The following is a 118,877-nucleotide window of genomic DNA, read 5'->3' as shown; positions in this document are numbered from 1 at the left end:
ATATTAACAGTTATAAAATAGTTTCGTAGGATTATAATTCCTCATGTATTGTAAACACATAGGACAAATACAAGAAAAAGTGAATTATTAACAATACATTTTTAAACATTTTAAAACATTGTTAAATATTAAGGTGCTTAAGAATTAATGCATTAAGATACGGGATTATATGACATTTTATTCTTTGAACGTTGTATCAATTATTTTAGTTATATATTTTATAGACCTAAGTTTTGAAAAATCAGTAGTTTACAGTTCCAAATTGTAAAATATAAATTATATAATTGCTTTCGTTTTTGTTGTACTATAAATACCAAAGTCTATTACCAATTTCAAATTTATTTTATTTATATATTCATTGCTTTAAAATACAAGCATGTATTCATTTATATTCCATATTTATGTTTATAACATAAAAGTAAAGAAAGATAATGTATAATTAGATTTGATTCTCTAAAGGTTGTACAGTTCCGAAAATAATTTTACTTATGACACTTTGTTACAATATTCAGTGACGTAGTAATTTACACTTATTAATACTTTGATAATTATTGAAAGTTGTAAAATAATGGAAATTAGATTAAATTAAATGCAATTTAAAAAATGTTAGCGAGTGTTAATTCTTGAGGGAGTATCAAATACGTTTATGATCTTATAATGAAAATATCGTGAAAACAAGCTTTAGTAAAATATCGTTTTTTTACTATTTTACTACGAGAGAAACATGATTAATTTAATACATTGTGATCGCATTTCGGCCACGGGGCTTACAATCACTAGTAAATTGGAATTTTAGAATTTAAGTAAATTCAAAATTAATTTTAGGAGAAACTACTCGACTAAACCTCGTATATTGAAAACCGAGGGGAATGACGACCAGTCTCCTAAAACGGTACGACTAATGTTACCGATAAATTCACTTTTAGATAATCGTATTTTCACCTGCTTCAATAAATCCAATTAAGTAAAAAAAGTGGTACCACCTGATCGCTCAACAATACAGAAAGCATTTTTCTGCATAGTTCCTCCACCTGTCGTACTCCGTGACCCAAACAGGTAAAACATTATAACAAAAGCGAGAAAGAGAAGGTAATGGCTCGTGTACGATGCAGCCGCAAGAACAAATGGACAACACCTGTACAGTACCTTGCCGACTACGTTAGCGTGTAGGTCTGTCGTGGACGTACTACGCGAATTTACATCGCGATAGGTCGTGAATTGATCGATACTGCGCTTTTGTTTCACTGGCCGGAATTTTTCGAATTTTTTTTCTCGGTCGTATCACCGTTTTTATTCGGTTAGTACTCGTTTTTCGATTCCACAGAAGCATGTGAAGTACTGGTCGGTTTAATTTGAAAACATCACATTCGAACATATATAAAAATCGACGGAATGATGAAGTTTGGATTTTTGATTGTGTGAATTTTATTTCGATTCGTGAGGGTTCTATAAGTACTGGTGCAAAATGTGTAGCAAAGAACAAATCGCCGACTTGATGGATAAGATTCACTCGGTATGTACAAAGCCTTAATAATATTTAGTGTTTAAATTTGCTATCTATTTGTAATTGACCAATATATATTCCTATATTTTCATTATATATTCATATATATCATATATAACATATATTAATTTCATTTTAAAGTTATTTAAACATATTATAAAATGCTTATTGTATGAAGGAAATAGCCTTTGAATAATATATATATATATATATATATATATATATATATATATATATATATATATACATATATATATATATATATATTATAGGCCTTTTGACTGTTCTTTTCCAATCTAAACTCTTTACTTGTTTTTTCTTTTCGGATTCTTAATCTGTGTTTTACGAAGTTATTTATATTTAGAGAAATATTTTTTCATATCACTTCAAAATATAATTTTAAATAAGAAATATTATTGGCAGTTAAAAATTATAGAATTGTGTGCTATAATTGTCAATGAATTATTGCTATTTTACGTTCATTCTTTCATCTATTTTTTTGTTGTTTTTTTAGTTATTCGATACTGATTTCTAATATATTTGTTTATTTTTTAAATAACCAAACATTTAGAAAAATATTTTTGCATATAGTATAAAATATATTTATAAATTATAAAAAATTATTAGTTAAGATAAAGCAACACATCAAAGTAAGGAAAAAAATTGTGGATTTTATGATATAATTATTTTACTGTTATAAAGTTCTACTGTTGGAAAAGGCATGAAAATTAGCATATAATAAGTCATACAAAATACAAGTCATACTAACAAGAAAATAAAAACACAAAAATGAAAGAAAAATATTACCATTATTTAATTACTTTTAACTACAAATTACCATAATAATGGAAAAGTATCTTGAATATAATTAATCATTATAAATTTCTAGGAAAATATAAAAATATTTTTAATATATATGTGTTTAATAAAAATAATTCTATATTTTTTATATTTCCTAGAGCATACTGACCAACAAGTAACTAATAGCAGGTATCCGAAATTACCCAGCCTGGTCACTCGCATCAATGACATGATTATTTGACATTTTTTATATTTTCATCAAAAAAAACTTAGTAAATCTTATGACGTAATTATCTTTTGGTTGTAACTATAACTACTAACGAAAATTAATACTAGTATATAATAGAAAAACTATAAAAACGTGTGTATCATATATAAGTGAAAAATATATTTAAATATTATTGAATAATTTCTGCGCGGACCGGACGGAAACCATGAATCGAATCCTGCTGGGACATTGTCCCAAACTTTTTTTTGTGATTGTTTATAATTGTGAATACCCTTAAGGATTATGATTATCTTATGATTACCCTACTAACGTGGGTTCCGAACCACGGTCCTCGGCCTTAAGCTTACCGACTGGCCAGTGACCAACTTAACATCATCTTAGAGCATCCTAGAACATATCCGGCCTTACCCAGCCTGATAATTATTCCTTATCGGAGGTTCCACTGTTGCCTATAAAGACATTTACAGTTAAAATCACAAAAATAAAGTATGTCCATGCTCCAGCAGGATTCGAACTCGCGACTATCGCAATAGTAGGACGATCATCCTGTCGCCTTGACCACTGCGCCAACTAAGCTGGCATATCTTTTATATAAACTATAACTACTAATTAGTACGAAAACTAAAAAAGTAGAAATAACTAAGATGTGATAATATGAAAGTGAAAGATACATTTAACTATTATTTAATTACTTTTGAATATAAATTGCCATGATAAAATTATAGAAAATAATCATAAAAATTCGTGAATTTAATGAATAAATATTAAAATTTAAATATAATATATATATTTATAAATTTTAATCAAGTCGTAAAACCCTCGATCTATTTCATATGAATAAACAAGCTAGTGTTACGGTTTTTAAGTGAAAAGTAAAAAGTGTAAAATATTTGATTTCAATTTCTAGAAAAATGTGCTAAAATGAATCAGTACCGTTTAATGATTAATTTAAACGTTTAGCACATTTTTTAATTCTTTAAAACCATTTTGGACCATTGAATATTTAAGTAGAATTCAAATAAGCTTTCTATAGTAGCAAATAAAAATACGAGTAGCACTTGGGGAATTTAATTGATTTTATTAATGAATAAAAAATATGCAGGTTATTTTTTATTAAAAGTTATTGTACATTAAAACCTTTCCATTCATTAGTTAGTTAAAATCATGATCAAGAAACGATTACTAGTAACTTACAAAAATACTTATAAAAATTACTTTTTCACATTTATATATGAACTTATATCAACAACCAGGGCCAAATCAGTCGCGCTTTATAACATATATACGTGATTAGTTTTCGTATGAGTAATTCTGTTTATAAACGTATACCAATCGAAAGCGATTCAAGAAGAAAATGACATTCGTTTCTAGATCGTTTGAGTTGAATGAAAAAAAGTAGACCACAACGTGAACTGGCACATTTAGTTTTATTTGAATATCTTAGATCCGCAAAAATAAATGACAATTGTTTGAGCATGAAAACGTTTGCTCTCAAAATGTTTTATTTTGTTTTTTAAAACTTTAGTATAATAAAATAAGTGAATACAAAACTCTTATTTCTACTCTAGTGGAAATAGATATCTGCTGGTTGGAATTATTTCCTTGATGCACTACTTATATATTATATATATTTAAAGACAATTACAGTATGAAGACATTATCTAAAATTAGGATGTATTTTCTTGTGTTCTTGAGACATTTTTGGATCAATTTTGAAATATCATTTACGCCTAGTGTAGGCGTTCTTAGTTGAACTGTACCCACTCACTAAGCATTTTTGCCAAGCCTAATTAACATTAGTTCCTGAATTTTTCAATTTTTTTGACCCATTTTAAAACAGTCTTTTCCTGAATATCTATTTTTTCTTTTTAAACTATTTTAAACTTAAACTGTCTGCCTGTGGAAAAACTAATGAGCTGATGATTTAATATTAAATATATTTTTTATACATTGTGTGCAATAAATATATATAAAGTATTTTTTACTTATTAAATATCGGAAAAAGTTCGTGGTGGTTTGCCACAAATTTGAAGATTGAAGATGCCTATTGAGGTAAAGGCCTTTTTAAAGTCAATAATTCATCAGAATGCACATCATTAAATGATTCATCTAGCAAGCAAGTAATGATTAATACAAGAGCTGTTTAAGTTTTATAATTCTTTTGATGTTATAAATAACAGCTAACGAATATATTTTCTTTCCCAATGTACATATTTTTTCATTATTGCTACATATATTAGTAACCATCAAACACTATCCAGTACGAAAATGAAGTTACTACTAATAAATATTTGTTACTTTTTACCATAACCAACTGTTATTATCAAAACATGAGCCATACAAGCAAATCTCCTAAGATGATTAGTTGAAGATTAGAATTTAATACCCATGAAGACCTATTAGTTATCTGAGAAAACCTCAAACCACCGTATGTACGTATGGAATAACTAACTCTTACTAGGTATCATTGTCGTAACTCTGATTTTTACGGTTTTTCCATTACTATATTGTGTATAAAATTATATAATGTAATAAAATAAAAACAAATAATATATAATTTGATATTTTAATACATTCACACACACATTCACTTTAGATTTTTTAGGCTATACGTTTTAAGTCACCGTTTATTTGTTTTATTATTTATACTATTTTATTCCAGTAAGCCTTTTTCATAATATTTAAAGTCAGAATAATCGTAGTATGACATTGAAATAAATCGTATTAGATAATAGCATTCTGTCATTTTCCTCGTTTCTCTAAATACTTTGAAATATTTATAGAATAAATAATGAATGGGTGAGTTTTTGTATTTTTCTGAATAAGATTCAAGAATTTTAGGCAAATTATAATAAATTGTCGATTATGTTAAAATGTTCAAAAATAAATAAAATGTAGCTATGTAATATATGGTATGTCAATATTTTAAACCCCTTTATTGAGGCTAATTACGTATGCATTAATTACTCTAACATAAATATTTGATTTGTGTAATTCATTAAGTAATTTAATTATTTCAGAAAAACAAAAAAAGACTAAAAAGCATTTTTTAACTTATATATGTTAATATACAAGATATACTTTTTCATTTCATTTTATCACTATATTTGCTTATTCATATAAATCATATAGGAATTTTATACCACGTATTTATGTATAACTATTTTAAAACTAACCTTCGATATTATTTTCAAAAAGGTATATATATATATATATATATATATATATATATATATATATATATATATATATATATATATATATATATATATATATATATATATACGTTATATTGGATAGGTGTATCATACGTGTTTAATATGATACCATTCCTAAGTTATTATGTTCTACTACTAAGTGTTATTATTGAAAATAATTGAGAGCAAAATCCACTCACGTCAAGTGTTAATTTCACTAGTACATTACACATTGCTGTTCTCACTATCTGTTCAGCAAGACTATGAATATTCTGCTTCAGTGTCGATTTGGATGCTTTAGATTTTTTGTACTCGACTTTATCGTAATAAAATCACTTTTCATTACCAGTCAAAATGCGCCCCAGAAAACTTTTTTTGCATGGCAAGTAATATAACCGCAATGTTGAAATGCCTGGAAATATTTTGCTTGTGGGTCCAATAAGTCTTGTAATTCATTTCTTTTTGTCCCCCATGTCATTCTTTGTTATTAACATAAAAAGCAGCACTTTTGCATCGTTCAAACCAAAAACTGACAATTTGGATATGAAATGCTTCGGTGGTAGATTTCTTTAAATTCAATAAAAAAGTTAGGTAATATAATCAACATCCAATAACCTGATATTACTAAATATAAAATTGTTATTTTATGTAGAAATATGCTAAAGTCATCGAATATAACAGTTGTTTTTAAATGCATAAAATAAATTGATCTTTTAGATAACGTTTTCATTTTATCTATAGAATTATCCATACATTTGGATATCAATATATGTTAATACTCTTTGTCTTCGGTACGTATGACACATCACAGTAATATTATGCACATTCGCATTAACAAAATAAAACAATGGATCTATGTAAAAAATACAACAATAAAATCAATTAGTTCATTAAAATTTTACTGCAGTTTTGAATAGTGAAGGTCGAATTTTGCGCTGCAGTTATATAATATATTCAGGATCATTATTATTCCGGACTGTTTCAGCTTTATTTTTAAACATCATTTAATATTGAAATAAACAACCTCCAATACGCTTGACCACTTAATTAATTTTAGTGAAAAAAAACTTGATTTATTATTGTTTTTTTTTGGCATATTTTAGCTCATCCTATAAGCTTCATGTTTATTATTATATAACTGCCAAATTTTGTGTATATTAAATTAATACTCAATAGATTTAACTAATAAAAAAATGACACAAAAAATTGAGACTTCTTAAGTAATCTTAAGTTTTTTTAACCAAAGCTTTTAATTGATCCAGCGACACGATGAGTGATCATATTTTTTTCAGGAAACATCATCCTACCAAAAGGTATATAATCTTATCCAGCCTGATTATTGGCGTATCTAGGACAGTTGTTTCTTGTTGATGGATAGGTACATTCATATATAATCACAAACATGAACTATATCCCTGTCCTAGCGTCATTGAGACTCGTGACTATTGCAGCAGTACTTGGGACGTCCTTTCACCTTGATTATTTATGATCAACGATATCCATTAGTGAAAAACCGAAGTATCAGTGTAACCAACTGTTAAATAACCTAACCTAACTCGATGGTTTTTCGCATTTTTCTACAGAAAATAACACTTATCAATTTAGTATTATTGAGTTATTTGAAATTGTAATTTCGATATCATTAATTTTGTTAATTAATTTTGACGAAATCTGCTGCGGAAACTCATTAAACACTTTTAGAAACTTATAATAATGAAGGTCTTTTATATTATATTTGTTGCTTTGGCTTTCAATGATTCAAAAGTAGTAATTGTGATATCAATAACCAAGAACAACCTAAATGACTAAATATGTTTGAGGACAATTAATCTATAAAGAGAAGCAATGCATTTAAAACAGGTAATTAAAAGCGCCACTTCTTCCATCATAATCATATTAAATCACTTACATCTTTATGTGATACTTTAGGTGCAAAAATTGGGAAAGATTGGCTGGAAACTCTTATATTCACCTTACAGACTTGCTCTCTTGTACTACTATTTACTCTAGTCTCCCCCAAACTTTCTTTAATGACACACCACTGGTTTCAGTTTTTCAAGACATTGATAAGTTGATAGTTCCTTGAGATTGTGAAGTTTATAGTTATTTTGACATCACCCAAAAAGACTGTAGAGTACATAAAATTGAAAACAATACATATTTATAAATCAAAAAAAAAAAACTACTGATCATAATTAAGTCGTATTGCAACCGAATACATAAACGAAGATCATATTTGCGTAGAAATTATATAATACAATCAGGATCCTTGTTATGCAGAACTGTTTCACCTTTATTTTTAGACGTAACTTATTGTTTGATGTATTTTTGCCATATTACTAACCAAATATATTCCGAATAAGTCTAAAAAAACAATTGTCGGTCGAATCGAAGACGTCGATGGAAAACAAATCAAATGTTTCGAATGCCAAACTGATAGCGCATTCGTTAAAGACACAATTGATACTCAATAAACAAGTAATGCGTTTATTTTTCACCTGTCCGACTCCCGTGCGGTTTCTAAACAATAGGTATATCAGTATAGAAATATCTTATCTTTGGAAACGTCATCGCGATCGCAGAATAATCTCCAGATTCGGGAGTCAGTCGACGACAGTTTAAATTTCGACCAGCATAATTCGGTTACAAAAACGAGATGAAGATTTTTAAGCGTACGCGACTTTTTTGTTAATGAAAAGGATCTCCGTTCGCTTGTTGGGACACTAATAGCACGAAAATGTTTTAAAACCGGTGTGTTGTTAACAGGTCCAGTGATTTATACTCGTTTGTTCCTGAAGTGTTTTAATTGTGTTTCTAGTTAAGTTTTAAATTAGTTTGATTATGCGTTACTGCGACTGGGTAAGTTGAAATGGATCATTTTATCCCTAGTCTAGTACATGTTTCGTGTATATTTACTCCATTATGTTTGGTGTAAGAATATATTCATATGTTGTTCTTCTGTTCAACAAGAGAAGGTGGTCAGGTCCAACTTCTTACATAATATTCGGAAAGCTGATTCAAAAAATTAGCCGTTCTTAATGATATAAGTGACTTACGACTCTGACATCAATTAGTGATATTATTATATTTCTTTAAATAAAAGTTTTATTTTAGTTTAGTTAAATAAACTGTTTCCTAATATACGTATTATACTTATCGATCTTATATGATAAATTTAACAATGACTTATCGTGAATTCATATGAACCTTCTTTGACATATCCAAGTCGAGTAGCTAGAACCAAATGACAGAGACTCCGGGGTTTAACTGGGATTGCGGTATCCAGTTTAACTACCGGAATCTTTGGACAGGTACGGTTTTAATGAGTTGATTTGCGTATTGTAAAGTGCCAAGGGGGACATACAGCTATACAAATATACAGCTGAACATGTTTGTGAAGTTTTTCACGAACGGGATATCTGACTCGAGATGGGTATTCGCAAACCAAGGGGCATTGAGTAACGCGTGGACATTTTTGGATTGGAACACTTGGAGTAGTGCAAGTTGTCTCTTAGAGAAGTACCTATACCACACCTGTGCTCCACAAAGGCAGACTGGATGGACAAAACATCTTATACAGAGTCGCTTTCTGGGAGATTGGAAGTTTGCTTTTTCTGCAGACGAGTGGGTATAGAATGCTATACACGCCATTGCCTTTGCAAATAGCTTGTTTAATCTGAGCTGACCATTGGAACCTGTGGTCGAATGGTTCTTTGAGTAATTTTATATATAAAGTAATTTTACTTTGTTATATTGAATAAAACAACGGAAATTAAGAGAAAATTTCAAAAAAAAATTAAGGATGGCTAATATGAAAGTTCTAATGGATGTAAATTATTTGGGGTTAGGGAAGCACTGCGGGGGGTGTGGTTAGGGTTGTCAGTTATTCGATATAAAAACAAAGCCTTCCTGTGAAAAAAACCTTTCCATGTAGAATAAAGACAGCCCATCCAAAATAACAGTAAACTCACATCATGATAATTTAGGACTTCACAACGTTATTATGTTGTCACATAAACTTTGACTTTTAGTTTATTTTAGCTTATAACAAAATTCTAATATAAATAATATAATACATAAACAATCGAAGGACTTGAACTGCTGTTAATTATACAACCGCAATAATTTGTAGTGCAGGGTTGTTCTAATATATTTACGTTAAGAACAGAAACATTAATTAAGATCATTAACCTAATAAATACTTCATTCAGGCTAGAATATGTAGCCCAACTTTGGAAAGTGGCTGATGTAATTATGTGATTATTTGCTAAACGAGGAAACTGAAGCAATCCTATTCCAGATAACGAATATGATTTCAAGAAATAACATTCCACGATTAATCATGTTCTCAGAATCACCGATGTCGGAAAAATCACTCAGAAAATTAAATTTGTTGTCCAATGTTTAGATCTTTCTCAAGTATTCGATAAACTTGGGCATGAGGGTTTACAGCGTCAGTTAAAATGCCCTGACTAATATTCAAAAATATTAGGGTTTGAAATAACTGATCGATACATCAGAGTCAAGCAAGAAGATACCTATACTAATTTGAGGAAAATACAAGCAGGTATGCGACAGGGAAGTGTATTGGGACTAGTCATCTATCTGCTGTACATTCGGGACTTGTCTACATTCACCGAAAATATTATTGCTACATTAGCAGACGTTACTGCAATCCTAGCGATAATTCTAGCTATTATTCTTAGCTAGAAAATTTACAAAAGCCTATTTCGGAAATGCAATGATAGACAGAACTCAAGATAAAGTACAAAAAACGTATTGTTTATTCGGTGGATATTCAGACTTGCAAGTATAACAAGTCAATTGAAAAGTCCCCGGCCTACCATAGTAAAACACATTTTTTTAGCAAAATTAGTTTTTTTTATTCAACATAATTCCATTCAAAACGATACACTGATTATAGCCACCGTCCAACTTTTCGATACCATTATTGTAGTATGATTTGTCCTTAGCTTCAAAATAGGCCCCAGTTTCGGCGATTGGAAGCCCAATTCATGATTTTTTGACACCGTACATAGTCTTGGTGAAGCAGCACTTTCTTTTTCTTCAAATGCGGCCGTTTGTCGGCGATTTCGCACTTAAAACGGTCCAATAACTCTATGTAATAGTCGCTGTTGATGGTCCTTCCTTTTTCAAGGTAATCAATAAAAATTATTCCATGCGTTTCCCACGCTCTTGAGCGGGTTCATCGTGTGCAGTGTACTAGGATGACCGTCGATTAGACTTCGGAGTGTAATGATTCACCATTATCAGATATGGACGCAAAAATATGGGTATATTGTGCCTGATCATCTTCAAACATTGCTCCGAATTATCAACTCGTCGTTCTTTTTGGTCAAAACTGAGCTCGCGCAGCACTCACTTTGCACAGAGCTTTCTCATACCCAAATATTCGTGAATGATATGATGTACACATTCAGTTGATATCTTTAGAGTGTCTGCTTTTACATTCGATTTCAGTTTACGCTATTTTTAATGTTTTCGTCGGTAACAACCTCTTTTAGGTATCCACTGCGTTCATCGTCTTCGGTGCTCATTTCATCACATCTAAACTTAGCATACCTATCCTTAATGGTTCATTTTCCTAGGGCAGCGTCCGGAAACTCGGCATTAAGGCAAGTGTTTGCTTCAACTGAATTTTTTCCGCTCAAAAAGCAATATTTTATCAGCACGCGAAATTCCTTTTTATCAATTTTTGTCACAATAACAAAAGTTACTTCACTCAAAATGCTATAATTCACAAACCAATGATCCGACAACTGTTAAATTTATACACGAATCTTTTGACGGTTAAAGCTAACTAAAAAAACATATGGATTTAATTCTAGTAGCGTCATCTGTGTGTCAAGTCGGGGACTTTTCAATCGATCTGTTATAATAAGCTTTTACTTTACCAACCCTGTTCGAAACCACCTATGAAGTAAAGTTCTAGGCATGTTTTTTATATAGTGATACCTCCTGGAGGCCTAATATACATAACTAACCGTTTTATATTTAAGTATTTATAAATTTATCTAGACAAACAAAGCGCCAAAACAACATTTGCCTGTTTATAATCTCTAATTATTTTCACTAATGTTTTGAAGAAATTTGCAGACAACCAGGCGAATTTTGTAGGCTGATTCCATTACATGTTTGAACGTATTTGACAGAACTGCATCTCTTTTTAAGTAGAATAAATTGAGAATTACAAATACAGTTTGAATTTAAAACAAATTTACAAACTGCAATTGGTAGACTATAGAGAGTGTTGTTGTGTTACTTAGACTGCGAACATATAAATCTGCGAGTATATATGTCATTATAATACCCTCTAAAAAGCCTTAAGAAGGTGATGGGTCAAAATATATATATTAAATAAAAAAGATTAAGAAGAGGGAGCCTTGAGTTGAGAAGAAAATTCCTGGTAAACTACATAGGAATATTAAAGTGTACCATTCTTCCTTATTTAAACCTTATTTATACACCTTATATATCGACAGTCCTATTTTTATTATTAAAAATGAATGTAACTTCATTCATTATTTTTATCTATCTTCATAAAAAGCATCTTATGAAGTTTGCTGTTTTTACTATATTCCTTTAAAATTAGTACAAAAAATTATTATTTTAACACGTTCGCTGCCGAACTGGGATCAAATACTTATCCTAGAAGCCGACTACGTTTTTCCTGAATACAATAATAAAATATTCCTAATAACGTTTTTTAATGTCTAATCCAAATTTTAATATTTTTTGACAAAAATGTTTTTGTCACGCTCCAGAGCGTGATAACAATGGAAACAATAACAATGGAATGAATCAACTACTAAAATAAGATAAAAAATTATTCAGCAGAAAAATGAGAAAAATATAACTAAGTAAATGTTACTACAAATAAACATAATACATATTCAAGTAAATTGGGAGGTCAATAAAAATAAATGAACGACCACAAGCTAATACAAATTTTCACTAAAACTCACAAAATAAATACAATCCCTATTCAGATCAATCATAAGTGCTCAATGACTAATTTTTGCGCAGTCCAAACAGAGCAAAACATAGATAGATGGTGTCTTTTCTTTTTTTGTAAATAACAATTTTTCCATTACTTTCTTATTACCTATCCTGCTTTCTTCTCCTCTCGTATAACATGTTCGCTGATAACCGCTCTGGAAATAGGTTTGGACGGAGCCTTTACTAACCTTTTTATGATAGACAAACGAAAGTCGTAAATTGGAATACAATTGCTTGAATATTTATTGGAAAGATAAGGCACGTTTCATATATGTTTCTTCCACTTTTAGGATGAGAGGACCCTGACATATCGACATTTTTTGCCGCCATATGCAATTCTGTAATTTATATGAATCAGAAACGAAAAAATGCACGTAAATGACTCATAGATAGTCATAAGATGATGCCGATACAACTCTAGAGGCACACTGTTAATGTTGAACTAAATACAAGACCTCGAAAGATCACCTCACGTATAACGTGCTGGAGCGTAATTGGCGTTCAATGAAAGCTTCACATTACGCGCTAGTGCATTATTGGCAGCGAACATGTTAAAAAGAAACCTTTCAAAACCCAACAATTTACCATAAATTGATTAAATACAATTGGAACAATTTTGATACAATAATTATAAATGGAAAATATGTAGAAAAACTTACATTAAAAGTTATATTAAAAATAAATTATGTTATTCCCAATACTTTTAGCATATGTACAACAGAGCGCAAACTGTATAATTACTACTCCATAAAACGGTTCTCTATGTTGCGTTATCAAAGCCATTAACTTTTTATTTATTTTTAATATCTATAGAAATATCTATAAATTTTATTTATAAGATATTCTCAATTTTACCTAAATTTGCTTGCAAATATATACGATAATGTTGAATAATTAGTTTAATATTAGTAGCAAATATTAATTAAAACCAATTGTAATTTTAGCCAAAAATTACAATTTATTTTATATGCTCATAAAAGGATAAAATGAAACTGAAAATTAAAAGATTTTTACTTGTTGAAATCCAAACTAAAAGTCAAAAGTTGTGTTCAGTACTATACTTAGACCTAGAAGATTTAAAGTCTTCCATTAGTTGGATCTCTCATCCACTCAATTATATCCAATCTATAGCAATTTCGGTAGTCCTAACTGCAAGCTTCAACAGAATATTTAGTGTCTATTGGGATGAAGGCTTTCTTAACTTGTCATATAGTATATAATTTCTCCTGATATAATCAATCTTCTAATCAACCGAACAGAATTTGGAACAGATTGGTTTTTATTGATTTTATGTCAAAAGCAGACAAAAGGCTGATTTTTTAATATATCTGGTAATCATTTAATCAATGAGAACATTTTCCAAGATCTTCGAAATTTTGGTACTGCATCTGAAGATCTTCAATGTCAAAACGATTATATTTGTTTGTATACAACGCTTTTATTGATATATTTCTATTTTGCTTGACTCCTGATTTACATTTGTCTTAATTGTTTTTATTGATATATAGAAGACAGTTATATAAGAAGGAATCTCTAGATCAGTAAAAATTGTTTAATTCATATCAATTATCCTTATTTATTTGTATTATTTTGTGTTAAACATTTCTCTATACATGGATATTTATGCGATATATAATATACTAAATATATTAAGTAACCATAAAAAGGCAAGCAAATTGTGGTAAATGTGAGGCAAACATTTGCAAATTTACTGAATTTGCTTATCAAATTTCTTATCGCTATTACGTTAAGTAGGGTTTTACAATATTGCTGTTAAAAATAGTATAAAGTAACATTCCATCAATGCAATATGGTGCACCAAGATTGACAATTAATGTATGAGAATAAGTAAGTAATCGTTACACTTTTTTACTGTTTAAATATTGAATAGAGTCCATAGTGCAGTAATTTCTTTATATGAACAATTAAAACTCTTCAGCTATGATCACGTTTATAATCTTGTTTTCGTTTTGTTTATTTTATTAGTTTAACACCTATAAGAGTATTATTTAAAGTTGATGTGTTTTTAATAAAATTTCTCGAATATAATTTTGTTTTTAAAGCTGCTTTCTATGAAATTATACAATATTTTTGTTACAAATAATTCTTTATTAAATATTGCATCTAACATATTATGCCAGAGTAACTAAGTAAGTTAGGAACGAACCATCTATTCATACACAATAGAGTAAAAAAATTAACGCCATGTTCTAACATAACCAAAACTAAATTTCGCTCTCTCCAATCATCCTTCTTTTCTCCGAAGCATTTAAAACAATACATGATATGATTATAGAAGAATTGTCAGAAGCAGTTTAAGAAAGGGAACACATCAGACAAATAGAAATAAAAGTGACGGAGAACTGCTTGTTAATAAAAATCCAATTTTATATGAAATATTGTAAAATGACATCAAGTTTTGCAAATAAACTTATTATGAAACATATTTATAATTACATAATTAAATAATCATGTGTTGCATCGGAGCGTTTATTAATGTAATGTCTTTGTATTGTAATATGACATAGTAGAACTCATTACACACATTACTACTTAATTAAACACGAAGTAAAAGTTGCTGTCCTATATGTTGATGATGGTATTGCGATATTGTAGGCGGACCGTTGCTGAAGTGCATTTGCTTGTTCAAAAATAGTATTATTTGAAATGTAATAGCTCTTACAGAAGATAGAGGATCATCAAAGCTTCCTTATTACTTTTAGAATGTTTTACAAGATTGGTTTATGTAGGATTATTTTGCGCCAGTATAAGATACTGGTGCCTTCACTTTTATATTATGCTAATTATATAAGAGATTGTTGAAAGGGATAATCTGATCTAGAGGCCTAATTTTAGATAATAGTCATAACATATAATAATAGTATTAATTATTTTTTACAAGAATAAATATCCATTTTTTTAGTGAATTTTCAATATTACCAAAAAATAAATAAAGATGCAAATAATCACAGGCTAATAGAGCAGGACCTAAAACAAGCTGCGTCCTGTACAATATGTATCCCACAATTGTACTATTCTGAATTAAGAAGCAACAGAAAAATCTTAAGATATCGTGTCAATAAAATCGAAAAAGGTAGTTAAAAAAATAAACATTTAAAAGTTCGTTTAAAATAACTCAGATTCTAGATCCAATTTAATATTCTCTAAAGTTCTTTCCACTAAGTGAATTATTTTAGCTTCCTTACAAGCATCAGATGCACATTAAGGGAGTTAATTCGAGCACATGATATAATTTTCAGAACTGATTAAAATGGTATTCATGTATTCATTATTTCTTAATAACATATTATTTCTATATTAAATAAAAGTTTTCAGGAAATAAATCGCTTTTCTTTTCTCCTTTAAGTTGTAAATTAGTGCTAATATACTCATATACCAATATACAATATCAAAATCATTTATTTTGTGTATTAATTCTGAATTATAATGTATATTATTTGTGTATAGTCCTATGTAAGCGCAATTAAATCTATTAAAATAAACAGAGATAATAGAAGTTGTCAGAATAAAATGACAAAACTTGTTCTAAGGTTGTTAAAAAGATTATTTATATCTCTAAAATCAATAAAAACAAATCTTTATAATGAATCCAAATGAATAAATTTAATGATTAAAAGTTATTTTGAGTTCCTGTGTCACATCACGTATGTCGTTATAACTCTAAAAATTACTCCAATATTAAAAAACCCTCGAGGCATATTCTTAAGTCAAGCTTAACGTAAAAAAATATATGCTTGTCAATTAAAAATCAAATATGTTTATTGCTGTCCATAGCTATGCATATAATCTTTTACTTCAAGTACTAATCAAGATAATTGATTAAAAATGTGCATAGATATCTTATAAATAAAGTGAATGAAGCAGAAAATTTCAGTTTTATAGCATGTTGTATGATTAAAAAAATTATTTTTAGAAGTTATGCGAATGTAAGATCTAGTTAACTAACGCTTAAGACGAAGGGCAAAATTCCCATTAGTATAACGATGGTACTATTTATCTTAGTCGTTGCGATATTCCTCAAGCTACAAATACCACGAGCTTTCGATAATCTTTAAATTATGTGGAAGTTTGGTGAGCATTGATTATTTATATGTGGAAGCTCGATCTTGTTAAGCAATCATTTTTCCAATCTTTAAACAACTGAAGCATGAAGAAAACCGACATAGGTAACCGAGTACAATATAGCCCAGGGTTCTATCTAGAATGTAGATAAAATAGTAAATGAGAAATAGTTTTCAGATTATATAAGGTTTCGTGCTATTATTATATTTGAATTATAATGTAAGAGTTGAAACAACGATTATGTTTATATATTTGATATAATTTACGAGATGTTGATAAGAAACTCTATAAAATCATTTTAAAAAGAAGCCTACACATACTATGTTCTCGTTTCTAATTTATTATTAATATATTTTGTATGGATTTACCTCAATTATTTTGTGCTTTGATTATTTTAAGTTTATAGTACTGTAAACTTCTTGATGTATCTAAGATTCTCTGATATTCACTGAAACAGATGTTGAGGCTTTGAGTATTTTTTACAATATAGTTATCATTACGGAGCCATATGGCTTGAGAATTATTCGAGAAAGGATAAAGTTATTGAGAATTGATATATCTCCTACTATTGCAAATATCAACGTCATCCACTTAAAGCAACTTCAGGAAATCAAATGTTTGGTACATCCAAACCGGGCAAGCTGAAGTACCTTTTACTTCTTTAAAATATTCCATGTGGGTGGGAGGACATAATGCAATTTAACATCTAGTAGCATAGCAACAGCGTATTGGTTGAGAACTCTCGATGCTTAATGCTCACGCTCTCGCTCAATGTTAGCTATGATGATGTTGATGAGAAATATATAGAAATGCATCTACGACAAAATAGTAACTCAGCTTTATATAACAGAAATAAATTGTTAACACTTCAGCATCACTAGCCTGTTATTATCAACTAGCAATATGTTTTATAGCAATTTAGTATGCTAACGTAATGCTATAACATATAGCAGATATAAAGTTCCTTTTTAATTATTGAAACATTACCATAAAAAGATAAAGGAGTGTTTAAGTCCAAAGTTCCAAAAGCTAAATGTCATGGTGTCAACTAAATCCAGATGATACGGATAAAATGTTTAACTTTGAGTTGTCACCTCTAAGCCTTGATGAGTACCTTTGCCGACTTTTTTCAAAAAGTCTGCAACACCAGTCCAAGACTTCTAATTGAATTAAAACAAATCATTGAGCAAAAAAAGGCCAGCGATTTCGGGAGCTAAATATACATAGGTTTTGTGATATACATTAGAGCTGATTTTAACGATTTTAGTTGTGGAACCTAATAAATTATAAAAATTGATCATTTATTAATAAAACGTCCTATTTTCGTTAAAACTTTGATTTTATAAGAATGTTTGTTTCATCAATCAACTCGGAAATCTATCAATTATAATCGCTCATTCTATTTTAGACAATAGAAATTAATCGTAATTACTAAGAATACTTACAAAATATTTTATGTTCAATTCTACGAAACACTAATACTATAATTTATAATTGATAACAGATTTTATGATAATGTTGCATCTAAAAAGAGATCTACAATATTAATATCCACGCGTATCTATGTAAGGATCTCGATAGAGGTTATAGAATCTGACACAAAAATAACACCACTTTTATATGATTTCTGGATATAACTTATACTTAAAATCGTCTTCTCGTCTTCTTATTTATAACGTTCCAGGAAAAATTAACTAATGGAAAGGACTACGGTGGAATGGAAATTAGCATTAGGAATAGGAATGGACAAGATTATCTAATGAGTTAATTGTTAAAGAATACTAAAGTATATTAAGTGCACATATAAGTCTTTTACATCCAACGATTAAATAATGTAAATTATCTGCTTAATTATTAAAATACGATCGCCTATTTTGTATTTTCCTTTAATTAAGCTTTAAGTTAATTTAAAGATAACATGATAATAATGATTTAAATGAAACAATCATGTCAGCATAATTACCTAAAGAGATATTCCAATTTCCTTAAAAAATCTTCAAAAAGAACTGTATAAATGATATGATTTTAGTCGAACTGATATTTTTAGGGAATAGGAAAAAAATACAAATAGTTAAGCTGCGAAAATATTTTTATTGTTTCTCAAAGTACTCGCCACGATGATCGATACACTTTTTCATACGCTTATACCATTTTTCAAAGCATTTATTCAATTCCGAATGAGGTATCTTCAAAACATGATTTTTGAATGCTTCAATACCTTCTTCGGACGATGAAAATCGTTGACCACGCAGTTTATTATTCACAGATGGGAACAAAAAGAAGTCATTGGGTGCCAAATCAGGGCTGTACGGCGGATGACGCATCAATTCGATATTTTGGGTGTTCAAATAGTCTCTAGTTGGGGCCGATATGTGAGCTCGCATAGTCATGATGAAGAAAAATCTTGCGTCTCTTGTTTGCTTTTCTTATGTCACCGAAAACTTCTTCCAAACAAATGGTTGTGTATAATCAGAATATATTGCTCTACGATCCTCTAGAGGCACTATTGCAATATGACCAGTTTTCCCGAAGAAACAGGCTACCATTTTCTTTGAAGTGCTTCGTGCGCGAACAACTTTTGTTGGATTTGGTTCATCTTGGACAGTCGAGTGTTGCTTACTTTCGAGAACATAGCTTTCGCATAGCTAAGTGTTCATGTAAAATCACATATATGCTGGTGGAACTAATGCTTAGTTAGGGATGCCTCAATCTCACAATAGGTGATATGACGATCTGGCTTAATCATTTCGCACACACATCGATGTTTTCTGGCACAACAGCCGATTTTGGACGACCTTCACGAAACTCGTCGGACAGCGAACTACGATCACGATTGAGTTCACTAAACCAGCAATACACGGTGGTTTTTGATGAAACTTCATCACCAAAAGTCAAATTAAGCTGATTGATGCACTCTTGTTGTGATAATCCACGTCGAAAATCGTAAAAAATCATCGCACAAAAATGTTCACAATTCAGTTCAATTTTTTGCCGAGACGAAACTTTCAACTAAATATAAAATAATCAAAGATCGTCCGTGCGACAAAATGTTCTGAGTACGTATACCGTCAGAAATGTTAAACTTTACGATGAAACCATCAGATGGACTCACATGACAACAGTGTTACCAATTCCCGAAATATAAATGTGACCTTCGTATACACAAAATAAGATTTTTATTAGGTTGATATGTATATTCTTTTAATATAATTTTTTTAAAATTTATTTTAATATTAGTTATTTGATTAGTTATTTACTTTGTCGTTGAAACTTTATCACATTTAAATAATTGAAGCCAAAACCGACAATTGGAATGTGACGAAGCAACATCACTATTAGTTTCTAAAAGTGTTATATGGGGTTCAGCAGCACATTTTTTTAAATAAAACAGAAGTAATGAAATTCGAAAATTCAATTTGAAGCGTTCCATGATTAGCGCCAGTATACTATGAAATAAATCAAAGTCAAAATAATAAAAAACAACAAAATTATTTTCCTATACTCGATATATTGAAATAATTTGTTAGGAAATAACGTCGTTGTGTAACCCATATTTCTATATTGTTTTCAAGCCATCGAACGCTATACTGTTCCAACAACGAGCAAAACAATACTTCGTAATAATAACTGTTTAGGAAACTAGGAAGTGATAGCTAACAGTGCTCATAATTTCTTTAAATTCAGTTCGATCGGTCTTTTTGCAAACAATATTTTATTGGTTCAGGGTTATGGTACTCACTATTAGCGTGACCTCATCTTATAAATTATACAGGATATAGAACGATTCGCGAGAAGTAACTAAAACGAATGGAGGCTGCATTATTTTTCTTTCATTTTGTTCATTATAATTTACTGAGTCAACGAAATAGAGACTCTATTACAGTACTTTGATATTTATGTCACGTATAGAAATAATTTCGTCCAAATTGATTGATCAAAATTCCCATTGATACGAACTTATAAATAACAGATATTAATCATTTTTTGAACACTTATGATAAATAATTTATCAGTTTATATTCGATTAGCAGTAGTATCGTAGTATAATAGATTACTAAATGTTTTTTTATAAATTCATTTAAAACTTTTTATATTGCATCGTGTTTACTGCATTGACGATAACCTAATTTTGCCTCTCTAATAATTAATAGTTTAGTAGGAATTATACATTGAATAGTATTATAGAATTTCTGTGTTCATTTTGTATTTTATTATGTTATACAATTTAAACTCCTCTTACGAAAACACAACCTATCACAGAATCATATTTTTCAAACAACGAACGAAACGTTAAAACAACGTTAACAATATTTTAACCTAACTAAAATTCAAAGTTATGCAACGTGTAAGGTTATGTTATGCAACATGCTAACTATATTAAATTTACGGAAATAAATGTGGAGTTATTGGATCGATTGCAAAAACGATACTCTTAATATAAACGAAAACTTATGGGTTTCCAAGTTATTTATGGTCATACATGGCGAACTGCAAGCCGAAAGACCCATATTTCTTTCAATAGATTAAATTAGTTAACAGCAGCATCAGCCGTTCTTTGGCGGTTTTACACCTTGAAATTTTTAAATAATGGATGTTTCCTAAATCTAACAATTTATAGTTAACAGCATGAGCTGCGGTACTTTTGGTCGAACTCCACTTAACAACGTCAAGGAATAACAGGTCAATTGAAAAGTCCCCGGCCTACCATAGTAAAACACATTTTTTAGCAAAATTAGTTTTTTTTATTCAACATAATTCCCTTCAATGATGATACATTGATTTTAACGACCCTCCAACTTTTGGATACCATTTTTGTAGTAAGATTTGTCCTTTGCTTCAAAATAGACCTCAGTTTCGGCGATCACCTCTTCATTCGACGAACATTTATTCCCAGCGAGCATTCTTTTGAGATCTGAGAAGAGGTAATAGTCGCTGGGAGGCAGATCTGAAGAATACGATGGATTTCACTGACTTGTGACACGGTGCATTGTCCTGGTGAAGCGTTCAAACGTTCCAATAACGCTATGTAATAGTCGCTGTTGATGATCCTTCCTTTTTCAAGGTAGTCAATGGAAACTATTCCATGCGCATCCCAAAATATAGACGCTATAACCTTGCCAGGCGACTGTTCCGTTTTCCCACGCTTTGGAGCGGGTTCATCGTGTGCAGTCCACTCGGATGACTCCGGATGGGACTTCGGAGTAAAATGATGGAGCCATATTTGATCCATCGTCCCATATCGGCGCAAAAACTAGGGTTTAATACGCTCGATCATCTTCAAACATTGCTCCGAATCATCAACTCGTCGTTGTTTTTGGTCAAAAGTCAGCTAACACAGCACTCACTTTTCACAGAGCTTTCTCATACCCAAATATTCGTGAATAATATGATGTACACGTTCACTTGATATCTTTAGAGTATCTGCTATTTCATTCAATTTCAATTTACAGTAATTCAAAATTATTTTTTGGATTTTTTAATGTTTTCGTCGGTGACAACCTCTTTTGGGCGTTCACTGCGTTCACCATCTTCGGTGTTCATTTCACCACGTCTAAACTTAGCATACTAATTGATGGTTGATTTTCCTGGGGCAGGATCCGGAAACTCGGCATCAAGCCAAGATTTTGCTTCAACTCTATTTTTTTCCCTTCAAAAAGCCATATTTTAGCAAAACGCCATCCATTTTTTTTTACAATAACAAAAGTTGCTTCACTCAAAATGCTACAATTCACAAACTAATGATCCGACAGTCATAAAATAATGTCATATTTATACACGCTTCTTTTGAGGGTTAGTTAGTTAACTATGAAACAATTGCCAATCGAATGTCAGCCTGTCTCCTTTTCTTAAATGAACTGATTTCTCGATAAGTAAATTGATTTAGAAATCAATTTAATTAACTTAATTCAGAAGATAACAGCCGTATGATCTCCCCGAAATGTTAATATAACTGAGACCCTTATATCTAAACACTCCAGTTATCACAACTCTCTATAAAATATACATAAATTGCAAAAACCATAGCAAAACAATATTTTTATATAAATGTGGCAATCTTTAATTTTACTGGATTATCATAAATTATAATGTAAATTTTGTAATGTACAAATAAAACTACAGATGTGGTGGGTCAAATTCAATGTATTGCCATTGCCATTATCGTCTTTCTAGGCTAATTAATAATTCAAGGGTTTGTAAACTTGTAAACACATATAATATATATTTTTTAGTGCAACATACTATCAAATCTACACAATTTAAACTTACATTTGACATAAACGCTTGAATATAAGGTACAAAGATTGGTCTGTTCATTGCAATGACTAGTCATTTAGCATCAATTTTCTGTTCCGTATCTTCTATTCGATATCACAGAAACTGATATTCTCATTAATTATGCCAGCAGAAAAGAATTACTGATTTTTTACCGGTTTTATTTGGTCCTAGATCCTCCTGATTATATCTTTAATATTGCAGCTAGGTATCCTCGATATTGAAACAGCTTTATTTATTTGGTTGATTTAAATAAAACTAGGTCGACAACAGTAATTTATTTGTTAAAATATAACCAGGAAATACAGCAATTCGCTATAATAAATTTCTTTTATTTATTAATATTATGTCACTGGTCGTTGCCGACTAACTTACCATTTTCTCTACAATAGACCCATTGGTCCTTACTTAATATCTAATAAAATAAAATAAAGGTTAGCAGCATTTTTCAGTTTTTAATTCATTTAATGTACTACACTACACAACTATACAAGATCACACAGTTAGGTTCTCTTGAGTTTGCGTCATAGTTCAGTGTTGTCCAAGACTTAGACTTAGTAATTTTTCGAAACTCTTAATCTCTCAATAGCAGTTGGAATTCGAAGGTCTCGGTGTAAGTAACTCTTACTGTAGTATCTGGTTACATCCACATTACTTTTCAGCATTTTATTCTGAAATATTTGTATCATCTTCATATTACTTCTTGCAGAACAAGCTCACAGCTGAATTCCTTAGGCCCATATGGGTTTTTAATATCTGCTTATATGACAGCAACTTATTATATACCCATAATTTAGATTCTATTCCAAGTAACGAATATATTTTTTCTGAATTTTAATTCGAGTTCTTTTTTTTCTTTTTGATGTGATCTTTCCAAGTTTCGTCCCAAGATAGCATTATTACTGTACGGGATAGTATTATTTATATTTATTATTATGTGAATAGTTTGGTTATAGCTAAAATCAATATGAGCTAATTTATTGTCAACTTATTTTTTTATTTGCGTGTTACAGCTTTCTGGTTACTTATTCGCCATTGTCTCCAATAGCAATTATCGCAGTATAATCAGCAAATGTAGCTATAATAACACTAACGTTTCTATTTGCAATATTCCACATTTATAGAGTAGTTAAAGAAGAGCGCCCAGAATACTGCCTTGCATTACACCTGTTTGAGTGTCTTTTGTTGTAGAGTTGGCTTCTTCTTTAAGTCTAAATATTCTGACTGAGATCTTAAAAGTTCTACGTATTGCTTTAATAATATTTTATGGAGTTTATATACGAGTCTTTTATCAACACTTTACCAGACTTTATAAAAGGCTTACGCATTGAATTCATGGACATATAATGGGAAGGTTTTTCAATAATGTCTCTAATTCTATGTCTCGCTAATCGTCGAATGGTTACTCATAAAACCAAACTGATGGGCAGATATTAGAGAGATAATGTATATTTAAAAATTCCACTCCCAAGAATATCAGCTTGTCTTATTAAAACTAGCTCGCTGACTACCACTTTTAATCTCAACTTTACATCCAGTACCAATATGCAAGATTATATATTTGAATAAAAGAATATTATTGTTTTTTCTTGATTTAAGATTGTAATATTGCCTAAATTTTAAATGTTTCTCCTGGTATTATATATAAATTACAGAAAGGAAATGTTATAAATGAAACTATTTTAATTTCGAAGGAAAGACGATCCTCTTAAGTACATTTCACCGGCATAGATAAATGCCAGAAGAACAGTAATTAATAATGGAGTAAAGAACTTCGAATTACCTTGAGCTATGAATTTCGCATTACGAACAGTTAAAGTTAAATTGCATCGCTCGACCGGCGGACGTTATTTTATACCCTTCGCATTAAACGTTATCATTAAAATGTTGAAATGTTATAACGAACGTGAATGTAGAATCTTTATTAGACGAAATAATTGAATCACAATTATGATGGTTAAAATGGATACAGTCAGTCTGAAAGGCAATCAACCGGATGCGTGCATATTTATGTTAAGTAGGTTTTTTTCGGTAGGTATTTTATCAAAAAATGTTCTGGTTTTATGGAAGTCCATTATTGAAGACTGAAATTCTCTAAAAACTAAATTTTTTGTTACCATTAGTTTGAACCACTAATGGTTCTTATGATAATTAATATTTTTGTGATACGTAAAAGATCGTTTTAGGATATAATATGATCACCTACCACAATATGTATTTATTAATAAGGCGTTGAGCTACCATTAACTTTGGAAACAGCTGCAGTTGTTCGAGAAATGCGTTTATAGAGTCTCTGGATACTTTCTAACGGAATGTTGTCCCTCTATTGTAACAGCACATTCGCTAATTTCTTCAATGATATTGGAGATGGAAACCTACTCTTTACTCCCTGCTCCCCATAACTGTTCAGTTATGATGATATAGGTCTGACGATTGTATTGAGCAAGGACTATATTCCGGATCGTAATCTTCTATTGGGATTCTCTATACCATTCACCCAGTCATTGGTAGTAAACAATATAAACCACATTCTTCCAATCATCAAATGTCCATATTTTATGATCGTTGCAACAATTCTTTCAGAGCTTAACGTTTGCTACAAAAGATTTCGCTATCCAATACTTCCATGAATCTTAGGAAATAGTATTAATTAAGCGAGTATTGTGGCTCATCCGTCATTATAAGTTAACTTTGGGTTTCTCCCACTATCCCTTTTCGATGATGATGTTTATTTTGTTTACCGGTCTATGTATCTATTCTATAGTTCCATGCTTATAATGAAACCCTAATAGATTTCCTGGAATAATAACTATTTTTTCTGTCATTGTAATAAGCTTCTTGATAATTAAATATATTATTTATTTTATGCATTTTTCTGATAGTTGATTTTACTAAAAGCTTTTCGTACTTAATTACTTCATTATTATTTCTTGTAACTTGCTTGAGTTTAACATTTTTATTTTATTCATAGAAACATTTGAAATAGAGAATTTAGGAAATCGGTAATAATATTTGCTTCATCTGCAGATATCTATGTTTTGAAGGATTTAAACACTTTTTTAAAATTCAGCCTTCGCTTTGTTGTTCATAGCTCAATTATTGTTATAGTTTTTGGCTTGTTCGTCTAGGAGAGTAAGATCAGAAGTGCTGGTCCTCTCAAAAAGACGATATACCAATTAAAACAAATGTTTGTTCTAATCATTAATATATATATATATATATATATATATATATATATATATATATATATATATATATATAATTTAGTCTTGTTCTCTGAAATAGTTTGTTTACACGGATTTTTTTAGTAGATGTGTAAATTTTTGTAGTATGTTTGTAGCCTTTTTCGTTAGAATGTTATCATTATGTTTGCATCATAAAATTATTCGTTTTATGTTGATTAGCCCCCCAGATAAATTCATTCAAAGTCGACAAACGTTCACTTGAACTATGTTCCTCGTGACCCATTTGAGAAGATGACCAAAATCGCAACCACACCTATACTCATAAAAAAGTGCATGAGAGAACAAACATGGTGCATGATCTGAGGATATGAGGATATTGGGAGAAAGGGTGGAAAAGATCCTGCACAAAGTAATTAAGCTTTAGAAAGTTTCACTCAATATGGTGTCGCATTTGTTCTTGATTAGCAGTAGGCAGCTGTCGGAAGGGTTTTGTCCAGTAAGGTTTGGTATTTTAAAGGGTTTCTGCTAGTTAATTACCTGGAAAGGAACAGAGTAATTACAGATGAATATTAGTCCAACTTTCTTGGCCTTGCAAAAAAATAGTTGTATGCTTTGGATCTCTCAAAAAATGAATCGTGTTGATTGGTGAAAGGAAATGTTTCAAATATACATCCAAGATCGATCAAATATTATGTATGATATCTACATAGGTGGCGAATTATCGATATTTACCTATGAATCTCAAACGAAACACAAATTGTCTTCAAAGACCTTCTGAAGCCGAATCAACTAAACCCAATAATTTACATAACAAATTACATGTTTAACGGCCATAACATTTAAAAAAGTTCTTTAATTTTTACTAGTAATGTTTTGCAGAACAAGAAACTCAATTTCAATAATAAATATCAGGCAGACAGATGGTGTTCCCCGCATAGGATACATTGGTAACCAACTTCGTGTTGAAGCCTCACCGACAATCTTCACTTTTCATGTCGAAGTGTAAACAAAAAATGGTTTCAGTGCATTGAAAATGTCAGTATTTGTATCGAATAAATCGCATTTGCAGGAGATTTTACTTTCTTATTTCAATTTCAATAAAAAACCAGTAAAAAAATGGTGATTTTGACCCCACTACTATACTACTATACTACTATCCCCTAGGAACTACTATACCACCGGCTATATTCTCCAGACCTCGCTCCTTCTGATTACTAGTTATTTCGATATGTGAGCGGCGACCTCTTTGAACAGCTCTTCACATTTTGCGTGAAGAGTGTAGAAAAGTAGCGGCTATCAATGGACAATACTTTGAATAAAATACATTGCACCAATTGTTTACAATGAAACTTCAAATTTAAAGGAATCCTGTAAAACTATTTATATAAATGATGGCAAAATTTGTTCTAACACTATTTATTTGTAATTAATTAGTTTAATTGACTAATTTTATCGTATCTTAAGATACTTACTAGAACTTCTTAACCATCATCAAGTCCATATGCAAATTAATTTTTATTATCAAGCAAGCGTCAACGGTTAAAAGGAGAATAAAATAAAGGTCATATACAGTCGTTCAATTAATGAGTATTGACGGTTATATTGCTCTGAATTATTTTATGGCTCTTGACAGTTTCTTGGGCTACAATTTAGTTCTCAGCAGATTTTCTATTTGCTTTATTAAAAGACTATTATCATAAATTTATTAAATTATTGAATCTATTTTTGTCACTTGGGTCAGTTTCACATCAGTTTATTCCCTAACTTCTTTGATAATTTTGTCATGTAAATTCTTGTAACTCAAGAAATTTTCCTAAGTGATAAACGCGTTTTAATTGCTATGTAAATGTTAATGTTTTTACTATGCAATTTAATTATGCGCTAATAAATATGTTCAATAGATGGAAATTATGTTGAAAAAATCACGTTTACTCAAGGAAAAAGCACGTGATAACGGTGCTTCCTTATTAAATGTATTTGTTTTCATTTCTCACGTGTTGCTGAACAACGTGTTACTGATGCAAAACGCTTGAGAAAGTGGTAATAGATACTTGAATTTTTTTTAATAACACTATACCACCGCATTTATAAAATATTATTGTTATGAGCAAACACGAATTTGTAGATTATTAATTTACTTTTTTAACTAGCTTGATGAGAGCCTATTAAAATGCAAAAAGGTTTGTCAAATTGTTTTTATTGTTAGTAGGTTATGGAACGGTACTAAGGTAATAAATAATTGGATTAATTAAAATTAACCGTTGATATAAGACTAATAATTATTACATCGTTAAAATTTCTAACAGTCTAATCTGGATGCATATATAAAGAGCTTAAATAAAAAATACCTTTTGTACTAGTGTAAGTGTAGGTGTAGGTCTATTAGGTACTTTCATATATTCTGATCAGCGATATATATTGATGAAAATCCGATGTATCAGTGTATTCAATCCTTAAACAACTTAACCTAACTTTTAAATTCGATGGTGTTGACATTTGGTTGCATAAAATAACAATTTATTGTAATAGTATTATTGAATTATTCAGTGTATTCAGACTTTTGCGGTTGGATTTGAAGAAGTCTGCTGTCGACACACATCATATGAAGATCATCATCTTATGAAACGTATGGTGTGCTCTCAGTGTGAATGTTATGCTCTCTTGTTAGATTTACGTTTTATACGGTCCAATTTAATTGGTATCTTTTTGTCCACATATTAAAGTATAAATTCATAATATTTCCAATTTTGGTATTAATTTTCCTCTGCTAGCCTCTGTTACTTTGTCAGTTTCTATTCAAAGCTATTCAAATGAATTTATTTTACTATTTCAATTTATATTTATTTCGTCTGGCTCTCCCATCACCTACCATGTTAATTTTATTCAGTATAATTCAATATTCCCTTTTCCTGGGAACTTGTATAGGTATTCCATGCCCTTCGATACTTATGGCCGGTCTTTTTGATCTAACATTTCTTTATTATCCACAAAATGCATGAACAAATGTTGGGCTTAGGCTTCTACCTTGTCTTAGTCATGGAGTTCTGAAAGTGTTTGCTATATATTTCGTAAATTGCTTTTACCATTTGTAAGTTGTTAAAAGCCACAGCGAGATAATAAACTACTATACAATGGTTAAGTTATATAATATATATATATACTGATAAATGTTAATAAATAATTATGCTTCATCAAGATAAAGCTAACATAACTCGAAACATCAGAGAAATATGATATTTTACTGTCTTGACATTAATGGATGAAAGATTTATTCCAAAAAATTAACGACAATATTAATGTTTTTAAAATACATTTTTTAAATAGTTTTATTTATTATTTTTTAATATCGTCACTCCAGATATGGATGATTATTTTGTTTAATAATACAACCTCATTAGATTTTATTATACATTGTCTTGGTACAGCATAAGTTAAAACGGTTTTTATATCTCATTTTTTGAACAAACCAGTTGATGATAGTTTAACGTTGTCATATGTAATAGCAATAGATATTTTAAAAGTATTATATAATAAGAGCATGTTAATGATTACGTAAAGTGAACCAAAAAATTCAGATCAGTTTTCTTCTTTGAAAACTTCCAGATTTACCAACAATAAAAACATATTAAACAATTTATATTGTTATCGATTTGATATTGTTATTATCAGAACTATTTGTATAGTTTCTAACTAAAGTTTTCATGATAAATACCTACAACTGAAAAGTATAAACTTACAATAGTGTCGGAATTTAACAATAATAACTCAGCGGTTGATAGCATGTGAAAATTCTTGGTTCCAGAGTGAACCTACGGTATTCAAATGTGGGGTTGTACAAAGAAATCTAATATTAACATCACATAAAGCTTTTTCGTCCAATATTTAATTGATAGTCTCTTACAACTAGCCTAATCACCTGACTTCGTTTGAAAATGCGCTTCGAGGACATCACGGTGAGTCAATTCATAAAATAAAATAGGACTGATTAATCAAACTGCCACTCCAGAATTAAAAACTTCAAATACTGAAGAAAATGTTAACATTATTGTTTCTTATTATTTCTCTAGAAAATTCTCTGCTATTATTATATCACAGTACGTGGTCTTAATTTATATTCTCCGGTTTTTACTTATTCAAAATAGATTTCGGTGACACTTTTAATACCCTTTTATATTATTTTTTAAACGAACATATAGTTGTTATCTATCCAATCACGTACTGTGTTAAAATTATGACATGAACGTCAGCATTACGTGTTTCGAGCGTCGTTGATAATAGCTTATTGTATGACAAGATAAAAATTGATCTTACGGTGACTGACATGATCAGCTAAGATGTTTCCCTTTAGAAAATCTCAGTTTTGTTTACAACACAACCACTGCTGTCTGTTGAAACATCACGATACGGTGTTACAGTATAATTTAACCGAGAACGTAAAATGTTGTTTTATTAAGAAGTTGTTTTAAAGTAGACTCGCACTATTGGTGTATCTAGAATTCATAATTGGATATAAGAAAAGTAACAAAGTTCATTTTTAAAAGTTAAAGAACAAAAATATGTTATAATAGTTTGTTAGATTTTGCAAATGAATAAATAAACATTTATAATTTATTTTTTAAAATTCGAAATCGCTATGGTTGAAGTATTTCCAACCAGGGATATGTGCCTTGCCATATTGAACCACATCATTGAGTATTATTCATAAAGCTCTTGAAACTTTAAACTTAAATAAATTAGAAATAATAACAGGCAACTTCATAAGAAACAATAACAGAAATTTGAAAATAATAGTGGAATTATAAGGTCAACTTTTCATATGTGAACCAAATATCATATGTAATACAAAATATTTATAAAATAACCTTATATTATTGAAGAAATGATAACATATACTTGAAAATAATAATGGAATATATACCAAAAGGCAGCTTAGTCTTCATCTTTAATGTATTTTAGAAACACCAACATTAAGAAAATGTTAAATAAATTATGTAATGTTAAATAAATAATTAATGCATTATAAAAGAGGCATTAAACAGATAACTTTTAATATCAATAAAGTATAAATAATACAAAACTAAATATTTTTTTATTATTTAATTATTACAACGTTACTAGTCGTTTCCGTCTAACGTACAAATTGTCTTTAAGATAACTTAAATCTAGATATATAACTAGGAGGACCCATCGGCCCTATCTCAGTCTGGTGAAATAATAGTTATACATGTCAATGCTGTATTTTTTATTATATGTGTCTGTGTCCTGTTCTGGTAGTATCCAAAAGCTGCAAACCTTCAATATTCTCATGAGAATGGAGCCTTTTCTCATGTTCCTTTGAAGTTCTCTTGATTTCTTGACTGACTGTGGGTATCTCGATGTAGATAAACCGTCCTATAGTAATTCGGTGCGCCCACAATACCTCTCAGGACTTTGTTTTGAAAAATTTGTATTTTATTTATGTTACTCTTTGCAGAACATCCCCATAATTGAACTCCGTCTGTCCATATAGATTTCAGTATTTGTTTATATAATAACAATTTTTTATGTACTGATAATTGTGATTTTCTTCCAAGTAGCACTGGATAGTGACATATATTGACATTCTCCTATATTTCAATTCCAGTTCTTTTCTTTTCTTCTTTATATGTTCCTTCCAGCCAAGTTTATCAAGAATCAGTCCGAGATATTTGGCGTTATTGCTATATGGAATTATAGTATTATTTAATGTTATTGGTGCTTGTACGGCCTGTCTATAGGTGAACTGCACATATACAGATTTACTTTCATTAATTCTTATTTTCCAAGTGTCCAATTATTTATATTGTCACTTACCTGTTGTAATATTCGCGAGGCTTCTTCAATATTGTCTCCGACAGCTATAATAGCAGTATCATCAACAAATGTAGCGATCGTAATATTCTCCATTTGTGGTATATCACAAGTGTAGAGTAGATAAAGCATTGGTCCCAGTACACTTCCTTGTGGTACACCTGCTTTAGCTTCTTTTATTCTGGAGTAAGCTTTTTCTTGTGTGACTCTGGTTGTAATAATGTTGGTTCTAATAAACATTCTGGTTGTAATGTACGATTTTGATATTTCGGTGTGTTGTTTTGGTAATATTTTCTGTAGTTTATGAACAAGGCCTTAATGCCAAACCTTATCAAAGGCTTGTGCTACATCTAAGAATATAGCTGAGCATACTTTTTTACTTTCGTAGGCTTTTTCAATGACATCTGTTATTCTGTGGACCTGGTCAATTGTTGAATGCTTGTTAATACCCCCAAACTGGTGTGTTGGTATTAGGTTTTTTCTATGATCGGTTTTATTCTTTTCAATAGGAGTTTGTCAAAAACCTTAGATATTACTGGCAGCAGTGATCTAGGTCTATAGGCTTTTATTTCTTTTGGAAGACTAAATATGAAGTTTAAAATGTTCTCTCTTAAAAATCTATAATTTTCCTTAAAATTCCTTAATGATGTTAATTATATGAATAATTATAACAAATTATTAATACAAGATCTCTCAGTAGCTAAAATTCGACCGTAATGCGTTAAATTTTAGAGTATTTTTATTTTTTTCTTTTGCGTTAGCCACGAAGATTTAGTTAGAAAGTTTTATTTATTTTAATGTTAATATCAGATAAAATTAAGCCTTATATATAGATATTCTCCATTTAGCTTCAGATACTTTGAAATTGACCAATATCAATTAGATGTACATACAAGACAAAATCAAACATACAAAACTGAACGTGCAGTTCAATATGTTTTTTCCTTAAAATATTTAATGATGCACTTGAATAACTATAACATACCGGTGATACTAATGACCGCCCAATGGCTCAAATTCTACCGTAATTAATGAAGTTATAAGTGTTAAAAAAACTTCAACTATTTTGAACTTTTATGAATAAAAAAATTTGTGTAGACGATTTTCTGTGTAAATTATTTCTTTATTTGCTTAAATGTCCTTGTCCATTATATTTCAAAATATCAAACCATCGCATTCTATTTGCTGTTTTGTTTCACCAAAGTGTAAGAATATCTAAAGATATGCGTATAATTTATATATGATCTTGGCTCACATGACTGTAAAGGAAATAGACATTACATTTTACAAAAAATTTAAAACAATATTATGCCAGATCTTTTTAATATCAGCATTAATATAGTTATATCCCCAACTCTAAAACACCTGCGAGTAACATAGTTTAACTTAAAATAGTGACATATTCATGAAACGTATTAAAGTTTTCGACCAGCCATGGTGAAGCCACCTTTATTATTGCGCTATATAAAATTATTAATTAATTAATATATATAATTGTTCATTGGTCATTGTTCACGGCATAATTTATTAACTCAAGATACTCATGTTCTGAGCAAGTCACTTACTTTTACTCTTATTCTTTGGTTTTATATGTTTTTGTACTGATTTTGTTAATTGTAATATATTATATTTTATTTACTATATACAAATAGATACATAGTCTTAAAAATAATATGAGCTATTAAAAATGATATTAAATTATAACTTTTTTTACTGTAATTATAATGTAATTGAAAAAAAGTTAATGAATATGATAATTAAAGATGAGACATACCAAATAAGTTCTAAAATATGATATATTTTTAAAAATTTCACAAGTTATGAACTATAATCGCAATAATTACTGAGATAATTACTCCGTCAATGCTTGACTTAGTGCAAATAATTATTACTCGTAACAGTCGACTCTATAATTTCATCATATTTTAATAAATCATTAAAAAAATGTCGTTCTATTTCCACGGGAGCACGACTTTACCAACTGTTAACCATCTTTCTGTTAAATAATGTATACGTTTCATTTATTTCTCATTCCTAACTGAGAATCGATACTGTAATATTAACTTTAGATATTTCATTTTACATATTTAGAAAGAAACTTATTTTAAAAGTATAAATTTCGAAATGAAAGCGATGATTTTTCATTTGATTATTATATAAAAAGGTTAGAAGGCATCAAAAAATTACCTTAAAAATCCTTTATAATTAAGCACCATACATAACTTTAGAATTTTTTCACTGTATTTAAAAATATACAATTTTATTTCTCCCTTTACTGCTATTGCAGTGTTCCAATTTACTTTAAGGATGCTATTAACTTATATATGTCTAAATTATACAAATAATCGTAAACAAGACTTTAATTAAAACAATTAAGTACTTTCTAGATCGCTATAACAAACGATGTTTTAAAAGCATTTGCTTGTATAGTTCTCGTCGAAACTAAGGGTCGATTTTTAAACAATTTACTTTAAAACGTGTACATTGCACCATTCTTCTTCACCTTTGATTCTCATGAACCGTTAGTCAATGTTTACAGTAGATCTAATGTTTACCGTAGTGAATGTTTACTTCCATTATTTATTCTCTATTCTTAGAACTGATTTCTGTGGTAGTTAAATGTAATTTACATATTTTTGTGAAGTAAAAAATCACGCTTTTAAAATTTGGTTGAAAGCGGAATTGGGTCAAGGAAAACTGATTATGTTTTTAGCACCAAATTTGCACATTTTGTGTATTTGAATAGATTAAACTAAGGCAAGTATATCTAATTTTAAGCAACTATTTCATCACTTTTAGTTTTTTTTATATGCACGACAATATAAAATATTTTCTTGAATAGTACAATATGACTTTAGACAGAATTTGTCAGTCAAGTTCATTCAAGCTGATTAATCAAAGATTTGTACATTGTCGTAATGCAAATTTATTATTAAAAATTCTTGATTTTATTTCCCTGAAGCTAACAGTAGTAGTTATTTTCATTAGACTTTCATCTTATTTTTGATTAGTATCAAACCTAAAAATAACACAACATTGTCAGAAAATTTTCTTATACTTTCTCTCACAGTAAAGCTGTAATGGTAATCTTTAACAAATATTGTTAATTTTTATATAATAAATATTTATAATGTTAATCTGCAATCTAACATTATTTTGCCTTTATCTTGTTTTATTTATATAGGATAAATTTCACTCAAAGGTTCTACAAAGGTTTGGAACAAAATTTTTATTAAACAGTTATTATCAAATGAATCTGTTAGTACAAATATGTACAGTTATTGAAACTATACATAATCGGGGAAATTTTTTGATAATTCAAACGTGAAAACTGCGAATCTACTACGTACTTTTTAAACTGAAACTAAAAGCAAGATCCAAAGGGATCTAATAAACTCGTAAAAAATAAAAACATAAACAGACGCTAAGATAGCTAAACTAAAAGTTAATATAAAAACAAAAACACTTAAATACAAATCAAACTAACACCTATCAATTCCATACAAAATCATTAATTCTTGGAAGAACAAGTACTTGGAATCTATTTATTGACGGAAATTGATACCACATATACCAATCAAAATATATTTAATTACATTCTACAACTTTTTGCCATCTTTCTAATAACATGGTGATACTGTATCGAAAGAACTATATAGCACTTGCATAAAGTTTACCAGATTGTGTAATTTTTTTTATTACTACCTTTACTAATTCAACAACTTGATTAGTGTGCAATAACATTTCTTATGATAGCAATTGTATATATACATGTTATGAAGAAAAATGTGTAGGTAATTAGAGAAAATATAAATATATATATAAATATATTTACTTAGTATAGCAATCTATCAAATTGAATTAAATAAAAAAAAATGTCATCAAATTAATTAATTAAATAAGCGCTATAGAGTGATAGACACTTTTACCTATAACTTCTCTAAATTAGATCAAATATAGTTTTACATTCGTTAATGATCCGACTAAGCATTCATTATCTAGAAGCTGGAAAACTTCAACTTTGGTATACATTGATATATATGGGGCCTCTGTTCATGTCTTTAGATATAATCATTAATAGGTCCTTCAGGTCCTTATACAGATTGTCGTTACGACTGTACCATGGAGCATGGTACCATCTATATTCCGCAGTACCTTGTTTTAGAATCTTTGTATGATATTTGTATTGCTTTGGTTTGTACAACCGCAGAGTCGAACTCTCATAAGTCCACACAGGTTTCAAGACTTGTTGGTAAAGCAAAAGCTTCTTGTACACCGACAGAGCTACAAGCCAATATACCTGCTATATACCGGTACAATTTTATTCTTCAACTTGATTCACATTATTATGTGAACCAGATCAATCCTGAAATTGTTTCCTAAAACCAAAATGATAATCCGGAATAAAATACTTTTCATCAATGATTAGTTTTATTTTATTTTTTTCAATACATTGTTTTATATAATTTGGACATTATGGGTAATTGTGAATAGATGATATTGGCTGCTAAGACGCTCTTTCGCGTTTCTTTAGGTGGCTCTCCTGGATTAGGAATCATAATTACACTAGCCACCTTCGACAGCTGTGGTTCATATTGTAGTCCGAACATCTTCCATTATGTTGATGTTCTTAACACGTTTACTGTTTGCCCATAGAGTTGTATCGGCATCATCTGATGACTATAGGTGAGTTAACGAGCTTGGTTTCGATTTTTTCCTTTTTGATTCATACGTATTACAGAATTGAATATGGCGGGAAAATATCGATATGCCAAAGCGCTCTCGTCCTAAAAGTGGAAAAATAGGAACATGCCCTAACTTTACAATAACTATTCAGGCAATCGTATTCCAATATGCGACTTTCGTTTGTCTGCTATCAACAACGTGATTAGCATATTACTTATAATGTGATTTGGAACGAAATCCGTAATTCATAAGACCATTTTACAATTTTGGCCTTACCTTTAAAAGTTACAAACAGAGCCTAAAGTGTAAAATTTAACTATATCCCATATCTCGAAACTATACGACACTTAACTATAAGATATAATGCGATTTGCGGTTATCAGCGAACATATTTTGAAAATACGAGAGGAGAAGAAAAGAAAGGTAATAAAAAAGCAATGTAAAAATTGTAATGCACAAAAAAGGCGCAATTTATGTATTCAGTGCACGTCCTGTATATTCTGGTTACTGTTTAGATTGCGCAAAAATTGGTCATGAATGACCTTTTATAATTTATCTGGATAGGGTCTTTATTTTCTGAGTCGTAGTGAAAATTTATATTAGTTTTTGGTCGTCTATTTATTTCTATTGACTTCTCAATTTACTTGAATAGATATTTCGTTTGTTTGTATTAACATTTACCTTGTTATATTTTTCTTGTTTTTCTGCTGAATATTTTTTAATCTTATTTTAGTATTTGATTCATTCCCATTATATATAAATATATATATATTCTGTCCATTTTCGTTGGCCATGAGGCAATAAAATGATGACTTGACCTCAATGGCGATCAAACTCTGGCGCGTGACACAAAAAAAATAAATTTTTGTCTAAAAATATTAAAATCTAGACTAGAAAAACATAGTCTTCTAGGGTAAGTATTTCAACCCAGATCGGCAGCAAACCTATTAATTAGTACTTTTCTTGGAGGTTCCTTTAATATTTGCACAGTAATAAGGTCAGAACTAGGAGTCTTTTTTGTACTAATTCATTTTATTGCCATCTTCCTTAACTTCGGTTAATGTGACAATTGGAATTTTCATTCTTTCCTGTCCGATAGCGCATAGTAATGATTTAACGTCATCCACTGAATGGAGTTGAAACATTTTCTAAAAATGGTCTGCAAAACTTGTAGCCTTCTTCTGATTATCTCTGGTCCCGGTCTTATCCTCATTTTTTATCGGTGGCGTTTTGCACGATAGGTCCTTTAATAAATATAAAGTAATAATAATAATAGTAAGAGGAATGAAACATAAATTTTAAAACAAAAAATTGCTACATAGCTGCGATAATAAAATCTAATAAATGTTTTTCTTTTCTTGCTTGAAATAGATTCCAACCAATTTCTCCCTTTCTATTTTTTCACACTCTTACCTAAGTGTTTTTTCTTGTTTTTATTAGGTAGACATCGAGCGCAAAACAATATCTGTCAAGTCCATCCGCTCGAACTTCCCAATTATTTTCCTTTTTTCTCTATTTCTTTTCCGTAATTTTCTCACGAACAGGTAGTCAGTGTTAAAATTACCGTAAATAATTTAGTTCCCCATGTGTGCTAACCATTTCACGGGCAGGCTTTTCCATTTCTCGAACCCATTTGCATTCTGGTTCAATGATTTTTTCTTCTGGTCTCCACTTCCCGTTCGTTCGTTTTATTTTTCCTCGATTCCCATAAAATTTAACTGAACCTTTAAATTATTAGATTTTTTGCCGTACAATTTACTACCAGATAAGACGTGTTGTTTAATGTTAAGCGGATTATGATCGAAATACTTTTTCTACGGCGCTATAACACGTAGTTCTTCGGCTAGGCGTTTCGAGAAGTAGGTTTTTGGACGGATTTTGTGGTCAATATTCGCCTTCGGGCGGTCGGAATTAATGAAATGCGATGCAGTTGTGTGGCAGTTTAGATTTCAATGTTGGTCAAATTAAACACGTTATAGTCCAAGAGCAAATGTTTCTTTTGTTACTGCATGAAATTATTATTCCGATTATTTTAATTTATGGATTTTATTTAAGGCTATATCTTATTTTTGGCATTCATATATTTCAATCTAAACCAAAAAGAGTAGTTTTTCTGGAACAATGACTCAATATCAGTATCAACTAGTTATTTACTTCAGAATGCATTTGCAAAAATACTCTTATGTTGACTTTTACTTGCACAAACGCACCAAATTTGAAAGATGACTTTGATATGTATGTGTTTACCTTTACATTCTATATTAATTAGATTGTCGTGTAGTTCTTAGTCTTTATAAAAAAAATAATCCAAAACTCTATTCCATAAAATATCGTATCTTAGACATCCTATAGGCTCTGATCCTTACATAATATTATATATTGTGGCGACCGCCACGATCCTTTAGGCCACCACCAATTCACCATCAACAACTACAAAAGTGGCCGGTGGATTGGTACCATGCAGTTCCAGGTATAAAAGACCATCACGACGACGTCTCGCTTTTTTTCTTTTCTCCGTCCCCTTGTAACAGTACCACTTCCACAGCGCTACCGTACTTCGTCTACCTAACCTAATATCCTCTCAATTCTCCCGTCGACCACATGTATCAATCGTAAGTTAAAATAAACAACTTTGATTCAACCAGTGTTTTTAGTTCCCGTGCAAATTCCTTCCAAAAATAGTAGTGAGTGTTCTGACAAATAATCGCAACGGCAGCCACACATTTCGACCGACCGACCGACCCGGCAAACATTCTTACAATATAAACCTCAAATTTTCACGATGTTCAGTATAATTGTTAAACTAAAATTATTTATGAAACGACTAACATAATAGTTTTTGTACACGACTATTGTGTATACTGTAAAAAATCAGATAATACATAAAATAAATCTTCAACTAAATTCATACGGTTTGATAATACACACTTATGATTGCAATAAAAATATTTTAAGCTGCAAGTTTTAAGAGCTTATATAAAGCCCGAGATCGCAATTTAGAGGTTCAAGTATATAGTATTGTAAGCAGTTTAAAATTATAATATTGGGTGTCTACATGTAACTGTTAAACAACATAACCTAACAGTGCTGATTGGGTTATTCAATATAAACGGAAGTACTAGACATTCTTTATTTTTGTTGTTTGGTTTGAAGAAATCTGCTGTCGGATATATAAAGTGGTGATTTTGATGACAATAATAAAAGAAAGAATGGAGAAACCAGAGTTCAAAGACAATGAATTACAATTCTTATTTGGCGAAAACCTAGCTCGAACCCCCAAAGAATTTTCAAATAGCTTTCATTAGTTTATGAACCAACTGCTTTCAGACTTTTACACGAGATAGAAAAGATCCAAAAGGGCAAGGAAATGGAGAGTCCATGAGAATCATCCACATCAACACCGATGTAGATCTTACTGTACATATGGTGAGATCAGCAAGTATATTACGAGCTGCTAAAACCGAGTGAAATTATAACCGTAGATGTCTATAGACATCATTTGAACAAATTGAAGGATGTGTTGTTGGAAAAATCAACAAAATATCAAGCAGCATACACAAATGCTCGGTCATGTTGAAAAAGTTGTGAAGGATACACTATTGCAGTTTAAATGTTCTACCGTACTCAGCATACTCATCAGATCTAGCAGTTTTTGACCAGCACTTGTTGCACAGGTCGAGGTAGCATGCCTTGACTAATCAGTGGCTGGTATGGGTCAAGGTATGGAAAATGGGAGAAATTAATGGAAAATAATTTGATAAATACATATATTTTTCTCAATAACTGCCTCTTTTCTAAAAAAAATCAGAAGACAATCACACTAATATATTATAGAGACCAACATGAGATTATTTATTTTTAATCTTAACTAATCACTACGTACAGTAACAATCAAAAACCGAACTAAACCCTTAAACTTGGTAATTCTAAAGGTAGTTTTCCGTTACGTTATGCTAATAATGCTCATTTAATTTCTCATCTAGGTATTAATTAATAGTATAACTAGGGGAGTCGATCCCGGCTGTTTTTGTAGTCTTCTGACAGTGAAAAGTCAAAATTATATAATATCAGCTTATGTTAATTATTAAGATGTCGAAAACAGGTCTTTTAAGCAAAACATATTTTTTGACATTTAAATAATTACACTTTCTAATATTTAGTACCACCATAAATAATGGTAAAAAAATTAACTTCATGTACACTTATTTACTATATTCCTAAACTCATTACTATATTCGATTAAAATATATGATTTTTATATTAATTTTGTTGTAAATTAACCTCTAGTTTTATAGCAAATAAAATAAACTGTTACCTTTAATAATTATTATTATTAATTAATTAAGAAGTATTCAATATTTAATAGTAAAATAATAATTAAAATTGGTATTTACTGGGAATAGTATTGTTTAGGTGGCTTTATGATATGTATAACGAAAGTTTGAGCTCGGACTATAAACGAACCAACCTACATAGACCTGACCTTATATAGGTAGAAAGAATATAGACGTAGTCATTTTTTAAGCTAAACTGACGTTTCTAGAATGACAGTTACATATTTTGAAAGCTTTTAGTCACAGGCGAGTACAACCAAAATAAACCGAAATCGGTTCTATTGAACTAATAGGAACCTTGGTTCTCTCATTACAACCGGCTTCAATTAAAACTATTACGAAGATCGCTATTTATATTTTCAATCTTGTCAATACTATGTGTTGTTAGGCTCTATCTGACGTTTCCATTTGGACGTTTGGCCTTTATAACAATAAGCTTCCTCACAACATTTTGAGCACAATTTGTGTAGTTTAGACCTAGCGCGAGATTGAGTCATCCTTGTTCATTTGTATGGCAAGCATCAATAATATTTTCATGAACATTTAGCTATGAAAGCAATATGCTAATCCACTGTATGGGTCTTCCAAGACGAGCTAAATTCGATAAAATTGATACAGCCCTTAGAGCAACCTAAACAGTGAATTTCTAAATGGCCACAATCATTTGTTTACCAGAAGTGCTAGAAAAGAAAATATGAGAAAAGAAATAACCATTCTCCATCATGACAATGCAAGCTTTAACACATTGGCTGAAACAACGATCCATAGCTATTTGATTTGGCACTAAATGATTTTATATGATCGCATATCAAGAATTAAATGCGTGGTCAACGTTTTCCGACGACTAAAGAAGCTGTAGATGCATTAATTTTGATGTTTTTCTTGTAAATTAAAATGATATATTTATAATACAGAAAGTGTATTTATAATACAGATATAGACATGGATTATTAACTATTTGAACAAGTTTTAATTTCATTCGAAAATTCCACCTATATTATATTTTGTGGTTTATAGTTTTATCACAGTATAAAAAAACTAACTATTTCAATTATCATGTAAATACATTTATTTAACACATACATTTCAGTAAGTTCGTGAAAAATTTTCATTCGTCGTACTAAATAGAAAACTATATATTTTATGAATGTATGTCAATACAACAGTTAGGTTAAGTTGTTTAATAGTTGTTTACATTATTACTTTTTCGCCAATAGATATAGCTGAACAAAATGCATTCAAATACCTAACCATCAACTAAGATCATATTAACGATTATACCACATTATATATTTCTTACGAAGTTCTTATTTAGATTTTTATATAGGATTTTATATATTTTATATAGGACTACTCTTATATCTCTATGAGGTATATTTTTGGATTGAGATACTTAAATTATTATATATTACTTTTAAAAAATCGAACACCGAACATGAAATTCTCTTATAATAATTTTAACTGCACTTCGTACGCTAATTATGCAGGATTATGCATTTTATATAATGCAATTATAAAGACATTCAACTGTTGAATGAAAATATACTGAACAGCTCTGTTTTTTTTTTGCAGGGATTACCCAAGTGTTCGTTCAAGCTTCCGGCCTGGGACGATATAACGTCCGCACTGCCTCGGCTCCATATCCCAGCCATGCCGGCCGTGCATTCCAAGCGCGGCTGGTGCGGCTGCCTCAAGGTAATTTTTCTACTTTTATTTGTTGTTATTAATAATATATTCTTCGTTGTTTTATACATAGTATTAATCAAAAACCTACAATATAACATCAACATCACCATGCATTTTTCAATCTAAACTATCGTTTAAAATTAGATTAGAAGAAAAAGCAAAAAGTTTAGGGCTGCCTCGCTACCAGTAAGCGTGACAGTAGCCAAATATTAATACGGGAATTTTAAAGACGAATAATAAAGTAGTAATAATAGAAATACAATAAAGGTAACAAAATATACATTATTTTCAAATATTTCTAGTGTGTTCCTAATTTATTTTTTGAAGTCGTTTCAATTTTTTGGTAAAATATTTTATTTTTCTCTTTTTTAGTCAATAAATTACAGGGTTATTTTATTAGGTATTACAATGGGTAGACCTAGTAAAGTTGCAGCCCATATGAGGAAAAATAAATAACACAAAAACATTAATAAAATAAATAACACAACAGTAATTTTTCTTCTTCATCTTTCTTAGTTTTAAGATATCGCCCCAAATAGTTCTTTAAAAATCTACTCAAACTACATATCTTAAGCCACAATATCATACTCTAAAGCTTAAACCATTTAAAATACTAGAAGTAATATAATATTTCAAGTATTTTAAAAATAGGCGGCACTGGCTCGATCAATATATCGATATTTTCTGAAAAAAATATTTATATTTTCGGCCGACTGTTTTTTAGTTCGATCCATGATTTTTCAAAATAAATTAAATATAATTTTTAATAAAACTTTTTATATATATATTTTAAAGTCTCCTTTTACCAACTATGGGTTTATCTGGACTGGACCTACAGTTTAACGTGGGCTCCGAACCACGGTTCTCAGCATTAAAGCCTACCGACTGGCGAGTGACCAACTTTAGAAATCATCCCAGAAGACATCCGGTCTTACCCAGCCTGATTACTGGCGTGACTGGGATCATATTCCTTGTCGGATTTTACACTCTTGCCTAGAACATTCTCAAATTTTAAACAATCACAAACATAAGTTTACGACCACGCCCCAGCAGGATTCGAACCCGCGGCTATCGCAACAGTAGGAGGACTGTCCCAACGCCTTTACCACTGCTCGACCAAACCGGCATTAATTAATTTTAAAAGCCTACTCTTTATAATATTCAGATGAAATGTATATTTCTTTAAGGTTAACATTCACTTTTTTTTAAATATCGACATATTTTTTGTAAAATTTCGATATTTTTTATACTTGTTGCGAGAGATATATCGATTTCTTTTCCGACATATTGTAATATCTATATTTTCTTCGGTGGCCAACTCTCCTAGCTCGAACAGCTTCTAGAGGAATCTAGTATTAATTTTAATTGAAACATTTCATTTAGTAGATTAGACAAATACTAATTTATAATTTCACGCACAGTAGACAGCCACAGACCATCAAATATATTATCAACAATTTAAATCTAAGATCGAACTGATACAATATGAAAATTTAGTCGTTTCCTTTTTATTGGTTATTCATGAGAAATCAGCTACCTAGTAGTATATTTTGATAATTCTTGTCTTCCAGATATAACCTATCCATTAACATACCCCTATACTTCCCCAATTAATTGCGTTGACGCAGAAAACCCAAGAAATGTTAGAAATTCATGACACATCTTCCAAGATTTTGTTCTGGTTCTTGTTATAACTTTTATTTGTGTGTTAAACACTTATATGATATGCTCGCACCATTTAATATAATTATTTGATTAATAATTAATAATAAAAACAATTTTAAAATTATTTTAAGCGTACTGTAATAACAAAAAAGTTTTATGTCAAACTTTTAGTGATGATATAACTAATTTATTTCAATTTTCTATTCTCTATCAAAAATAGGCCAGTATGTTTTGAGGAATATAATAATTAACTAACAGAAGGATTTTCGATGGCCTATACATTTAATAAATCCCAAAAATTACTTAATTTTACAATTTAATACTTAAAAACCCAAATGACCCATAAACTGAGACTAATTAAATGTTAAATATTGAATTTTAATGCAAAACTATTTGCGAATCTGATTTGATAGACAAGACATATCGATTTGCTGGTCGATAATACAGTCATCGATTATTGTAATTATAGCGTTATTCTAATCCGACAAGGTAACAAAAAATGTGCCTCAGGTTCGAAATAGAATAAGCATTCCTTTATAAATTTTTTTCACGCCCATTTTAACATGTTTTTATAACGTACCGGGGTTTATTATAAAATACCCAGTACAATTTTTACAACAATTCTAATACCTTCAAGAAATTAACGGATATCGTTTTAGATATTCTCTAATAACACATTCATAACATGTTAATAATATAAAATTAAATAACAATCATTGAAAAAAATTCATTATTGAAAGATAATTTAAAACTAACATACTAGTATCCTACCTCAACAAAATAAATGTTTACTATATTATTATATCCGTTATTTAGGTTGTTCTGATTAATGATGTTGTGTACCCGCTAAATTATGTTAATCTAGTTTAGTAGGTTTAGTAAATCTAAGATTATATTTATTCTACTTACACATACAGTTCAGAAAATATATCTTACTAATGTTTATAAATATAGAATTATGAACATCTGTTCTGTAATGTAATATTTACAAAGTAATAATATATATAGACCCGTACAAATAAATATTTATAATATTATTTACAATTTAAACCTACAAACTCACCTGGAGCAAATACAATTATGGTTGAAGACATGGCGCATTAAAGCCAATGAATCAAAATCCACGCATATAACGTTTACCCTGCGTAGAAGAACATGTCCACCAGTGAACATCAATCATCGTCAACTCCCCCAAGCAGACCATGTTAAATATCTTGGTATGCATTTAGATCGACGCCTAACCTGGAAGAAGCACATACTCTCTAAACGGAAACAACTGGGACTAAAATGATATCAAATGTATTGGCTCATTGGGCGCAAATCCAAGTTATCATTAGATAACAAGGTATTGCTGTATGAGTCTATACTCAAGCCCATTTGGACATATGGTATTCAACTATGGGGTACCGCTAGTAAATCTAATATATCCATCATTCAACGGTTCCAAAATAAGGTGTTGCGTGCCATTGTTGATGCTCCGTACTATATTTTAAATAAAGTGATACAACGCGATATTCCTCTAGAACCTATAACGAGTGTAATTCAACGTGTTTGTGTGAAGTACTTCGAAAGAGTGTCAGTGCATCCCAATGTACTCGCTAATCAGCTAAATATGCGACGTGATAGTGAAGTGCGTAGACTAAAACGTTTAACACCACCTGATCTGATTACTGGACATATGTAGACTTTAGACTAAGCATTAGAATAAGACTAATTAATTAAGATAATATTTTATACAGAAGATTGCTTAATGAAGTGATTTTCTACATGCCATGTATATATAATATAGACAGAAGAAATACTTATTGCCAATAGGGCAGATTGTGGACTCACGAAGAGTAATAAAAAAAAAATTACAATTCATAGCTCTGCATACACATGGTTTTATATTTTCTTGTGTTTTGAATTTTATTTTAATGCTATATACATATATATATATATATATATATATATATATATATATATATATATATATATATATATATATATATATATATATATATAGTTGTGACACTGTTGTTGTGTTGTTGTTTTATTTTTCTAAATAATATATATATATATAATAGAATATAAATATATCAATGTTTTAAAAAGTATTATATTATATCTATGTGTTATGCAAAAATAAAATTTAGAATAAAAAATTTAGAATAAAAAAAAATCTCAAAGCTGTAATTAATAATTATTATATATCAAATTACATAAATAAGCGACTTGGTGTTTATCAAATCTAAACACGCCATTTTACTTAGAAGCATATGCAAATAATGGATAGAAATGGGATTATAACGAACTTAGAAATGTTTCTGCTCAAATTTGAGTGAAGTGAAGCTCCAGAAGCTAACTATACAGATTTATGATTATTGGAATACCTTAATAAATAAACTCAAATACACAACAGTTTCAATAACCTTTTCATCAACAAACATAAATGCACTAAAATTAAATCCGAATCCGAAATACAATGTTTTGTATGAACTTAATAATATTAAAAAGTACATTAACAGTTATAAAATATTCCTTTATTTAAAAATACTTAGAAATTAGACAATTCATTAAAATAAAACATTTACATAAGATAATTTGAAAATACCAAAAACACCAACTAAACAATTTAAATTTATGTTCAATTTCTGAGAATCATAAAGAACGTAAATTATTTATCACAAAACATCAAAGATTTTAGGCAACTGTTTAAATATATGCATGCTACGAAACTAGATCAACTTATAAATGATAATGATCTGCATTATCAAAATTAAAGCTATTTTAAAACACGTGCTAGTGTGAAAACTGACATTACGCTATACCAAAGCCTTATCGAGACAAAGAACAATAAATCAGAAACACAATATACCAAAACAAATTAACTTTTAATATTGTATCAACATCAACATTTCGGCATTCCATTGCGATGACTAATAGGAGAAATTTCAACGTACATTTAAAATGTATATACGAATGTCCTGAGGGCATCTATTTAGCTCGTCTCTCAGCCTGATCTTGTCCAGTCTTGCTTTATATGGTTTATAAAATACTATGGAATCGGTAGAAGTGTTTTTTTATGGGACGCTATTAATATGGTAAAAGTGAAAATATACCTGACAGCTTCGGAGAAATAAAAAATTGCACTTTTGTTACGTTTAGTCACGCTTATTTTCATTTAACATAGCGAATGCGTATATAGGGTGGGAAATCTATTAAGTTCTCCGGAACCGTGCTACAAAAACTACGTTTCAAAGTGTATGGAGTTTCTATAATACACCATTGTAACACGTCGATAACTAATGTAAATCATGCATGAGTTTTTAAAAAATTATAAAATAAAACTAATAATTTGAATAGTTTGTTTATTGTTAAAAATATTTTCATTTTGACAAAATAATAATTTAATATTATTATTTGCGGTTAAATCATAATTTTTACAGTCAGGACATAAAATATTTTATTTTCGTCTCGGTGGACATTGCAAATGGGTTTTTACATGTACTGAACGATATTTTAATCTTTTTATCCCGTGATCCAGCACAAAAGTTGTATCTTCGATTTGTAAAATATTATATCTCTCTAGCAGAATTTTCCTGAATCGTGACAATGCTGTTCGCTAGAAATAAATCTATTGAAATTGTTACAGTTTTGTGAAAATTATTACTACTTTGTTTGCTGTGTAGAACATTTGGAAGTACAAACTCTTGTACCAAGTTTTGTAAAAAAATCGTCAGATACTTCGGTCATTACATTTCCAATTGGGACAATTTGTGATGCTAAATGGCCGTCTTCTACTTAAACGAGCACATCAATATTATCTGTGTCTCATGGTGACACATGCATTGTGTGCATAGGATTTCGATACGCTGCAGGCCATGCGGGGAAGCAAAGGTACCTGGCGTAATTAAATTCAGTTTTTCGTAGCAAATTCCAACTAAATTCGACAAATTCTTTAAAAATAGGCTTAGCAATTTACTTAGAAAAATATTTTATTTTAATGGAAATAAGTGGCTTCTTATTGAATCGACTGTACGTAACTGTATTGCCGATCTAGTTCTACTATTTAAACAATTCAACTAAAAAGTCCCCGGCCTGACACATAGATGGCGCTACTAGAATTAAATCCATATTATTTTTTTAGTTAGCCCTAACCCTCAAAATATGCGTGTATAAATTTGACAGCTGTCGGATCATTAGTTTGTAAATTATAGCATTTTGAGAGAAGCAACTTTTGTTATTGTGAAAAAAATGGATAAAAAGAATTTCGCGTGTTGATAAAATACTGCTTTTTGAAGGGAAAAAATAGAGTTGAAGCAAAAACTTGGCTTGATGCCGAGTTTCCAGACACTCCAGTCCCCAGGAAAATCAACCATCAGTGATTGGTACGCTAAGTTTAGACGTGGTGAAATGAGCCCCGAAGACAGTGAACGCAGTGGACGCCCAAAAGAGGTTGTTACCGACAAAAACATTTAAAAAATCAACAAAATGATATTGAATGACCATAAATTGAAATTGAATGAAATAGCAGACACTCCAAAGATATGAACTGAACGTGTACATTATATCATTCACGAATATTTAGGTATAAGAAAACTCTGTGCAAAGTGGGTGCCGCGCGAGTTCACTTTTGACCGAAAGCAAAGACGAGTTGATAATTCGGAGCAGTGTTTGAAGATAATCAAGCGTAACAAACCCGAGTTTTTGCATCGATATGTGACAGTGGGTGAAACATGGCTCCATCATTTTACTCCAAAGTCCAATCGACAGTCATTCGAGTAGACTGTACATCCACTCCAAAGCGTGGGAAAACGCAAGAGTCGACTAGCAAGGTTATTTCGTCTGAATTTTGTGATGCGCATGGAATAATTTTCATTTACTATCTTGAAAAAGGAAAGACCATCAACAGCCACTATTACATAGCGTTATTGGACCGTTTGAATGATGAAATTGCCGAAAAAGGGCCGCCTTTGAAGAAAAAGAAAGTGCTGCTTCACCAAGACAATGCACTGTATCAAAAATCCATGAATTGGGCTTCCAATTGTTTCCGCATCCCAGAACTGACTATTTCCTGTAATCAGATCTCAAAAGAATGCCCGATGGGAAGAAATTTCCATCGGATGAAGAGTGCCAAAACTGAGGCCTGTTTTGAAGCAAAGGACAAATCATACTACAAAAATGGTATCGAAAATTTGGAGGCTCGCTATAATCAGTGTATCACCTTTGAAGGGAATTATGTTGAAAAAAAAATTGAAAAAAAAACTGTTATAATGTGTTAAACCGGAGACTTTTCAATTGATTTGTTAATATATTTATAACATTGAGCCAAGGACACTGCCCTGCGGAAAACCTGAATATATTGGATGTGGTTCAATGTATTCGTCACCCTGTTTCACAATGAACTGTCTGTCTGTGAGATATGACTTTAGTATTTGAAAGAGGATTGGGTAGAAGGTTTTTCAATTTAACATGAAGTCTAGTATGCCACACCTTCAAAAGTTTGAGATATATCGAAATATGCAGCCGAGCAATATTTTTTTTAGTTTTATATTTTTTGTATTATAAAAAAGTATTAGTATAAGTTTTTATTTACTTTATTGACCAATCTGTGAACTTGTTCTAATGTTCTGTGCTAGGGAATTAGTTTAGATGTAACATGAAGCCATGTTACATAAACTGCTGCACTTGCTTCAAATGGATCCCATTGAAATTTACAATAGCAGGCTATCCGTCAGTTATTGGATATAAGGAGTTGTCAGAATTCTGACCTTTTCTTCATTAATTCTCAAGCCATATGGCAATCTGGTGCGATTTTTCAATCATAAGTATGATTGCAAAGGTTTTAATAAAAATAAAATTAGCAATCAAAATTGTTACGAAATATTGGCGTTACGTCACACGTCACCTAATTCTTATTTCTGCATTCCAATGTTTGAACTTTTTAGTGCGCTTCGATTTTATTTATAATATATTTTCTTATATTTCGGGTTTTCAATGAAAATAAGCTACATATTCCCAGAATCGATTCGTCAATGGTAAACTAACTAATATGTGGTTGTGACAGAAATAATAATTTTAAATAGAATATTAGTTCATATGGAAAACCTTTGAAGCTTTTACCACATTTCTCTAAATTTGTATGCCTTTGAACGAAAATAAACAATAATGTTTAAGCACGTAAATATGTGTATTACGTATTTATACATCATATACGTAACATTAAAAAGAGTTAAAAGATTATTAATTAAATAATTGAAATAATAAATATACTCTATATATTAAATAAGTAGAAAATACCTGTTTCATTATACACAAATCAATTCTAATTTGTGGGAGAACTAAAAATTAAATTTCTATATTGATGAAATTTTGAAGAAAACCACAATAAATTATTTGGTTTATTTGTTAATAGTCAGTCGTTATAACCAACGCTATATTGGTTATGAGCTTATGGTGATTAGATACGTTCTGTTATCATCATTAATATAATTATTGCCGGTACGTTACTTCAGATCTGTTCAAATTTACATAAGTACGTTATTTATTACCCGAAATTTGAGTTTATATCATGCAATAATTTAAATTGAAATATGTTTCCTTTCCTCATTCAATAAGATCCTCATTTTGCCCACTTAAGTGAAAACGTTAATCCGTACAAGAACGCATACTAGTTATAATAGTTTTACTATTTTCTCAGAATCTAGATAAACATTCGGTTGTGTCATACTTTAATCGAATTCCTGTAAGTTCATGGTTGACGAACAAAGGCAGTTATAAATAATTATATCTATATTATTAGTAATTATAATACCGCCCTTCAATAATAACCTCTAAAATTTTGACTGAATATGGCATTTGGAACTGATCAACAAGGCACATATTTTCGAAAGAAAATTTAGAGTTCCGCATGAACGGGCATTCTTAAAACTTTTCAACCTATTTCGGCTGGAGTTCCCCAGGTTAGTGTTCGAACCATTCTTATATCTACCCTACACTACCATCCCAACTTAACGTTAGTTTAAGTAATTTAATTTTATTTCAGTTTGAGAACTACATGCTGTATTTATCCTGTACTCGCTTTGCTTGTGTGTTGATTCAAGTACATCAGAACGGTAGCAATAAATTAATTTGTAAATTAAGTTTGTACCAAGCCATTTAATTTAAGTTGTATTTAATAAAATTTAAAAAAATATATTAAACTATAAATTATTGTAAATTAATATTCTTAATCCTAAGATATATAAGGTCTTCTAGTTTTGAATTTAATCTAGACGGTTTCTTGTAAATAAAATTCTATTAAAAGAATTTCGCCGATATCGAAATAAGTAATAGTTAGAGAATGTTATGTTTGAACTATATGGTGGATGTATCGTCACTTCCCAAAAAAATCTTTCTAATGGTTTACAGGTAGAGTTGATGTTTTTCTTCTAGTTCCAATAATGCAGAATTTTTAATAAAGTCAATATATAACCGAGAACATCTTTTGTATATTTTATTTTTAATATTTTTTAGTATTCCTTAACGCTTCTTTTCCCCTGTTTCTTATCAATTACCAACCATTTTGTTTGGTTCTTAATAAGGAATCCAAGTTTAATACAATTTTTAACGATTCAAAGCATGTGTATATTACCTTTAAAAAGAACCAAAGGGTCACTTATACGCTATAACATATAGATAAATATTTTGACTCTGACCAAATCTTTATCTGATAAAATTTTTTGATTAAGTTTTTTTATTCTCCGAAGCCATACTATAAATACTTTCAAATGTAACGTTTCATGTACCAAATATAAAGATAGTGTAATTATTCACTTATTACTCTTATATTATTATTCTTTGCAAATTAGGCTTCAAAAAGATATTGTTCGTCATATTTTTGCTTTTATTTCCGAAAAGTGAAAAATTCAGCGCAGGGTCACAAAATATTGTGTGGCGTATATAGTGATCAGTTCTTAAGTGAAATATCGAGAAGAGCTTGATACTTGAGTTCTATATACCGTTTAATGTAATGGGGTGAAGAAGCTTCACACTCGCTGCAGACCCGTGACGCCAAGAATATGATGCAAAATATTCCAGGTCATTAATTCGACTCTCTGATATCCAGAACTAATGTGATTGAAGCAATTGAATGACTGAAAAAGGCAAGTGAAAAACAGGCGAGGGAGATTGACTGGAAAGTTATGATGAGTTATAACCAAGCCTATTCTGCTCCAGTCTGGCCAGAACTCTTTCAATAGTTTAAATCCCTTTTTCCATAGAAATCTCAGGTTCTAGTTCTTAAGCTCTACAGTGTCATCGATCAAAACGGCGCTTATATCATTAAAGTTCGAAAAACCTACATAATTTTTTCCTCATCAAATCACCCTGCATTCATTCTCTATTTCCAACGTAAATTTGAGCTTTGAATGTATTCCTCATACGTCTATATCAGAAAAGTATCATCAAAGTATATGAGCCATAGACGCCTTGTTTTTTGAATAAGAAATAGATGTTTTTCAGATAATAATTTCAGATTTATTATTAATTACTTCTCACAATTACACAATTTATACAGGAAAGGATTCATACACCTTCGTCTGACATCACGAGCTGAAAAAAACAGTCGAACCGTGCATTTGACTGAAAATAGTAATTAGTATTTTCTAGTTTTATAACTATCGACTGTTTCCACAATTTTCAGTCGCTAGTTTATTGACTATCGACTCTTTTGCGATTATCGACTGTTTCGGCTATTTTCAGTCGATAGCTCCCAACGCTAGTTTTTACATATAAATGCCGCACTTGAAAGGAGGTCTTTCAAAATAAAATAATGTCCATCCGAATATTTACAAATTTTACAAACACCACTATCTGGATTTAGCGTCTATAGCGTAGACTATTCCACACTTTCTCCCCATACTCCACTCTAAGGGAAGTATATTTTGTACCTATCTTAACACTTCTAATATCATTCCTTTCTATATACCATTTTACACTTGTTTGTAGTTCATTTAAATATTCAGAATTGCTCCATTGCCAAAAGTATTGAAATAACATTTGCAAATTTTGTAATAGGGCATCCGAACTACTTTGAATCATATAAGAAAAAAATATTGCCCATTGATGTATATACCATAAAACATAAATAAAAGCATCTTTACATATAAAGACGCAAAACCTGATTCTATAGGATTTTTCTCTATGCGTTATCTAGGTATGATCCAGTTCTAGTATATTTCGACGAAACTACAGGAGGTTCCTTAAAATTATTAAATATTAAAGGTACCTCTGCATACCGAACGTGGATAAAAAGTACCTCAATATAACAGGTCAATTGAAAAATCCCCGGCCTACCATAGTAAAACACATTTTTTGGCAAAATTAGTTTTTATTATTTTCATTTCATTTCATGTTTTGTAGTACGATTTGTCCTTTGCTTCAAAATAGGCCTCAGTTCCGGCGATCAGCTCTTCATTCGACGAAAATTTCTTTCCAGCGAGCATTTTTTTGCGATCTGAGAACAGGAAATAGTCGCTGGGCACCAGATCTGGAGAATAGGGTTGATGAGAAAGCAATTCAAAGCCAAATTCATGGATTTTTGCCATCATTTTCACTGACTTGTGATACGGTGCATTGTCTTGGTGAAGCAGCACATTTTTCTTCTTCAAATGCTGTCGTTTTTCGGCGATTTCGTCCTTAAAACGGTCCAATAACGCAATAATGTAATAGTTGCTGTTGATGGTCCTTCCTGTTACAAGGTAGTCAATGAAAATTATTCCATGCGCATCTCAATCTCAGCCATTGCATTTTCTCATTCTTTGGAGCGAGTTCATCGTGGACAGTCCACTCAGATGACTATCGACTGGACTTCGGAATGAAATGATGGAGCCACGTTTCATCCATTGTTACATATTGACGCAAAAACTCAGGTTTATTACGCTTGATCATCTTCAAACACTGCTCCGAATCATCAACTCAGAGCTTTCTCATCGCCAAATATTCCTGAATAACAGAACAGTATACGTCATCAGGCTAGTCCCGTGGGATGTCGTTGACCATGTGATATTGATGGGTTCCATTCCTCGTGCTGTCCTTCCATGCATATGTCAAGTACCTATCGAGTAGCTTATGTTGAGCTGATTTACCTGTTAAACACTTTGATCACGTCGGGATCACCAATTATAGGAATGTTCGTCGGGGTCAACAATTTGTGGGTTCTATGTGATGCAACCCACACAATAACTTAGTAAAAAAAACAAGGACCACGTGGAATTCTTTATAACGTGTGTTCAGTTGATATCTTTAGAGATATCAACTTAGAGATATCTTTTCTTTTTTTTTATTCATTCAATTTCAATTTATGGCCAATTAAGATTATTTTCTGGATTTCTTTAATATTTTCGTCGGTAACTACCCCTTTTGGTCGGTCACTGGGTTGGGTTCACTATCTTCGATACTAATTTCACCACGTCTAAACTTAGCATACCAATTCCTGATGGTTGATTTTCCTGGGACAGTGTTCGGAAACTCGGCATCAAACCAAGTTTCAACTGTATTTTTTCCTTTCAAAAAGAAATATTTTGTCAACACGCGAAATTCCTTTTTATCCATTTTTTTCACAATAACAAAGTTGTTTCACTCACTGATCCGACAGCTGTCAAATTTATATACGCATCTTTTGAGGGTTAGGGCTAACTAAAAAGCATGTGGATTTGTAGGAATGTTCGTCGGGTCGGTCAGTCGGTCGAAATTTGTGGCTACCGCTGCGATTATTTGTCGGAACACTCACGACTATTTTTGGAAGGAATTTGCACGAGAACTGAAACCACTGGTTGAAGAAATACTGTTTATTTTCATATTAAATTATACATGTGATCGACAGGAGAATTGACAGGATATCAGGTTATGTAGAGGAAGTGCGGTAGCGCTGTGGAAGTGGTACTGTTACAAGGGGATGGAGAAAAGAAAAGAGGGCGAGACGTCGTCGTGATGGTCCTTTATAGCCTAGAACTACATGGTACCAATCCACCGGCGTTGCCAACCTTTGTACTTGTTGTTGGTGAATTCGTGGTGGCCTAAAGGGCCGTGGCGGTCGCCACATAACTCCCCTCCTAGTGGAACTGCCGTGGAACTTACCTTTATGTGGTGCAGGTTCCAGAGTGCACCCGCAAATACGCAAACAAACGTACAGGGACTGCTGATGAGATGGGGATCCCAACCTGAGCGAGGAGTTTTACGGGATCAGCTGCCATCGAATTTGTAGCAGGACGTCGTTCGTCTTGGGGCGTTTAGCTTTGTTTGATGGTACCTATAAGTGTGGTGCCTTACGTGTCCGCTTTCGTGATGCAAGGGTGTTCATGTGTTGATGTTATACTTGATGGGCTTCTGTGATTTTCGTCCATCAGGCTAGTCTCGTGGAATGTCGTCGACCATGTGCTGTTGATAGGTTCCATTCCTCGTGCTGTCTTTCCATGCACGTGTCAAGCAGCTGTCGAGTGGCTTATGTTGAGCTGATTTACCTGTTAAGCACTTTGATCACGTCGGGGTCACCAATTGTAGGAATGTTCGTTGGGGTCACCAATTTGTGAGTTCTATGCGGTGCAACCCACACAATAACTTAGTAAAAAAAAACAAGGACCACGTGGAGTTGTTTATTTACAGAAAATGGTCCGACACGACACAAGGGGTACTTCTTCTGACAGCGGGAAAATGAGAAAGAGGGGTTTTCGAGGGTTGCAATTTGGATTTATACCTGGCCGAATGCGATGCTATCAATTACACCAGTTGACAATCGGCCAGTGTAAAGTATAAGAAGAAGAAATACCCTTCGCTGTTGTCGGTTTTATTTTTGGGCTTTGCGCGTTGTACAGTATGGCTGGTTATCTAAGCCGCCACAGATTTAATTCTAGTAGCGCCATCTATGTGTCAGGCCGGAGACTTTTCAATTGACCTGTTATAAAGTACCTCAATACCGAGATTATATTAACATAGAAATAATATATAGGTAGATATTAAAATTACTATAACGTTCTAATTTTAATATTAATTAATAACACATTGTTAACTAATACTAACATTGATCATCTATTTTAACACATTTTTCAATGCAAACCTATTCAGTCATCTAAACACGTTATTGTTATGCAATATTACTCTATATTGCAATATGCAAATTTACTAATATTATTTTTTACTATTAGTATAGTATATGTCCAGCCGTATATGACTAAATTCTACATACTAAACTAATACTAACTTAAAAATGAATGTATACTATTTCTCGTGGGTTGTTTCAAATGTCATAAGTTTTATGCTAATTTTGTTTACTATCATAATCAAAGAACATATATTTTTTCTGTTAGTAGTAAGCTTATCTATATCGTTTTTAGTACATTACCTACTATAACTTTCTCCCAGATTAATTACATACTTTTACTTTTGTTTTACTAGCAGTTAATTTAACAATTATTTGCATACCATGATAAAAGGAAATTGAATTTTAACGTTTTATAAATGAATTTAACATAAACTTCAATTTTTTTTGTATTCTATTGCTGTTGTTATGATATTCTCTCTATTTCTTTTAACAAACTAAGAATGGTGTTTCTATATAAGTCGGACACGCTTAAAATCTAATCAAAAATTCGTAAGGTTTTTATAAAACAGCTGTTGTTTTTATGTTATGGCTAACTTGTATTAATACCGACTATGTTATATAATTAATATATAATTTCCTTACTTGTTGGGTTTATAGGTTAAATGCATATATGTTACTACATTCATAATATATAATTTTATGTAACAAAATATTAAGTTATCTAATAATTTTCCGCGTTTTAAGTTATTATACAGTGTTGTTGCATAAACGAGTGAAGTCACAGCACAGTTCTCTAGTTGGTTTTTGAATTAAATCCAATAACTTAAAATTATTTCTCTGTAATTATATATACTAGAATATTTAATTAGCTCTAGCTTAATCAGCTTTAATTATTTCTAGTCTATCAGTTTACTTTCTTAGTCGATTTTCGAACATAACTGGTTGAGTTGAAGAACCTGGTCCCTACCACTTATTAACTTCTTATTCTAATCCAAGACTATAGCAATAGGCTCAAGCATTGTATACAGTGAATTGACCATGAAAGAAATATTTTTAATTATTTTTAAAGTCACATTCTAATATGTTTCTTTCCATTATGCACACAGATTCTTCTTTTAATTCTTCCATTAGCTCTAGCTAGATTACTGATAATTGTTTCTGATATATGGCAAGCTCTTGATTTAAATTAATGGTTTTATATGCGTTTAATTGCAAATACAAATTATGTTTCATCTTTACTTGGGGCTGTTAATTTAGAATTTTTTCAACAGGTCTTCCTAATAATATTTATTTATTTGTTAAATGTTCAGTTCAGTTATGTTCAGAACTGTTAAAGTGAATAAAATCAGGGTAAAGAAATTACTAAGCTACATTTAACAAGTATAAAAAGAATAGTACTAAATAATAATTATTATCTTAACATTTATCATGCTCAACCCCCTATTATTCAATAATGCATAATGTAGTAAACACGTAAGTTACTTACGGTTTAGAATTAGGTATTTTTTTACTCTCATGTCATATTGTTAGAATCATAATTTTTAGAATAGTTTTATCGTTTTTTGCTATTTTCGTTATTCATCTCATACCTGTACAAATAAATAAAGAATCCTAGTACAAACGTGTTAGTAGTATTCTTAGCTTACTTGGAAGATCGATATGGATATGGGAAATGTACCCAAAGTTTTAAGATCAACTTTTTTTCATAGGCTCTGTAGGTCACATCGAAATTGAATTATCGCATTCCTTAGGGACTCAAATATTTCACCTTATCTCACAACCTGTCATCTCAGGTGAGGTGAGAACAATAGCAGCACGTGTATAATACGTGACCGAATCTCAAAACTAAATAGTGACTTTTCCTAGATATTTTCTGTTCTGCTCCATTGATTGTTTGTTCAGTCAGTTAAATTTTAATTCTACTTGGAAATATTTCGCAATTGTATCCGAAATTTTCACTTAATTCTGCATTTTTATATTCTAAAGTCTCCTTTTTACCAACGATGGTTTATCTGGACTGGACCTACTGTTTAACGTGGGCTCTGAGCCACGGTCCTCGACATGAAACCTACCGACTAGCGAGTGACCATCATAGTGAATTCATCCGGACTTACCCAGCCTAGATACTGTCGTGACTGGGATCATTTCCCTTGTCGGATTTTACACTCTTGCCTAGGACAATCACAAATACTCGTACCAGCAGGATTCGAACCCGCCACTATTGCAACAGTACGTGAACCCTCCTGTCGCCTTTACCACTGCGCCAACCAAGCCGGCTTTTGCAATTTTATTACATTCTTTATGAAGCCCTCACTTTTGGCAATGTCCGTAAAATGGCAGGCCATCATTGATATAGAAGTACGAAACAGTTGCTGAAAGCAAGTCATGTGAATACATCGAAGCGTATTAAATACTTTTAGATAGACAAGAAAACCAAATGCTTGACATTTATACTATTATATGCTTGCATATACTCTCGTAATTTTTTCACGTGATAAAGGCATTTACTGAGACGAAATAGCTGAATATATATTTTAATAAAAATATCAATTTTTTCTACAAGTAATTCATTTTGGTAATATGGCGACACCGTATCGAAAGAATAACCGATTCATTTTAGCATTTCTTCAGCATTTAACAGTAAATCCTTCACAACTCTGGTTAAGTGAATAATCGTTGTCATGCAAGAGGTTGAGTATGTATATTACTGACTATTGCTGATATTTTTTTCACAAATTCATCGTTCAATTTGTTTAATAGAAATCCGTAGACATATGCAGTGAGATTAAACGCTTCATTCAGTTTTAATAACATACACTATACCTTGCTGATCTCGCTATATGTACAATATTTTTCATCCCATGAATATGCCGCTTGAATTTATTGATATTATTGATAGTTCTCCTGGACTAATCCATGACTTTTGGCACTTGAGATCGCCCAAGTATAGATTTCTCCACATTTTCCAGTAGATACTCATAATATGGTACAAAAAATACTTCTTTTCTTGTATGGCAAACTATAAAAACTCAATATTTAAGCAGTTCGATATGGCAAGTGTTTTAAGAATTCTATTTACCGGTTTGGTTGGCGCAGTGGTAAAGGCGACAGGACGGTTCACCTACTGTTGCGATAGTCGCGGGTTCGAATCCTGCTGGGGCATGGTTGTAAATTTATCTTTGTGATTGTCGTAGGCAAGAGTGTAAAATCCTACAAGGAAAGTAGTCCCAGTCAGGCCAGCAAACAGGCTGGGTAAGACCGGATGTCTTCTGGGATGATTTCTAAGTTGGTCACTCGCCAATTGGTACTCTTAATACCGAGGACCGTGGTTCGGAGTCCACGTTAAGTGTATATTACTAAAAGCTTAAACTTTGATAACATGGAAAAGAACGATATTTTCAAGTTTCTAGACTAGAATAGACAACTCAAAAGCTAGTTTAGAATTCGAATTAAAAATGTTTCAACTGATATTATGTATAATTAGGATTGAAATGTAATGAATATAATGAATTATGAAAATATATAAAAATAATGAAATATTTTTTTTAACGATTACTTAAAAAGGAGTTCATAAAGAAGAACAAGTTTAGAAAAATACATAACCTGTTTTCGTTATTATTTAATGATAAGACAAATGTTTAGCCACCGATGTACAATTTATGGAAGCAAATTTGGAATGGTTTTTGAATTGGAATATTATGGTTATAATTATCCTCAGACCCTGTTGTCGAAATCCACATTAAACACCAGATATATCCTATTTGGCGAGGGTAACTTTAAACATTTTTTTTTATTACTCTTCGTGAGTCCACAATCTGCCCTATTTGCAATAAGTATTTCTTCCGTTTATATTATATATACATGGCATGTAGAAAATCACTTCATTAAGCAATCTTCTGTATAAAATATTATCTTAATTAATTAGTTTTATTCTAATGCTTATTCTAAACTCTACATATGTCCAGTAATCAGATCAGGTGGTGTTAAACGTTTTAGTCTACGCACTTCACTATCACGTCGCATATTTAGCTGGTTAGCGAGTACATTAGGATGCACTGACACTCTTTCGAAGTACTTCACACAAACACGTTGGATTACACTCGTTATAGGTTCTAGAGGAATATCGCGTTGTATCACTTTATTTGAAATATAGTACGGAGCATCAACAATGGCACGCAACACCTTATTTTGGAACCGTTGAATGATGGATATATTAGATTTGCTAGCGGTACCCCATAGTTGAATTCCATATGTCCAAATGGGCTTGAGTATAGACTCATACAGCAATACCTTGTTATCTAATGATAACTTGGATTTGCGCCCAATGAGCCAATACATTTGATATAATTTTAGTCCTAGTTGTTTCCGTTTAGAGAGTATGTGCTTCTTCCAGGTTAGGCGTCGATCTTACTTTAAACATGAAAAACTAAAGTAAAAAACAATGAGGTTCATACAAGAATAACAAAAAAATATTGGAGAGGATATGGTGAAAAACAAAAAACCGTTTTTTTTTAAAATATTCGGAATCTGACAGAAACAACATATTTACAACGCATCAGTGGTAATAGTAAATAGGAAGAAATGAAACGGATAATTCCTACTTTACTTTCTACGTTCGACCGCAAGTAGTTTTTATTAGGCAAACGAGAAACATAAATTAGTTACGACAGAGCCCAACAAAACCAAACGGAACCTTAGATTATCTTGGCTGTTTTGACCGAGCTGGTTGGTTCCTTTAAATAATGATCGCCGTTAAAAACGAAAGTTAATTCTTGTTGTCGATCGCATAGATCCCAGCATCCGGATCTTCGACGGTATATGGCCCATGCCGTGATCGTTTATCGTATTATTATTTCGCGTTTCGCAACAGAGATGGCGTAATTGGAATTCTGACACTATCCTTTGATTAATAGATGTCGGTTTGTTTTTTTGCTCGAACAGCTTCTGCATTTTTCTAGAGAAAATCTCGACAAACGATGCCGTGTAATTAACAAAACTTTATTAGATAACTAGGATCACCTCATCGGTAATTAAAATAATAGATAATGGATCGACAGAATTTCCATTACTATTTTATTATCCCATCACATTTGAGACTTAACTATTACGTATATAAATTAATTTAGTTGTTGTTGAGTCTAAATTGTACATATAAACAAATAAAATATTTTTAACAAAAAAAATTGAACCGACTTTAAAAAATAAATAAGGAACTTTTTTTAACACAAAATAAAACATTTTAGAATAAAATATGTACATAACAATTGTTGTAATAACTACATAAATATAAACAAAATTCTTATTTAACCTATCTACTACACGTACTTTATATTCTACTATATACACACAATTTAGCTTAATATCTGCCTAAACATATTTATCTTTTTACAATATTATTTTAGCTACTACCAACTGACTACTTTGAAATCGGTGCCAAACCCAAACAGTTATATTAATTTAGATTTGTCTTGTTGGTAATTTAATTTTTTGTATATGTCACAAAATTATATTATCATTTTTCGGCACCGATTTCAAAGTGAGGTCTAACAGGCTCAACTGAATGGCAGAACGACTTCCGATTTTCTGTCACGTCAGCGCACAATTCCATAATTGACAGAGATACAATAGAATTGGCGAACACACATTTAAAAAGATTTATATATACAGCCGAATATAGAATCTCCTCCTTTTTCGAACTCGGTTAAAAAACACTTATTGTACCACTAGGTGGAGTAGTGTTATGGGTAGTGCAAAAACCAAGCAGTCTTTTTCCATTGCAAACATTGTCTGTACCATCCACTCTTCCTAATCTACTTTTGAAATCTCCTAGAATGTTTAGTTTTCTTTCAGGTTCATTAGTTATGTGTGTTAGGTACTTCCAGAACTTTTCTTCTGTAATAATTGTATCACCTTGACCTAGAGTATAAACTATTGTTGTACTTTTTGTATAAATTTTCCATTTTTTGTTCCAGTTGTTTACATATTATACCGCCTACACCTGCTTATGTATCTTGCTTTTAACTATTCCACTGTAGATAATCGTATATCTGTTACTCCTTTTTTTAGATGCCAGATCATTTTTATTTTGTTTAAGTTATTGATAACAATATTGATTGCTACTTCCACTATTTCCTTTTCCTCGTGGGTATTTTTGCCAAATTTATGTCGTTTTCCCTCCTTCGTCCCTTCACCTTGCTGAGCTTATTTTTATTATCCTTTATTTACGTTTTTCCTCTTTTATTCACCGTCATCTTAATTCCCACTCCCAATATATCCCCTTCAATTTTTTTTAATATCATTTATTTTTAAATTCATGTCCTCCTTTTGAATCCTGGCGTCTCTTTCCAGTCCTTCCATTTTCGTATTCTATGCCCACATCTGTCCATCTATTATTAATTTCTGATATCTCATCTTTATTTTATATATTTTATATATTTTTCTAATTTTCTAATTCACATTATAGACAGGTCTTCGTCCAATTTCCTGACATTTTTTAACCTACGTCCAATTTGCGGTTCTAATATCATTTTTAATTAATTCTCCATTTCTGTTTTTACAGAGAATTCCTGTACAATTGTATTTCCTTTTTTCACTATCTATATATGGATTATATTTCTCATTCACTTGATTTCTCTTTTATTGTATTATTCTTAATTAATATTTAGTTTCTTATGTTCCTGTACTTTTATGTGCTTCCTTTTGAAAATATTCAATAGTAACATTGAATGGAATCAAATTTCACTTCCATACCTTGCAACTTTTAGGCTTCTTTTACCTTTTACACTCTTACTAAATATTCTTTGACTGTAGTTGGCTCTTCTCTCAAACAACCAAGCGTTTGTTTTCAGAGTGAATGCTTTGGCTTTTTTCAACATATATATATATATATATATATATATATATATATATATATATATATATATATATATATATATATATATATATATATATATATATATATTTGTAAATTCCTTGTCGGATTTTACACTCTTGTTTAGGACAATCACAAATATTAAACAATAACAAACACAATTTTACGACCATAACCCAGCGGGATTCGAAGCCGCGACTATCGCAACAGTAAGAGGCCCGCCCTATCGCCTCTACCAGTGCACCAACCAAGCCGGCTAGTCTGTTTTTAAATCCTATATCACTTTGAAGGCAAAATATCGAGTTCCCGCCAAATCCTGACGTTATAAGTTCATTACACTAACACCCAAATCTTATAGTAATTTGTGTATACAATAAAATAAATCGAGGTCATCAGCCCTATCGTAATCTCTGGTGTAATAATGTTTAGGTGTTATGTTTATGTTTAAGCTGTTTTTATGTTAAACGCACTACATTACTCAAGATCAAATGGTTTGATTTTCTGTGTTCTGTAATCATATTAATTATATCAAATAAATAATTTACATTTAAAGTAATTTTATTATTATTATATATAAATTTGTTTCCATATCATTAATGTGACTTGGAGTGGTGTAAGGAATATTTGTATTCGTGTTCGCATTTACCAAATGGATGCAATAAATATATCCTTTAATAACATTAGATACATAAAACCAATAAAACGAAAATGCTTATCCCTTCTATTATGAATCCTTTTATCCTAACACAATTCTGCAATTAATTACAACCAATCTTATATCAGAATCTGCTTTTTATTCAATCAACTTTAATTACAAAATCAAAAACAAAAGTGAAAAGTATTTCACATACTTTAACATATAAAGACGTAATTTTTTATTTTAACTTGCTTTTATTTTAGTAATATAATAATTACTTTTTTATGGAACATTATTCATAATATTGGAACATATATATATATATATATATATATATATATATATATATATATATATATATATATATATATATATATATATATATATATATATATATATATATACTACTCAGTTAAAGGATGAAACCACTTACCACACAATAAGAGAATATAAAGGGCCCCCAAGATTTATTGATGAATGCCTGGCTGCCTATTACAATAAAGGACGGAGAAGGAAGCTTCTAAATTAAAGAACAGATAAAGGTGTATTTTGACATCAAATGAGCGAACGTACAGAAATGGATATGAACAGGTTATATAATACGCGAATAAAAAAGGCATCAGTCCATATACAACTGCTTGCGAAATGCACTACGATAGAGAGAGAAAGGAGATGGCTAAAGAAAATGGAATTACAAGATGTAATTAATTGGAAATGTAGAGCAATCTTAAAATCATTCATGATGACAAAATAATATTCATGATTAATTTTTTTTTCAAAATATCATTGTTTTACACACTTCATAAATATTCAACAACATTTTCCAATAAACGACAATTACTTTTGAAATTTCTTCATCACGATTAAAATGTAATTAAAAATAACTTTGAAGAACTAAGACATATTACGTTACAGAACGATAACTTTGATTCTGATTGATCTTCTACTTTTTGATCTGGGTATTTGTGTTCTTCTCTTCATCTTTCAATTAATATTTATTACTGAATGTTTATGTAATGTTCTTCTACTACTTAATATTGCTGTACTTCTGAATTTATATTATATATCAAGTGTCAAGTGAAAATACGAGGTGTCAAGTGTTAAACAACCTAACTCTTAAATTGGCTTTTATTATATTTCTTTGCATAAAATAACAGTTTTTTTATTCCAGTCAGTAAGCTCTAGTGTTACGAAAGACCCAAATTCAATAGTCATCTTCTTTCATGACAACGCTTGACCACAAGTTGCAAAAGGTGTAGAGAATACAGTTCTTGCAGTTGGAATCGTTGCAGCTGTCGCACCTAGCGTACTCAGCATAGGTAGCACCTTCTGCTTATCACTTATTCAAATCGATAGAGCACGGTTTAGAAACGCTGGAAATGTATAAAAAAGATCGATTATTTGATGATTCTCACACGGTATGGCCATATTTTGATGCTAAAATGTTATAAAAAATGATCGAACATATTTTGTTTAATATATATTGTACCAATTTTCACAATTAAGTGAAAAATGTGCATCTTAATTCATAAATAAAATTATTCATAACAACCATTGTTAAAAACCTTGGTGAACTACTACATCTCTAATGATATATTTCATATAAAAAATTAAACTAATATATAAATAGAATGACTATGTACTCATTTACCAGTTAATTTATTTTATAGAGTTATTTGAAGAGATCTATGTCAATGTGCAACCCGTATATTGTAAAGGCAAGTTCTATGTTGTACCAACGAAATTCCGCCATAGTTTCCGAAAATCGTTATGAAACAATTCAACGTATATGACATATATAAATATGTTTTATGATGCTTATCAGATGATTGAGTTATATTAATATTTTTAATTTCGAATATAGCATTTCACAATTTAATATATTATTATAAAACAATATGAAGATAATATATTAGAAAATAAAATTGTATTATTTTAACAAAATATAAATGCTATACCAACGTGACGGGTTAGCTAATATTTTCAACTATTTCTAAAAATAATTCAATTAGTTTCAAGTATTTATGATCAATTATCATAGCGATAATTAAAACGGATTTGTTGAAATGGGAACAGCGAAAATATATTCGGATCGCAAATAAATTTAACGTACCTAAATTTGCAATTTGTTGACCTATTGAAGAACCTCTCCATATGTGTATGTTTGTATGCCGCTGAATATAAAGAGAGAGAAAGCAAACAGTAGTAGTAAAATCTACTAAATAATGTATGAATGGATCGAAATTAAAGTCGTCAGCGATCTTTTAAGGACGCACAAAAAAATTCTTTACAAATTCATCTGTTGATAGGTCTAGATTAAAATATAATGTCTTGACAATCGTGTCAAGTTGAAATATTGACATCGATATTAGATTTAGAACAGAATAGAGAAATATATTAAGTAGCTAAACATTAATATTTTAAAATAATATTTATTGGGCCAAGGAAAAAAATATTGCAATTCTTTATAATTTTATAATGTTTTGCATTTTAATACTATTAGTATTTTATTTCATTATTTATTATTCAATTTTCATTTATTTATATTTATATGTAGCTAATGGTTTTGGAATATTGCACTTAATCTTACAAGTTATTGTAGAATAATTAATAATTTTAATGTATTTTAATTTTTAATAATTATATTAATGCTAAAAAAACTGTTACAATTTGATATTCTTGGATCCTAAAAAAAGCGAAATCATATTATTCGTTAGAGTGAGACTATATCCACACCACGAGAGTCTATACATCTTGGTATCTTGGTGTGACCCATTAATATCATCTAATGAAGGAATAGGTAATAATATATTATAATAATAATTGAATTAATTTTTAACTAATATCATTGTTTTTAGAAATGCAGCTAAGTAATAAAAAAAGTTTACTCTCTATATATAGTTCTAACTCTAAACTTACAACTATCAAACTTTTTTTATATAATCAACCATAATTTACCCTGATATAGGTAAAATTGTAAAAGGTGCTTAACTTTATTTTCAAAAGAACTGATGAAAAAGTCTATGAAACTCTTTAAACTGAAAGATACACCGATTTACATCATCTACACTAAACTAAAAACAGTACAGAACTAGGTATCGACGATAAAACAGTTTTAAAATTTACGTTTAGGATATCAAAATAAGCTTAATACTTGTACGGTTGTAAATAGAAAGGTGATGGATGATGATAATATCGTAGTGAAAGCCTGTAGAAGTTTTATAAACCATTACATATCGTGTTAACACTTAAAAAGGTGATACTAAATGGTTAGGGCTTGTGTAGAGGGTTGGAAAAAACGATTGCCATTGAAAGAGACGATTCGAAAAAAAACGGACAAAATTAATATATTATATCTTTCCTAGATCATCCATATCATTAACTTGGTAAAAACTGATTGAGATTAGCTGAAAAGTGTTGATGTGTTCATTGTACACTCGGATCTTGGTTTAGTATAAGGCATATTTCAAAAATACTTGTGAAAATCACTGCATTCATTTGTTTGCCCAGATATCTCATCAAGACAGGTGACAAAAAGTCATGGACCATACACTAACATTGATCACTCAAGCCACTAAACCCTAAATCTAATTCTAATTATTTAATTCTAAAAATTCTAATAAAAAAAGGAAAATTCTAATATTCTAATAAATCTAATATTATATATAAGTATATATATATATATATATATATATATATATATATATATATATATATATATATATATATATATATATATTTCAGGTTTTTACTGTATTTATATAATACTGTATTATAGATACATGTCTCATGCTTGTAAATTTTGTGGAACTTTTCTGAAATAGAATATTTTTTCTGAAAGTTCTGAGAGTTTTCTCTTGTTTTTTTAATAAAAAAAACAATGATCATGATATAAAATAACGATAACCAAACTTGTTGCCAATGTATTGTTCTCTGCATATGATGTAACATATCTTCCTCTTGTATTACACCTTAAACATGTTGAAATTACATTTTATTTGAGATAATAATTGAAAAACAGGATGTGCTGAACAATAACGATAGATGAAGACGACGAAGGCGACCTTGATTGCTTCGTGAAATATTTGGTTCACGAAACCATTGTCCTGCATTCAGAATAACATTTCAACTCCAAGTCAAGGGTATGGAACGCAAGCCCACTGAAAAGTGAAAGAGGCGTAGAATGTGTTTATTAGGTGAACGCTTTCAATTGTTCTCGCAGATATTGTTAACCTCATATTTGTCTTTTTATTCAATCGTACAATGGATATTTAAAATTAAATAAAAAGTAATTTAAGGTTTCAAAAATATCTAATCTCATTTTATTCGAATGTATAATGGTATTAATATCTCATATATAAATAATCAAAAACCTTGAAAAAGATTATGATAATATTGATATTTTATGACCTAGACGTCGAAAAAATAATTTAATTAAGTATTATAACCTAAAAGATCTCATTTTTAAACAAGAATATGGGTTTTTATGGAAAAAATATAAGAAAACTATATTTTGACGTTATCAATAAATAAATTCGCAGATCGGTCAACGAATAAGCACGATACAGTAATTACATATAAACAGTATATATCATCAGTAATGTTGAAACTCTCATTATTCCCTATTCAATCAAACATAAAACATACATACCTAGTATGCAGTATTAACTAGATTTAACATACAAGAAAACATATAAAAGGCTGGAGAAAAGTAATTTCATTTTATGTCAGCTAAAAATCTTTATATAATTAAGTGCTTATACTGCAGAAAATTAGCATTGATAAATATTTGATATTAGAGACCTAGGGAATCTATAATCAGGTCCAAACTATATTATGGCTGCTCTTTATATAGCTCAATGTACCACTTATTTATGAAGAATTAAAAACAATACAAAAATCTGCCTTGGGGCTATTTTCTAGTGCGATCTCTGAGTGCCTTCATATCTAGTTCTGTGACCAGTATACAGTTCCTCGTTCAACAGAATCACTTACATTTCGAAGAATGAGACTGGCTCTCAAGTAAACTGCAAGAATTATTGGCCGAACTGGAGCCAATTCCGAAGTTACAAACACTAATATAATCGCTGCCAAAATAGTTCATCATTAAGCTATCAAGAGAAGATATGATCCACTATGAATTTTGCCCATTCTCAAAAGAAATTGGCCATTAGCCTCTTACAATGAACAAAATATAAATTCACTAACATTTTATAAATTATTCCTTTGAATTCTTTTAGAATTCTCATATTGAGAAGTTATCTATACGGATGTCCTCTATAGGAGTAGACGTTACAATACATCATAGATTACAAGAAACTCTTTTGTCTGCTTGCTATTTCCACTATTCTTACAACTGCTGTTGCCAAGGAAGAAGACTCTAAACCTTACAATATCTCATAAAATCATATTAAAACCTGGCTTATATGCAAAACTAGTGCTGCTACAAATGGCCAACAAATAATAACTGTATTACGTGATAAAGATCTTTCTCTATTTGTATGTATTAAGATGTAGAGCTTGGTATAGCTTGAGTAGGATCTTCTGGAGGAGGAAAATATGCTTTGACGACTTATTTTTCCCTTCTTTTTACTATTTCGTAAGGAAAGAGAAATTTACAAATAAAATGAAACAGGCTGCTTATTGGTCACTACCAACTTACCTATTCCTTCCTAAGAGATCGAACAGAGGGACTTCTATGTCTTTATTGTGAAGAACTAATAAGTAATAATAAGCCGGCTTGGTGGCGCGGTGATAAATGCGATAGCCGCGGGTTCGAATCCTGCTGGGACATGATCGTAAATTTATGTTTGTGATTGTTCTAGACAAGAGTGTAAAATCCGACAAGGAAAATGATCTCAGTCACGCCAGTAACCAGGCTGTGTAAGACGGGATGTCTTCTGGGACGGTTTCTAAACTTAGGCTAATGCTGAGGACCGTGGTTCGGAGCCAGTCCAGATAAACCCATAGTTGGTAAAAGGAGACTTATATAAGAAAGAAATATTTAAATATAAGGAAGAAAATATATTTAAAAAATATCAATAAAATATGTATTAGAATTAAAGGACAATGTTTAAGGAATCCATTTACAAATTACTTGAAAATTACAAAAAAAGTAAAATTCTTAAATAGATACTAAAGTATCTAGTCCTCTATTTACCGATAAACAAATATTTATTTTGTACATGTATATAAATTATTGTCAACATACCACTTTAGCTTAACATGAGGCAGCTATAATCATAGGCTATAATTACTTTTTAGACATTTTCATTTACTTAAAATTATTAATGAAGATGTAACTGGTGATTCCAAATATGTTAAGGGTGTATGTATACCGTCTTATCATAAATACGTGTTGATTGCCATAAAAAAACTGACTATATTTTTAAATTTAAAATTTATGCAGTCAGAGTTAAAAAATTTACTACATAATTATGTGATAAAAATTAAGCGAAACATAACATATATATTTTATACGTGTCATCGTAATCTTATATTATGTATTATTACATTATATTTACTTCGAACTCATTTCCACACTATATATAGATGAACCAAGTTTGTTGGTTATGTGATGTTTATTGTAAGATCAATCTATAAGTCTAATCTAATAAACACTGAAAGTTTTCTAGTTTATGCTTGATGATCGATGTGGATTATTATAAATGTCAAAAAGTGGAAGAAGGGAAAATAATATTGTTTATAATATAACACCAATAAATTAATTTCGTTACCTAATGTAACTGTTTTTCTACCAGCTTAGTTAAACGACATAAACCTTATATGCAATTTCAAAATACTTATTTAATTAACAATGCATAATAAATGACATAACGTCAGGTTCGTTGAACTTCCACAGGATAAATGGTGAGAAATTTCTTGGTATTGTCCTAAAGTATTCTTTATTTAATAGTAGAACTGCTACTACTCATTAAGAATATAATAATAGAAAAATATTATACTGAAGACAATGAAAACTACATATTAAATATATTATTTCAGGATGATGAACCGCCCGAAATAACATACTGCGTGGTGGAGAACACCGGAACTTTAACACTTCAAGCAATTACGCCAACACAGCCGATGCCATGCCAAGAAGAACTGGATGCAAAATTTGCCGAATTAGTGGTAAGTTTTGAGACACACAAAAATGTTTAAAGAAATGTAATTGTGGTGAAATGGTGAATGAAATCTAATTCGCCATCTGTTCATCACTTTCATATATATAATCTATTCATAGTATTTTGTACATACGTCATCAAGATGTTTAATGTATTGCCTACAGCAATTTGTAAATTCGTTTTAGAATCAAATAAAATTTTCCTTCTCATTTTATTCTAGTTAAAAAGAGACACAATGCTGTCCGATTAGTTCGAACACGTAAACGAATGGGCCTGTCCAAATCGTCCCGTTGTCAGATGTGTGCAAAATTATTGCAAGCATATATTTATTTTATGTCAGCTAAAAATCTAAATATAATTAAGTACTTATACTGCATTGATAAATATTTGATATTAAAAACCTAAGGAATCTATAATCAGGTCCAAAGTAGATTATGGCTGCTCTTTATATAGCTCAACATGTACCACTTATTTATGAATGTATGAAAACAATACAAAAATCTGCCTGGATGCCTTCATATCTAGTTCCGTGACCAGTATGCAGTTCCTCATTCAATAGAACCACTTAAATTTCCAAGAATGAGACTGGCTCTCAAATAAACTGCAAGAATTATTGCCCGAACTGGAGGCAATTCCGAAGTTACAAACACTAATATAATCGCTGCAAAAATATTTCATGATTAAGCTATCCAAAAAAGATCCGAGCCAGCATGAATTTTGCCCATTCTCAAAAGAAATTGGACATTAGCTATAACTTAATATATACTTTACACTAAAGGTATACACTTTATATAAGTTCGTATGGTTTGATTCTCTTCAATCTTCTCATATCCTGCGCGTTGTCCAGTAGTTCTATTGCTTCCACGTTAGTGTGATTTAGTAAACTTCTTTCGTGTTTTAACACGAAATCCTGGATAACTTCGCTAATGCATTTGATTTCCAGGTCATGAAGCTTTCCTTCGTTGGTTACGTAGCAATATGCATTGGTAATTAATCGAAGCATTTTGTTTTGACGGTGTTGGATGACTTAGTTGATTTGAATTCTTAGTGCATATTTGCATCCCATAGATACAAATTGGCTTTATAATTATCTGTCTGATAAATCAATCTCTTTGACTTTATATCAAGTTGAGAGTATCTTCAGACTAACCAGTATAGTTGTTTTATTTTGGTTCTAATGGGTTTTGCTCTTTGTCTAACCTGATGTTAAAAGCAATAGTGATAGAAATTATAACTCTAACCTATAAGCTATTGTGGCTGCATAATTATCTGTAGTTTTTAGATGATGGAGTTCTTATTAACATGTTTGTTCAATTATTTTACTTAGATTAGAATTTTGTTGTATGTCAAAGCCAAACTGAACTGGAACTCAGAGTTCATGCGGCAACATGGCGACGTTTTGATGTTACAAATTGAGATGACGTATGTACAAAATAATTTTGAACAAACTATATATCCATGATATATAATCTGACTATATAATCCATGATCCTTTTCCCAATTTTCTATTTTCTTAAGTTATAAGTTTAAATTTTTATACTCAGCTTTCAGTGGCCCTCATATATAATAAATTAACTATTTTTAATTTTTAATATATTTTAATGCTGATTGTTAAAACTAACTTTTGTGTATAATCTTATCAGATCTTCTAAGTTATTTATGATAATAGCCATGATATCGAACCGTCAACAGTCAGGGTATATTTTAAGGAAGGCAAAATATAGTGATATCTAGAATTGATAGTTCCTCATATGCAGTGATAACGCAATTATTTTCCTGTTATCTTAGGTACTGTCACAATAATATAGATATACATGTTATAATAATAGAAATTACCGTAAATTTTCTTTCTTCGAATATGATAAAATTAAGATATTTTACTATTATTCAGTTTCTATTTATAACGTTGGTTCCAAGGAACTATTATCAATACAGTTAACAGGTCAATTGAAAAGTCATCGACCTACCATAGTAAAACACAATTTCTTGGCAAAATTAGTTTTTTTTATTCAACATAATTCCCTTCAAATGTGATATACTGATTATAGCAACCCTATAAATATTCGATACCATTTTTTTTGTACGAATTGTCCTTTGCTTCAAAATAGGCCACAGTTTCGACAATCAACTCTTGATTTGACGAAAATTTCTTCCCAGCGACCATTCTTTTGAGATTTAAGAACATTAAATAGTCGCGGGGGATCAGATCTGGGGAATACGGTCGATGGGTGGATTATTTTACTATAATTTTCACTGATTTGTGACACGGTGCATTGTTTTAGTGAAGCAGCACTTTCTTTTTGTTCAAATGCGGTCATTTTTCGGCTATCTTGTCCTTCAAATGGTCCAGTAACACTATGTAATAGTGACTGCTGATGGTCCCTCCTTTTTCAAGGTAGTCAATGAAAATTATTCCATGCGCATCCCAAAATACAGACGCTATAACCTTGCCTGACTGTTGCGTTTTTCCAAGCTTTGGAGTGAGTTCATCGTGTGTAGTCCAGTCCGATGACTGTCGAACTTCGGAGTGAAATGATGTTTCATCCATTGTCACATATCGATGCAAAAATTCGGGTTTGTTACGCTTGATCATCTTCAAACACTGCTCCAAATCATCAACTCGTCGTTGTTTTTGGTCAAAAGTGAGCTCGCGCGGCACCCACTTTGCACAATCCAAATATTCGTGAATGATATGATGTACACGTTCAGTTGTTGTCATTAGAGTGTCTGCTATTTCATTCAGTTTCAATTTACGGCCATTCAAAACCTTTTTTTATGATTTCGTCGGTAACAACCTCTTTTTGGGCGTTCACTGCGTTCACCGTTTTCGGTGGTCATTTCACTACGTCTAAACTTAGCATACGAAACCTTGATGGTTGATTTTCCTGGGGCAATGTCCGGAAACTTGGCATCAAGCCGAGTTTTTGCATCAACTGTATTTTTTCCCTTCAAAAATCAATATTTTAAAAAAGAAATTCCTTTTTATCCATTTTTTTCACAACTACAAAAGTTGCTTCACTAAAAATGCTGTAATTCGTAAACTAATGATCTGATAGCTGTCAAATTTATACGCGCATCTTTTGAGACTTAGGGCTAACTAAAAAACATGGATTTAATTCTAGTAACGCCTATCAGGCCGGAGGCTTGTCGATTGACTTGTTATAAAGGATTATATAGACAAGATTGCATCAAGTCATACGCTCTTCATTATTCAGTATTTAAAAAAGTAATTTAATAAAATTCACTAAAATGTGTCATTTACAAAAATATTTAAAAAATATGTCGGCAAAAGTTTTATTCCTTTTAATTCATGTTATATTTAAATATTTGAGATGTATCAGAAAGACACTTGTTTTCTATAGCAAGACTCCTTTAAATTAACAAAGAAAAATAAGAGTTATCCTCAAATAATCTTTAAACATTTCAAAATTCAAATAAATGAACGTCTGAATGAATTTATGTACATTTTATCTGTATTTGTTCTTCTAGTTTGTACTTGCATGTAATTATGTGTGTAATTGTATATTTTTGAGAGAAATATTAATTAAAATCTTCCATTATTTTTCAATAATTTTCTTCAACTTTTTCCCAACTTTCTGGCTCCGTATTTCGAACAGTTTTGAAAAACTGGAAAAATCACTTTTTCTATATTTCTGAAAGATGGCGATACTCTGTTGAAATAACGATGTTGGATTTGACAGCGATCCATTCCTCCTTCGACATTTTATAGGTGTATACCAACCACGCCATGCTGCATTGCTTTGAACAAATTATAATCAGAACGTGTTACATCTGGTGAATACGCTAGGCACCGCAGAACTTCCCATTCAAGCTGCAATACCCTCCTTCACAACTCTTACAAGGTGTGCCAAACATTACCACGAATACAACGCTTTGAAATCAGTGTGGTTGGCTCTTCTGAATTAACCCATGCCTTTTTAGACTAGTAGTAGGACGTAGTAGTCCCACTTTGCATTACCAGACACAATTTACCACAGAAAACTGTTATTTTACCTGGTATGAAACTGTAATATAGAAACGGCTCGAAAAGGTATTTCAGATATTTCGCATTGCATGCAAACATCTAAAACAGTCGATTCATTAACTAATAAACTGTGTAAATATAATTTGAAGATTTTAACTCGGATTTCGTCCAATAAATCTTGCAATTCATTGTCTTCGAACTTTGGTTCCTCCAGTATAATTTTGTCATCAATATAACCACTTTAAACTATTTAAACATTCCACAAATATGAAACGTAAAAGTGCGAAATTCATCGAATTTAATAGTTAGGTTAGGTTATTTAGGAATTGCATACAATGATACATTTTCATTAACATATAGATCTGATCAAGATACGTGCAAGCACAATAAATTGTTATTAAGACAAACAAGAAAAGGACGTTAAAAACTATTTTAATTTACATTTTTATTAAAAGAAAGGGACAACCGAAGTGTTATAAATGCTCATTACAAAAAAAGTGATCAGTAATATTATATCAAATTATTCATATATTGACATAAATAACTATACCAATAAATAATAACCGTAAATAATTAATTATGTCTTTAATTATAGCCATAATTATAACTGAAACATATGGATAACAATCAGAAAGTGAATTATTTATTACTGAAATTAAAACTAATATAAATTTTAGAACTATTTAATGTTTTCTGATAAAATATGTGCAATATTACAAAGATAACAGTTGAGATAATTAATTTTTTGTTGTCGTTTAGTGATATAATCACATATATGATCTCAAGCTATTAATAATCATTTTTATAACAACCTATTTGCCTCTTATAACAATTTATATCAAAGGTTTTCTCACGCTAGTCTAGGAAACCTTTTTAGTTGGATCTACACTAAAGTGGTCGCTTAACCAAAAACAAAATCATTATCTGTGACATTGGGGGACTATCTTATAATCTGTGTCGTTATAAACTGTACGACCTTGACAACCAATAACCTAACAAAATTCAGTTAAGAATTTTTATCTTGAGATGTTTTTGTAATTTGTAATACTATATCTGTGAGTCTGTCCGTATCATTCTCTAACAGGGAAACAAAGGCACATCATCTTTCGTAAAAGTTTATTTTCATGAAACAATCCACTTTTACATAAATTTTCGGCACATATCTGCCAAATTACACATACAATTCTTTTTTGAGAGGTTGGAAGGTAATCATTTATTTATATATTTATTATATTTATCTGGAGCATACTAATTGATTTTCAATTCTAAAAATTTGCAGCATAACAACTCATGTCTAGTGGTATTTCAACCTTGCAATATCATTAGCACTTGAGGCATTTGAAAGCTAGGAATGAACTAAAATCAAAAATATTACATGCCATGTTAATCAAAGCATTTCTCCAAGTGTGAATAATTCATTCAAGGTTTTTTCATCAGTGCTGTTACAAAATTAACCGAACGGCTTCAAAACTAATTAATAAAACTAACGATCTATTTTTATTGTTGTTTTTGTGTTTAACATTGTAGATCAGAATGATAACTATAGTTTGTATATCGAAGGATTTCGATTGAAAACGTTGGATTTCACCAATATTGTATTTCTTGCACACTCTTATAACGAACATACAACCATACTAATTGACATGTGATGCTTCAGAATTCCTCATGCTTCATCTTTACACGCATTTGGTCTCAAATATCAGTCAAAGTAGACAACAATCATAAAAATATTGTGTGTATGTAATGGATTGGTAAATGTACAGTCAGTCATGGAACTAAGAAACGAGAATAGTTCTTGATTTGGAAAATATATTGATTTATAAAGAAAATATCCTTTCTTAACTTTTTCACAATCTTCTTATTTCAATACTTTCTGAGATTCTTATCATCTTGTATGCATTTGTATACAATATATACTTTATAATTCATAATTAATGCGCGCCTAACTTCGCCTAACTTCATTGTTTACTAATTTTCTATACTCGAAACATATAAGACCGATGAGTTAATTGTTATAAAATTAAATTAATGTAGCTTGATTTCGCGCCATTGAGATAGAATCCAAGTGCGACGTCATGTGCTACCTACCAAAGTTATGATATTGATTATTTCATTGAGTTACCTATCTTCAAGACTGTAGTATAGCAATTATATATTTCGGCACTACTGTTAGGTAAAAATAATACATAAAGAATTGTTCACAAAATGCTTCCTTGAGGTTTACGGGTTGACAAGGGGATTCTTTTTGCATTGAATCATGTTTGGCGATCAATACTGAAAACTTTACAATAACCTGAAGCCTAAAATAGCATGAAATGAGCCAAACCATCGATTAAAAATAATATTCGCGTGGAAAATTGTACAGACTTTACTTATTTTGCTATTTGATATAACAGAATTTGTTGCCGAAGTTCTTCAAACCCTTTTAGAAACTTATATGATGCTACAGTATTATATTCCAATTGTAGGTTCTAGTTTCATTGATATAGAAGTGATAATTTTGATGGCGATGAAAAAGACCGGTCCGGAAGACAAAAACAGTTCGAAAATAATAAATTACAAGGTCTATTGGACGAAAATCCAGCTCAAATGTTTAAATAACTTTCAAGCAGCTTAATAGTTTATGAATATACTGTTTTCGGATGTTTATATGCAATGTGAAAACCCAAAAGGTCTGAAAATAGCTGTCACGCCAATTGAAAATGTCATTACCAACCATTTCAACAAAAGGGTTTCATTGTCTGCCTCGCAAAAAAGAGCTTTCAGTAGCAAAAAAGTGGATATACTACAACAATTCTAAATTGACAATTCTACGCAAACCATCAAAATCTATAGCGAAGAAAAACATTTATGGTCATAATATCTTGCTTATATTACGAGGTGCTTTAACCGCAGATATCTGCTAATATCAACTGAACAAACTGAAAGTTCAAAAAATAAAAGCAGCAATAAGTACTAGTCATCCTCTTGCATGACAACATTCGGCAACATGGTGCAAAATTTAAGAAGGATGCACCGTTGTAACTCGAATGGGAGGTTACAGAACCCATCGTACTCACCAGGTATAACGTTTTTTGACTACCACTTGTTCAGATCGATGCAGCATGACCTGGTTGGCACACAGTTTCGAAATGAAATGAAAAGTGTGCGCGAAAATGGATCGATGATTGGATCGCTGCCACACTAACATCATTATTTTAACATGGTACCGCCATGTTACCAGATAAAAGTTATAGAAAATTATAAAAAAATATATTCATTAATATATATTATACCAGTTTATCTCAATAAAGGTCTTCTTAAAATGATAAAATGTTCAGAATACATGCAAGCACCAATCAATAGCTTTAATTAAATCATTTAAAATCGAAACGGAAATATATAAATTACAACAGTAATAGTATTTCCTTACATTTAAACTAAATTAAATACAATAAACAATCGTATTGTCAGAGGTATTAAAACAAAGAACTAGATTCGCATGAAAGGCTAGCTGGGTAGGCCAATAAACTAACCGCTGATAAACAGTGAATAATACGCATATCTATGTGAAAGTGTCTAGAAAAGAGAACCTTCATACCCGAGCGTAATTTTTTTCTTTGTTAAACAACAATTTTCTTTCATTCGCGTGAATGTTGTCCAAGGCGTAGATTTTAATATGAAAATTAGTACGTTTTATATCTCTTGAAACGTGGATATCTTTTACAAGCGGAAAAATGATTATATTTAAAAGGTTTCTTATTACTATTGCTAGATAATTATATAGATAATGTCGATGAATAATTGTAAACTGATTTTGTTGCCATTCTATTAAACTTTCATTCATTTTAGCTTTTAAACCATTTACAATTGGAAATCGAGACTAGTTTAAATATAAAACTAATTCAGCACGTAATTTTATTTATAGTATACTATTACAAAGTATTATGTCTAGTACTGATCAGTATTAATGTTGGGAATTGAACTGTAATCCATTAAGTAGATTATTTTTATTCTGTAGAGGAGTAATAATCATTGCACATATTTTTTAATTTTCTTCTATTGCATTAGCAGTGACCATTATATCAAATGTTACAGACAAATCACTCAATGAGCTCCAGACGTCTGTATCTCGTATTATTTTTTGTTATATTTAAAAATGGAAGGAGAATCTTTGTGAATGTGCTGAAGTGTTGTATGTCTTGATTCCTCCATAATTTTTGTAACCATTTTGTCGACTATTTTCACTAGTATTGCACCACACATGTAGGTATTTCTTCTTCTGTCTCTCATTCCAACAAACAAATTTAATTTCGTGCTGATTTGCTTGCAAGCGCAACGTAGCTGAAATAGTAAACTGATATGACCAAAGAAGCTTGATTAATATAGAGTAAAAATAAATAACACGTAGCTATCTTAAGGATCTCTTCCAAAATGTTTGGATGTTCTAGAACAGTAAATAAAACTATTGAGAAAGAAATTAAAACACTATTTTTAAGATATTTTGAATGCCTTTTGTCGGACGGTTATATTTTAAACTTGAAAATAGTACAACACCATGCTAAATAATTCCGCCATTCGCAATATGTCAGAATCCTACCGACTGTGCCATTTATAATGGGTAAAAGGTTTAAAATAAAAATATTTATTGTACTTGAAGTCTGTTTAAAATTAAAGGAAGATATGGCGACTTGCAGAAGGCAATAAAGCAAATACTGTGGCATTCTATTTTGGTATAAACCATAATCCTTAAAACTAAATATTAGACTCATTGCCACACTGAATAATAAAAAAACTATTTTCAATCAATAATATTAATATATCAGTCAGTATCTTTAAACTCTTCAACTTCACTTATAACATAGATAGATGAGTACGATTTGATCCCACTAGACTTACTTATAGTATATTTATGTTACTTAAAATTATCATAGATTTTTCCATTGTAGCCTCTACTTTTTTTACTACAGTATTTAAAATTATAAAGATATAAATTTGTAGACTAATATTTAGAATGCTTTAATAAAAGTTAATACTATCCTAAAATGATATGGGCTTGTCAATAGTGATGTTATGTGTGAACTGTTTTCATCTTAGGTATATTTTTATAGTTAGTTTTGGTCATGCATAAGTACAATTAATTCGGCTCTATTTAACTAAACTAAAAGTTAGTTATTTAATTATATTAATGTGATAATATATGTTTGAAACTCCTGGTCACATAATACTAAATAAATATGTATTTCCACCAGTTTTCGTTTACGAAGATACCACTTACGCATAAGACATGTATAGTATTTCACTTCATTTTTAAAATGTACATTTTAGAATACTATGAAATCATTATTGCATAACATCAATTTTAATATTATAGTTAAATGAACACGACTTATGTTTACGTTAATATAGATTTTCAGTAAAAAATTAACTAATGACAAACCACATATATTACAAAAATGTCGAAAATATTATATATTATCGCTAGCTGGCGTATCGCAACCTATAGTAACGCAATTTATACAGTTGGCATCCGTAACAGGTGTTTGATTGAATTAGGCTTTTTACGCGGTATCATTAGTTTAAACCACTTTAAGCGGTTAAGAAACTACTAGCAACAGCGGTCGCAATACGAAGGTTTTTTTAATGGGGCGTACCAACTGTATTACTAAATTAATGAAGTATTTGATTCTACTACCTCTTTCGTACGTACAAAACTTTCTATAGAATTGAAAATATATAAAATTTAAAAATAAGTTTTGAGAGATTTTTTATTATCATTAATCGTTCAACAATTTTCCCAATGGGCAACAAGTATTTCCTATGATAATTATTATATACATTAATTATTAATTATTTTCTTATTCTAAATAATGTTTATAAATTAAGTTTATACCTGTCTTAATCAGATCGGATGGTAGTAAACATATTAGTGTACGTAGTTTTCGGAACTACTTAATTCTCACACGTTCAATTATACTTCTAGGTTATCGGTTCTTGAGAGATATCACACACTATTACTTCATTAGAAAGCTACTATGAAGCAAAGATACACTTTTTTTGGAAACGTTGAAAAAGAGCTATATTATTTCTGCTAGAATAAAATAGGAAAAACTCTGTTATTTACATATTTCAATATTAATTATCTAAAACAAATTGCTGTAAAGATACATCATAATAAATAATGTATTTTAATTATGTTTTGCTGCAAAATAACATTTAATAACATAACTAGTTTGGAACCTATAATTTATCTTTACAGTAACTTAAATCTATATATAGAAGCACCGATCAGCCCTATCTTCATATCTAATAATGTGTATCTATTAACACTGCTGTTTTTCTATTAAATACACTTCAGTACATTACACTGTTTCTGTTCAGTTCTGTTTTCCGGGTTTCTTTTATTATAAAAGAGTATATCCCATATTGTATTACTTATGTATGAAGTTTCTCCTCATGTCTCTTTGCTATTATCTTGATTTTCTGTGTGATATGTGAACTCCAGTTGCTTCTTTTTTACATATTCTTTCCAGAGAAGTTAGAGTTCTCCATAGTTGTAATTTGTAGGTCCAAGTGTAGATGTTAGTCTACTAGATGTAGCAACTACTAATTTTCATTGATAGAAATGTTTTTGATGCAAAGTAGAAGTTACGCAGGTAGATTTCATTGGCAAGTATATATATATATATATATATATATATATATATATATATATATATATATATATATATATATATATATATATATAGTCTGGATTGTTCTATATTTTCACTCCACATGTACATTTGCCTGCAATAGCCAAATGTACATGTTACCTACCTAACAGTTATTTATATTTTACATTTTCTGTCATTATGTTAGCTTTGAATATTGCCATATTTTGGTTTTTTGCTGAAATTTAGAAATCTAGAATATAGTATATTCTATTCATATTTTAGTTTTAATCGTTTTTTAATAAATTATGTACTAGTGATACACAGTATATTAAGAGATACTTACTGGATTTAATATATCATTCATTAACTCAATTTGTAGTTTCAGTTTCATTTCCTCTATAACCAACAAAAAAAAAAGTATTTTATTATAATATTCGGATTTCATACACGCAAAATGAACCAGTCATATTCTACATATTGTTTAATCTACTAGCAGAGTTGAGATATAGTGTAGTAGTTCACATAAATATATTAATTACTTTAAATCAATAATAAATTGTATAAATATCCAGTAAAGATAAGCTATTTTAGCAAACACCTAAAAATGTATATATATATTTAAAATATACAAATCGCTTGTAAATTAAATTTAAAGGAGTATTTTAAAACTGGTTAAATAAAAAATCTACAATTTAGACTCTAAACATCGAAAGAAAAAAGAGTATCACATCCATAAGTATCAGTAGTAATCACTTTTTATAATTCTGCTTCTTAAAATGACTTCCAATAGCCATCTATACTTTGTTCTGTCATTCAAATATTATGCCTAAAACTCTAGCAAACTTTAACAAAGGGCATATTTTAAACATCTGATGTTTTTAAATTTATTTCTTTCCAGTATTCGTCCAACAATTCGTTATAATTTTTTGTGAAAATTACATTGGACGAATTACACAGGACATGTCATATAAAACATGTTGATTGTTGAGATATTGCAATAAACAAACAACAAAAAGTCATAAAACAGACAAACCTAATTTAATCATTATGATCAAAAAATTACAATTATAAAAAATTATTAACGAAATATTATAAACAAATATATGCGACTTTTCTGTAAAACATATTGTTTGTTTTATTGGTAGTCGTTTTGGTTGCATTAAACATTTTATAGCTAATTACCTTAAGCTCTTGAATGATTTATAACCCACATTGCAATTATGTCTGTGTGCGATACTGTTGTTATTATTACGCTTAATTTAACTTACGCTTCCTCTAATTGATATGATGTATTGGTTTTATCGATTGAAATTTAATTAAATCCGTAATTGAAGCTATAAAATATAAATTTCCTGCTAAAATATAGGATTACCTTAAATGTATTAATATTATTAATAAATAGCTATTTATTTTACAATCTTAACTTAATTAGCGTAATGATATACTAATTTTGAGCGGTTATCATTGTGATTCATATATGTTATTTCTACTGGATTTATATCAACAGAATCACTATGGATTGAGTTAATGTCCGTGATGTTCTGTAAAAAAACGACGAAGCATATTTAAATGCTAAAATTTAGTCAAAGCAAGGAAAATTCTATCTTACAACAGATTCTGAGAAACCTACATATTGGCCATGGAATAGAGACAAAAAGACAGACATTATAGACTATTGTACCACAAAAAATATCGATACGAAAAGTCTAGGGCAGAGCCAGTAATGGCAATAATTTTCAAAAATTATCACCAAAAATCTATGTAAGCCATCTTCTCCAAGAAGCAGAAATAAATATAACAAAAAATATACTGGAGCCAGCATAGTAACATCCTCTTAACAATGAAATAGCTCAAAGAGAAAACCACATATCACATAATATGTAGCAGAAAATTACAGATAAAAGGAAACTACGAAAAAATTGACAAGTAAAAATGGAAGGAAATGAAAGAAAAAAAATGAAAATAATTTCAACGAAGCAACAAAATAGTTGAAATAACTAATCCATAACAAACAAAATAAAATAATCCACTCGTTAAAATTAAAAATTATAATTGGGCTAGGAATAATACATTTTCTCTAATTTTAAATGAAATTACCGTATGGAAAAACTATTTTGAAGGAATCTCCTAGATATATCATCTTATAACTGGAAGAATTCTACTAGAACTACCCGAAAAATTGATAAAATGAATATCATTTTTATTTTCTTTAAAATCTGGAAAGTGACTGAAATCATTGGGATTTTAAAAGCCGAAAAAAAAAACAAAAGGGATCCTCTCTTACCAGCTTACAACTTTAGTGCAGGTTAGAGTCAAGAACTTTTAAGAAATCATATATTAAAAGGCTTAATACAATAAATGAAAATAGAAACATTACTCCTGATTATAAATTTTGTTTTCGTTATAAACACAGAAGTATAGAACAAATACTATAAATAAAAACGGACTTAAATGTTAAAATATATTACTCAGCTGCATTCTTGGAGATATTTTAGGATATTTATAATGTAAGGTAAGCAGATCTGCAGTTTAAACTAAAAAAACTCTTCCACATACGCACTTTCAGCTTCTGAGATTTTACCTTACAGATAGACATACTGTTTTCTATAAAACAAGAGGAAGAATACACTGAATTACATCCATATATTCCAGAGTGCTATAAGGCAGTGTGAGAAGTCCAGTATTTTATCTCCTGTATACTGTTGATCCACCAACCACAAAAATGATTACTGTGGAAACATATCCAGATGACATATTAATACCTCACTCCAGAAAATCCATTTTTTGTTGAACTAGGAACTTCTAGTCATACATACAAAACGATGCAATACTTATAATTATTTGGGCCCACGGAATTCAATTATGGAGTACTTCTAACAAATCTAGTACATCACTCATCCAATGCTTCCAAAACAAAGTGTTGTTTGCTATAGTCGATGCTCTTACTACTAATTCTAATGAAGCTACTAATTCTAACATTTCTAATTAAGTAATACAACGTGATATTCCTCTAGAATCCATAACCAATATTATTCAGTGTTAATGACTCCAGCATAGCGAACCTCAATGTTAATCAGTTAACATGAGTGATAACAGTGAGGTGTATAGACTAAAACATTTACTACCACCCGAACTGACTAATGGACATATACAGGCTTTAAAACAAGATTAGGAATATTTTACACAGATAATTTCTTTGAAAATAGAAAAATTCTGAAATGATCTTCTACTATCATGTATGTGAGAATGTACGTGGTGAAATGATAGAATCTAACGGGATTATATATGATTTATTCCATTGATTGACAATTTACAGTTGACGACACAGCTACTTGAGGGAGCCCGGATAAAGTAGACCGTCGAGTTTTTTTTTGGGTCTGATTTACCAGCTGAAAAGGTTTCCTTGCTGATGTTAACTCAATTTATAAGAGAGGATTGCCCGTGAAGGCACTTTATATTGGGGTATGAGAACCTTTGGCGGCTTGGATAGCCGCTTTTGAGGGATAGTCGGGGTTACCGGATTGGGAACGCCTCTGATAGGGATCTGATGTAGGAATTTTTGGAGAGAGCTGAGGTTGCATGGAATTTTTTGTATATGGAGAAAACGAACCGTCTTATATCTGGTGTATAGGTTTACCGATGAATTTGGGTATTTCTGTTAAACCATGGCGCGTTCAGAGTTTGCTTGATAAGTTTATTTTGCATTACCTGAAGCTTTTGCACTAGTTCTGGCCTGACAAACCGATACCAAGTGTTAGACCCGTATAACATGATGGATCCGATAGGCAACTTGTAAAGCAAAACTTTAATCATCGGAGGCAATTTATTTTTTCTGCAGATAAGAGGGCACTGTGGCGACACCGTAGCCTTTGGGGATTGCTTTATTTATCTGCGTTGGTCATGGGAATCTACAGTCAAAGATGAGGCCAAGATTGAAACCTGTAGGAATTTAACCATTGGACCGTGGCATTTAATTGAATTTGAAGTTTTCTCTGGGCGGCATCTGCAGAAAGAGAACCGGCGAAGAAAGCTGTGTCTTCCATGTATTAGGCGGTTTCTTCATTGGAATTTCTGACATAAAGTGGTTGAATAATGCTGGAGTCAATGGGGAGCCTTGGGGGACTCCTGCTTAAACTTATTTCGTGTCAAATTTTCTCGAATGCTTTTGTTAGGTCTAAAACGACCACGCAGAGCTTGTGTTTTTTCTTCACGGTGAAGTGAATTTCTGCGGCCAATCTAATGGTCTGATGTGTGAGACCGTCGAATATCTGTGTCGGCATTTTTATAGGTCCAGCTTCATCCTTGGGTCCTTGATTGAGGGCGGGACTTGGATGTTTTCTCTTTTAGTGTTGGGAGTTCCATAATTCTGCAAAAACCTTTTGCCTCCTCGGGAATATCATACTGTTGTCAAAGACCAATTTAGATTGATGTTCTCGCTATTTGTTCTGTTACAGCATGGATGCTCACATGTACATAATAATTATCATAATAGAAATACTCAGTGTAGACCCAGACTATCTTATAAATAATTTTCTGATATAGTCGTAAAATAAACTAGAAACAGTATCATTAAGATCGATGACTTAGACACCATAAAATAAAATATTAATCAACTATTAATTAAAACGGATATTGGAGTCGTAAAACAATCCCTTCTTTTCTGCAAACTCAACCGGGTTATTGACTTGAAACCCATCGAATGAAATGCAACAAATCTTCGCAACCGTTAAAATATATTATTATCAGATGCTGCTGCAGTTATACAACTTAATTGTAATTATTAACTGCGCCGACAAACCGCAGGTGTTTGAAATCCATTGGCCATATAAACGTTTTTACTCTCTTCTATTCAGCTAAACAAAAACAATTTAGCGGCCATCTTGATTTGAATGCCGACGTTTCGATGGCTGATTTATTGTCGGCTTGCGGTTAATTTAAAAAATACTTTTTCGTAATATCGCCATATTAGTGATAGAAAATAATCGACTGAAGATAACTGAGTCTTCTTTCTGCTCATGGGCTGATATAATGGTCTCTAGACATAACTTGTGACAAATGATATGGCGAAGATTGTTGGTTTAGACGGAAAATTTATATTATTCGCCCAACATTTAGCTAAAGTATTCCAACCGAATTATACAGAATCTAATGGATGGATACCTCTTCCTATTAGCCCAATGTAGCTACATATTTGATTTCTCCAATGCTAGTTACCACGGAAATTGATAACAACCTAAATCCTAAAAATGCTCCTGCAAAAAAGAGCTGCCACGGTAAGAAATCATTATGTTGAAACGTGTCCCGGAGTATTTTAAAAGGGCACAAATAATTATGCTTAAAAAACCTGACAAACCAGAAGGAACAAATCGGATCGTATAGGCCTATTTCGCTGATGACTAAACCATGTTAAACCATTTATAAAAATACCATATTTCCAGTTTGGATTTTGAAATCATCACTCAGCAATCGACCAAACGCACATGGTAATAGCGATTATTGAAAAAGCATTTGAAGAATAGAAATCCTGTCCTACAATATTCCTGGACGTCTCACAAGCTTTTTCTGGGTATGGTGTTTTGGACTAACCTATAAGATGAGTAAATTACTACCATGCAAACAACATTTAAATCTGTTTCGACTGAAGTTGCCCAGAGTAGGCAGAATACAAGATCTATAAATTGGATTGGAGACTGGAAAATACAGCCTAATAGCTCCAAATCTGCCCATGTTAATTTTTCGTTGCGGCGAAAGATCAATTATATTATCACTTGATGAGTGACCGATTCTTCAAACAGAATCAGCTAAATACCTCGGCATCCATCTTCGTGGCAAATTAAATTGGAAACATGTTAGACAAAAGGCAGAGCAGGTAAACCTCAAAATCAAGCATCTCAACTGTCTAGTCCGAAAATACTCTCAACTTGACCTAAAATCAAAGAAATTGGTTTATCAGTCACAAAACCAACTTGGACCAATGGGGTACAAATATGGGGTTGCACTAAAGCATCAAAATAACTAGTAGTCCAACGTTGCCAAAACGAAGTTCTCAAATTAATTATCAATGCTTATCTCTGCACAACCAACGAAGAACTACGCGATGACCTCAAAATCAAATGGATTTACGTTAAGATATCGCCAAATTAAGAAATAAGGTCACTAAATCATAGAAACGTGGAATTATATGGGATATCAGTGTTACATTTCAACTTAAGTAGTTTAATGTTATTTCAATTTAGGAAATATATACTGGTTTATTTATCAGTAGTACCCAATCAATTAACAATAGTACTAAATTAATTTGTAAGTTAAGATTAGACTAGGCATATAATTTAAAAAATTGCTAATAACAGCGTTAAAACAGTAGATCTCATCACTTTAACAGTGTTCCAAAAAAAATTGCACAAGGTCAGAATATTAATATAAGTTGTAAAAGTAAAGTCAGGGAGAGAAGCCTACAGATTGTGTGATCGCTGATTTGAAGTTTGCTGCCTCTAAACCTGAGTCCCTTCACTTTGGACAGATTTCAACGAATACGTTCCCCTAGAAGCTGTTCTACCTGAACTTCTTCATGTATTTTGCGATGGTTCTATTAATTGTAGGTGAACACAAAATATACACAACTGTATAGAGACAGTAATAGTAATTAATACAGTACGAAAATATTTACAAAAAGACATGGTTTTATATTGTGCTAGGCACTCCTACAATTTTTGATATTTGCTGATGAGAGCACTATATTCTTGGATATGGCGCATTTTTAGGTATAAAGTTAGCGTTTTTCAGTTTTAAAACGGAACAAAATGGACAAAACCAAAGTAAGAGTGAATTTCTTAACGCTTGGCAGTAAAAACAACATATAAAAAATAGTCTAGAACTTTTACGACTATTAATGCCATAAAATTAAAACAGCGTAAATTTGGAGAAAGTGAAGCATTTAAAAACACTTCATTTTCGCAATTTTGAAAAATCTAGCAACCCATGTATAGCACTATTTTTAAAAACAATAGTATAACAGGTCAATTGAAAAGTCCCCGGCCTACCAGATTAAAACACATTTTTTTGGCAAAATTACTTTTTTATTCAACATAATTCCCTTCAAGGGTGATACACCGATTATACCGACTTTACAAATTTTCGATACCATTTTTGTAGAACTATTTGTCCTTTGCTCCAAAATAGGCCTCAGTTTCGTCGATCACCTCTTCATTCGACGAGAATTTCTTCCCAGCGAGCATTCTTTTGAGATCTGAGAACAGGAAATAGTCGCTGAGGGGCAAATCTGGAGAATACGGTGGATGAGAAAACAACTCAAAGCCCAATTCTTGGATTTTTGCCATCGTTTTCACTGAGTTGTGACACGGTGCATTGTCTTGGTGAAGCAGAACTTTCTTTCTTCAAATGCGAACGTTTTTCGACGATTTCGTCCTTCAAACAGTCCAATAACGCTGTGTAATAGTCGATGTTGATGGTCCTTCCTTTTTCAAGGTAGTCAATGAAAATTATTCCATACCCATTCCAAAATACAGACGCCATAACCTTGCCAGCCGACTGTTGCGTTTTCCCACGTTTTGGAACTGGCTTATTTTGTGCAGTTCACTCGGATGACTGTCAAATTTCATCCATTGCCACATATCGACTCAAAAACTCGAGTTTATTACACTTGATCATCTTCAAACACTGTTGCGAATCATCAACTCGTCGTTGTGTTTGGTCAAAAGTGAGCAACACCTACTTCGCACAGAGCTTTCTCATACCCAAATATTGCTTTAATATGCTATAATTTTGATTCAACTGTATTTTTTCCCTTCAAAAATCTGTATTTTATCAACACGCGAAATTTCTTTTCATCCATTTTATTCACAATAACAAAAGTTGCTTCACTCAAAATGTTATAATTCACACACTAATGATCCGACCGCCGGAGCCGGGGACTTTTCAACTGACCTGTTATCTTTGTTAAATATATACCAAAATGGCGTTGCTTCCTCTATTACATAGTCATTCAAACGAAATATATTTTCCTTAAATCATTTTTACAGGCAAATATTAATAACAAAATGAAGATTCTAGCCAACACCATAAATTGGAAAACAATTAACACTTTTTCTTTATTCATGTAAATTTTCTAGCTCACAATATGTGATACATTATCTAGATAAAGGGAAACATATTTGACCGTTATTCTATATTCAAAATATTTGTTCATCTGTATCCCAATAGGATTATTAAAATACTGAGAAAAAATAAAGAAAAAAATTACTGAAACCTTACTTCACGTTACGGAAAATTAATTCCCATGTCAAAGGGAAAAGTGGCGCTTCTTCTTTTATTATGTGTTGACATATTTATTAATTTTTTGGTTTATTTATAATTTGTATTTCATTTAAGTCAAGAAATACGATGGGAAAAAATAATTCCTTCATAAATATTTATCAAAACTTCTAAATTCCACCCATAAAGTTTTTTTTCTATGCATTTATATTATACCAGATGGTGACAAACGTTAGAATAACTTAAAGAGTTTGTTACCCAATATTCAGGGTGGATGAGTATAAGTAAAGAATTTTTGTAACCAAGTTTTATACTGTGATTCTAATACGGTGATTGGTTTATTAAATTTATATAACTCACTATAGGAATATTCACAATATGATACGATTTATGATAATAATTATTTACAGTAATAATTGATAGCAATATTTGTTGAAGAAGTTGTTTAAACTGTCACCTGAAATAAATGGAGCGATACTGGCATCGCACTACCACCCTAGTTACAAAAGCTGTGTATTGTCAGTAATCATTACAACAAATAAAAGGAAAGAATTTCAAAATCTTGGAATTCATTCATTCATAGAGGTAGAGTTAGTCACATTCCCAAACCATAAAAATATTTTGAACTAAAAATTCAACCGACTTCAAAAAATAAATAAGAAACTCACTAAAATTTAAAAAATAATCAAACTTAGATTTTGAACACAAACATTTTAAAATAAAATATGTACACAATAATCGTTGTAATAACTAAATAAAAATAAACAAAAACCTTATTTAACCTATCTACTACACATATTTTATATTCTACTATATACACACTATTTAGCCTAATACCTACCTAAACCTATTTATCTATTTACAACATTATTTTAACTACTACCAACTGACTACTTTGAAGTCGGTGCTGAAACCAAACAGTTATATTAATTTTGCTTTGTTTCGTTGGTAATTTAATTATTTTTTATATGTCACAAAATTATATTATTATTTTTGTATTGTTTGGGCTCTAGAAAGAAATGTATAGTTTCAGTTCATTAAAGGAAATTCTGCTTTATTAATTAATTAGGCTACATTATTAGGCTATTAATTAATAGGCTACAGTAATAGTTCTATACTATTTATATAACCTAACACCTGACTGTATTTTGTAATTTCTATTAATTTTGTATAATAAGAATAGCTAAATAATATATTTTATATTCAAAATGTATGACTTAAAAATATTGTATATTTAGTATTTTATATATATACGAGATAATATTTTGTAATTTGTATTTTAATTAAAGCAAATCATGTATTTTGCCTAGCTTGGCCATGATTCAGGAGCCGAATTGAGGGCTATGGGTGGCCTATGGGTCGATAGAGGCATTTTTAGGTTTTATATATTTAAAATACATATATAAATTTTAGCTTTATGTACTTCTGAATCTAAATTTTAACTATGCCAAACCACGCATTAGTTCATGCCCGCAATATACTGTTTATGTCGCTCTCCACGTTTTTAGCGTCATTTCGCGACTACACAACAGTGCTTTAGCGTTTAAAATAGGACATTCCATACATCCATTCCATAAGAGACGTGAAATATATAATATATAAAATATATAAGAAACAAAGTGTGTATAGATAAAATTTTGATATAGAAAAATGAATGTCAACAGCGAAATGTCAAAGTTCAGGATGACACAAACGGGGGTAAACAGTTAAAAGAGTACAAAAACAAACGATAATTTTTTAGAGTTAAAAGAACGATTCATATGAGTTAAACTCTATCAAATAATCAATCTCCCGCATCCATTCCATTGCTCAAAAAATGGACGACAGAGACTGGGGACTGGTCACAGAATTCACAACTCGGTACAGCGCTTGAGGACATTCAAGTGGTCGTGTTAGGAGAAACAGGAATGAGACTGATAAAGTCACTTTTAATTTCAAAAAGTTTGTTTAATCCACCATCTGAGTCCCAGCGTCTTTACACTGCGGCTCTGCTAAAGGTCCCAATCCTCTTTCAAAGGAGCAATCCAGAAAACTGGAGATCTGAAAGGATGAGCCATTTATCATTTAGTTGGGTAGGCACATATTTTAGGGCATGGTGTATGGCGTATAATTCTGGGGAGAGCATTAGAAGTTCTGCGACTTCCTGTTCAGCGAGCCTGAAACAGCAAGTGTATCCATTACAAACATCAGTACATCAGTATAAATGTGCCTGCATAAAATTTTGCTCTTGTGAACAGAGGAGAGTGCTTCCTCTTAGAATATAGACCCTAGATATAAGCTGAACCCGTTTCCCGAGAACCCGAGAGTAAGCAGTATTCTTAAAAAGAGTGGCAACATTTTGTTTTTATTATAGATGTAGCGACCTTGAGGAATGTCGAATTTTTCATCGTTTAATAAAGTTCTATAAATACTCAGAAATATAATCCCAGATGTTGAACACGGGCGGGGTGCCAGCAGCGCCAACTAGAACACAATAACGAATATCTGGCCACCCCGAGACACTTTATCTGGGATACTATTGAAGGGTACTTTCATTCATTCAGTCACTGACCATAGTTCAGTTCAGACGTGCCTCCATCGACTGCTCAAGCCTCGCCTACGTATAAATCCAGCGCCGATCCCTTTTAACTATTTGTATTTCCACATTTTATATTACATTAATAAATAACGGTCACATCAGGTAAACAACAACTGTTTCATTTCATCGTACCTCCATTCACCGAGCCATATACAACCCGAAATATACATTTTATATAATTATATAATATAAAACAAGTCAAAAACTATGAATAAAATGAAATTAGATAACTATAAAATAAAGAGAGAGAAATATATAATTAGAGATAGTTGTTGCCAATGCAAATCATAATTTTTAACAAGAAAACCTAAGGCCGCAATTATCTTTTTCTGTCATCACGTTAATCGTACAAAACCTATAATGCCTGCACACGAGCGCATATCAGGTAAAAGTTACTGCGCGAGCCGCTTAATAATTCATTTCGAAAAAAAAAATGACAACCAGATACCAGAACAAGCGAGACAATAACGCGTCGGACCACTCAATACAATCTTTTCTTGTAATCAACGGCGACGCCAGCAACATAATTTTCGTGTCAATCTTGCGCATACCGATATCAAAAAATGATCGAATACACAGAACGAATTTCACTTTTACGAGGATGTGATTTCTTCTCGGCGTTTCTTCTTTCTCAGATCATAATGCATCAATCATAATGCGCCCTGTGGTAGAAATTCGACCACAATATATTAAATTAAACGTTTCCCTCATAATAGAGTAAGAGGACTAATTTAAAACTGATATGTTACTAAAACTTATTTTCACATTATTTTCAATATATGATTAGAAATGTGTGGCGACCTTGAGGCATGTCGAATTTTACATCGTAGAGTAATTGTATACAAAATACTCAGAAATATAATCCCAGATGTTGAACACGGGCGGGGTGCTAGCGGCGCTAACTATGAAACGATAACGATTATCTAGCAACCCCGAGACGTTTATCTGGAAGATTATTGAAAGGTACTTTGACGGATTCAGTATCTGACCATCAGTTTAGTTCAAACGTGCCACCACCGACTGCCCAAGCTTCGTCTACACGTAAACCCAGCGCCGATTCTTTATCACTTGTATTTTCCACATTTTACTATATATCGTCTATAAATAATGTAAACACCATTGTTTCATTTCGTTTTACTTCCATTCACTGAGCCATATCATTTACACTGAAAATGTATTTCGTATTTCGTAGAAATGTAAAAGTTTTAATTAATCCTAATTTCCATTAACTTTCAATAATCAACAAAATATTAATAAGTGCCACTGAACATAAAAACAGAGAATCATAAGAATGATTATTTTCAGAACTGTAACAACTACAGAGCGTCAAATATAAGTATACATGATCATCTTTTTTTTGTTTATGTTATAAACACAATACATAACGTATATTAAAACAATAACGAACACAATTATGTAATTTATTTTTTACAATTTAAAAATGTATATAAAAGAATGTCTTTACAATCATTAAATTCACTCTTGATTTTTCCAAAACTTAGGGTTATAAAATAAATAATCAAAATAATTGATACAAGGTTCAAATAATAAACTGTCATATCTTGCATTAATTATTAAACACATAATTATTAATTCATAATTTATTCTATTTGTCCAATGTATTCCATCTATGCAAATTACTTAGTTAGTTTTATTTTAACTCCTGCATATTTTCATTATTTTATTTATGTATTCTCGTAGCACTTTTTTTTATTCATATTTGCTACCTAAAATATGTTTTACAAACACAATAAATATATTCATTTTAACGCTTGATGCACAAATTAACGTATATATTACCTGCAATATTCAGTTAGTGCTTTTTTAAGAAATGCATTTACTAATGAAATCTGAAATTATCAGTAGTCAGCACCATTAAAATTTACAGAAAAATCTTAACAACATTTAGAATTACCTTTATGATATATTATGTTTCCAAAACCATAACAATTAATAACAGTCCTTAAGCAAGAACAATTTTAATAATGTGATTTCGAAAATCTAAATATCTCGTGAGCAATGAGAACAAATGATTCTTGTTTCTTCGAATTTTTTTTATCTATGTTATTGGGATGATTTTTCGTTCCAATAAGGCGGAGATATTAATTTGTTTTCGCTGCAAAAAATGTAAAATATAATTTTACGTTTCCACACTATTCTTCACTTTAACTTTCCGAGTCACTGTTCAAGTCAATCACTAAACTGTTAATTTTCTGTTTTAAAATTATGTTCTAAAGGATGTTCACGATCCCCCATTTATCAATTACTTCCTCTGTATGTCTTATTGAGTTCATCCAAATCGAAGGTGTTGTGGTTGACAATGCTTCCTCCCACATCTCCAAACAGTTTTTGATGAAATATCCTTCTCGACCAGCAATATATCTGCAATTAATTATTAATAAAAATTATGATCAACAAAACCTAATCAAATGCTATTGTAACTTTTATCTTTTTCCATAAAGTTTTGTTGTCTTTACACTTTTTTTGTTAATGTATTGCCAAGAGTGCCTCAATGAACCATTTTGAACTATCCAGGTTTCATCAAGATACACAAATTCAAATAATTTACTTCCTTTTTCTAATTGTATGCCTTTAAAATACGGATTCAAGCAATGTCTGGAAGTGTCATTAAACCTCTTCGACGGTTACCTTAAAACCATTTAAATCCTATACCCTGTAAGATTATGAAGGAATGTCTTATATCCCTCAAAAAGCTACATAACTTTTTCATATATAATTTAACTAACAATTTTCTTTGAAATTATTTTAATAAATTATGTTTATATCGATAAGAATTTGTATACTCACTGTTCTTATACATTTCGTATATTTGATCTCGAATAGAGTCAATATCAAGATGGTCAAATTTTCTTGGTTGACTCTGACGTATTGTTAGTAGCAACATGCTAAAAAATTTACGGGCAAAAGGGGGCCTTCATTATCTCGCTCCTTTTCGAAATAACTTACTAAAGCCGCAGTCAATTTGTGATCCTGAATATCTATTGTTTTCGACATTTTCAAACAAAGTGATATGATATATTACGGAGCGATTAAAAATGTATCAAAATAATCAAAGCGCTAAAATAACGCTTGCCGGTTTATAACCTCTAGTAATTATAACTAATATTTTGAATAATTTTCCATACATCTAATAACCGGGCGTCCAGTTGTCAGACGTATACAAAATTACTAAAAGCAATAGTGATAATAAGTTTTAACTCTTACCTATAAATTATTGTGGCTGTATAATTAACTGTAATTTTTAGATATACTATAATGTTAAAATAAATTGTATTTGATAACATTTTTGTTCAATTATTTATTTTAGATTAGAATTTTTTTGTATGTCAAGGCCAAACTGAACTAAAACTCATAAAATATGAGTTAATCATACTCACTCAAATAATTATTCAAAAACAATCAGTTAATTATTTCAGTGATCAGTGGCAGCAAGATTTGGACTATCGGACATATGACTAAGTAGTTTCAAGGGTAATTCGTTTAATATGATGTTTCTATTGGTGTTTTATTTTGAAAAGCGCTATAGTTGTTCCCATCAAAACTGCAACTTTTAAACTAAACGACGTGGTATTCTCTACTATTCCCACTGTTTATTCCCTTCTATTCAACTAAATAAAGACAATTTAGCGGCCATTTTGATTTGAATGCCGACGTTTTGATAGCTGATTTATTGCCGATTTGTAGTTACTTTAAAAAATACTTTTCCGTAATAACGCCATCTTATTGATGGAAGATAATTGACTGCAGATAACCGAGGCTTCTCTCTGTGCATAGGCCGACATAATGGTTTCTAGACATAACTTATGACAAAGGATATGGCGAAGATGGCTCTTTTAGATATCAGTTAAAATATAAGGTCGTTCGGTAATTTATAACATCTACAAGGCACTATCGAAAACGATTAAAATATATCTAACAACACATTTGACAACTATAAAGAAATTTCAATTACTAAACTAAACATGCATGGTTTCGACGTACGACGAACATTTTTAATTATTTGCATAACATTTAACTAAGGTACTTCAACCGCTTAATATAAAATCTACAATGGATATAACCCCCGTTAATTAGTCCGATGTAGCTGTAATATGATATCTCCTGAAAGATAAGCTTCGAAGCTGCAAAGAAAATTAATAACAACCTAAATCCTAAAAAGAACAGCTCTTGACAAGGTGTGGCACACTAAACTACATGTTAAATTGAAAAAGCTTTTGCCCCATACACACTTTCAACTACTAAAATCATACTTCACAGACAAACATTTTATTATCAAACAGGGTGACGAATACATTGACCTATACCCAATATATTCGAGTGTTCCGCAGGGCAGTGTTATATCTTATGTATACAGCTCACCTACCGACCTCAAGAAATACTACTGTTGGAACATATGCTGACGACACAGCGGTTTTATAATCACACAAGAACATGTCCATCAGTAAAATTTAATAATCCTGAACTTCCGCAAGCAGACAACGTTAAATATCTGAGAATGCATTTTGATCGACGTCTGACTTGGAAAAAACATATAGTGACAAAACTCGAACAGCTTGGGCCTAAACTAAACCAAATGTATTGGCTGATAGGGCGTAAATCTAAATTATCATTAGATAACATTGTTTTGTTGCATAAATCAATTCTTAGGCCCATTTGGGTCTATAGTATTGAACTGTGGGGTACTACTAGCAAATCTAACATAGATAACCTCCAGAGATTCCAGAATAAAGTGTTGCGCATCATCATCGATGCCCCATATTACGTGTCCAACAAATTGATTCAGCGCGATATCCCCATAGAACTAAAAAGGAGTATGATTCGAAGTGTTAGTGCAAAATTCTCTGAAAACTATTATAGCATCCCAATCCACTCGCCAAACAGGTAAATGTGCGCGATGCTAGTGTAGGGCATAAGCTCAAACGCAAACTACCATACGAACTGATTAATGGACACATAGGGTGAGATTTAATAATCTCTAGAATAAGTTCGAAAAGTGTTTAGGATAAGTTAGGGTAGACTTTAAAATAAGTTAGAATAGTATCCAGAATAAGATTTAAATTATAAGTTGTACAGGAGATCACTTACTGAAGTGATCTTCTACATGTCAGGATGGTTATATTATGTAACGGAAATCATATAATAATATTTATTGCCCACGAGCAGATTGTTGACGTTCTAATAGATTAATAAATAACCTGGATTGTTAAAAGAACTGCCAGGATAAACAATCATCATATTGCCATTTAAACTAAACGATGTTTCTCATTGTTTAGGTGCCTATGCTCTTTTATATTTATGAATAATTACACTTTATACAATTATACAATAAAAGACAACATATGTTCTTTAAAATTCGCCTTATTCATTGACTATCTCATCAATAGCTTACAGAATAATATTGGATCGACTTTACTAATGAAACGTTCACCGTATACGCTAGACCTGCCCCCCATCGTTTACTAACATATTTATCTGCAAAACTCATTTCACTATACCAGACTACGTAGCATTAAAAACGTATTAATAGAGAAATATAATTGATTATATAAGCACTATTTTTGTATTTTATAAATCTTTTCTACCATATAAACGGACCTAATTGATGGAATGAATAATGTTAATTCTGGCGTAACGCGAATTCGTTGAAATATTTGATTTCCTCGTCGTTGTTGAGACGATGAGTAAAATTGTTGTTGCGTTACGCGATACCGCAGACCTATTATGCGACTCCTAATTGATTGACTTTGAGCTTTAAGTAAATAATATTTACGTCGCTTTCTATCCTATGAGTTCAAATACCTTTCTGAATACAATAGGCAGATCTTGTAAATATATAATTCCTATCTGTCAGTTGTTTGATTTTTAATAGAAAAAGGTATTTGTCGAAACTGTTCAAATATGTGGTATGGTATTTTTTACTTTCACATGCAGAAATTCGCATTGCCAAAGACGAATCTTCTTCAAATGATTTTTTTGTGACAAGCAGCCTTTGTCAATAACCTGTCTTTAAAGGAATGTGTTTAGAGCTTCCTAGAACTTTCACGATGGATATTGAAGTATTTTATGTCCACAAATTTGTTATTAATTATTGTCATATTATTCAATTATATAGCCTTACATACCAAAAAATATCGGAGGCTAGCCAAACGTAAGAATAAGTTAACATAAAACTGAATTTTTATACTTGTTTGTTTCATAAGTTCGTAGGGATGAAACTGTAAAAATGTAAAAGTATATTCTCCTTCACTTCAACACATACTCCAACAATCCCCCAATGTATTCATCCCATGTACTGTAGTTGTTTTCTGGTAAGCCTTTTTGCTTGATAAAAATCGTTTTCCGCAAATTAATTTTCTTCAAACATATTTTTGAATATTGAAAATTGAAGCAATATTCATAGTAATTTTCGCCGTGATTTCTTGAGCAATGTGAACAAGAACGTGGTCTAATATAAGTTTACAATTTAAGTTAATTCACTAGTTTGAAGGTTTACTACTTTTTCAGTTTCTATAATATTCCAACTATTAATACATTGATGATTTCTTCGAACTGACTAATAAAGTATTATGCATATTTACTCATAAGTATCTTAATGGCAATATTCCACTCCTAGTTCAATTAACGATATTAGCGAAATTTAATAGTGATGTTTATTTACTAAGTCAATTTAAGCTTCATTAAATCAGCAAGTCAATATAGGTTTTAGTAACAAACTTCTAATTTACTAATAACTATTTTATTTTATCGGAAAAATATTCCGGCTTTTTGGAATTATTGCATGGACAATATTGCTGAACCAATTATATTCTAATATAAATGAAACTCTTATTTCTAAATACTTTGCTCATTGCATTTAGTCAAATAAGTCATATTAATTTCGTTATATAACAACTTCCGATGTACAACAGAGGGATGTATACGGTCGTTGTTGGGTAACTTATAACTGTTAAAATTATTTGTGAGTATCACTTGTACCTTTGTCAATCACTATGCATTTAACGATCTTCTAAATGGCACAGTTGTTGTACCCAAATTTGCGTGATATTGGTGACTCCAAATTCCAATGGCCTATGGTTGAGAATCTGAACTACTGTAATGTATCTTCGGTGGCTTTACTAGAGGTATTTTATGGCATGGATAGCTCCTAATTATAACAGCTCATAGCCAAGGGCCATTGAGCACCTTCAATCCATCTTTTGTGACCTTAAAACTTCAGCTATTCCACTTAAGCAAAGTGACCAACAAAGCAACGACTGCCAATCCAATCCAAGCCTTCTTTTATTGATAATGCATTTGATTCAATGATTTTGATGAATAAATTCAAAAGGAAGCAACCTACCAGATATAACAGAAACTGTGATTTTAATTTAAAAAAAAATATTTTTTACCGAACACTTGGTGTGAAAAATATATTTTAATATAAACCTAACCTCTTTGTCTAGAGATCTCAGTCGTGACATCAGTTTTCACTCTGACTAGATAGAGATCATACATATTAGCTTTTCTTTCCCATTTGCTACTGTCATCAAAAATTGTAAAACTTGGTAATTTACTAATTTCCAATTTACTCTATTCCCTATAAAGTAACCTCCCTTGTATACAAAACACGTATGCTTTTTTTAGTTCTTTAACATTGTCTTTCGATGTGAATGATATTTATTTCCTTCTTAAATCAACTCAAAATGAGATCTCGAAACGAACGAAGCTATACGAGGCCAATAGGATTGTTGCAGAATGATATGAGCTGAACTTTTGTAAAAAATTTCAGAACAAGAAAACCGAGGGTTATTGATAAAAAATTCTGAAATTTTGAACATTGTTTTGCACCTATGTATATCACTAGCAGGCTTCACTTTTCAGCATGTGTCATTTAGTCGATGTGTGAACAAAACATTTTAAAGAAATATCTCAATTTGTAGCGAACAAATCACATTTGCGGGACGTTTTACGTTTTATCTTCAATTTGAAGGAAAATACGATTAACGATCATCGAATATTGTGCAAAACTTATGGTATTAAAATTGTCGATTTTGACATCGAAGACAAATAGAGTTCTCACAGCCAAAAACAATATGAAGACTTGAATATTTGAAGTCTTTATTCAATGAGACCATGAACGAGCATCTCTAATTACTATAACTGAAAGCCGAAAAACGACCGGAACACGGGCAAAAATACGACAATGTTATTCTTCAGCGTTACAACGGTCGACCACTTATCGCTAGCACATGGTGAATATTTGGAAACATTAAAATGAAAAGTGCTACCCTACCTGCTGCATTCAGACCTTATTCCTTTTGATTAACAGTTGTTCCGATATATGAGTCGTCTGAGCGTATATACCCATCTGAGCACCGCTTCACCTCTTGCGAAGATACTAAAAATTGGTGGATAGCTATAAAATATAAATCATTCTTTCGAAATAAAATCCGTAAATTGCCTAAAAGATGGGAAAAAGTAGTGGCTATCGATGGACAATACCTTAATAAAAATAAATTATCGGATTTTTCACAATAAAGCTCCAAATAAAAAAAAATCCTTTACAACTGATTTATAGGCTTCATATATATACTATATTTTATTCACAACATAACTTTCATATGAAAAACAAAGTAATTTAACAAAACTAATTCCATTTCTTTTCTGTTAATTTCAGGAAGAACTAGATCTGTCGAGCGACAAAAAAGCAACAATGCTAAATCTCGAACCACACAAGAAATGGCAGATATATTGTTCAAGAAAAGGCGGAGAGGATACCTTGGACCAGGCCCATATGCCTGAGCATTACATTGAAAGACTGAAAACCCTAGCCACAGTGAGTAACGAACAAAACACATCCAACTAATATACTAAACAAAATAAAACCTTGCAGCTACAATACCCTGAAACGAATACAGAAGACGAAGTAAGAGCACAGTCAAAACAAATCGATGCACTTAAAACCGCATTAAGAACATCGACACATAGTTTCGTAATCAAATTTATCGAGCTGGATGGGCTACAAGCCCTTCTGGATTGTTTAGAACGAATGGACTATTTAACATCTCAGAGCTCCATACACACTGGAATCATTGGATGCGTCAAAGCTCTTATGAACAATTCTGTAAGTTATGAGTACCTGAAAAATTCTTTAGTATTTTGTTACAACAGTCGTTCGTGTCCTTCTAGATCGGACGGGCTCATGTTTTAGCACACCCGACCAGCATCAACATCATCGCTCAGTCGTTGAGCACCGACAACATCAAAACGAAAATTGCCGTCCTGGAAATTCTTGGTGCCGTTTGTTTGGTGTCCGGTGGACATAAAAAGGTCCTCGACGCCATGCTGCATTATCAGAAATACGCTTTCGAACGAACGAGATTCCAAGGAATAATCAACGACTTGGATCGGTCCACTGGAATCTACATGGACGAAGTCAATCTGAAAACTGCTATCATGTCGTTTGTTAATGCAGTTTTGAATTATGGACTGGGACAAGAGAATCTAGAATTTAGGTAATTAATTGTTAGGGGTGGAAATTTTATATTAAGTTAAAGATACGAGTTCAATATTCATCAAATATTTATTGTTTTATATGACCTTGCGCCATCTATCACGTAAGGTGCGATCGCCGTTAAGAAAAAATCTTGAAAATATACAAGACCATAGGATAATTGACGATTTTATGAATATAGTTGATCGTTTTTGAATTATTTGTTCTCTAAAGCATGTAATCGAGGAACAAGTCTGTTTAATATAACGGGCGTACAATTTCCCAACCCCAATTCAGGAGCGTCTTCTGAGTCACACGTGTAACGTGAAATTGGGAGTTGTAACCCAGCGGTATGACCTTCCTGATCTCTTGTCACGTAATTGATTTTGTTCAATTATTATATCGCAATTACCGACAGACCAGAATCGGCGTTGTTCATAATTAAACATCTTTTTCATCAAGGACATAAGAAAAGTTAAGTTTCTAAGGAAATTACCTGAGACCTATTCACGATATTTTACGTTTAATATTCTCTTAATAAATGTATTTCGAAACCTAGCCACACTAATGCTTCAAGAAAAAAGCTTAACATTATTTTCACTTTAAAAAGTATTTATTGAGAAAAATTATTAAAATATAATAATTTGGTAAAAATATTTTTTATCATTTGTTACAATTTTTTCTGTATTTCTGTCAACATAGCTATACCGTTGTCTAGAAACAAAAAAATTAAAAGGAAAGTTAACTCATGAACTGCTAAACTGTATCTGATAATTACTTAAGAGTTTGTTTTGGATGATATATTTTACAACTCGATTTTTTTAATTCTTTGTGTTCTATATGTACACGTATTCTTTGTTATTGACATCAAAATCACTACTTTTAAATCGTTGTAGCAAATTGGGATATGACAGAATAGAATCACTATACTTTTTAGATGTGTTTGATGATATTTCACTGCAAAAGTAACAAATGTCGCAAATACAATATTGAACGTTCCATAATAAGCGTCTTTTAGCGAGGATTTTTCAATAAAAGGTCTACATAATTCATATCATTTGATGTGACCATGTTACGAATAAGTTTGTAGTGTTTCTGTTTGTATATAAATCCTAAATATATACAATCGATGTATTTATGTGATAGATATATATCTTTCACATTGCTTTAGTACCATTTGAGTATCCAATTCCTCATCTTCGAACTTTGATGGTTAACCATCTCAAATTAGTACTTACGTAATTAAGTTTTTCCTAATAAATATTGAGTAATTCGATAAAATTTTTAGGAGTAATAGACAATGTAGACTAACTTAACGAATTAAAATTCAGACAAGTCATTCTAATGAAACGTAGATGTAGGAGAAATTTACAATAATCCCAAGCATAGCAAAACATAAGTTAGACAAGGCTAACCATTAACACCTGTTGCATATCAAATCTGTTTTTTTTTGTGGGATCCAGCTAAGACCTAAGTAAAAATATAACTGCAGATTGCTATAAATTATAATTGATGAGTATGAATGGTACATTGAAGCAAAAACAGGAATTACTACAAAAGACACAACATTTCTCATTGCAAAAACTTAACAAATATGCTTCTACAAACTTCTATTTTTCTGTCCAATAACCATTTGATCCATTCGATAGCGCATTATATGTTGAAGCAGAATTCTTGTGAGGATGTAATAAAATAAAAGATAGCAATGAATATGTTTTCAATTTCATTTCGATTTAACTATTTTTTTATTAAAACTGCAAAATTGTACAAATTAGATCCAACAATATTAAAAGAGAACTAGAAAAGTTATTTCTATATTTCCTGTTAGGTGGTTTTAGTTACATATCTAATATAAGGAATTTAAACAACCGATAGAACATTTTAAATACAAAATTAACGTCGTGTAAAAACGAAAAATGCAGCATAGCCTAATCGAAAATTCTGTGGTGTTTGTACTAAAAAATTCTCGAGCCAGTATCAGAATTAAATTGCTGGTTATCATTCCGCAAATGTCGATGATAAAGATGAATCCAATCGTTAAAATGTGTCCAGGCAAACCGACATATGGGAACTAAGCATCGACAATAAGAAAGTTTTGAACCATTTAGGACTAATTTGAATCCCTGATGAAACGAAATGAAATCGAGCCCATTTTAAATTTAATTATTACGGGTAATAAAACAATAATGTACTAAAAACATCATGAGCGAAGCCCAGAAAACTTTAGAAACCTCGTAATGAATTATATTAAGAATATTAAGGCTCTCTACTGACCGCAACGAATATTGGTCGAAGCAGGCAATGTAAGAAAGTAGTTAGAGTTACTCGAAAGAAAATACTTTGCCTTCTGTTACTATAACTCTAAACTATACATAAAATTATTGACTTGACAATATTGAGAGAGATTGGCTGGGAATATTTATTGCCACCGTATTGCACAGGCTTCACCCCGTCCGATTACATTTTAGTCCAGCCTCTACATAAATCTCGCACTGCTGTGAAGGCAGCTTTCAGAGAGAGTTGTAAAAATCACTTAGTTCATAGTTTCGCCCAAAAATCTCAGTTCTACAGCAACAGAATTATGGTTTTATAAGAAAAATGGCAATAGGTCAAAAAATATCAAAACAGCATATATATGATTGCCTATATCCTTACCTTAATATAATATTACATCATACTAGCTAGTTAACATTGTCTAAATATGTTAAATTTAAACATTACAGGTTACATTTACGATATGAATTCCTAATGTTGGGTATACAACCCATCATCGATAAACTAAGACGCCATGAAAACGAAACGCTGGACCGACATTTGGATTTCTTCGAAATGGTGCGAAACGAAGACGAAAAAGAACTAGCGAAAAAGTTTCAACAGGAACACGTTGACACCAAAAGCGCCACTGCCATGTTTGATTTGATTAGGAGAAAGCTGAGCCACACAGCTGCTTATCCCCATCTGCTATCTCTATTGAAACACTGCTTAATGCTTCCTTTAGATTATGGTTCACATCCCCAGCATTGGTTGCTGTTCGACAGAATTGTTCAACAAATCGTTTTGCAACAAACTGACGAGACAGGGAAGAAAGATGTTGACGTATCACCTCTGAATATCAACGTCAAAGAACTTGTACATTTACTGGCAAAGGAGGAAGAACTGGTTGCAGCCAGGAAGAAGGCGGAGGAACTTGAAAAAGAGAACTCTGACATGTCGAATCGTTTAGCCAAAAAGGAACAAGAGTTAGACCAAAGAACACAAGAGAAGGAAGATATAGAGTCTAGTTTAGCAAGGTATAGTATATTATCGTTTAATTGTTAAATTATATTACATTATAAACATTTTGTTGCAGAATAAAAGAAAGGTTAGAAAAAGAGACTGCAGCTCACATAGAAACTAGGCAGAAACTAAGTGAGACAGAGTACAAAGCTGCCGAATTAGACAGACAGGTTAATTGTGAAAGGGGTGAACGATTTAGATTGGGTAAGTTAAAACTCTATTTTATTAGGTATGGGAAAAAGTTTGCGACATATTCTAAAGATAATGCTTTAATTACAAATAACTCAGAAACAGCAACACTACGTAAATATCTCTGAAAAGGCGACACTTTAATATTTATAAAGTACAAATGTTCAAATTAGTAAAAATTGCATGTGTTTGTTAATGGAGAGCAATAGATGTTTCGTTAATTGATACTTTTGTTCTGATAATCTGTATACAAAAGAAAGGAAGAGATTGATACTCTGGTTCTGCAATCATTCATTCATCCTCCCAACATTGTTGATATGAACATCTACATATTTACAAAAGACATTAACTCAGTGTACGAGTTTCTAATGAATAAAGTGCAAAACACACATTATATACGGAATTTATTAGGTACTGTATTATTATAAACAACTGTTGGATAAAAAATACAAAACAATCAATTACAAGAATTGTTGGGTGAATATTCTTATCAGAGAATGTTCAGACAGATCAGACAGCTTTGATGAATCAACTGTTGATTATAGATATTTATATGAGAGGACAAAGATCCAAATGGCAGGAAAGTGGTTGCAACACGAATTTAATGAAAACACCATTTTGAACCGTTTCAATATCGACATTTCACTGCTTACCAGACAAAAAGAGGAGTTTTTTTTGTAGTGTATCGCGGCTGGAAATTAAAAGTGGATTTACTATGATAATCCCAAATGATAGAAGGGCATAGGTTAATACAACAGAGACATCCCCATCGAGTCTAAAGCGGAACCTATATATAGGTTATAATATAAGGCTATAAAATTTTGCTGTGCATATGGTGGGGATCACCAACGTGTAGTGCAGAAGAAATTAAACGATGCAGTGTTCCTCTTGCACATCAACGCTCGACCACAAATTGCAAGAACTATGAAAGATACACTATTGCAGTTCAAATAGGAAGTTCTGCCGCACCCAGCGTTCTCACCAGATATAGCGCCTCGTGATTACTATCCGTTCGGATTAAAACAGCGTGGCTTAACTGGCATGCAGCTTCGAAATGTCGGAAAAGTGCAAAAATGGATCGGTAATTGGATTGCAGGCAAATCAACATTATTTCTACGCAATATATCCATATTGCCAGAAAAATGGGAAAAAGTTATACAAAACTATGAAAATATATTGATTAATTATACCTAATATCCCAATTTTTTTAATAAAAACCTTTTTAAAGTTTGAAATTGATCAGGACACATGCAAGCATGTTATAGATCGCTAGAAGGAAATCGGGCAAGTAAAGTATGAAAAACATCATAATGACGTACAAGGAAAATAAATAAATAAAGCATTTACAAAGCCAGAAGTGACGCCATATTATGTGAAGGTTAGAACAATAAAATAATCATTCAATGATTGAGGAAAATCGGACCGAATTACTAACAGGAAAGGTTGATTTCTATTATACCAGCGCTCGATCACACACTTTGATGATCAGTTAAAAGTTTGCAAACGTCCAGACATCGCATCCTCTGGCTATTTCGATCTTTGCAGAATTATTATAATGCAATTAAAAGTTAAAAATTATTTTAATAAAAATCTAGTTCTTCTATCTAGTTCTAAATCTAGTTCTAAATCTATAACTTCACTAATAATCAAAAACTATTTTTTAATTTTCAGAACGCCTTGTAAATTCCGGTAATATACCTGATGATACCAAAGCCATTGGACTTAATAAAACCATTATCGATTTGAACACGCCCAACGATACCAAGAACGAGTTATCCGTGGCACCTCCACCTCCTCCACCATTAGCACCTCCACCACCACCTCCAGGCCCACCAGGTCCACCGCCGCCACCATGCGCACCCATGGCTCCACCAGTCGAACCACTAAAAGTAAACATACGCGTTACTGATTTAGTATTGGATATAAAATAAATTAATTTACAGATGGAGATTGTTAAGAAAAATATACCGCAGCCATCCAATCCCTTGAAGTCGTTCAATTGGTCGAAAATTCCGGAAACCAAACTTAACGGGACTATTTGGAGCGAACTAGACGATACAAAATTGTATAATACTATGGAATTTGATAGTATTGATAAATTGTTCTGTGCATACCAAAAGAATGGCGTTGCTGTAAGTATAACGGAGTTTTTTTATTTTTAAACGCTGCGAATTACGGATTTTTATTAAAAAAATCATTATTTTCCTTGAAGTTGAAGGTCTTATAATAGTTAGTGCTAGTCTTGGAAACACTTTTCTAAGCAATCCTTGTCCCTATTATCAAAAAACTTCTCTTGGAATGAAATTTTCACCGGCAAAATAATTCATCAACAGAAAAAGATGGAAATCACTTGATATCAGATCCAAACTATGAGATGGATATATAGAAATTTCTTAACCAAGCTCCCGAAACTTCTAGCGTATCGCTATCGATATATGTGGCCTAAGGTTGTCTTGATGAAATACAGTTCCTGTTCTAGTTACTAAAATTAGCCACTTTTGGGCGATGGCCGCCTCCTTCAGACAGAATAAGTTCTCTTAAGTGATTCACGTTTCATCGCCAGTGACCCTTTGCTTCAGAAATAAGTCTATATGTTTAGCAGCTTAGCTCACGTTTTCAGCGAAGGTTCTCCGAAGAAAAGCAATCAAATGTAACATTTTTTCGCTTTAATAGTGTCCATCTTTAACATGTATTAAAACAAAACAGTGTGAATCATTCACAAAAGTGTCAAACCAGTTTTTGGTATGTCAATGTTTTTTGGTCCAATGTCATCTAGCGTAAACTGCTCAAACTTTTAAATACAAGATACAGTTTATTTAAGGCATTTATTGAAAAATTAATTGAGGTGTTTCTACTAGACCAGATAAATTATTAACAACGTTATTCAATTATTCATTAACCAATTCGTCCAGCAAACTTTATGTGATGCAGCATCTAGACAACTTTAAATCTCCATACAGCATTTAATCATGAACTGCATAATTCATTTCCTGCAAAAGTATAACAAGATTTTCGTAAATATCTTTTATATAGACGAATGAATAACATATAATAAAGCATAAAGAGTTTCATTATGAATTAGTACTCAATCTAAAGTGGTTTTTGATATTTAAATCTAGGTAAAAGGTATAAAAGGTGAAAAATTGGTTGAACTTTTTTAATAATATTAATTATTTCAGCGAAGATTCTCCGAAGAAAAACAATCAAATGTAACATTTTTTCTCTTTAATAGTGTCCATCTTTGACATGGATTAAAACAAAACAGGGTGAATCATTCAAAAAAGTGTCAAAACAGTTTTTTAGTATGAAATATCAGCTTTCCAATGTCATCTAGCGTAAACTGCTCAAATTTTTAAATACAAGATACAGTTTATTTAAGGCATTTATTGAAAAATTAATTGAGGTGTTTCTACTAGACCTGATAAATAATTAACAACGTTATTCAATTATTCATTGACCGTCTAGCAAAATTTATGTGATGCAGCATCTAAACAACTTTAAATCTCCATACAGCATTTAATCATGAACTGCATAATTAATTTCCTGCAAAAGTATAACAAGATTTTCGTAACTATCTTTTATATAAACGAATGAATAATATATAATAAAGCATAAAGAGTTTCATTATGAAATAGTAATCAATCTAAAGTGGTTTTTGATATTTAAATATAGGTAAAAGTTATAAAAGGTGAAAAATTGGTTGAACTTTTTTAATAATATTAGTTATTCATTATATGAAATAACACAGTAATTAAACGATTCATAAAGATTTGTCGATTTCGTAAAGAAAGTTTGTTTCCTTGTAGAATCATTATATCTAGGGCGATGAAATATAAGTACAATTTTTTACTAATTTTACTTTTTTAGGTATATTTATTTAATTAAGTTGAAAAGGCAACACTAACGTTATTTTTTTCTATTTAGAATGAAGGTTCGGTCGAAGATCTCCGAACATTGGGTAAGAATCGCACCAAAGTGCTCTCAGTTATCGACAGCAGACGAGCTCAAAATTGTACCATCCTGTTATCCAAGTTGAAAATGTCCGACGAAGATATTACCAAAGCCATTCTCAGTATGGACAGTAAAGAGAATCTTCCCATCGATATGGTGGAGCAATTGTTGAAATTCACGCCTAGCCCAGAAGAGTGCGCTTTGCTTGAAGAGCATTGCGACGAAATCGACTCACTCGCTAGAGCCGACAGATTTTTATACGAAATATCAAAGTAAGTGTTACAGTATATCTCGTGCGGTATGAATTAACTTGTATTTTTGTTTTAATAGAGTTCCTCATTATGAACAACGCTTAAGGAGTCTACATTACAAAAAAAGATTCCAAGTTACTGTCAACGAAATCCTGCCAAGAATCACCAGCGTGATGGAGGCATCAAGGGAAGTGTCACGTTCACGACGTCTTCGTAGACTCTTAGAAATAGTGTTAGCCTTAGGAAACTACATGAATAGAGGTGCAAGAGGAAATGCCTCGGGCTTCCGACTGGGTTCTTTAAATAGACTTGCTGATACTAAATCTAGTTTGTCCAAAGGAACCACACTTTTGCATTATTTGGTTCAAATTTTGGAGAAGAAGGTGTATTTATTCTATATTTAATCGTTACAAATTATTTATACTATGCATATATACAGTTTAAGGATATTCTTCGCCTGGACGAGGACTTACCACATATTCGCGTAGCCGCTAAAGTTTCTCTAGGCGAACTCAGTAAAGATATGGCTCAATTGAGGGCCGGTTTGAAAGATGTCGCTAGGGAAATCGAATTTCATCGAAGCCAAAGTCCTCTAGCTAACGATAAGTTTGTTCCTGTGATGAGAGAATTCCAAGCTACTGCTACGTGCAGACTAGCAGAAATCGAAGACCAGTATCAGGATATGAAGGTAAGTCAATGAATTTCCGACGAATGATTTGTAGAAACTGTAAATTTCGTTGATCAACAGACAAGATTTGAGCGGGCGGTGAGACTGTTTGGAGAAGAACCAGCCAACACGCAACCAGACGAATTCTTTGGGGTTTTCGATACATTTTTGATGGCGTTCATGGAAGCCAAACAGGATAACGAGAATATGAGAAGGAAACAGGAAGAGGACGAGAAAAGAGCTAAACAGGAAGAACAGTTGAAAAAATTGACATTGGAAAGAAAACACAGCAGAGGTAGGAACCAATTTATAATTTTTCTCGCGCAGTTTTAATTATACCTTTGTGTTACATATCAAGGTTGCCTTTTATATTTCGAGATTGTGCTAAATTGGTCTTACTTATTGGTCTTCAATATATTATTGATCTTCTATTAATCAGTTCTTCATATGTTTCTAACACTAACCACAGTATACTAACATGATTTTTTTTATAATTATAAAGTACTTTACCAATTTAACAATATATTCAAGAGTCTTGTTTATTTCCCTTGAGTATTCATCGAGTATACCTGCCCTGAATGATCATTAACGTATGTAAAAAAATATTATTTTAGGTCTGGCGTAAAGTTTTGGGATACTATTTATGGTTTACTTATAATTATAGCCTGGAATAAAAACTTAATGGTCGTGACAGACTTCTTTGAAAAACAACTTGACATTTCATTGAGACAGATCTGTAGAACAAGTGGGTACTAAGACTATAGATATGTCCACAATAGAGTTGACATTGTCATCCAATCAAGTAGAAATAACTCATGACCTTTTCCAGTATTAATAATGGCTTCTTAATTGCTTATGATAGTTAAACTTTAACAATTCTGATTATCCATGCTAATACCAACACCTCCGATATTCTTGTCTCACTGAACCTACAGAATTTTGAATTTCGAACTCAACAGATAGTCATAAAGTATTTCAGGCATTTCTTCACAAACTAGCTCAGTTTTATTCTCTTTGTCGTAATAATACTGCAAGATATATTTCAATTATTCTGTACATACATATTTTCACTGAACTCGCCCTAAACTGGTAGATTGATTTATATAATTTCTTGTGTATGAATTTGTGTGAACCATGGGATGGTTTATTTTCACATTCGAACCTAATAGATGGCGCTATAATATGCTTAAATATTTTTTAATGTTTTTCCAATATAAAAACATATAACAACAACATTTTAGTATGAAATTGTATTTAAAAATGTATTCACAACGAAGGCCTTTGTGCTCAAATATGAGTGGGATATTCACAAATTGTCATCGGTGGTATGGATTAAAAACGCTAACATTATCATGCATTCAAATATATAGAATAATGGCCGATTTTTGTCTCGTATTTGGAAAATTGTACTACGCCTTTGAATTGCCGCCCGAAATCATAGAAAATATTATCGACTGGAGCGATACCGAAACAAAAATTGTTATATTATTATATATCTCGATTATTTCGTCTGTACCCCAGGAGTAATAAGGCACTGGAAATAATTGTTCTAATAATTGTACATTGCAAATCGCATTGTCATCATTACTTTTATTGTTTGAGTTGAAGAAATCTGCTGCCAAACCTCATCTGTCATATCACAATTGTCACTTCAAATCACACAAACGACTATCGGGCTGAATCAGTTCGTTGGAGACGTAATATGGTATCGACGATGACTCGCAATACTTTATTCTGGAACCTCTGGAGGATATCTGCTTTAGATATACTAGTAGTACCCCACATTTCAATACCATAGGTGCAAATGGGCCTAAGTATTGACTTATACAGCAAAACCTTGTTATCTAATGATACTTTACATTTACGCCCTATCAGCCAATACATTTGATTTAGTTTAAGCCCAATCTGTTTGCGTTTTGTCACTATAATTTTTTCCATGTCAAACGTCGTCGAAATGCATTCTCAGATATTTAACGTTGTCTGCTTACTGAGGGACATGTTCCTCTACAAAAACTGTAATGAAGTTGCAGTCAGTATTATTGTGTAGATCTTATAATATCGATTTTATTGTTGAAATAAATTCAGCCAGGAATTTTATTTATTATTTGACTGGACACTGAACTAATTTCTGTATTTATACATTGAAACTGTCGCAACTTTATGTCAGACATTGGGTCTGATAATGTTGGATTTAATACTAATACTTATATGCTGTCTTTCGTTTCAGAAGGTATTCTATCGGCAATAAACAAAAACATAAGCTTGAAGAATGGCGAAGGTGCCAAGGCTGGAGAATTCGACGATCTCATTTCGGCCTTAAGGACTGGGGACGTTTTCGGAGAGGATGTCGCTAAATTTAAAAGAAGTAGGAAAAGCAGGGTGCACCCTGGCAGTTCACCACCAAGAAGGAGCGCCATGAATCGAGACGATAGTCGAGAAAGAGTAGTCATAAACGTGAGCACTGGTAGAATACAATAATTTTAGACGAAGCTTCCAATGATGAAGGTGTTTACATTGTTTTCGTGTTATTATAGTCTCTCAAATACTCGGTGCCTGTGGGAATCTCATTATTCGGTTTGTGCGATTTGACTTGATGGGTAATTTAATCTATATCTTAAGACAGTAACGACTAAGAGGACGTAAGAACGAGAAACGAAAATGTAAACACATTTATTAGTTGTTAGTGTGGCCTAGAATGGATATTTTAGTAGGAATTTGATGTAATATATTATCTACTAGCATTTTTACTATTGGTAAATATAAAAATTTATAGACATATATAAAAATGCTTTAATGAAATGTGAAAATTCTATTCGTTTTGTGTTTATGAGATTATGTTTATGTAAAGACTTTTTTAATCTATTCATTGTCTATATTAAGCTTAATATATTTTTACTTTTTAATTATATAAACTATTTCGTGTGATTATTATTTTAGTTGACAGCAAATACCTGTGTAAAATATTTCCATCTTAATATAATGGACCAATATAACTATATAATATATATAATTTTATTATTTAATACCTACTTTTTATACTATTTAATTACATTAACAAAGAACTACGGCAATATGTGTAACACCATTCATATATATATATATATATACCTATACATGTGACAATTTTGTACAATTTTATAATTGACTTGCTGCTCCCACGATATTGGTAGGAATTGCAATTTGTAGGTTTTTTAATCCTAAATAGCGTATGTAAATTACTCGACTCCGTGTTTTCAGTACTTTTGGAATTCAACACAAGACATGAGCTGCCACATCTTTAGTAAATATATAAAAATTGTTAATTTATTTAAATTGTTTGTTTTATTTATCCTTATTTTATAAATTTTAGAGGTAGTACCTTTTGAGGTTTTAAAAGGACCATGTGCAAGTACTTCAAAAGATTGAATAACAAATTTACATATTTTTTATTAATCTCTTAGAACTTCAACAATCTGCTCTTGGGTAACAAGCAATAATGAATTATTGATAATTAATATGATTTCCGTTATACAATATAACAATCCTGACTTGTAGAGCATCACTTCAATAAGTGATTATAATCTAAATCTTATTCTAGATACCATTCTAACTTATTTTAAAGTCCATCCTAACTTCTTCTAAAGTCTATTCTAACTTATTTTAGAGGTTATTAAATATCACTCTATGTGTCTATCAGTCAGTTTGTATGGTAGTTTGCGTTTGAGCCTATGTACTACACTGTAACCTTGCACATTTAACTGTTTGGCGAGTGTATCGGGATGCACTAATAGTCCTTCAGAGTACTCGACACTAACACTTGGAATCACACTTGTAATGGGTTCTAAGGGGATATCGCGCTGAATCAGTTTGTTAGAGACGTAATATGGGACATCGACGATGACTCGCAACACTTTATTCTGGAACCTCTGGATGATAGCTATGTTAGATTTGCTAGTTGTACCCACAGTTCAATATTATAGGTCCAAATGGGCCTAAATATTGAATTATACAGCAAAGCCTTGTTATTTAATTATAATTTAGGTTTACGCCCTATCAGCCAATATATTTGATTTAGTTTAAGCCCAAACTGTTTGAGTTTTGCTCTATATGTTTTTTCCTCGTCAAACGTCGATCAATATGTATTCCCAGATATTTAATGTTCTCTGCTGTAAGTTCATTTATTACGATTATTCGATTTTACTGAGGAACATGTTCTTCTACAAAGGGTGAATATCACATGGGTAAATTTTGTCCCATTTGTTTTGATACGCCACCTTTTCAACCACAATTCGACTTTGTTAAGATGAAGTTGGAGGTTTCTTGTGGCTGATATTGGATACTCGTGTGATGATAAAACTGCTGTATCGTCAGCATATGTTGCAACAGTAGTGTTTTCTAGGTCGGTAGGTCAGTTGTATACAATAAATATAACAATGGACCAAGAACACTGCCCTCAGGAACACTCGAATATTTGGTGTAGGTTAGTGTATTCGCGACTAGGTTTGACAATAAAATGTCTGTCTGTGAGGTATGATTTTAGCAGTTGAAAGTGCGTATGGCGCAAAAGCTTTTTCAACTTAACATGCAGTCCAGTGTGCCACGTCTTGACACAAGGCCTGAGATATATTGAGAAATGCAACTGAGCAACTGAGCAATATTTTTTATCATTTAAGTTTTTGTTAATTTGGTTGACTAATCTAACATATGTATTTGTTCTATTACTCCGTGCCTGGAATAATATTTCTCTCCTCTGCGATTATTTTGAGTATCTTAATGTATAGTTTTTCAAAAAGTTTAGATATCACAGGTAATAGGCTCCTAAAGTATATATATATATATATATATATATATATATATATATATATATATATATATATATATATATATATATATATATATATATATTATATTATTTTATAGTCCTCCAAAATTATGTTTTATAATATATATAATACGTGTTACAGGAATTGTATTGTATTGGTTATCTCGATCTTAGTCCCCAAACACGCTTTGGACAGCTTAACAAGTTTGATTATTGCATAATTGAAAGCTCTAATTAATCAAGATTGAACACAAACACAACAAGAGCCTTACAGTTCATCAATAAATATATATTCGATTGTCGTACAAGCAACCTCTACACAACAAGAAAAGTGTGCTCAACTGGGTTTTTCCAATTCACTATCATCACTTCATAGCCGGCGATTAGGGAGTGTAACCACTTTTCAACTAATATGCTGCTGTTTATGCCGCCGAATCTCCAACATTCTTCATTAAATCTCACGGCAGTTCGCCTCATCTGTTCTGGCCTCACATTCTTCTGATCCTTTTTTATGATATTGACTTATGCCTTCTGTTAAGCTGTTCGCCGAGTTTTTCACCCAAAATTTTCCAACAGAAGAGAATAGACAAATTTAACCCATCGTAATTTGCGTGTCTGATGATGCCAATGACTCAACTATTATATGATCTCAGAGATGAACATGTAAAGTTTGCTTTAATAAGTGTTTAATGGACTGCCCGTTGAGGCCCCCAGGTTGCCGGGACGCTCGTTGTGGGCCCCCCAGGTTGGTGGGCAGCTCGTTGTGGACCTTCTTGGTTGAAGCAACGCTCGTTGTCGCCTCCAGGTTGGTGAATAGCTCGTAATCAACCCCCCCAGGTTGGTGGGCAGCTCGTTGTGGACCCCAGGTTGGTAGGCGGCTCGTTGTGGACCCCCCATGTTGGTGGGCAGCTCGTTATAGACCTTCTAGGTTGAAGGAACGCTCATTGTCGCCTCCAGGTTGGCGGATCGTTTGTCATGGCTCCCCAGATTGACGTTTACATACCTGATACTAAGTCTGCGAACTCGTGGTGAACTTCCAGTGGCATCCCTCTCGTTGGTGTACCTCGTACTGTCTCTCATGATGCAGGCCTAGTTGGCGCCCGTCCTGTTGATGTACCACTTCCTGTCTCTCACCGTGCAGGACTGCTAGGTGGCGTCAGTCTTGTTGATATACCTGGAGTTGTCTTTCAGTCTAGCGAACTTGTGTAGTTCACCATGTCTGTCGCCTGCTAGTTGCGAGTTGTTGTATCACAGGTTATTGCTCTCTATGTAGACAGCTAATTCGCTGTTTCACATCATACCGACTTGCTGGTGTACCTCATTGTCATGTCTATCGATTTGCATCAGAATCCTTGTGGAAAGAAAACAGATGAATCAGAAAAAACATAATTTTCAAATTTATCTAATCCCTGTAATAAATAGAAAGTATGTCTGTTGCACTTGAAAATGTTGTCGCTATGTTATTTTCGTGTTGATGGCTAATTACTAATCAAACTGCCCCTGTTGCGATTGATCTAAAACAATAGTGTTTTAATAATATTCCTTTGTATTACCTTGTTCGCCTCAAGGATTCTAGTTTGCGTCGTTTACACACTAAATACTACTTTAAACAATCACTATAAATCACTGTGTACGCGTTGTTTTTTATCCCACTTCTGATTTGTTAGAACCGATTTGGTAGAATCGATTTGGTGAAGGTGTTTGGGCAATTAAAACACTGGATTCAACCGAGTTACTCTCTATCTATTTCGACAGACATCTCGGTCAAAGCCCCAACACAGAATGAATCAAGATGGCGGGATCTTTATCCTGTCCGGATGGCATTAGTACGAGCATGCGCCGTAGCGTTTATTATGATTTACAGGAAACTACTTTAATATCGACTATGCAACCATATATACACGATGACGTCAGATGTAGGCGCACCCACCCAATTGTTTATATATCCAACAATATATTTAACAACTACATAACTCAAAATCCCTAGAAATTAATAACATTTCATTATTGTACTTAACACAGAAGCCTTCTTTTAACCGAAGAATAAATACTATACTTTAACAAAAGTAATTATGGCTCGTTTTATGTTTTTCAAACCCAATTTAGTCATATAACTTTCAAACACTAAGCAATCTATTATTTTCATCGATCGACTTTTGTCACTGTTCTAGTAAAACGAGAATTTCACCACTGGGGAACTGAATCAATTGACTTCCCCAAGTCTCTTTGTGTTTTGTTTGATACCGGCTTTATGTTATTAAGAGGGTTTTTTAGAGACCCGAACAAGTGGCATTTGAACGAGTTCATCAAAATTTTCCATTTCCTTTCTAATTTCACCAAGCGCTTTACAGTCTTCTTTTTTGAAATAAATTATGTTAAGTAAAATAAAAGTTTGAAAAACTACAGAAATCAAAATTAAGGCAGTCGGTAGGGCTACTCCATAGAGATCATATGTAACTCAAGATACACAACTACTAAAGGAAAACTGAAGTTAGACAAAAAATCTCTAACTGTGAACCACTAGAATTTAAGAATATCAAAGCTATAAAATAACTATAACATTTCTAAAAGATGGTTTCCTAGAATTCAGATATTCGTAAGATGCAGAAAGACCCCTAATATTTGAAAGCTATAATAACTATAATAGTTTAATGGAATTAGGCCACAAACAGCTATTTAGAACTTATGGCCATCAAAAGCGAACTGAAATTACATAAAGTACACCTAATAATAAATCAATATAATTTGAAAACACCAAATATGGATATTCAGTTTCCTAGTCTATTAGTTCACTCAAAAGGCGGGCTTAACCAACAGTAGACAGTGAATTGCTCATGGGCTTAGGCTTATTGAACATTACTACTACACCTACTCTAGTCTAGTCTATTAAAATTTTTGAACACTAAAGTTTTGAGAGGACATTCTCACCTTTGGATTACTAGATTTTAGAAATTTCGAAAAAAAACTACCTACAAGTTATATTGCAAATGCAGTTTCAACTATTCAAAACCTTACCAAACTTTTCATGCTCTTGTTCATAATGACCCTCAGGAGGTCCTTTTAGTTTAAACTTAGAGGATACGGGTGTGACAATCCCGGGGCTCCAGTCTTCCAGCATATATTCTTGACTTTGGCCGTGAGAATATGAATGTGACAAACTATCTAGTCAGTGGAATATTCAGGGTCCAGGTCTTGAAAACACAAGTGTGATATTCCCGAAATCCCTTAAAACATTTTGGAAAGTCTACATAATGATACTAAGTTTACAATGCAAAAAACTTAACATGACATTGGATAGTCGCGCAGATCACCCTTTTTTCACATAAAAGTTCTACTTTCAATCTTCAAGGTATCTACCTGATATAATATTCCCTCCAAAATTTTAGCTTCATTGACCAACACTGCTTCCGTGTAAAAAAATCCAACAGCTATCGCTCAGTTGACATGCGAGTCTTGTAGCTTGTATTTCAGTTATTAATGACAGTTGTTCTGTGACGGTTAAAACAAGCGAACGATAAAATGAGTGATCTCTCAGACTTTTTCAGATGTTTTACGAGCGATAGTATGCACGGCAATTACAATATACACAAAA

The 118,877-nt window shown here is 31.3% G+C and overlaps 1 protein-coding gene across 3 annotated transcripts; it reads left to right on the top strand.

Moving 5' to 3' along the window:
- The first annotated feature begins 1,200 nt into the window (after positions 1-1,200).
- On the top strand, positions 1,201-113,796 carry DAAM (disheveled-associated activator of morphogenesis-like protein). Of its 3 annotated transcripts, none has more exons than XM_076417133.1 (15): positions 1,201-1,513; positions 42,714-42,836; positions 71,067-71,195; positions 101,335-101,493; positions 101,551-101,781; positions 101,847-102,172; positions 104,874-105,440; positions 105,500-105,630; positions 107,287-107,504; positions 107,559-107,747; positions 109,540-109,838; positions 109,897-110,200; positions 110,257-110,505; positions 110,566-110,779; positions 112,715-113,796. In XM_076417133.1, exons 1-15 carry the CDS (start codon positions 1,466-1,468, stop codon positions 112,960-112,962), a joined length of 3,435 nt encoding a protein of 1,144 aa, XP_076273248.1. In that variant the 5' UTR covers positions 1,201-1,465; the 3' UTR covers positions 112,963-113,796. The 3 variants fall into 3 exon arrangements, with proteins under 3 accessions (XP_076273248.1, XP_076273247.1, XP_076273249.1); XM_076417132.1 differs by having other exon boundaries at positions 112,712-113,796; XM_076417134.1 differs by lacking the exon at positions 1,201-1,513 and adding an exon at positions 14,527-14,599 and having other exon boundaries at positions 112,712-113,796.
- The last annotated feature ends 5,081 nt before the right edge of the window (positions 113,797-118,877 follow it).

This window comes from Rhynchophorus ferrugineus, unplaced genomic scaffold, assembly GCF_030347505.1.
Source record: "Rhynchophorus ferrugineus isolate W39M unplaced genomic scaffold, kcgeb_rfMv2 rfM11, whole genome shotgun sequence".
In the NCBI taxonomy this organism is placed as follows: domain Eukaryota; kingdom Metazoa; phylum Arthropoda; class Insecta; order Coleoptera; family Curculionidae; genus Rhynchophorus; species Rhynchophorus ferrugineus.
This window is presented reverse-complemented; position numbering and strand designations above follow the sequence as displayed.

Coding starts and splice junctions, on each gene's coding strand:
- DAAM (XM_076417132.1), top strand. CDS start 1,466: ATGTGTAGCAAAGAACAAATCGCCGACTTGATGGATAAGATTCACTCG. Junction 1,514..42,713: donor TGATGGATAAGATTCACTCG/GTATGTACAAAG, acceptor TTTTTTTTGCAG/GGATTACCCAAGTGTTCGTT. Junction 71,196..101,334: donor CAAAATTTGCCGAATTAGTG/GTAAGTTTTGAG, acceptor TGTTAATTTCAG/GAAGAACTAGATCTGTCGAG.